At 47.3% G+C, this 122,648-nt stretch overlaps 4 protein-coding genes across 13 annotated transcripts; 1 reads left to right on the top strand and 3 right to left on the bottom strand.

Moving 5' to 3' along the window:
• Positions 1-14,620: 14,620 nt before the first annotated feature.
• On the bottom strand, positions 14,621-59,090 carry MAML1 (mastermind like transcriptional coactivator 1). Its single transcript, XM_034961198.3, has 5 exons — positions 58,466-59,090; positions 25,153-26,568; positions 22,803-23,042; positions 20,650-20,746; positions 14,621-18,008 (listed from the first exon to the last, which is right to left on the bottom strand). Exons 1-5 carry the CDS (start codon positions 58,778-58,780, stop codon positions 17,026-17,028), a joined length of 3,051 nt encoding a protein of 1,016 aa, XP_034817089.1. The 5' UTR covers positions 58,781-59,090; the 3' UTR covers positions 14,621-17,025.
• Positions 59,091-60,971: 1,881 nt separating this feature from the next.
• On the bottom strand, positions 60,972-112,818 carry CANX (calnexin). Of its 10 annotated transcripts, none has more exons than XM_055112906.1 (16): positions 112,637-112,812; positions 94,830-94,871; positions 85,874-86,047; positions 85,401-85,474; positions 84,543-84,601; positions 83,355-83,496; positions 82,826-82,907; positions 81,818-82,010; positions 75,574-75,763; positions 72,092-72,205; positions 71,325-71,481; positions 68,887-69,102; positions 68,120-68,239; positions 67,122-67,248; positions 65,139-65,218; positions 60,972-63,306 (listed from the first exon to the last, which is right to left on the bottom strand). In XM_055112906.1, the coding sequence occupies exons 2-16, from the start codon at positions 94,869-94,871 to the stop codon at positions 63,253-63,255; spliced, it is 1,824 nt and encodes a 607-aa protein (XP_054968881.1). In that variant the 5' UTR covers positions 112,637-112,812; the 3' UTR covers positions 60,972-63,252. The 10 variants fall into 10 exon arrangements, with proteins under 10 accessions (XP_054968881.1, XP_054968884.1, XP_054968883.1 ...); XM_055112909.1 differs by lacking the exon at positions 112,637-112,812 and adding an exon at positions 102,735-102,849; XM_055112908.1 differs by lacking the exon at positions 112,637-112,812 and adding an exon at positions 96,591-97,092.
• LOC106634832 (high mobility group protein B3-like) lies at positions 95,635-102,738 on the bottom strand. The gene has a single exon (XM_055112914.2). The coding sequence runs from the start codon at positions 97,223-97,225 to the stop codon at positions 96,650-96,652; it is 576 nt and encodes a 191-aa protein (XP_054968889.1). The 5' UTR covers positions 97,226-102,738; the 3' UTR covers positions 95,635-96,649.
• On the top strand, positions 110,365-112,854 carry CBY3 (chibby family member 3). The gene is made up of 3 exons (XM_034961300.3): positions 110,365-110,414; positions 111,223-111,302; positions 112,101-112,854. Exons 1-3 carry the CDS (start codon positions 110,365-110,367, stop codon positions 112,829-112,831), a joined length of 861 nt encoding a protein of 286 aa, XP_034817191.1. The 3' UTR covers positions 112,832-112,854.
• The last annotated feature ends 9,794 nt before the right edge of the window (positions 112,855-122,648 follow it).

Here is a 122,648-nt window from a genome sequence, read left to right as displayed (position 1 = left end):
TATTTAGAAATTATTTTATATTTGAGACAGGATCGTGCTCTGTTGCCCAGGCTGGAGTGGAGTGGATCATAGGCAGTGCACAACTCAGACCCTGAGCTTGAACAACAAAGTTTATTTAGAAATTATTTTATATTTGAGACAGGATCGTGCTCTGTTGCCCAGGCTGGAGTGCAGTGGCTCAACATGCCTCACTGCATCCTCAAACTCCCGGGCTCAAGCAATCCTCCCACCTCAGCCTCTCAAGTAGCTGGGACCACAGGCTCTAATTTTTTTTTTTTTTTCCAGAGATGGAGTCTTGCTACGTTGCAGGCTGGTCTCAAACTCCTGGGCTGAAGTGATCCTCTGCCTCAGCCTCCCAAAGTGCTGGGATTACAGGCATGAGCCACCATGCTTGGCTGAAATTATTTTAGACTTACAAAAAAGTTGCAAAAATCTACAGTCTCGGCCAGGCGCGGTGGCTCATGCCTGTAATCCCAACACTTTGGGAGGCTAAGGTGGGCGGATTACCTGAAGTTAGGAGTTCGAGGTCAGCCTGGCCAACATGGTGAAACCCCATCTCTACTAAAAATACAAAAATTAGTCAGGCGTGGTAGCAGGCACCTATAATCCCAGCCACTCAGGAGGCTGAGAGAGGAGAATTGCTTGAACCCAGGAGGCAGAGGATGCAGTGAGCCGAGATCACACCTGAGCGACAGAGCAAGACTCTGTCTCAAAAAAAAAAAAAAAAAAAAACTTGTATAACCAAAATTCAGTTATAAACCAAGAGATTTCCATTGATACAAGTTAGTAATCAAGTATTTTACGGATCTTATTCAAGTTTCACCAACTGTCCTACTGGAATAGTACAAAGACCTCAAAAGCTTTATGCTAAATTGTGCCAGGCTGGGCATGGTGGCTAACGCCTGTAATCCCAGCACTTTGGGAGGCCGAGGTTGTGGACCACCTGAGGTTGGGAGTTCAAGACCAGCCTGACCAACATGGAGAAACCCTGTCTCTACTAAAAATACAAAATTAGCCGGGCATGGTGGCGCATGCCTGTAATCCCAGCTACTCGGGAGGCTGAGGCAAGAGAATTGCTTGAACCCAGGAGACAGAGGTTGCAGTGAGCCAAGATCGCGCCATTGCACTCCAGCCTGGGCAACAAGAGCGAAACTCCGTCTCAAAAAAAAAAAAGAAAAGAAAAGAAAAAGAAAAAAAAAAAAAAGGCACAGAGAGGGCCAGGTGCGGTGGCTCACACCTGTACTCCCAGCACGAGGCGGGCAGATCACGAGTTCAGGAGATCGAGACCATCCTGGCTAACACGGTGAAATGCCGTCTCTACTAAAAAATACAAAAAATTAGCCGGGGGTGGCGGTGGACGCTTGTAGTCCCAGCTACTCTGGAGGCCGAGGCAGGAGAATGACGTGAACCAGGGAGGCGGAGCTTGCAGTCAGCCGAGATCGCGCCACTGCACTCCATCCTGGGCAACAGAGCTAGACTCCATCTCAAAAATAAAAAAATAGAAAAATTAAACCGTAGACTTAGAGAAAACATTTGTGAATCATATATATGATTAAAAAAATACTTTGAATTCAGAATATATAAAAACTCTCAAAACTGGATAGTAAGAAGACAGTTTCCTGAGTAAATGGGTGCAGATCCCTGTAGGGCAGAGATCACCTGCTGTACAGCTGAGAACTGAATTCAGTCTGGAAGTGGCCTGGGATCGTGAGAGCCTGAGTCTTTACTGGGGCAGCTGGCCTGGCTTCTCTCTGCTTCTCTGTTCTTCTTTTCTTTCTTTTTTTTTTTTTTTGAGACAGAGTCTCGCTCTGTTGCCCAGGCTGGAGTGCAGTGGCGCCATCTCGGCTCACTGCAAGCTCCGCCTCCCAGGTTCACGCCATTCTCCTGCCTCAGCCTCCTGAGTAGCTGGGACTACAGGCGCCCGCCACCACGCCCGGCTAATTTTTTGGTATTTTTAGTAGAGACGGGGTTTCACCGTGTTAGCCAGGGTGGTCTCGATCTTCTGACCTTGTGATCCACCCGCCTTGGCCTCCCAAAGTGCTGGGATTACAGGCGTGAGCCACTGCACCCAGCCTTTCTTTTCTTTTTGAGATAGGGTCTTACTCTGTTGCCCAGGCTGGAGTGCAATGGCGTGATCTCAGCTCACTGCAACCTCCGCCTCCTGGGTTCAAGCAATTCTCCTGCCTCAGCCTCCTGTGTAGCTGGAATTACAGGCGTGCACCACCATGCCCAGTGTATTAGTCCGTTTTCACGCTGCTGATAAAGATATACCCAAGACGGGGCAATTTAACAAAAGAAAGAGGTTTATTGGACTTTGGGGAGGCCTCACAATCATGGCAGAAGGCAAGGAGGAGCAAGTCACATCTTACGTGGATGGCAGCAGGCAAAGAGAGAGGAGCTTGTGCAGGGACACTCCCTTTTTTTAAAATTTTTTTATTTTTATTTTTGGTTTTGTTTTTTGAGATGGAGTTTCGCTCTTGTTGCCCAGGCTGGAGTGCAGTGGTGTGATCTCAGCTCACTGCAACCTCCGCCTCCCAGGTTCAAGCGATTCTCCTGCCTCAGCCTCCCGAGTAACTGGGATTACAGGTGTCCGCCACCACATCTGGCTAATTTTTTGTATTTTTACAAAAAATACAGCCTGCCCATGTTGGGCAGGCTGGTCTCCAACTCCTGACCTCAGTGATCCACCCACCTTGGCCTCCCAAAGTGCTGGGATTATAGGCGTGAGCCACCAAGCCCGGTCCATTTGATGGTTTTAAAAACAGGAGTTTCCCAGGTGGGCCTGTCCTCACCTGAGGTCAGGAGTTTGAGACCAGCCTGCCCAACATGGCGAAACTCCGTCTCTACTAAAAATACAGAAATTAGCTGGGCATGGTGGCATGCACCTGTAATCCCAGCTACTCGGGAGGCTGAGACAGAATCACTTGAACCCAGAAGGTGGAGGTTGCAGTGAGCTGAGACTGCGCCACTGCACTCCAGCCCGGGCAAAAATTCAAGTTATAGCACTTTTGATCTCTTGCCACTAAGAAAGGCACACAGGCCTTGGCGGGCCTCTGGAGGCTTTGGATGCAACACAGTTCACACTCGGGACTGCTGCTTTGACTCCTGCCAGGATGCAGGGCAAGCAACCTTCTGCTTGGTTCAGAAAATCGAGCACACCCCCTGGTGCTAGAAATAGCTGTGGTAGAGACAGGGCCAGGTGGTGTTTCTAGCAGAAGCCTCGTGAGACAGTCATAGTGCATAACCTTATGGTCCCAGATCAAGGCTGTGCCTTCCCCAGCAGGGAATGGACATTGTTCCAAAAACAAAACAAATGAAAACTGGACCTTGGGACATTGGGGCACCAAGTGACTGCGTGGCCAGGGCAGTCTGCCACAGGAGCTGGTTCTGTTGGGCCCAAGAAGTCCAACAGTGTGGCAGGCCCAAGGCCATCCTTCCTGCAGTAGAAGGATGCTCCAGCACCCACGGCGTCCCAGTGCACAGGTTAGCACAAGCAAACTCCTATGTCACCCACTGCTGTGGCTCCAGCATGCTCCCTGACAGTAGCCAAAACCTGCCCCCAGGGAGAGGCTCTCTTTCACCAATGGCTTGTGTTTCCAGGCTCCTGATGGTGTCTCCTGATGCACAGAAGCTCTTAAATTGACTGTAACAAATGAATCAGTGTTTTACCTTATGGTTAGCTCTTTTTGTATTTTGTCTAATAAATTCTTTCCAACTCTGAGGTCATCAAGATAGTCTCCTATATTCAGGTCTGCAATCTACGGTAATCCCAGCTACTTGGGAGGCTGAGGCAGGAGAATCGCTTGAACCCGGGAGATGGAGGTTGCAGTGAGCAGAGATTGCACCATTGCACTCCAGCCTGGGCGACAGGGTGAGACTCCTTCTCAAATTAAAACAACAACAACAAAAAAAACATTCATTCATGAGGGTTCTGCCCTCATGACCCAATCACCTCTTACTAGGCCCCACCTCCCGACACTGTTGCACTGGGGATTAAGTCCAACACATGAACTTTTCGGGCATGCATTCAGCAGATTTGCTTTGTCTGGATATTTCATATAAATGCAACTATACAATATGTGGTCTTCTGTGTCTGGCACAACTTAGCAAAATGTTTTTGAGGTCTTTGTAGTATTTTCACAACTTTTTTGTAAGGTTGAAAATATTTCAAAATGAAAAGCTAAAAATAGAAAACATGGCCGGGAGCCGTGGCTCATACCTGTAATCCCAGCACTTTGGGAGGCCAAGGCGGGTGGCTCACCTGAGGTCAAGAGCTGGAGACCAGCCTGGCCAACATGGTGAAACCCCGTCTCTACTAAAAACTACAAAAATTAGCCAGGCATGGTAGTGGGCACCTGTAATCCCAGCTACTCGGGAGGCTGAGGCAGGAGAATTGCTGACTCCTGCCAGGATGCAGGGCAAGCAACCTCCTGCTTGGTTCACAAAATCCGGAGGCAGAGGTTGCCGTGAGCCAGGATTGCGCCACTGCACTCCAGCCTGGGCGACCGAGCGAGACTCTGTCTCAAAAACAAACAAAAAAAAGAAAACATGAATTGCTCGTGGCCCCTTCCCGCATGGAAGGGACTCAGTTTGCACCGGGTGGTGACTGGTCTCCTCACTCAGTCCCTTGAGGAGACCAACGCTGGTCTCTGTCACTGGCAGGCTAGAGACGGGCACTTGGGTGGCAGATCTGGGTTTGTCTGGGTGAGCCAGAGCCATGATGCTGGGATCCCGCTGGGCCCCACCCCTGCCACTGCTGCTTACTGCTCTTGAGCCCGCCTTGCTGGGCCCAGCACTCGGGGGCCATGACAGAGGCTGGCTGGTGGTCACTGCAGCTGCAACTGGGACTCAACTTTGCTGTGTTTGCAGCAGACTGCTGTCAGCTGCTAGGGATCATTTGCGTTTCATTGGGTCCAGACTGGAAAATCAAATGGGCATCTATGGCCAGGCGTGGTGGCTCACTCCTGTAATCCCAGCACTTTGGGAGGCTGAGGTGGGCGGATCACCTGAGGTCAGGAGATTGAGACCAGCCTGGTCAACATGATGAAACCTCGTCTCTACTAAAAATACAAAAATTAGCTGGGCGTGGTGGCGGGAGCCTGTAATCCCAGCTTGGGAGGGTATGGCAAGAGAATCGCTTAAACCCAGGAGGCGGAGGTTGCAGTGAGCCGAGATCGTGCCACTCTACTCCAGCCTGGGCGACAAGAGCGAAATTCCATCTCAAAAAAAAAAAAAAAAGGCACCTATGAGGCAGACGCCACCCTGTGTCTGACCCACTGGGAAGCAAGGCTCCTTGTCATTTCTTCTCTGGGCCTTCCCCACTGTGGCTTCCCAGGCCAATACCCTGTGTGAGGCTTCTGTCAACTATGAAGTGAGTCCTCTTTGATTAGATATCAAGGCCAAGGAAATGGCTGGGTGGAGCTGTGGACCCAGTGGTCCCACTGGGAGCTGGGCCTAGGCCAGGGTGATTCTTCTTCCTTCCTTCTTTCTTCTCCTCTCCTCCTCCTTCTCCTCTCCTCCTCCTCCTCCTCCTTCTCCTCTCCTCCTCCTCCTCCTCCTCCTCTCCTCCTCCTCCTCCTCTTTTCTTCTTCTTCCTTCTCTTTCTCCTTCCTCTTCTTTTCTTCCTCCTCCTCCATTTTTTTTTTTTGAGATGGAGTTTCATTCTTGCTCCTGGAGTATAATGGCACAATCTTGGCTCCCTGCAACCTCTGCTTCCCAGGTTCAAGCGATTCTCCTGCCTCAGCCTCCTGAGTAGCTGGGATTACAGGTGCGCCCCACCACTCTCTGCTAATTTTTTGTATTTTTACTAGAGACAGGGTTTCACCATGTTGTCCAGGCTGGTCTTGATCTCCTGACCTCAGGTGATCCACCCACCTCGGCCTCCCAAAGTGCTGGGATTACAGGTGTGAGCCACTGAGCGCAGCCCTCCTGCAGAACATATTTGGCTGGTAGGTGTCAGGGCCATCACAAACAGAGGACAGCCGACCCTTAAACATTGTGGAGGTTAGAGGCACTGACCCCTGCACAGCCGAAAATCCACTACATCTTTTGGCCCCTCCAAAACTTAACTACCAATAGCCTACTGTTGACGGAAAGCCTTAGAGAGAACATAAAGAGTCCACAAACACCTGCTTTGTATGGGAAGTGTGTTGTCATACACTGTGTTCTTACAATAAAGTAAGCTAGGGAAAAGAAAATGTTCAGAAAATCATAAAACACATTTATAGTACTGTACTGTATCAATACCGTGCGTTTATGTCATCCATTTACAAGATGAATCGGCTGGGAGGGTGGCACCCGTGGCTGCAGACCTCAATCTATAATACCTATCAAGCAACTTAAATTGTTTTTATCGTCATGACTTTTCTTTGCTTCTTGGGGGCACTTGCAGCATCACTAATGGCACGTTGTATGGGTCCCATGGTGTTACTGAAGATTTATAGTACTGCATCAAACATGATGAAAAAACACAGGAACTGACAGAGATCCCCCCCCCTTTTTTTTTTTTTTAAATGAAGTCTTGCTCTGTTGCCCAGGCGGGAGTGCAGTGGCACGATCTCGACTCGCTGCAACCTCTGCCTGCCAGGTTCAAGTGATTCTCTTGCCTCAGCCTCCCGAGTAGCTGGGATTACAGGTGTGCGCCACCACGCCTGGCTAATTTGTATATTTTTAATAGAGACAATTAAAAGGTCAGCAGGAAAAGGTTTCACCATATTGGCTAGGCTGGTCTTGATCTCCTGACCTCGGCCACCCCAAGTGCTGGGATTACAAGCATGAGCTACTGCGCCCAGCCGAGAGATCCCTTTTTACTGTGATCTACAATTTACTGGAGGGACAAACTGCTCCCTTGGAGCTGATGAGACGCATGGCGCTTTAAGCAGATCATCGCCACTCTCAAGTCCACTGCAGTAACTACAAGAGATGGCTGTGAGATCAGCAGGGCAATACAGTATGTGCTACGGTCAATTGTATGCAGTTATAAGTTTTTTGTCAAACAATTTTAATCCAGTTAATGGTAAGCAAAGTGCAATGCCATGAAAAGCCCTGTATTTTGCATGTTTAAACTGTTTTTCATTGTCTTTGCTTGTCAGGTTTTGAAGATGGGACCCGCTCCTGTCTTCTTTCTAGTGGTAGAAAATGGCACATATTGTTCTGGGGTGCCACTCACGCTTAATTTATGGCTTGTCCAAAGAATCTGCGAGCAGGAGGTGGTTTTGTCGTTGGAGGATCATGAGTCTGAGTGAAGCAGAGGATGCCATTTGGGAGGCACCATGCTTCCAGCCACATCCCAGAATGTTTTTGTCACTCATTTCAGTATATGTGACCCATCAGCGGTAGCCAAACGTTGCTTGTTGTCTTCATAGTATTTGTTTCCATATTTTTCCTCCCCCACTTTTGTGCCAACCCTCCCATCATTTGCCCTGAAAAAAATTCGTAACTAGCCATGGAGGCAGCTGTAGCTGCTGACCTGCTGCAAGCTGGGCTTCAGGACCTGCAGTCATTTGGCCTCGTCTTTCAGGCTGCGGCTATATTTATACTGCACCTTTACATTTCTCTTAACTACAAATGTGCCACGTAGTGTTTGCACGTGTAACTTTTGACCAAAAAAACTTTTTTTTTAATTTTCTTTTTTGAGATGGAGTCTTGCTGTGTCCCCCACATTGGAGTGCAATGGCGCGATCTCGGCTCACTGCAACCTCCGCCTCCCAGGTTCAAGTGATTCTCCTGCCTCAGCCTCCCCAGTAGCTGGGATTACAGGTGCCCACCACCACACCCAGCTAGTTTTCATATTTTTAGTAGAGACGGGGTTTCACTAGGTTGGCCAGGCTTGTCTCAAACTCCTGACCTCAGGTGATCCACCCGCCTCAGCCTCCCAAAGTGCTGGGATTACAGGCGTGAGCCACTGCGCCCAGTAAAAAACATTTTTTTTGGAGACAGGGTCTTGCTATGTTGCCCAGGCAGGAGTACAGTGGTGTGACCTTGGTTCACTGCAGCCTCAAACTCCTGGGCTCAAGTAATTCTCCTATCTCAGCCTCCCAAGTAGCTAGGACTACAGGCATGTGCCACCATATCCAGCTAATTGTAGAGACGAAGGTCTCACTGTTTCCCAGGCTGGTCTGAAACTCCTGGCTTCAAGTGATTCTCCCACCTCAGCCTCCCAAAGTGTTAAGATGACACGTGTGAGCCACTGCACCTAGACTAACTTCTAACTTTCTGTAATAGATTTGTGTATATTTTATGGTAGTAAATGATAAAATAGACTAGTACCTACAAATATTTTATGCGTCCATGACATACCTAGCTTTTTCTTAATTTGTTCACTATCTCTAAGGCAACACGGTTCAGTTGTGAGTTTTTTCAAATTGTCACAAATTTCAAAAAAAATTTCCAATATATTTATTGAAAAAACCCACATGTAAGTGGCCCCAGGCAGTTGAGACCTGCGTTGTTCAGGGGTCAGCTGCATTTCCATTCTCCCACACCCGCTTCTCTGGGCGTTCGGTCCCTTCTTGCAGAGCTGCTACGGTTGCCCCTAGGTTGCTATTCTTTTCCTTGTGGGCCATGGCTTCCTGGGAAGTTTCAGAGAGCCGAGCTGGCAGCCTACGGGCACTGCTTCCTGGGGGCTCTGCAAGGGTGCTGAGTCCTAGGTCATAGCAGAGCCCCATATGGCCATGCCCTTGTCTCAGGCACACTCCTGCTCCCCCCAGGCAGCTCATCTTCTTTCTTCTCTGGCAGGCCCAGCACCCTCCTGCTGACCTTCTTGGTCCAGGGGCCAGGAGGGGTGGTGAGCACAGATCCTAAGGGGAGGTAGCAGAGGCCTGGGCATGACCTTCAAACAAGAGCAAAGCACCGGCCCTTAACAGGGAGGAGTGGGCTTAGAGGTTTCAGGGTGTGGGGGAGGGCGGCGGGGCTGGGGTGTCCAGGTTTTCTAGAGTTCTAGAGTATCGATCCAGATGTCCCCATCCCAGTGTAAGGGTCCCACATTCCTAACTAGGACAATGACCTTGGTATGGCAGACTTGGCTAGGTTGAAAGTTCTACCTTCTTGGAGCTCTGATGCCTTAGTAACAACCCCATGCCTGATCCCTTCAGCTGTGTCCACCCTCTTGCCTGGCTGCCAAGGAGGCCTCTAACGGATCTCACATCGTGTCTTTTCTAGTGATTAGTCATGATCAGCTTTTCATTACCTTTCTCCGAGGTATCACCTATAACCCCCGCAACATCTCTCTCAAGGTCACAGTCACTCCTCCACTTACACTTCCCAAAGGCCTAGTGTACTCTATTCCCTTCCCCAGTGTCCTGCCCTGGTGCCACCACAGCGAACGTTTAACAGTTCCTCTTTACAGCTGTCCCACTTGCCACGGGTGATGGGGTCATCATGGCCAGCAGTCAGCAGCGAGCCAGCTTACAGTCGGCTTCCTGGGACCACTCCACGCACCAAGTCTCTCGAGCCAGGTGCCCCAAAGGCAGATTTCAAAGGACATCAGCACCACTCATAAGGGAGCAAGGGCTACTGGATTGGGCAGGCGAGAGGTGGAACTGAGATGCAGACGCGGCAGAGGCCTCAGACGACAGCACTGGTGCAGTGGAGCCAGGATGGCTCTTTGGAGATGTCCCAAATTGAGGCAAGGGTGTTGGGGTCTCCATACTCCCATATCGACAAGTCTCCAGACATGGGCTGCCCCTGGAAGAGGGCATAACCTTGGGCAGCTCCCCTCCACTGAACACAATTCCCAGGAAGAGTCAGCTATGAGCTGGCAGCAGCTCTGAACAATGAGTGTCCAACACTCCTGGAAATGGGTCTCAGTCCTGACAGGTATCTGGAGTGTATCACAGCCTCTGTAACTGTCCGCTCAGTCTGGTCCAATCTCCCCGCTTTGGGACAGCCACAGAGAGGTCCCATACGTGGTTAGCAGTGGCACACTCAGGCTTAGACTCGCCCTGTTCTCCTGCTCTAGTGTTCCTATAATGCCATAGGTTTACTAAGAAGTGGACCCAGGGGAGGGGAATCCAGGATCAATTGGATAGAGTAGGTTAAATGCAAGGAATGACAGACAGCTGCAAAGTTTAAGGAACATGCCTGTTACTGCACAAGCAAGAATCAAAAAGAAGCCACAGATTTATCTTTTTATGTTTTAAGGGACAGGGTTGGCTGGGTGTGGTGGCTCATGCCTGTAATCCTAACACTTTGGGAGGCTGAGGCAGGAGGCTCGCGTGAGCCCAGGAGTTTTGAGACCAGCCTGGGCAACATACTAAGACCCTGTCTCTACAAAATTTTTTTTAAAAAATTAGCTTGGCATGGTGGTACACGCCTGTAGCCCCAGCTACTCGGGAGGCTGATGTGGGAGGAGTGCTTGAGCCCAGGAGGTGCAGGCTGCAGTGAGCTATGATCATGCTACTGCATTCCAGCCTGAGCAATTCATAGTGAGACCATCTTAAAAAAAAAAAAAAAAAGACAGTCTTGCTATGTTGCCTAGGCTGGAGTGCAGTGGCTACTCACAGGTAAAATCATAGCTCACTGCAGCCCCAAACTCCTGGCCTCAAGCGATCATCTCTCTTCAGTCTCCTGCGTAGCTGGGACTACAAGCAAATGCCACCATGCCCGGCAAGATTTAATTTTTCTCATTTTTCAGGCAGTGTCTCACTCTGTCACCCAGGCTGGAACATAGTGGCACCATCATGGCTTACTGCCGCCTCGCCCTCCCAGTCTCAAGCAAGCCTCCCACCTCAGCCTCCCTAGTAGCTGGGACTACAGGAGTGTGTCACCACGCTCGGCTAATTTTTTGTAGAGATGGGGTCTCACCATGTTGCCCAGGCTGGTCTCAAACTACTGGACTCAAGCGACACTCCTGCCTTGGCCTTCCAAAGTGCTGGGATTATAGGCATGAGCCACCGCACCCTGCCAAGATTTAAATTTTTTATTACTTGGGGACTAGGACCTCCTTAGGCCTCTAGCTCTAGAAAGGTCGGACGGCAGTATCTATAGCTCTTGAAGATTCTGCATGTGGTTGGACTCTGTCTTGCGTTATATAAAATCATCTGTTATTACAAGTATAGAACCAGCCTAAAACTTTAAAATTCATGAGAAATGTTATCAGTAGTAATAAATCCAGAAGTAGTGAGCAAGCAGTTGTCTCTGCTACATAAAATGTAGTTAGATCTTAATAAGGATGCAAAATTCCAGTTTTTCGTCCTCAGTCTTGAAAAGTTCTGCTTTCCAGGCACAAAGAAAAGTGGAGGCCTCCGCATTGATCCCACATAGCAATCTAACACGGCCTGCTGCTTCTCACCACAGCCCATGCGGTCAGGGCTTGCTTAAGGTCGCCCGCAGTGTGGAAATCCTCAGAGTAAGTCCGTTCTGCAGCCCTGCCTCCAGCAGACAGCTGGCTGCATTTGTTTGTTTTTGCAGCAGATGGCATCTAGTTCTTCCTAATGTACGTGACCCTTCCCAGAAGACTGACAGGGTGGTGCATCCCTGAATTCTCCCCTTGTGGCGCTGGTTTCTGCTTTGGGTGGGAGTCTGAAGTTATCTTTCCCAACGTCCATGAAATGGTTTTCATGCACTAGCTAAACTCTGCAGCTCAGCTTACTGTAAGCGTGCGAAGAGCAAATTATCCATGAAGCATAAGTAAAGCCAATCTGAAGAGTGGCCAGGACATTAACTGCTTGAACGCAAAAGGGGAAGAAAAGTCCAGTCAAGACATTTGCCACCACTCACCATTTCCTGTGCTGGCCAGGGCAGTGCCTGGAACACTGAAGTTCAGCCACTAGCTTTGGACCAAGTTCGCAGGTAGCTAACATCTTGCATCTTTCAACAGCTTTAGAGCCACATTGCCAGCTTCAGGCATCAGCTGGCTGGCCTGCAGGGAGCATTACTGATAATGCCACCAACCATGGTGTGCCATCCAACTCCAGGGGCAAGCAAGAGACCCTGGAGCTTGTCCTTGACTTACCTTGGGCATCTTCTGGGGCTGGACTGGGGAGGCGGGCAAGTCTTGTCCAGGCTGGCAGAGGTTTCAGAACAGCACAGGCCTGCACTGCAGGCTGGTTGCAGCTCACAGGCACCTGGAGGATGGCAAGAGCCACCATCCTACTAAATGCAGTGGCATATTGCTTGCTTTTAAATTTGTGGGTTTTTGTTGTCGTTGTTGTTGTTTTGGGACAGAGTTTAGCTTTGTCACCCAGGCTGGAATGCAGTGGCACGATCCTGGCACTGCAATCTCTGCCTCTTAGGTTCAAGCCATTCTCCTGCCTCAGTCTCCCAAGTAGCTGGGACTACCGGCACGTGCCACCAGGCCCAGCTAATTTTTGTATTTTTAGTAGAGACAGGGTTTTGCCATGTTGGCCAGGCTGGTCTCGAACTCTTGACCTCAGGTGATCTGTCTGCCCAGGCAGACAGATCCCTCCCAAAGTGCTGGGATTACAAGCGTGAGCCACTGTGCCCGGCCTGCTTTTAAATTTAACACGTGCAGGCATCTGTTAACTTGCTCCTCAGCACTCCTCCCTCTTCCTGTTAACAGCACTTTTTTTTGAGACAGGGTTTCTGCTGCCCAGGCTGCAGTGCAGTGGCATGATCTTGGCTCACTGCAGCCTCAACCTCCTGGGTTGAAGTGATTCTCCCACCTTATTCTCCTGAGTAGCTGGGACCACAGGTGTGTGCTACCACGCCTAATTTTTTTTTTTTTTTTTTTTTACAGAGACAGGGTCTCTCTCTGTTGCCCAGGCTGGTCTCAGTGATCCTCCCACCTTGGCCTCCCAAAGTGCTGTGATTAGGCCTATGTTGTGTGTCACTTTCTTAAGAGACCTACGTTGCTACCGTGTCTACAGTAGTCTGTGGCTCACCCCAGCCTCTGCAGCCCCACTGCCCTCTCTCATTACCTGGCTTTAGTTTCTCCCTAACACTTACCTCACCTGTGTAAGAACTCCTTCCCATGAGACTGTGAGCTCTGCAGTGCAGGGACCTTACCTTCCTGTACTGCCGCAATTTCTGCCATATTCCCTGCCTCTAGGGCAATGCCTGGCCACAGCAAGTGCTCCCTAAACATTTGCCAAGTGAACTGTCCCTTACCGAGTCCTCCTCCATCACCCCCAAGCCTGGCTGGTGACCTGGAGAGACTCGGGGTAGTGGCAGGCTGCAGGGATCTGGAACTGCCTGGGCCTTGCCACTACTGAGGCCTGGCCGTCCGACGTCTCCTTTGATTCTGAAAGTTACTGGGAACCTTAAAAATGCGCTGTAAGGAAATAATTTATAGGATTATATTAGCCAGATTTCTTTTCTACTGGCTTGCAAGTTAAGAGCCCCAACAAAACCATTATTCCAAATGACTGTCCAAAACCTTCATAAATATTTCAAATGGCTGCATCCTATCTCATGGAGTGGAAGCACCAGTTTGCTTAACCAATCCCCTAGGGCAGCAGTTTAGCATCTCATTTTCTGCGACTGTAAACAGCCATACTAAGAACACCACTGTGCTGTACCTTTTTCTATACCCAGAGTCATTTTCGAGGATCGCTTCTCAGAATTGCAACTGTCCAGGCAGACACAGCACGAACATTTTAAGAAGCTTGATAACTTCTACAAAATTTCTTCCCACGAACAATCATACGGCAGCCAGCCTCCCATCCTGCAGCCAGTGCTGGGCGCCGCTCAGCACTGTGCATCTCACAGGTAGGGCCACTCACTTCTGTTCTCGTTTGTGTTTTTAGATCACTGCACATAACGTGCATTCTTAGCCAAGAATTCACAGGGAGTCTCCGGAGTTTTCCTCCTTTACTGCGCCTTCTATGGCAAGGCCACAAACACTGTTTCCTGTGTGTCACAGATGTCTTCCCCTTTTTATTAGCATAATCTAGCTTTTTGAGTCTATCATGGCATGGTTCCTCGCTGTGGTCCCCTGAAGGCCGTTCTTCTCTGCCCTTTGAGGAACTCCAGCCTCTCCCAGGCTGCCCTGCTCCCTGCTCCCAGCAAAGCAAAGCAGGGAGAGTTCTGAGGTGAGCGGCCCCATTCACCCTTTCAGTCCAGGCTCCATCATCTGGTCCCCTTTCACAGTGTGACATGCCAGAGCACATCATTCTTACAATTAAAAAAAGGGAAAACCAAGCTCTATGCTGAAAAGCAACTAAATAGTACATGGAGCAGACAGACTTCAGGGGCAAACCTAAGGGTTCTACATGAAGCACGAGAAGCACCCAGCAGCTACGACAGCACAGTCGTCTGGCCCAGCTCCCTCCATCAGCCGCATGGATGCCCGTGAGTCCCGGAGACAGGCTGCTTTCTCAGGGTGATGCTAGAGCTAAGACAGCACAGTTGTCCGGTCCAGCTCCCCTCCATCAGCTGCATGGACGCCCGTGAGTCCTGGGGCCAGCCTGCTTTCTCAGGGTGATGCTAGCTCTAATTTAGTATCTATCAGGAGATAACAGAAGCTCCTCTGAGGCTTCAACCAAACCAGCTCCCACTCAACAATGTGCAATAAGAAAGCAGCTAAATCTATGACTCGACAAGCATTTCTTTAAAAAGAAAAAATTAAAAAACCAAGAAAAGCAAGCAGCTAAATTACAAAAGAAAACCAATCCCCAAACTTCTGCCAGCAGACCCCAGGTGACGTCAAATACAAAGGTTGTTTCCATACTAGCAAAATACTTTATTTTTATAATGATAAAACAAGGAAAGTAAAGATTTCTTTTTGGTGTATACCAGAGTTAAGGGCAGTAGAAGAATATGGGGATTAATAGGACTTTTATGCACTTTTGATGACAATAAAAAGTTAACAATACCAACCGTTTGCCATAAAACTTATCATAGCTCCCCAAAACACACATATAAAGGATCATAGTTTTAAAATCTATAAAAGTAAAAAATATACAGTTGGAAGCTCTAGCGCTTATTCCATCTTTCATATAAAATTGTAAACATTTATTTACACAAAGCAAATGTGTATAACAAAAGTCTGAGCACCCTTTTCTTCTGAGTCGTGGCTCCTGGAAGACGGGGCTGTGCACAGAAGCAAAGTCATCTCCTCCCCTGACTCCCGAAAACCAGGTTCATAAATAAAGCCATGGGCAGCTCCCTGGGGGGACCCCAAGAATCACATTTTATTGCTATGACACTGCAGCAAGTGAGGAGCCCCCACTGTGTCGCCGGCCCCAGGACTAAGGCGGAGTGCAGGGCCAGCGAGCCCCGGGGACAGGGGTGGGAGACGGGGCAGCAGCCAGATGGGGTCAGGAGAGGAACAAGGATCCACAACCAGCCTTCAGCCGATTTTTGGGAGAAAAGCCGCTGAGGTCACCCTCTTCCCCTTCAGACTGGGGAACTCCCTCAGAGGGTGAAATTTTCACTGGCTTTATGATTCACCCCTTCTTTGAGAGCTAAACTGAGTACATGGGAAAGGTAGGGAAGGTGTTTTAAGGAGAAATGGCCGACATACCACTTGGGGTGGCAAATGGCTATTAGAAAAGAAGATCTGAGGGTCCAAGTTCCCCCAGTGAGAAAGGCACTGCTGGTGCAAAATAACTACCAATGTGTGTACAACCTCTCGTCCCCTCACCGCGACTCAGGCTGGTTGCATGAGTATTTTCCTTGGCTCAATTCTCACATAGGACACTCCTGAATGATCCATTGGGAGACTCCAGGGAAACAGAAATGGGGCTGCAGTTTCTCCACAGAACACTCTGCATCTGAGCCACTTTTCAGCATTCTCTTTTCTCTCCACCATTCTGTGTAAAAGGGTCTCACCCTGTGCTTACCACTTTGCTTTCGTTACGGGGAAGTGCTCTCTCCATCTTCGTTTTCCAAAAACAGCTCACATGTCATATTCTATTTTGTGGACCCTCAGCTTAGTCAAGTCCACTTGAATCTTTAGAAAGGATGTCTTAGTGTTATAAAGCAATCTCTTTAAAAAGTGCAAGTCATCTGACATGGGAGTGGCAGAAGTTGTCAAACCAAGTGGAATTGCTTCCTCCGGGCCGGCCCACGGCCTCCTTCCCCAAAACCTTTATGCTAAGGTTCCCTTAGGAATTCTAAGACTCTTCCTTTCCCTCCAATGGAGTAAATAATTGTTTTCCATTTGGGCTGCAGAGAGGAAGGAGAGGCAGACAGAAAGGCCAACGGTAAAGGAAAGACATCTGTGCACAACTGCACAGTGACCACACTCCCACCATGGGCAACATACATGTTCAGAGAAAACTGAAGAAGGTGGGGAGACATAATACTCCAGGACACAGGACCCCCACATCTCTACCTTCCATATGTAGCCTGGGGTCCTGCTGCCAGGACATGGGAGGAAGGGATTCCTGGGGGCCTTGGGAGGGAGGAGGAGGAGCTGCTAGGAAGACCCTAGCTATGTCACCAGACCTGCTATCCCATGCCTCCTGTCCCTTTTTGGCATACGCAGTCAACAGCCTGCACTTAGGGAAATAATTTTCCAGTGGCCTCCTTCTCCCCTGAAAGCTGACAAAGAGCAGAAACAAAAAAGGCTCTTAATCAAAAGGAAACCCTAGGTTTCCAATGCCACTTAATTGATTTAAACCATCACCTACCCTAATCTGTTTAAAAACCTTTTGTAAAAAAATTTAAAAATCTTTTCTATGCTACAAATTGCAAATAATTCTGCTATATAAAGTTTCAACAAAAACTTGTCCCCAACACTGGGGTAAGTGGAGAAATCTTGGATAAAATCACCATGATGGCACAGATTTTTATAAGCCTGATATTGTGGGGTTTCACTGTTGTTACTGTTGGTTTTTTGGTCATTTGGATAGAAAACCACCTTTAGAACCCTATCCTGCTGTCCCAACACCAGGTACTGATGCCAGCAGATGGGCTGGGGCCAGCCCGATGAACCTCAACTGCTGGCCTGAGGGGCGCAGCCACAGACCCTGCCCAGGGCCAGGCCTCACCTGGAGCTTGGGCTGTACCTGCCCAGCTCCCCAGGCCATGGGCTTTTGGTCCAAAGTAGTTGCTCTTTCTTTGAATCTGAGAATAAAAATATAGGATGAATGAACACTAAAAACACTACAAATCCTTCCATTACTGAGACCCTAACAGGTCGTCCAAATCATTCATCCACTCCTCTGAAGTCCTGTTCTTCAGCAGGGAGTCGATCAGATCGGTGTGTCCAGCCACACTAGAGAGCCCACTGCCACCTGGCTGCCCGCTGTAGGCAAAAGGCAGCTCCTGGCCCGCGGTCCGCACAGGGTAGGCCTGGGTGCAGTGCAGCCCCGCCCGACCACCCATCTGAGAGGCAGGGCTCTGGCTGAAGGCCCCCAGCTCAGGCCCTGCTGGGCTCAGGCCAGGCAAGCCCTGCTGAGGGGCTGTTGGGGGTGGTGCTGGGGCAGGGGCGCTGGTCCTCTGCTGTGAACTCACTGAGGGTAGCAAGGACCCCACGGCAGCTGCTGAGCTCATGGGAGCCATGGGCCTGTTGGGCATTGCCTGGGAGAATTGCGGGCTAGACATTTTCAGGTGGGCCTGCTGCTGCATGTGGAAACTGGAGGCTGCAGTGAAGGGACTCACGTTGCTGTTCCCTGGGGTCTGGCCACTGAGGTTCGGCATTCCCTGATGCTGCCAGGAGGAATTCTGGCCTCCCATGGCTGGTGACACCCTTGGGACCGGTGGCTTTGTTAAACCAGGGTTCAGGGTCCCCTTATTGTGCTGCTGGGAGAGGCCAGAGCTTCCCAGAGAGTTCTGCCCATAGGCAGCTGAGACGGAGGTGTTCTGGCCCACGTTGGTCTGCCGTGGAATGTGGGCATGTCCATTGGTGGCCTGTGGCGGGGGCTGGGCAACTATCTGGGTTATGCCAGAAGCCATGCCATAGAGGCTGCTCTGAGGCATGTTTTGGGAGCCAGGGAACTGAGCCACACCCCGGTCCTGTTGGCCTGAGTTTGTGGGGAGAGAGGAAACTGAAGCATGTCCAGGGCCCATTGGCATCAGATTCCCAGCCTGAGGGAACACTCGAGGACAGCTGGAGTTGGATGGACCCAAGGTGTTCATGCCGGGCACGGCAGCAGAGGACCCTACAAGACAGAGAAGAGTCTGGCAGTCAGGAGTCGACCACCACTGGGTCCCTCTGAGACCCGAGCCGCAGCACCAGAAGTCTCACGTTCACGGCACACTGGGAAGAGGGCCCCGGGGGCCATGGGGCAGAAAGCCTTCCACGGGTGGAATGGAGGCCTGGTCTCTGAAACAATGATGGGGTTCAGAAAGGCACAGAGGAAGGGCAAAGCCCCAGGGGAGAGAAAACCAGTGACCTACTTCATCTAACTTTCAAGCACCCACCAAATTTCTGCTCTGTGGGGACCCTGTGGTGGGCACCGGGGACTCTGAGGTGGACCCAATGCAAGATCCGCCTCTGGGAGGCAAAGTTAGCACATGGCACGATGGGGCGCGATGGGGCGCGCCTGGCCAGCAGGCTGCAGGGTGCAGGCTGGAAGCCCTGGCATCTGGGAAGCCTTGGGCAAGGCTTGAGAGAGACAGTGATGAATCCACTAGGTTTAAAAGCACAGAAGTTTAGCAATTTAACAGTTTGGGGAAAAAGAGCATTCCAGGCAAGTGTGTGCAAAGGCAGAGTCAGAAAAAGGCATCTGTGTGGGGAACTTTCAGAGACTGGCCGTGGCCAGGATATGCAGACAGTGGCCAGCTGGTTAGAGAGAAAATGGAAGAGCTAGTTCCGGCCAGATAGGGAAGAGCTGTGGATGGCGTGTGAAGAACGGGGTTGTGGCCGGGTGCGGTGGTTCACGCCTGCAATCCCAGCACTTTGGGAGACCGAGGCGGGCGAATCATGAGGTCAGGAGATCAAGACCATCCTGGCCAACATAGTGAAACCCTGTCTCTACTAAAAATACAAAAATTAGCCAGGCGTGGCGGCGTGCGCCCCCAGCTACTCGGGAGGCTGAGGCAGGAGAATTGCTTGAATCCGGGAGGCGGAGGCTGCAGTGAGCCGAGATCATGCCACTGCACTCCAGCCTGGGCGAAAGAGCAAGACTCTGTCTCAAACAAACAAACAAAGAACAGGGTTGTAAAGCCCAAGAGTGGCTGGACTGAGAGTGTGGCTGAGACCATGCTGGGGAGAGGCTGTTCAGTCACGGAGATGAGGGAGGGCAGACCATGTGGGAATGGGGGGTGGAGGCGCAGAACTGTGTGGCAACATCTCACCAGACAATATACCATCTTATGGCACACCATTTATACTATGAAATGACAAGGTGGCCAAAGGAGGGAGGAGTCGCAGGAAATTACCAGATCTTCACTGAGTACCCACTCTGTGGCAGGTGCTGTGCTGGAGAGACAGCAGAGGGTGGAAGAGAAAACACCCCTATGCTCAGGGAACTGCTGTCTAGGCCTCCTGGCTTAAGCAATGGACATATGGCAACACCATTAACTGAATTAGGTTTTGTGGGTAGGAGAGTCATTGTTCAGGGATTGGCTGTAACTCAGTGCTTTGTTCTTCTTCCTCTCTACTAGCAACCATATAATAAAAATTGGGGCCGGGCACGGTAGCTCACACCTGTAATCCTAGCACTTTGGGAGGCCAAGGTGGGCAGATCACGAGGTCAGGTATGTGAGATCAGCCTGGCTAACATGGTGAATGCCCATCTCTACTAAAAATACAAAAATGAGCCGGGCGTGGTGGCAGGCGCCTGTAATCCCAGCTGCTTGGGAGGCTGAGGCAGGAGAATCGCTTGAACCTAGGAGGTGGAGGTTGTAGTGAGCCAAGATCGTGCCACTGCATGCAGCCTGGGCGACAGACCAAGACTCTGTCTCAAAACAACAACAATGAAATTGGGTTGAGGAAAAGAGGAGAGCTGAAACCGGCTATTTCATTCCCACCAATAATCCACAAAATGTCAGATGGGTCTGAAGGCAGAAAACATGGGTCAGACCCATGCTTCTGGGTCTGACCAGATTTCAACCCCACGTTGACCCCAGGTAGCACATACATAAAACCGTACCTGGTCTCCTCCAGGACACACAGCTGTGGTCAGTCTCTCTGGGACCCTTTATAGCAAGGTCCCAAATAAGGAAAAACAAAGGTTTCTAAGACATTCTGAGAGGAGCTAGGAAGGCGGGCAGACCAGAGCTTCCTGTATCCATTCCCTGAAATCTTTGTGCATTTCTGGAGGGATGGCCTATGAAGTTCCCTGGCACATCTCAGAGGCGACAGCTAGACTCAAGTGTGCTTCCTGCCCTTTTCTGGCCAACTGTCCACTAGTGATGCTGCCATCTGTGATATTCAAGTGAGCAGACAGGAGGAGAGAAAGAAGCCAAAGGCCACGCAAGTGCATTAAGTCCTTATCTGGAAGATAGGAGTCATTTTTTGAAGACACATAAAAGCAGAAGCAAAGAACTTTCTTGAGAATTACAGAAGCTATTTCCTGCTGATAAGATGTCCTCCAACTAGAAATGATTTTGCTTCAGAAAACTGTACAGCCAGGGACCCAGCAAAAGTAGTTCTAGTGGTTTGCCTCTGTGCCCTCTTCTCCTGATGCCGTGGAGTAAAACTAGAAAACCAGGCCCCTTAGGCAAACTGAGGTGTATATGATGACAATGCATGCAGCGTGATGAAGTCAAGGCATAGAGCTGGGCAGACAGCAGGGATTCAACCAGCACCAGGCAGCGGCCTCCCCTGTCCCTGCTCGTCACACAGACACCCCCTACCTGTGAACTGTCCAACCTGCTGTGGGAAGCTGCCTTGTGTCGGGTCTTGGTACTGGGGTGGTGGGCGGGTCAGATGGCGCTGAAACTGTTGCTTCTCCTAGAAAATGCCAAGAACAACAAAACAAAACCAACATATAACAAAATCCAAAACAAATGGAGTGAGGGAGGTCAGAGAAAAGTAACTTATCCAAGTTTGTTACTCACAAATGGGCTCCTGTGGAAATAGTGCTGATTTCATTTTGGGGTTTTTAAATAGTATGAAACAGATCTAGGGAGCAATGACTTTTTAAAAAGGTAGGTATACCTGTTTTTTAAAAATGGAGAGCTGGTTAGAAAAATGCAAATCACAGCTACAATGAGATCCCACCAGGATGGCCAGAATCAAAGTCAGATGATAACAAGTGGTTGGTGAGGATGTAGAGAAATCAGCACCCTCATACACCGCTGGTGGGAATGTAAAATGAGACAGCCTGTGGGAAACAGTCTGACAGTTCCTCCAAAGGTTAAACATAAAAATTACCATGTGATCCAGCAATTCCACTCCCAGGTATCTACCCAAGAAAAATGAAAACAGATGTCTATATGAAAACTTGTACATGAATGTTCATAGCACCAATACTCATTAACAGCCCAAACAAGAAACCCAAATGTTCATGAACAGACGAATGAATAAAATGTAACATGTCCATACAATGGAATATTATTATCAAGAGGAATCAATTGCTGTTACCTAGCACATGATTGAAAATGACATAACATAAATATAAAATGTCCAGAACAGACATTTTTTTTTTTTTGAGATGGAGTCTCGCTCTGTCGCCCAGGCTGGAGTGCAGTGGCGCGATCTCTGCTCACTGCAAGCTCCCCTCCCAGGTTCACGCCATTCTCCTGCCTCAGCCTCCCAAGTAGCTGGGACTACAGGCGCCCGTCACCACACTTGGCTAATTTTTTGTATTTTTAGTAGAGACGGGGTTTCACTGTGTTAGCCAGGATGGTCTTGATCTCCTGACCTCGTGATCCGCCCGCCTCGGCCTCCCAAAGTGCTGGGATTATAGGAGTGAGCCACCGCGCCCAGCCCAGAGCAGACAATTATAGAGACAGAAAGTAGATCAGGAGCTGGAGAGGCAGGGTGGGTGGGAGAATGGCTGCTCATGGGTATGGGATTTGTTTTAGGGTAATGAAAATGTTCTAAAATGGATTGTGGTAATGGTTGCACAACTCTGTGATATACTAAAAATGACTAAATTGTTCACTTACGTGGGTGAAGTGTATGCTGTGTGAGTTACATCACAATAAAGCTGCTTTTCTTAAAGGCAGAACTGAGGCAGGGATTGTCCTCAATGAACCTCACTGTCTGGAGCCAGTTCTTATGTCTTAAAGATGTAATTTAAGGCCAGGCGTGGTGGCTCACGCCTGTAATCTCAGCACTTTGGGAGGCTGAGATGAGTGGATCACTTGAGGTCAGGAGCTCAAGACCAGCCTGGCCAACGTGGTGAAACCCCATCTCTACTAAAAACACAAAAATTAGCCAGGCATGGTGGTTCTTGCCTGTAGTCCCAGCTACTCGGGAGGCTGAGGCAGGAGAATTGCATGAACCCATGAGGTGGAGGCTGCAGTGAGCCAACATCGCACCACTGCAGTCCAGCCTGGGTGACAGCAAGACTCTGTCTCCAAAAAAAAAAAGAACTCTCACTTGTAACCCTTAGTGCCTGCACACTACACTTGGTAACCAAGCGAGTGAACTGTGTTTCCCTCAGGGATGACTTCACTTCCCTCTTCACGTTCTGGCTTATAACAGGCTCTGTAGTGGCAGCAAAGCTGACTCCACAGTGGAATGACAGACACGTGAGCTCAGTGGCTTGGAAGCTGCTGACCTGAAACATAGGAAATTGTCCCTTCCACAAACAGTTTTAGCCCCCGAGTCTGCCTTGAGTACTCTCCACTAAGTGACACGAAGCAGCTTCTGACAAGACTACCCCTGTCTGAGAAATGCCACATTCCTGGAAAGATGTTTTTAAAAGGCAAAGCACTCTAACAACAGGCACGCAAGTCTGCGCAAATCCACACGCACAAGCAGAAGGTGTGACTGTAGCAGTGACTCAGGGTGCAGGCAAAGGTGGGAAGCGGTGGTTTCCTTCCACTTTTCTTTTTACCTGTTCTGCGAGAAGGTGCTGTTGCCTCTGAAGGAACTGCTGTTGCTGTAAATGCTTTTGCTGCTGCTCCCTTTGTTTCTGTTGGTCCAAAAGCAACTGATGCTGCTTCATTACAGCGGCCTGTTGCTGGCTGCTGAGATAGGGGGAGCTGTTGTGGGAGCTGGCCACGGACACGGCAGGCGGCTGGGTCCCAACACTGGTAGCCTGGGCTTGCACAGGGACACTGGAAGGGTTCTGCTCCTGTCAACACAGATAGGGGACTGTGAAGTCTCTAAGCTCTGATCAGACCAAATAAGCTCCATCCAGTGAATTCAAGGTTCACTCTCTTGAAGCCAAGTCTCTGCTTCCCTTCTGACCTCGAATAACAACCATCCCACAGGGCTGGAGCACAGACCAAAAGTGATGACATCTGAGCATACAGGTGCCTAGCAACGAACAATTACTCCATAGGTGTTAGTTTTACTCCCAGTGATTCACCAGTGACAAAGGTATGGTTTTACATTAAGCATATGTAAGCTTTCATATTTGCACACAATAGTTCCAGTAAGCAATCGAGGCTTAGAAATGCTCACTTATCAGGACATCTGAGTGCACAGGGGGCCAATAGGGGAAGAATACTTTTTGTTTTTTTTCAGACGGAGTTTCGCTCTTGTTGCCCAGGCTGGAGTGCAATGGCACGATCTTGGCTCACCGCAACCTCTGCCTCCCGAGATCAAGCGATTCCCCTGCCTCAGCCTCCTGAGTAGCTGGGATTAGAGGCATGTGCCACCACACCTGGCTAATTTTGTATTTTTAGTAGAGATGGGGGTTTCTCCATGTTGGTCACGCTGGTCTCGAACTCCCGACCTCAGGTGCTCCACCCACCTCGGCCTCTCAAAGTGCTGGGATTACAGGCGTGAGCCACCGCGCCCGGCCTAGGGGAAGAACACTTTGAAGGGGGCTTTGGTCAATGGAGACCACTCTGTCCCATGTGCATAAACCTTGGATTTCGGGCTATCCCTGAACGACCCGAAACTGTACATCTGCGCAAGCATTTTACTGGAAGAGACTGCTTAGCTTTTGTCAAATACCCATCCTCAAAAAATACTGAGAATCAATGAGAACTTTAACAGATATTCTCTGTCAATATATAGACCACAAGTGAGAGTCATGTCAAAGGCCACCACAATATTATCCCGTCATTACTGACACTTAGAAGAAAAGGGGAACTTAGCAGAAGATAGGCAAAAAGCAATCATTATTTAAACCAGTTCAAATTGTTGAGCTCCTTTCTAGTTATTCATTCTAAGATTCTGGTATAATTTCTTCACTCTAATCACCAGAAGCTTAAGAACTACTGAGAGTGCTTCGTAAGGTGCAAAGTGCTACCCAGATGGCAAGCACCCTCACTGTGTGCAGCTGAGCCTCTCTTCAGGGGGTGCTGAACGGCGTGAAACACCTTACTGGCTGAAGTAAGTGGAATTATCAGCACTGGGAGATGCTTAAATGGCTTACAGTTTTTGGCTATTAGAAATAACCACACAATGAATATCTTGGATATAACTTTTTCTTTTATTTTGGATTATTTCTTTAGATCAACTTGTCGGGTATATAGCGTGTCAATGCATATGAACATTTTACAGCATGTGAAAAATACATAATGTCAAACGACTTCCCAAAAGCAGTGAGCTCATTTACACACTCTCATCAATACAGGAGTGTGTCTATTTCCTCATGATATTACCGGCACTGGGCTTTTTAATTTGCAAAATTTTAGCATGTATTACAAATTCACGTTCACTGCAGGCTTATCTGCACTAGCGGAAAACAGGAAACAACCCGAAGGGCCATTTTCCATTTGATGCTACCGGGCTTTAGAACCATGATGAAGTAAGCACAGAGCTGAGCTGTGCTGGGAAGCAGCACATGCCTACAATGTTATAAGCTTACCAAAAATTAGGGAATTTTGTACATGGAGATCTGAAAGGTAGTTAAAAAAAAAAAAAAAAAAAAAAGCCAAGCCTCTAAGAAGCACGTTAAATGTAATATTTATCTGCAAAACACAGTCGCAAATTACTTAATTTAAATCCTACGGCATGAAAGAGACACTGGACTAAATGCAGCTGATTCCTCAAACCTTTGTGCAGTTAAAAATCAAGCTATGCTAGGGAACTTTACCCTATTTTTTAATTAACAATCAACCCTGGTTTATTTTATAAATTTCCACTCCCCAGAGGAGCAAAGGATGACAGCAGCTATTCCCTCCTCCCTCTTCCCACAACTACCTTGGATCCAATTAACATCCAAAGTAGTGAGTAACCTCACTGAAGTGTCTGCAGCAGAGGAACAGAAAGCAAAGGCTCATACTTACCTGGCCAGGTGGAACCAGTGATCGGAAAGGCATATTTCCTGGCTTTGGCTTCATCAGAAACAGGGAGTTCTGCTCGTGACTTATATGGGACAGCTGCTGGGGAAGATAAGCCATCAGGGCTGGCTTGCTCTGGCCAGACCCCGGGCTGCCTTGCCCACAGTCCGCTTTGTAATGAGAAAGGGGTTTTGTATTGCCGTAGTCCAGCACAGACCCCTGGTTATTCACGGAGTTCTGATTCAAGTTACTCGGTGGCTGGTGACTCAGCAGGTTCACATGGCTGGGCTGGAGGTAGGGGCCTCCGGGCCGAGGGGAACTCTTATTCACACTAGGCATCATGAGCAGTTTGGAGTTAGTGAAGTCTTGCTTGTAGCTGGAAGGGCTGGCAGGCTTCTCCATGGGGTAAGGGACATCTAAGGAACTGTGGGAGGGCCCCGTCTGCTGCCATGTGGACATCTGGCCCGGGGCTGGTGCCGGGGTGGCCTGCTGTGGGTTCTGGAGCATCTGCTCGCGCTTCTGCTTGGCAGCGATCTGCTGGAGCTGGTGGGCAGAGGACAGCTCTGAGGCCCCTCCTGGGCCCTGACTGGGCAATACCACACTTGCAAGGGCTCTTTGTGCGTTCTGGACCTGGGCTGATGCCGGCATCAGGTTTGGACTGGGATTGTCCGCCCCGGGCTGACCAGAGGTGTGGAATAAGGTTTGGGAGCCCCCTAGGCTGGGGGAATCTGTACTCACAGGGGCAGAGGAAGGCCCCAGAAAGGTCTGCCCTGCAGACCCGGCCCTCACTTGTGGAGAGCCTAACTGTTCTTGCTCAAAGGCTGCTGGAGAGAATTCCGTCTTAATATTAATGTCCTGTGCCAAGGGGGTTTGTGTGGCAGAGCCAGAAGACTCTGGGTCCTTCTTCTCCTCAAAGTCCTCATTAAACAGGTCCTTCATGTCTTCATCGGGCACCGACCTGTTCAGCTCCTCGATGAGCTCCTTCCACTCCTGCTCGTTAAGGTTGAGGTCTGGCATGAGGTTGCTTTGCGATATGGAGCCGACAGTCCCAGTGATCATGCAAGGCAGGTCTTCAACAGGCTCCTGCTTCAGTTCTTTATTCAGGCTCAGAGGAAATGACTCACTGGGGTTACTGCCTCCATTCAAGTGAAGGCTGGAGTCAGCCAGACGCTTTTTGTTGAGAGAGTCTAGCCCCAGAGAGTGCTTCCCACTGGACTGCAGGGCGTCGGCTCCAGAAGGCTTGTCAGACTGACCGAGGGGGGAGGCCGGAGGCAGTCCATTGGAAGAGATGGCAACTCCCAGAGGGGCCTCCCGGCGAGTCTTCTTATGCCCAGGAAAGAGGTCCCCGTAGCCATTCTGTTGATCGCCATTCTGAGGGGAAGTGGCGCTGTCAAGATTCCTCTTAACTGTATCATGAAGATGCTGAAAAACATTGAAAAGAATGACTTAAGATACATATGAATTTGCTCTGCTATGACAGTAACAAGCCAAGGGCTGATGTCCCTGCAATGCTCGCCAGTGGGTTCTGCTTGCGTAGTGTACGCTCCCATTTCTGGGGACACACCTCCATTTTCCCTGACGGTCCTATACCTGGCCAGTCAGAACTGATGTCTAGCTAAAGTGCTTCTGCAGTCCTCTTTCTGCAGGAGACAGGCATGAGGCTGCCCACAGCCATCTCGTCTGGCGGTATGCCCAAGAATGGAGCCAACAAAAAAATGCCAGAGAGTACACACACACACACACACATATATATATTATATATATATATATATATGTGTTTTGAGATGGAGCCTTGCTCTGCCGCCAGGCTGGGTGGACTGCGGTGGCACAATCTCAGCTAACTGCAACCTCCGTCTCCTGGGTTCAATCAATTCTTATGCCTCAACCTCCCAAGTAGCTGGGATTACAGATGTGCACCACTGTGCCTGGCTAACTTCCGGTATTTTTTGGTAGGGACGGGGTTTCACCATGTTGGCCAGGCTGGTCACAAACTCCTGGCCTCAAGTGATTCACCCGCCTCAGCCTCCCAAAGTGCTGGGATTACAGGCATGAGCCACTGTGCCCGGCCCCTCACTTTTTTTTTTTTTTTGAGACAGAGTTTCGCTCTTGTTGCCCAGGCTGGAGTGCAATGGCGTGATCTTGGCTCACAGCAACCTCCGCCTCCAGGGTTCAAGCCATTCTCCTGCCTCAGCCTCCAGAGTAGCTGGGATTACAGGCATGTGCCACCATGCCCAGCTAATTTTGTATTTTTAGTAGAGACGGGGTTTCTCCATGTTGGTCAGACTGGTCTTGAACTCCAGACCTCAGGTGATTTGCCCACCTCAGTCTCCCAAAGTGCTGGGATTACAGGTGTGAGCCACTGCGCCCGGCCGGCCCCTCACTACTTCTTATTGGGACTATTTGCTTGAACATAATCATGTCTGGTGTGACACTGTGACTCTGCTTCCCATCTGCTCCTCGATGGATTCATGCCACTAAAGTTATTAAGATTCTGCCTTGTGCCAGAGACAAGTGCTGTGGGGAACATAAAGACAAACAAGACAGCTCCTCCTCTGGTGGGCTTTCAGGACATGGGACATACACAGACAGGGCTACAGACTGACAGCAGCACACAGTAAGTACCCTGGGAATTCAGGGGCAGCGATTTCAAGATAAGAACATGTCAGAAGGGATGGGAAGGGGACAGAAGACGGACTCTTTCTACTACTTCCTCACCTGCATGTGCTGCAGTCAGGACTCAACTCCACTGCTCAGAGGAGGTGCCTATGCTCAGCTTCCAAACACATGCTGCTCCTTTCCTGTGTTTACTTTATTACGTTTTTGTCCTTTATCCCCCACCCCCAGTACCATCCCCCCTTCCCATAAACCCTAAGCATCTATAGCATGTTATTAGAAAATGTTCCAAGTAACAGCCCTCATTATTATCTTTAGACAGGATTCAGAGGAGACAGGGAGCCCCCTGTGCTAGCTTCTCCGGCTGCAGAGAAAGGCCACCTGACTCTCCACACCAACCCCAGGGGCCCAGGTGAAGTGCCCTGGCCTGGGTGTCCTGCCTGGGGCAACTCCACGGGCATCAGTTCTCAACAGCAGATTACCCACTGGACACCAGGGAGGACCATTTTCTCAACCTCTAATCCCCAATTCTAATGTTCCTGTTCTTTTCCCCACATCAAGATTTGCTTATTTCTTAACTGTTAAAGCTGACTACACAGTGCTCTATAAATCCTAGCCAAGTCAGTATTTTAAAAAATCCATATATGGGTAACTAAGTCGGTCTGAAAAAAAAAAAATCGCAGGAATGCCTGACAAATGGAACTGCAGGGCAGAGGTAAGCAACAATCCTAGGATTCAGAACACCGCCCCACAGCTGCAGGACGTTTGCTTTACTTTCATGCAGGTTCTTCTGCTTTCTCCTGCCACCTAGGGGTGGAAGGGAACCACGCACATAAAATAGACCCTTTATAAAACGCCATTATTTGAAAAGTTTTCTTTGTGGAAGGTAAATTCATACCCATTTAAATGGTCAGAGGAAATAAAAATTAGTTGCTAACATTTCCTTGATTTTCATCTTTTCTACCATTTTCTTTTCTTCCACAGTGCCAGGTCTGGGCTATCTGTAAACCTGGGAGCTCAGTTTTCCATCTTCCTAGGGGAAAAAGAAAGATGGAAATCTAAAGGGTCAAGGCACTTGATGAGTCAGCTGGTTGTCTCAGATTAGAAACAGAATCTTTCTTTGCCCTAACAATTACAAAAGCTACCACTCCCTCATTCAATATTCACATGCAAACAGCTGCAGACAAGTTCCAATGTAACAACTGAATTTTGTAATACTTATTGCTTTTAACCAAAGGAAACAGTAGGGCATTTTGTCAACTACTCACAAAATTTAACTGGAATAACGTAGGCGGGGATAGGAGTGTGTAATGTGGTGGCCCCGGCAGATTTTTAAGCCCTGAGCATTTGCAGGAGTGTCTGATATGCAGGGCAAGGATGAGTGAGCCTTGGAGCCTGAACTCCAAGAATCACAATAGAGATGGGCAAACAGCCTGAACAGATTAAAAGTTATGTAAGAACAGACACAGAAGGTGCTATAAAGCAATACTAGACTGGCTGCCACGTATAAATACAGGAGCCTGCTCCAGCACATCTGGTACTTCTGGGTGCTCAGCTCAAAGGTTCCTGTTGTAACTACTGAAGAGCTTCTGCAGTGTACAGGGTTCCAGGAGGACCCAGTCCTGGGAGATAATATGATCAGATGCTCGTGGTCGGCTGGAGAACCACGTGTGCTCAGCCTTCCACCAAGACACCCCGCTGACCTAAGTCCCATCCTAGCCTGTGCCAGCTCCCTCGCTGGGAGGCCACACTCTCCAGGCACCACCTGCCATCCTCTGCTCTGGGAGAGGAGCTCCAGGATACCACCACTGCTCTGAATCAAGCTGGAGCTGGCCACACCTTTTGGACTCCTAAGCAGCATCCTGTCAGTCTCTCACCCGCCATGCACTAGCCTTATAGGAAGGATAATCCTTCGCCTATCTCCACTTCCTCCTTCTTCAACCACCCACCGCTGCAATCCCAGAATGCTTTGTGGCCAAACTCACCAAAAAATGACAACACCTACATGCTTCCACTCTGAGCTGACAGACACAGCTGCTGAAGACAGGCGTGGTTCTCTCATCAGTGCTCCTTACACACTGGCAGCCAATGCCCCTTTCTAGCCCTACTCATCAGGAAATTTGCTTTTCCTCCTGCCTCCTCTTTTTTACCTCTTCTATCATCTTCCTGTCAGCCAAACTCCACCAGTTCCCACCCCTTAGAGCCAGCACCTTGATCTATGGCAATATGGATTACATTCCTGGCCAATCTGGAAATCAATGGGATGTGGGGAAAAGGAAGAGAGGAGTTGAGAACTGCTTTCTCCAAGGCCAGCAATGATCTTCCTACTGTTACACATAGGCCATATTTTCAGTCCTTCCTTTCCCTCTCTCCCTGCACTCCCTTCCTCTCCCTCTTATCATCTGCCACTTAATAATTCATCTTTATTATTATTATTGTTGAGACGGAGTTTCACCCTTGTTGCCCAGGCTGGAGTGCAATGGTGCAATCTCGGCTCACTGCAACCTCTGCCTCCCAGGTTCAAGTGACTCTCCTGCCTCAGTCTCTCGAGCAGCGGGGATTATAGGTGTGCACCACCATGTCCAGCTAATTTTGTATTTTTAGTAGAGATGGGGTTTCGCCATGTTGGCCAGCTGGTCTCAAACTCCTGACCTCAGGTGATCCGCTCACCTCGGCCTCCCAAAGTGCTGGGATTACAGGTGTGAGGCACCTCACCCAGCCCTTTATTAATTTTTTTTAAGAGACAGGGTCTCACTCTGTCACCCATGCTGGAGTACAATGGGTGATGATCAAGGCTCATGGCAGCCTCAAACTCCTGGGCTCAAGTGATCCTCACGCCTCAGCCTCCTGAGTAGCTGGGACCACAGGCATGAACCACCATAACTGGCTAATTTTTTTGCTTTTGTGGAGACAGGAGTCTCACTATGTTGTCCAGGCTAGTCTCAAACTCCTGGGCTGAAGCGACCCTCCTGCCTCAGCCTCCTAAAGTGCTGGGATTACAGGTGTGAGCCATTGCACCTGGCCTCCTTCCATCTTTTCTTTTTTTTGAGACGGAGACTTGCTCTGTCACCCAGGCTGGAGTGCAGTGGCGCGATCTTGGCTCACTGCAAGCTCCACCTCCCGGGTTCACGCCATTCTCCTGCCTCAGCCTCCCAAGTAGCTGGACTACAGGCGCCCGCCACCACGCCCGGCTAACTTTGTTTTTGTATTTTTAGTAGAGACGGGGTTTCACCGTGTTAGCCAGGATGGTCTCGATCTCCTGACCTTGTGATCTGCCCACCTCGGCCTCCCAAAGTGCTGGGACTATAGGCGTGAGCCACTGCGCCCGGCCTGCTTCCATCTTTAAAGTTCCCTTTTTCTTTACCACTTTTCTTGCATTCTCTTCTGCTTTTATGGTTGGTTGTTTCTAGTATCCTTTGAGAAGTCTCCCCTTCTCCTGCCCTTCTATCAAATAGTACAGTCCTCTCCCCCTTTTACTCTACATACTCTACCTGAGAGATTTCACACATTCCCATGCCTTCAAATTCCCATGACTGAACATCACACTCAAATAAACCCAACTGTCTGGGAACCAAACGCTGATCCACTCAGCCCTTGTCCCTTCCAACTTCCCTCATAGCCCTCCCTGCTGTGCAGCATGCTGGGGTCATGCGGCTGGCTTACAGCTTATAGCTTCTCAAATGTGCCTGCTCAGTGCTGCCTGGGGCCTCTGCACCTGCTCTTCTCTTTGCCCAGAGCACCTCTTCCCTCTAACTTTTCTGGGGATGACTCAGCCTCTAATTCAGGTGGCTTATCTCCTCCATCATCCACATCACCTACCACCCACACCATAGTACTTTCCTGCTGATCCCCTCACCAGAGGCACTCATCTAGTGTCAGGGCCTAACCCGACACTAGAATGCCAAGCAGAGACCCCAGTGCCTTCGACAGTGCCCAGCACTTGATAAGTGTCTGTGAATAAATGTGCCATCTGATGCCCCACCTCTGCAGAGCTCTTACTTCTGTCTATCCGAAGACCTACTGAGCCCCTGTCCACTTGAGTGATGACTCAGATGACATCTGTCCAAAGCTGAGGCCAGCCTCTCCCCAGTCCTGTTTCCTCTGTTCCCACATAAGACTGTCACTACCAGCCGCCCTGTCACATAAACCAGAAACCAGCCTCCCTCCTGCTCCTCCTTAGTCCCTACATACAACTGGTACCCAAGTCCTGTGGAGTCTACCTCCTTAATATTTCTTGAACCCACCCCCTTCTCTCCATTCATTAACACACATATCTCTCACTTGAATTATTTTAACCATGTGTTGAGATCCTGCCCTCCCAACCTGTGTTCCTCATCAGAGTCAGAGGGACTCCACCAGCGTGGCTCACTGGGACTCCACGTGAGGGTAGGACTTACAACATCAGAAGTTTCTAAGGCAATAATTGTTAACTATTGGCAATTCCAACCCAATCCCATGGTCAACATTTCTCTCCCAGCCCCTGTATGTCCACAGGACACTCGGGAGCCCTGAGCCTCTCTTCAGGTAAAGTAGGTCCATTTCATGAAACACTCAAGTTTTCAGTGACTTGAGGAAGGGAAATCCATGTCAAGTAGCAACTTGTTAATTTGATAAAGCACAAATCTGAACCAAGTGCTGTAGGAAGAAGTCCTGACTTAAGTCATGTGCTTGCTGACCCCTCATTTCCAGTTACTTATGATGTATTCCCAGTTAATCATTCTTAACCTATTATTCCCAGTTAATTCAGGATCTCACTCAACCTTCAAAACAACCCTAGAGGATGAGCATCATTGTTCCTGTTTTATTGCCACTGAAACTGAGAAAATTACACAAGGTTTCCTGAGGTTTGATGTCTCAAGAAGGATCCCTTCTGAATGCTGGGGTCTGCTGCCGACAGACCCCCTTTGTCAGAACAGACTTGGTGAATTGATCCCACTTCCGAGAGTGATGCCGAAAGAGAAGCTTGCATGTCAAACACCAGCAGCAGGACGCAGTGAGTCAGTTTCAAACCGTACAAATAGGAGCACCTTCTCCTAGGTGAAGCGCAGATACCCAGCAGCTGTCATTACCAGAAAAATGAACTGTGCTGTGAGGAAATCCCACATACCAGCGCCACAAACAATCTTTGTAATTTTTTTTTTTTTGAGTCGGAGTCTTGCTCTGTTGCCCCAGTTGGAGTGCAGTGGCACGATCTCAGCTCACTGCAACCTCTGCAGGTTCAAGCTATTCTCCTGCCTCAGCCTCCCGGGTAGCTGGGATGACAGGCGTGCGCCACCATGCCTGGCTAATTTTTGTATTTTGAGTAGAGACGGGGTTTCACCATGTTGGCCAGGCTGGTCTTGAACTCCTGACCTCAAGTGATCTGCCCACCTTGGCCTCCCAAAGTGCTGGGATTATAGGTGTGAGCCACCATGCTGGGCCAGTAAAATATTTTTTAAAAAGAAAAAAAAATGGTCGGGTGTGGTGGCTTACGCCTGTAATCCCGGCACTTTGGGAGGATAAGACAGGAGGATCACTTGAACCCAGGAGTTCAAGACCAGCCTGGGCAACACAGTGAGACGCCATTTCTAAAAAAAATAAATAATTAGCCAGGCACAGTGGGGCATATCTGTAGTCCCAGCTATTTGGGAGGTTGAGGTGAGAGGAACACTTGAGCCCAGGAGGGAGACTGCGGTGAGCCATGATCGTGCCACTGCACTCCAGCCTAGGGGACAGAGAAAGACCCTGTTAATTAAAAAAAAAAAAAGAAAAGAAAAGAAAAAGAAAAAAAAAATCAGAGAACTGTCTAAACATTCTAAAATTCCTGCTAGTAAAATTCCCACTTTTAAAGACATTATTTGTCTTACTAGTTTGGAATAGTCACTGATTTAGAATACAAACCACTCAGCATGATAAGAACTAAAGATCCCTATAAGCTCCATTCCTGTCACTGAATCCACTTGTCGAGGACATAGAGAAGGTAAGTTCCAGTTCCGGTATTTTCCAGAAAACTCTGTAGTTTGGTGCCTAAACATTTTCACATCATCTTTTTAAATTTAAACGTTTTTGAAATAATTATACATTCACAGGAAATTGCAAAGATAGTACAGAGAGGTCCTGTGCACCCTTCACCCAGTTTCTCCCAATGACTGTATTTTACGTAATTACAGCACAATATCAAACCCAGGAATCTGATATCAGTATAATGCATGTGTATAGTTCTATGTGCATATAACCATCACCTTTTTCGATGGGAAGTTTTTAAAGAGCTTTTTTTAAAGCAAAGCTATGTAAGTATTTAACAATACAATCTCTTCCTGCAGGATAAGCAAAGTTAGAATTCACTGAGAAACAAAATTGTTAAATAGATTGATTCTTGTGCTTGGCAGGCAGTCAGTATATTCTCTTCACTAGAGAAAAACCAATTTGGGAAACCAGTGAGGCTCAGAAGGTTGCTTGGTAGACATGAAAACAATGCAGGCGATTGCTAACTGGATGTGTGATGTTAAGACATAATCCATTTAGAATCTGAAGATGGCTGGGTTAGATGATCTAGAGTTCCATTGGCTTTAAAACTCCACATTGCTATACTTCTTTTTTTTTTGAGAGGAGTCTCACTCTGTCACCCAGGCTGGAGTCCAGTGGCACCATGCCGGCTCACTGCAACCTCCGCCTCCCTGCAACCTCCGCCTCCCAGGTTCGAGTGATTCTCCTGCCTCAGCCTCCCGAGTAGCTGGGATTACAGGCATGCGCCACCATGCCTGGCTAATTTTTGTATTTTTAGTAGAGACGGGGTTTCACCATGTTGGTCAGGCTGGTCTTGAACTCCTGACCTCAAGCAGTCTGCCCGCCTTGGCCTCCCAAAGTGCTGGGATTACAGGTGTGAGCAACCTCACTTGACCCACATTGCTGTACTTCTAATACCAATTTTTACTCTGAACAAGGAGACGCTCTCAGGGGCTCATAGAGTACTCATTCACCAAAGTCCTCCTATACAGCAGAAACTGCTCTGTACAGGCTGTATATAAATTAACAGTAAATAGAGTGCAAGTCATTATTCCAAACTCACAGCCGGGCACAGTGGCTCAGCCTGTAATCCCAGCACTTTGGGAGGCTGCGGGTGGGTGGTTCCTTGAGCTCAGGAGTTCAAGACCAATATGGTAAAAACCCTGTCTCTACTAAAAATACAAAAATTAGCCAGGCGTGGTGGCGCACGCCTGTAATCCCAGCTGGGTTTACTGTAAACCCAGTCCGAGCTGGGTTCTTTGCCTTCCTCCCCAAATCCATACCTTGCTCTCATGCACCCTGTCTCAGTGCATGGGTCAATCCTTGTCCTCTCCGATGACCAGGCATTGAGTTCTGATTCGCCCTTCTAAATCTCTCTCCAATGAGATACCTCCATACCACCCCCATGTTAGTTCAAGTCATTTTTTATCCTAGATGACAGAAATAACTTCATGCTGACTTCTGTTTCTATTCTCTCTCGGATCTAACACACCCTTTATGATGTTATCAGTGTGACCGCTATAAAACACATATCTGCACCATTTTAAGTGTCTTATTTCCCCATTACTTACAGATAAAGTTCAAACTCCTTAACCTGGCACATAAAGGCCTGTTTGATCTGATTCCCAATTAACTTCTCTGTTGAATTCCCTGCCATTCCCTTGGGGCCCCAACTTAAACTGAATGTCTTTCAGGACTGAGAATATACTTCCAGGCTGGTGACCGCCTACTAATTTTTTTTTTTTTTTTGAGACAGAGTCCCGCTCTGTCTGTCGCCCAGGCCCAGGCTGGAGTGCAGTGGCATGATCTCGGCTAACTGCAAGCTCGGCCTCCCAGGTTGACGCCACTCCCCCGCCTCAGCCTCCCGAGCAGCTGGGACCACAGGCGCCCGCCACCACACCCGGCCAATTTTTTGTATTTTTAGTAGAGATGGGGTTTCACCGTGTTAGCCAGGATGGTCTCCATCTCCTGACCTCGTGATCCACCTGCCTCGGCCTCCAAAAGTGCTGGGATTACAGGCATGAGCCACCGCGACCGGCCACCTCCTACTAATGTTTTAAGATTTAGCTCGGGGTGTCCAATCTTTTGGCTTCCCTGGGCCACACTGAAAGAAGAAAAACTGCCAGGCATGGTGGCTCACACCTGTAATCCCAGCACTTTGGGAAGCTGAGGCAGGTGGATCACGAGGTCAGGAGTTCGAGACCAGCCTGGCCAACATGGTGAAACCCTCTCTCTACTAAAAATACAAAAAATTAGCTGGGCGTGGTGGTGGGCTCCTGTAATCTCAGCTACTCGGGAGGCTGAAGCAGGAGAACTGCTTCAACCTGAGAGGTAGAGGTTGCAGTGAGCTGAGATCACGCCATTGCATTCAAGCATGGATGACAGAATGAGACTCTGTCTAAAAAAAAAAAAAAAAAAAAACTGTCTTAGGCCACAAATAAAATAAGCTAACAATAATAGTAGCTGATGAGCTTAAAAAAAAAAAGGTCCATGCATAAATCTCATAGTGTTTTAAGAAAGTTTATGAATTTGTGTTGGGCTGCATTCAAAGCCATCTCAGCCGCAGGCTGGACAAGCTTCATTTAGCTCAAACATCAACTCTGCAGTGTTTTCTCTCCAACCACTTACCCTACTGCTGGTCAAATTCCTTATTCTATCCCTAATGCTCTAACAGTACTTTGTATACAATACTACGTTTCATGTTTGTGGTAAAGCATTTGTGTCGTACTGTACATGTTCACTTTCTCTGCATCTCCTTCCATCCCTGAAGACCAAAGCCTTGCCCTTTTCATCCCCAGGGCCAAGTCTAATGCTCAGCAAATTACAGGTATCCAGTGAAAGTTCACAGAGTTAACTTTCCCACCTCCCCCACTGCTACAGTCAAGGTCACTCTGTTCTTTGTCTTTTGTTTCACAGGCTCGCTCTCTCTGCTCACTAACAGGAAGCAGTACTAGCTCATCACTCAATCTTCACAACAACCTACAGGGTAAGTGCTGTTCGGTTATCCTGAATTTCAAGATAAAGGCACTAAGGCTTGGAGAAGTTATACAACTTGGAATGTGAGTGTGACTGCTGAACCAGGATTTGGACACAGATCTATTTGATTTAAAGCTGTGTCTCAAAGTCCAACTTAGGTGACTCCCTTAAATATGCCTCTCTTTCACCTCAAAACATTTTAGCGTCTTATCTTTTCTTTCTCTCTTCTATAAGAGGGAAGCACTTCTCCCTGCAAAGATTAACTCCCTTCAGCTGCACCTTCTTATTCCCTCTGGACCTACCTCATCTGAGACTTTCTGTCCTTCAAATTCCTCCCCTCTTCATCTCAAAAATAACTTGAATTTGTTTTGTTCTAGAGCAGTGGTTCTCTAAGTGTGATCCCAGGCCAGTAGCATCAGCATCACCTGGGAATCTATTGGAAATGCAAATTCCCAGGCACTACCCCATACTCACTGAGTCAGAAACTCTAAGCGTGGGGCACAGAAAGTGGTTTTAGTCAGCCCTTCAGGTGATTTTGACAAAGGCCAAGTTTGAGAACCACTGTGGTAGTGGCTTCTTTCAAATATATGCTCAATTTCACATTTTTTTTTTTCGAGACAGGGTCTTGCTCTGTCACTCAGGCTGGAGTGCAGTGGGGTGATCCTAGCTTACTGCAGCCTCCACCCCCCGAGCTCTATCTTCCCACTTCAGTCTCCCCAGTAGCTAGCACTACAGGCATGCGCCACCATACTCAGCTAATTTTTTACTTTTCAAATAAATGGGGTCTCATTATGTTTCCCAAGCTGATCTGGAACTCCTGGCCTCAAGCAGCCCTCCTGACTTGGCCTACCAAAAGGCTAGGACTGCAGGCGTGAACCACCATGCCTGCCTTCAATTTCATATTCATTTATTTCTTCTTCTTGAGACAGCGTCTCGCTCTGTTACCCAGGTTGGAGTGCAGTGGCGCAATCTCAGCTAAGTGCAGTCTCCACCTCCCAGGCTCAAGTGATCCTCCCATCGTAGCCTCTTGAGTATCTGAGACTACAGATGCAGCCACCACACCCAGCTAATTTTTGCATTTTTTTAGAGATGGGGTTTCGCCATATTACCCAGACTGCTCTCAAACCCCTGGGCTCAAGGGATCCACCCACCTTGACCTCCCAAAGTGCTGTGATTACCGGTGTAAGCCATTGTGCCCAGCCCAATTTTACATTCTAAAACAATCCAAACAAGGCCAGGCAAGGTGGCCCACGCCTGTAATCCCAGCACTTTGGGAGGCCGAGGTGGGTGGATCACTTGAGGTCAGGAGTTCGAGAGCAGCTTGACCAACATGGTGAAACGCCATCTCTACTAAAAATAAAAAATTAGCCAGGCACCATGGTGTACACCTGTAGTCCCAGCTAGCTACTTGGGAGACTGAAGCAGGAGAATCACTTGAACCCGGGCCCGGGAGGCGGAGGTTGCAGTGAGCCAGTATCGCACACCATTGCACTGCAGCCTGGGCAACAAGGGCGAAACCCTGTCTCAAAAATAATAATAATAATAATAAAACAACCCAAACAGAAACACTTCTCCCCCCCGATTCATCTCATCCACTACTGTCTTAATCCTTTGCCATTCGCTTTCTTCGAGGCATCAATCACTCGGTGTGTAAGTCCAGAACATGCATGTACTCCTCAAACTCCTTTGACCAAGCTGGACATCCTTATTCCCTTTACAAATAAAACAATTGAATCTACTTGTCCAAATGGATCTGGGAGTTAAGTGCAGCAATTCTATCTTAAGGAGAAAAATTTGAAATATTATCAAACGTAGCACGGAGGGTAATAAAAGTAAAAACACATTAAAGATGTCAAGATAGACTGGTTTAATTGAGTAGTGAAATCAGAAGGCAGATTGCCAGAGGCCAAAGACAGACAATGTGAATTCAGGACTCCTTCACCCCAGCACGCGCGCGCGCGCGCGCGCGCACACACACACACACTAAAAAATAGCATCTAGGATTTAGGTGAGCAAACTGAAATCAGTAATTATAAATACAGTCTTTCCTGTTCCAATGATTGTGAAGTGACAGTGAGATAAGAGTTCCACAGATGGGCCAGGTGCTGTGGTTCACGCCTGTAATCCCAGCACTTTGGGAGGCCAAGACGGGCAGATCACCTGAGGTCAGGAGTTCAAGACCAGCCTGGCCAACATGGTGAAACCCTGTCTCTACTAAAATACAAAAATTAGCTGGGCATGATGGCGGGTGCCTGTAATCCCAGCTACTCAGGAGGCTGAGACTGGAGAATCACTTGAATCCGGAAGATGGTGGTTGCGGTGAGCCGAGATTGCACCACTGCACTCCAGCCTGGGCAGCTGAGTGAGAATCCTTCTCAAAAAAATAAAATAAAATAAATGAGTTCCACAGATGAAAGAGGACATAAAGAGTATCTAATATCCGGAGGCTGAGGCAGGAGAATGGCGTGAACCCGGGAGGCGGAGCTTGTAGTGAGCTGAGATCACGCCACTGCACTCCAGCCTGGGCGACAGAGCGAGATTCCATCTCAAAAAAAAAAAAAAAAAAAAAAAAAAGAGTATCTAATAAAGTGTTAAACTCAACACAGTACAAATGTACTCATTACTCAACAGCACTAATAGAAATATGCCAGCCACAAGTGTGGGCAAAATATGCAACTTTAAATTTGCTAGTAGCACATAAAAAGAAACAGATGGTGCTAATTTTAATATCATATTTAACCCAATATATATGACCTTTTTAACATATAATCAGTATTTTTTGAGAAAAAAATCTTAATATCTTTAATAATGTTATTTAACCCTATACATTATATATATATATATATATATATATATATATATTTTTTTTTTTTTTTTTTTTGGAGACAGAGTCTAGCTCTGTTGCCAGGCTGGAGTGCAGTGGTGCGATCTCGGCTCACTGCAACCTCCGCCTCCCGCGTTCAAGCGATTCTCCTGCCTCAGCCTCCTGAGTGGCTGGGACTACAGGCATGCGCCACCACACCCAGCTAATTTCTGTATTTTTAGTAGAGAGGGGGTTTCACTATGTTGGCCAGGATGGTCTTGATCTCTTCACCTCGTGATCCACCCACCTCAGCCTCCCAAAGTGCTGGGATTACAGGTGTGAGCCACCACACCGGGCCTATATTATCTTTTTAACATGTAATCAGTATTTTTTTTTTCTTTGAGACAAGGTCTCGCTCTATTGCCCAGGATGGAGTGCAGTGGTGCAATCACAGCTCACTGCAGCCCTGACCTCCCAGGCTCAGATGATCCTCTCACCTCAGCCTCCCTAGTAGCTGGAACTACAGGTGTACACCACCAAGCCTGGCTAATTTTTTGTAAAGATGGGGTTTTGCCATGCTGCCCAGGCTGGTCTTGAACTCCTGGGCTCAAGTGATCTGCCCAGTTCAGCCTCCCCAAGTGCTGGGATTACAGGCATGAGCTACTGTGCCTGGCCATAATCAGTATTTTTTTCTTTTTTTGAGATGGAGTCTCGCTCTGTCACCCAGGCTGGAGTGCAGTGGCATGATCTTGGCTCACTGCACCCGCTGCCTCCCGGGTTCAAGTGATTCTCCTGCCTCAGCCTCCCGAGTAGCTGGGATTACAGGTGTGCGCCACCATGCCCGGCTAATTTTTGTATTTTTAGTAGAGACGGGCTTTCGCCATGCTGGCCAGGGTGGTCTCGAACTTGACCTCATGATCCGCCCGCCTTGGCCTCCCAAAGTGTTGGGATTACAGGTGACAGCCACTGAAGTGAGTGCACCAAAAAAATCTGTGGTACTAAATTATCAAAATCCAGTGTGTATTTTACACTTTTAGCACAAGTGAAGTTTAACAAGGTGCATTCCACGTGCTTAAGAACCTGACCTGGCTGATGGCTACCCTCATGGACAGTATAACTATAGAAAGTAGCCAGCTGGGCACGGTGGCTCACGCCTGTAATCCCAGCACTTTAGGAGGCCGAGGAGGGTGGATCACCTGAGGTCAGGAGTTTGAGACCAGCCTGACCAATATGGTGAAACCCCGTCTCTACTAAAAATAAAAAATTAGCTACACATCGTGGTGTGCGCCTGTAGTCCCAGCTACTCGGGAGGCTGAGACAGGAGAATCGCTTGAACCCAGGAGGCAGAGGTTGCAGTGAGCCAAGATCGTGCCACTGCACTCCAGCCTGGTGACAGAGCGAGATTCTGATTCAAAAAAAAGTAGCCTTGAACAACTAAGTTTTCAGGACAGCACTGAAGATAAGGGAAGCCCCCGGGACCTGCCGCCTGGGCCCAGCAGCAGCTCCTTACTGCACAAAGGGCTCCATACAGCAGGCACTGTGGCTCTGTGCCAGCTGCCTCCTTGCTGGGAATCGTCATCCTTGCCCACCTTTCTCTTTCTAGCAAACTCTTCCTCATCATCTCATTCAATTTATCCAATAAGAATCTACTGAGAGCCATCAGGCCTATAATCCCAGCACTTTGAGAGTCCCAGGCAAGCAGATTGCTTTGCACTCAGGAGTTCGAGACCAGCCTGGGGAACACGGCAAGACCCCACCTCTACAAAAAATACAATAATTAGCCGGACATGGTGGCTCATGCCTGTAATCCCAGCTACTCAGGACACTGAAGCAGGAGAATAGCTTGAGCCCGGGAAGCAGAGGTTGCAGTGAGCCTAGATCGGGCCACTGTACTCCTGCCTGGGAGTCAGAGACCCTGTCTTAAAACAAAAACAAAAACAAAAAAAATCTATTGAGAGCTGACTGAGCCAGCCACTCTCTGGGCCCTAGGGATACAGCAGAGAAAACAAGCAAACAAAACCACAGGCTCTCCTAGAGCCTATATTCTAGCTGAGACGTACTCCCGAGAAAACAAATCACTCAAAGAGAGAGTTGGTGGGACTTATGATTCCAAATAAGGTGCTCAGGAAAGGGCTCACAGAGTAAGCATGTGAAGTCTAAGCAAGAATCCACAGGAGATAAGAGCACATGGCCACATCCACAGAAGATCATTTGGTAATTTTATTTACTATTTCACTATTTGGGCAGCTATTATAACTACATGTAAATGAATATCAAAGATGATTAATATTAAAGCAGAGAGCAGGTGCACACTGGCAGTGCAAGGAGAGGGCAGCACTGCCCCTGCTGGATGGAGGCTCCAGGAGGTGAGCGCATCAATCTCCAGGTTGTGATCTGACTTCTGCTTCTCCGGGAGCTGACAAAGCCCCTCCTGAGGAAGTCATGAGCAAGATCTTGGAGTTTTGGGAAACACAGGGCTCAGCACAGTCAGGCACCTGGCAGGGCCAAGGTGGGGACCAGGCGCTGGACCCGCAGTGGAAATACAGTCAGAGCAAGGGGGCTGCCCTGTACTTCCTGTTTCTAAGCTCACCATGGCCTGCCTTCACCTCTCGGTGGGTTGCACTGCTGCAGTATGGCTCAGTTGCCCTCCACGTCTGGTGCAGAGCCGCCACCCTAGGATCACTTCTCGCCATCCTCTGTGGGCCTCCCAGGCCATGTCTTCTGTGTTGGGCTCCTGTTTGCTGTATCCGTGTCTTACTCTTTCATGATTTAGTCTTTCAATTTGGTGGAACACATCTTCCAGTAGCTTCTTGAGAAGGAGTATGACATTTAAATTTTTTAAACCTTTTTCGGCCAGGCACAGTGGCTCAGGCCTGTAATCCCAGCACTTTGGGAAGCCGAGGCGGGCGGATCACTTGAGGTCAGGAGTTCAAGACCAGCCTGGCCAACATGGTGAAACCCCTTCTGTACTAAAAATACAAAAATTTGCTGGGTGCAGTGGCTCACGTCTGTAATCCCAGTACTTTGGGAGGCTGAGGCAAGCGGATCACTTGAGGTTGGGAGTTCAAGACCAGCCTGACCAACATGGAGAAATCCTGTCTCTACTAAAAACACAAAATTATCCAGGCGTGGTGGCGCATGCCTGTAATCTCAGCTACTCGGGAGGCTGAGGCAGGAGAATCGCTTGAACCCAGAGGCGGAGGTTGCAGTGAGCAGAGATCGCGCCATTGCACCCCAGCCTGGGCAACAAGAGCAAAACTCCATCTCAAACAACAACAACTAGCCAGGCGTGGTGGCAGGCGCCTGTAATCCCAGCTACTCAGGAGGCCTAGACAGGGGAATTGCTCAAACCCAGGAGGTGGAGGTTGCAGTGAGCCAAGATCATGCCACTGAATTCCAGCCCGGGCGACAGAGTGAGACTCCATCTCAAACAAACAAACAAAAAACAAAAAACAAAACAAAAACACCTTTTTCTCACTTATTCTTGTTGTATAGTTAGGCTAGGTACAGGAGTCCAGGTTAGTAATCACTTTCCTTCAGAATTTTGAAGACATTGTTCCAATTCTCTTTTTGCTTCCTATGCTGCTGCCATGAAGTCCAAAGACATTCTGATTCTTGATATGTGACCTGGTACCCTCCCATCCAGAAGCCTGTAAATCTTTTCTATCAACTCAGTGTTCAGAAATTCCATGCCTGGTGCAGGTCTATTTTCTTCCCTAGTGCTAGGCACAAGTACACAGTTTTAATCTGTTGGCTCATGTGCTTCTGTTATCAACTATTTTACAGGTCACTTCCCACCTTGTTTTCTCTCTTCCTGTAATTCCTATTATTCGGATGTCGGACCACTTACACTGGTCCTTAAATTTTATTGATATGCCTTTATTAAACAACTCTTATAATATTGTTAGAACATTTTTAGGGCATGTGGCTTATAAAATCACAGTTTCTGTCTCACTTTTCAAAAACTGTGGTCAAAGGCACAGAACATAAAATTTACCATCTTAACTTTTTAAAGTATACAGTAGTCGGCTGGGTGCAGTGGCTCATGGCTGTAATCCCAGCACTTTGAGAGGCCGAGGTGGGTGGATCACTTGAGGTCAGGAGTTCGAGTCCAGCCTGGCCAACATGGCAAAATCCCATCTCTACTAAAAATACAAAATTAGCCAGGCGTGGTGGCAGGCACCTGTAGTCCCAGCTACTCAGGAGGCTGAGACACAAGGATCGCTTGAATCCAGGAGGTAGAGGCTGCAGTGAGCCAAGATATCACCACTGCACTCCAGCCTGGGCGACAGAGTGAGGCTCCATGTCAAAAAAATAAGTAAATAAAGTATGCAATAGTGTTAACCAAATGCACACTGTTGTGTAACTAGAACTTACTCATCTAGTTATATCCATGAACAACTCCCTATCTCTTCCCCGAGCCCATGACAACTACCATTCTACTTTGTTTCTATGAGTTTATTTTAGACATCTCAAATAAGTAGAATCATGCAATATTTATTTTTTGTGACTGTCCTATTTCACTTAACATAATGTCCTCAAAGATCATGTTGCAGCATATAACAGTATTTCCTTCTTTTTTTTTTTTTTTTTTTTTTTGAGACGGAGTCTCGCTGTCGCCCAGGCTGGAGTGCAGTGGCACAATCTCGGCTCACTGCAGGCTCCGCCTCCCGGGGTTCACGCCATTCTCCTGCCTCAGCCTCCCAAGTAGCTGGGACTACAGGTGCCCACCACCTCACCTGGCTAATTTTTTGTATTTTTAGTAGAGACGGGGTTTCACCGTGTTAGCCAAGATGGTCTCGATCTCCTGACCTCGTGATCCGCCCGCCTCGGCCTCCCGAAGTGCTGGGATTACAGGCATGAGCCACCGTGCCCGGCCTATTTCCTTCCTTTTTAAGGCTGAATAATATTCTGTTGTATGGATATGCCACATTTTCTTTATCCATTCATCTGTGATAGACATTTAGGTTGCTCCCTCCTAGTGTGATCAATGAAGCCCTAAACATGGGTGTGCAAATCAGGACCTACTGCCTTACCTCTACCAACTCCACTTCCAAACTGGTCCTAGCCCAAAGCCATACAGCTTCTGACTCTTATTTCAGAGCACCTTCTATAATACCATTAACACACATTCAACAGATGCTTGATGACTGCCAAATACAGCAGGTACAATGCCAGACTCTTGGTCTTGCTCTTAAGTTGCTCATAGTCTAATACAGAACAGCAAAAACACACTAATTAAAAGTGTGAAAGCCAGGTGCGTTGGCACACATCTGTAATCCCAGCTACTAGGGAGCTAAGCCCAGGAGTTGAAGGCTGTAGTGCACCATGATAGCACCTATGAATAGCCACTGCACTCCAGGTTGGGAGACAGAGCAAGACTTCGTCTCTACCAAAAATAAAAATAAACCCAGCCTGAGACTCTGTTTCAGGTGTAGGCGGCTGGGAAATGACAAAGAAAGAAAGAAACAAGGTACCTCTTAACTGAAAGAATAGCAGGCATAATCAATAACCAATTTATAAGACTTGCTAAAGGCTTTTTGTTATATTTCTGAGAGTGAAGACTAATGACTAGATAAATCCTTTTGCAAGTCGCATGGTTTCTAATTCTTAGTTTTCAATGAAATTAAAAGACTAACCAAGTTGTCAACTAATAAGTTAATTTTTGATTATATGTAACTGTGATTTTTTGGCACACAATTCAGGTTTCAAAATATTGAGTAACATTGCTGGCTAGGTGTGGTGGCTCACGCCTGTAATCCCAGCACTTTGGGAGGCCGAGGTGGACCAATTACCTGAGGTCGGGAGTTCAAGACCAGCCTGACCAACATGGAGAAACCCTGTCTCTACTAAAAATACAAAATTAGCCGGGTGTGGTGGCGCATGGCTGTAATCCCAGCTACTCGGGAGGCTGAGGTGGGAGAATCGCTTGAACCCTGGGAGGCAGAGGTTGCGGTGAGCCAAGATCACGCCACTGCACTCCAGCCTGGGCAACAAGAGTGAAACTGTCTCAAAAAAAACAAAACATTGCTATAACTAAACTTATACCCTTTTTTTTTGAGACAGAGTCTCGCTCTGCCGCCAGGCTGCAGTGCAGTGGCACAATCTCCGCTCACTGCAATCTCTGCCTCCCAGGTTCAAGCGATTCTCCTGCCTCAGCCTCCCAAGTTGCTGGGATTACAGGCGACAGCCACCATGCCCGGCTAATTTTTGCATTTTTAGTAGAGACGGGGTTTCGCCATGTGGGCCAGGTTAGTCTCGAACTCCTGACCTCAGGTGATCCGCACCTGCCTCGGCCTCCCAGAGTGCTGGGATTACAGGTGTGAGCCACTGTGCCCAGCCGTTTTTTTTGGTTTTTTTTTTTTTTTTTTTTGCTCTGTCACCCAGGCTGGAATGGAATGGTGCTATCTCAGCTCATCGAAACCTCCACCTCCCCAGTTCAAGTGATTCTCCTGCCTCAGCCTCCCGAGTAGCTGGGATTACAGGCACATGCCACCATGCCTGGCTAATTTTTTTTTTTTTTTTTTTTTTTGAGACGGAGTCACGCTCTGTCGCTCAGGCTGGAGTGCAGTGGCACGATCTCGGCTCACTCCAAGCTCTGCCTCCTGGGTTCACGCCATTCTCCTGCCTCAGCATCCTGAGTACCTGGGACTACAGACGCCCGCCACCACGCCTGGCTAATTTTTTGTATTTTTAGTAGAGACGGGGTTGCACCGTGTTAGCCAGGATGGTCTCGATCTCCTGACCTCGTGATCTGCCCGCCTCGGCCTCCCAAAGTGCTGGGATTACAGGTGTGAGCCGCTGCGCCTGACCACGCCCGGCTAATTTTTATTTTTTTAGTAGAGACGGCGTTTCTCCATGTTGGCCAGGCTGGTCTTGAACTGCTGACCTCAGGTGATCCGCCCGCCTCTGCCTCCCAAAGTGCTGGGATTACAGGTGTGAGCCACCGCGCCCAGCCATTATTACTTTCCTTTATAGTTTATTTATGTGAGCAAGAATTTCTGGGACTTAAATTTACAAAAACAAAAACAAGAACTGAACTGAGAACTCTTACTTTGGCTACAAGTAACTCCATAATGACATGAATAAATCAAGGCAGGAAAGGGAGCCCTATCTCATTAGGGAGGGCATTTCTAATAAACTTGTACTTTTTTACATAATAATTACTTATAAAAATTTATAATGCGGCCGGGCGTGGTGGCTCACGCCTGTAATCCCAGCACTTTGGGAGGCCGAGGCAGGCAGATCACGAGGTCAGGAGATCGAGACCATCCTGGCTAACACGGTGAAACCCCATCTCTACTAAAAATACAAAAACAAAATTAGCTGGGTGTGGTGGCAGGAGCCTGTAGTCCCAGCTACAAGGGAGGCTGAGGCAGGAGAATGGCGTGAACACGGGAGGCGGAGCTTGCAGTGAGCCGAGATTGTGCCACTGCACTCCAGCCTGGGCAACAGAGCGAGACTCAGTCTCAAGAAAAAAAAAAAAAAAATTTATAATGCATGCGTTGTTTTGTACTAAATTACTATAACTCAACTTCTTGAAATAAGAAATAGATGTAACAGAATCTTATAAATGCTACATCTATTATTTTGCATGAATCAACTTGAAAGAGAGCAAAAGCAGCTGGGCGCGGTGGATTACCTGAGGTCAGGAGTTCAAGACCAGCTTGGCCAATATGGTGAAACCTCGTCTCTACTAAAAATAAAAAAATTAGCCGGGCATGGTAGCTACTCGGGAGGCTGAGGCAGAACTGCTTGAACCCGGGAGGCGGAGGTTACAGTGAGCCGAGATCGTGCCACCACATTCCAGTCTGGGAGACAGAGTGAGACTCCGTCTAAAAAAAAAAAAAATCCTGCCAAAAGGATCCAGCTTAATGGTGAAAGTAAATTTAAAATTTTTATTTTGGCCGGGTGTGGTGGCTCACGCCTGTAATCCCAGCACTTTAAGAGGCCGAGGCAGGTGGATCATGAGGTCAGGAGGTTCAAGACCAGCCTGGCCAACATTGTGAAACCCCATCTCTACTAAAAATACAAAAATTAAGACAGGCGTGGTGGCAGGTGCCTGTAATCCCAGCTACTCCGGAAGCTGAGGCAGGAGAACTGCTTAAACCCGGGGGAGTGGAGGTTGCGGTGAGCCAAGACCATGCCACTGCACTCCAGCCTGGGCAACAGAGCAAGACTCCGTCTTGAAGAAGAAAAAAAATTTAATTTTTTATACCTCTTTTTGTTGCAAAGAAATGTGCTAGAATGATAAATAAAAGGCTTCCAAACATATATTACGTTAAAATAAAACATATTATGTGGGCTAAGTGTAAAAAGAATGCAAGTTCCAGGAGAAAAAGGAATTTAAAATTTCTGTTAAAGCACTCTTTAAACAGTTGATGAAAGATAGCATATCGCTAAGATATTTGGATTCCACTGGCTACATTTTAAAAACTGATGTAACCATTTTATTTTTAAATGTTAATATTTATAATTCTCTGGAAGTTATATCCCCTGCAACTATAAATAGCACTTTTTTGCCCCTTCTTTTAAAAGAGTTGATTCAAATTAAATATATGTAGCATTTATAAGACTGTTACCTAAATGTATTATTTCATATATTTAATTTAATAACATTGAATTATGGTAACTTAGTTTACAATTGATAAACAAAAAAATGCATTATAAGTTTTCATAAGCTTAAAAACTTAAGATGAAAAGTGCTAGGTGTCAACTTAAAAATGTGTGAGCGGGGGCCGGGCGCAGTGGCTCACGTCTGTAATCCCAGCACTTTGAGAGGCTAAGGCGGGTGGATCACAAGGTTAGGAGATCGAGGCCATCCTGGCTAACAAGGTGAAACTCTGTCTCTACTAAAAATACAAAAAAAAAATTAGCCGGGTGTGGTGGTGGGCGCCTGTAGTCCCAGCTACTTGGGAGGCTGAGGTAGAAGAATGGCGTGAACCTGGGAGGTGGAGCTTGCAGTGAGCTGAGATCACACCACTGCCCTCCAGCCTGGGAGACAGAGCGAGACTCTCTTAAAAAAAAAAAAAAAAAGCGTGGGGTGGGGGGTCGGGCATGGTGGCTCATGCCTGTAATCCCAGCACTTTGGGAGGCGGAGGCAGGCGGAACACCTGAGGCCGGGAGTTCGAGACCAGCCTGACCAACATGGAGAAACCCCATCTCTACTAAAAATACAAAATTAGCCTGGCATGGTGGTGCCTGCCTGTAATCCCAGCTACCCGGGAGGCTGAGGCAGGGGAATCACTTGAACCCGGGAGGTGGAGGTTGCAGTGAGCCAAGATGGTGCCATTGCACTCCAGCCTGGGCAACAGGAGTGAAACTCTGTCTCAAAAAAAAAAAAAAAAAAAAAAAGTGTGAAGGGGTTCACAGTATTTCAACATTATTTTGTCCAAACACCCAGTCTCAAATATACTTGCCTTTAAGTCCCAAATTCAAAGAACTACTAGTGCCTTTGCTTAGTGCCCTAAAGGAAATCAAAGTCCTATTAAATGCCACTTGATAAGAGCTCATGTCTTCATGCATAGCCGCATATTAAAGATTTGAAATGTTCTTTCTTTTTAGATGGAATCTTGCTCTGTCACCTGGGCTGGAGTGCAGTGGCACAATTTCAGCTCACTGCAACCTCCGCCTTCTGGGTTCAAGTGATTCTCCTGCCTCCTGCCTCAGCCTCCCAAGTACCTGGGATTAGAGGTGTGTGCCGTCACGCCCAGCTAATTTATTTTTATTTTTTTAGTAGGGACAGGGTTTCACCATGTTGGCCAGGCTGGTCTCGAACTCCTGATTTCAAATGATCCACCCACCTCAGCCTCCCAAAATGCTGGGATTACCGGTGTCAGACACTGAATGTGGCAAAAATGTTGGTTTTTTTTTTTTTTTTTTTGAGATGGAATCTCACTCTGTCGCCTGGGCTGGAGTGCAGTGTCACGATCTCGGCTCACTGCAACCTCTGGTGCCCAGGTTCTAGGGATTCCCCTGCCTCAGCCTCCTGAGTAGCTGGGATTACAGGCACGTACCACCACGTCCGGCTAATTTTTGTATTTTTAGTAGAGACGAGGTTTCACCATATTGGCCAGACTGGTCTCAAACTCCTGACCTCAGATGATCCACCCGCCTTGGCCTCCCAAAGTGCTGGGATTACAGGCATGAGCCACCGTGCCTGGCCAAAAATGTTCTTAATAAAGCAAATTAAATTTGTTGGCCAGGTGCGGTGGCTCACGCCTGTAATCCCGGCACTTTGGGAGACCGAGGCGGGTGGATCACCTGAGGTCAGGAGTTCGAGACCAATCTGGCAAACATGGTGAAACCCCGTCTCTACTAAAAATACAAAAAATTAGCCTCAGCTACCTGGAAGGCTGAGGTGGGAAAATTGCTTGAACCCAGGAGGTGGAGGTTGCAGTGAGCCGAGATCACCCCACTGCACTCCAGCCTGGCGACAGACGGAGACTCTGTCTCAAAAAATAAATCAATAAAATAAATTTAAAAAATAAAATAAATTTGTTTAGCCAATATGTGCAGATGCTTAGAGGGAAAAAGAATTATTTAGCCCAGTGTTCCTCAAATGTGTTCCACTGTAACTTTCAACAGCCCATGAAATTAGTGTTCCACGGAACACCTCTGGGGAAAGCATCTGGCTAAAGCTTAAGATCCACCTTAAAAGTAAATTCTTTTTTTGTTTTTTTTTTGAGACAGTCTCGCTCTGCCACCCAGGCTGTAGTACAATGTCACAATCTCACCTCACGACAACCTCGACCTCCTGGGTTCAAGTGATTATCCTGCCTCAGCCTCCTGAGTAACTAGGATTACAGGTGTATGCTACCGCGCCCGGCTAATTTTTGTATTTTTTACTAGAGACGGGGTTTCACCATTTTGGCCAGGCTGCTCTTGAACTCCTGACCTCAAGTGATCCACCCACCTCAGCCTCTCAAAGTGCTGGGATTACAGGCATGAGCCACCACGCCTGGCCAAGAGTCAATTCTTTAAAGCCTTCCAAACTTCACCAAAAAGCCATCCCCCTTCCTCAATATTCTCACAGGCTTTAGCCCTGAACTCGGCTTTGCAATGACCTGTGTATCATCTGCTCCCACTTAGGCTCCGCGATACAGGTTCACCATCTACCACGATTCCTGGCTCCAGCAGGACTTCAATGTTGGTTGAAAGAACCACCAATTGAACGCTGGGAATTGTGGAAAAGGAGTGGAAAATTCCCAGGTTTTTACTCTGGATGACTGGGTTAGGGAAAATACTTAGAAGGAACATATGATTTGGTAGGAAAAAGGGAAAGTCCATTTTGGATATGTGGGAAATATATCCTGGAAAGATGAAAATGTCCAGCAGACAGCTGGAAATGTGGATTTGAAATCTGGAAGACAGATCTGGACTGGGGATTTGGAGAGTATTATTACAGGTGACAAATGAAGCTATGAAAGAATCAATAACATTACCCAGGGGAAAACAAGAGTGAAAATGGTCAGGGATATAGTTGCCTAGAGAACATTAATATTTTTAAAGTGCAAAGAAAGTTTCTCAAGCCATAAAACTAGGAATTTCCCTTGAATACTCCCCTCTCCTGCCCCCAAAACAAAGCCATCTAGTCCAGCAACCCAGTCCTGTCACCTCTGCCCTCAGGAACTGTCCAAAACCCATCTCCTCTTCTCCATCTCCACTGCTACCACCAGCCCCAGCCCTGGCATCTAGAGAGCTACAAAAGCTTTATATGCATCCACTCCTATCCACACCAACCCCAGGCATCCTCCACCTAGCACCAGAACCATCTTCAAAAACTTAAAGATCGGCCGGGCACAGTGGCTCACACCTGTAATCCCAGCACTTTAGGAGGCCGAGATGGGCGGATCACGAGGTCAGGAGATAGAGACCATCCTAGCTAACACGGTGAAACCCGTCTCTACTAAAAAAAAAAAATACGAAAAAATTAGCCGGGCGTGGTGGCGGGCGCCTGTAGTCCCAGCTACTTGGGAGGCTGAGGCAGGAAAATGGCGTGAACCTGGGAGGCGGAGCTTGTAGTGAGCTGAGATTGCGCCACTGCACTCCAGACTGGTCAGCAGAGCAAAAAAACCTAAGTTGGATCATATCATGTTTCTGCTCCCTATCCTGCTACTGCTTCCTACTGCACTTGATCTGGTCCTAGGTGCCACGCTGCTCCAGACACACTGGCCTGCTTTCTGTTCTTCATGCCAGCTCAGAAGGGTCCTAACTCAGACACTTGGTACTGGTGGTTCTCTCTAACTGGAATGTTCTAAGACTTTCAGCTGACTGACAGCCTCTCAATCATCAAGCTCAAATCAAGGCATCTTAAGCTACTACTGTCATTTAGTATCACATGACTCTGCTTTTAATTTTTGCTTAGCACTTATTATAACAAAATTAACAAAAATATTGATCTCCTCTTTCTCCATGACAGCAGAATTTTAATTTGTCCTATTCGCTACTATATACAGTAGTTCCCTTGGTATCCATGGGGACTTGGTTCTAAGACCCCTGCCCAGCCCCGCCAGGATACCAAAATCCAAGGATGCTCAAGTCCCTTATATAAAATGGCCTAGTATTTGCAGTAATATATACACATCTTCCAGTATACTTTAAATCACCTCTAGATTACTTACAATACTTCGTATGATAGAAATGCTATGTAAATGTTGTCATATTTTTATTTTTTAGTTTATTTATTTTTGAGGCAGGGTTTGGATGTCACCCAGGGGCTAGGGTGCAGTGGCGCAATCATAGCTCGCTGCAGCCTTTACCTCCCAGTCCCACGCAATCCTCCTACCTCGGTCTCCCGAGGAGCTGAGAATACAGGTGCATGCCACCATGCCTTTATAGAGATGACATCTCACTATGCTGCTCAGGCTGGTCTTGAACTCCTGGGCTCAAGAAATCCACCAGCTTTGGCCTCCTGAAGTGCTGGAATTACAGGTGTGAGCCACCATACCCAACTATATTTTTATTTTTATTTTTCTATTCTATTCTATTCCGTTCTGTTCCGTTCTATTCTATTCTATTCTATTTGAGAGATGGAGTCTTGTTATATTGCTAAGCCTGGTCTAAAACTCCTGAGCTCAAGCTATCCTCCCACCGCAGCCTCCCAAAAGTTCTGAGATTACAGGCATGAGCCACCATGCTGAGCTGCATTTTATAATTTGTGTTAATTGTTGTACTGTTATTTTCTTACTTTTTTTTCCAAAAAATATTTTCTATCTACAGTTGGTTGAATCTGCAGATGCAGAATGCGCAGATACGGAGGGCTGATTGTACTCTGGCCTACAGCAGGTGCTCAAATATTTGCTGCATGAATTAATAAGGGAAAATAGTAAGGAGACTGAGAAAAAAAGTCAGAAAGCTGAAAAGGAAATCAGAAGAGAGGAGAAGCTAAGAAAAGGAAGAAGTCACGAAGAATGATGACTAAGATGCCAATGAGGCTGGGTGTGGTGGCTCACGCCTGTAGTCCCAGCTACTGAGGAGGCTGTGGTGGGAGGATCACTTGAGCCTGGGAGGCTGAGGCTGTAGTGAGACATAATGGTGCCACTGCACTCCAGCCTAGGCAACACAGTGAGACCCTGTCTCCAAAAAAAAAAAAAAGATGCCAATAAATTTGGCAAGTCCATCCTTGGTGTCCTTTACGGAGGCAACTTCAGAGTAATAGAAGAGGTAGAAGGCATATTACCATAGGCTAATGAGTAAATGAGAAGTTCAAGTGGGAAGGGCAAAGGGAAGGAAGAATATGGAATACTATTTTGACAGTGAGAAAACACAGGACTTGTCAGTGTGGAGAATATTTGTTCATAATTTCAAGCTGAAGGGAAAGACTCAGTTGGGAAGGGAGATACTGAAGACAAAAAAGGAAAGAGGGTTCTAGACAAGGTCTCAGGCATTACAGGAAGAAATGAGATCCTAAAGCCACACTGATCATCTTTTTAAAAAAACGAATGCCCCACATGATTACAGTACAGTATCTGTTTTATATTCAGAAATATCTACTTCCTGGAAATAATTTGTTATTTCATAATTCTTACAAGAGTTTGGTCTACAAAATTAACAGCTTTCTTAACTCTTAAAAGGTACACATGGGGTGGTTTGGCAGCAGAGAGCTATGAGGTGTGCAGCATACTCTCAGGTGGTTCAGAGAATAAAAGTCTGAGAGAGAGAGAAAGAGGCAGAGAGTGGGAGAGAGAGAATGTGCAAATGATAACAAATGGGGCACAACAGTGACAACAGGTAAATCTAGGTAACCAGATGTTCTCTGTACCAAACTTAGAGCTTTTCTCTAAGTTTGACATTATTTACAAATAAAAGGTTAAAAAAGAGAGAAAGAAACTTCACACACCTAAAACTAAGTAAGAAAATCAACTTCTGGCCAGGCAAGGTGGCTCACACCCATCTCTACAAAAAACTTTAAAACCTAGCCGGGCGCGGTGGTGCACACCTGTAGTCCCAGCTACTCAGGATGCTGAGGTGGGAGGACCCCTGGAGCCCAGGAGTTCAAGGCTGCAGTGCCCCACGATCGCGCCACTGGGTGATAGAGCCAGACCCTGTTTCAAGAAAAAAGGAAAAGAAATGAAAACCTAATAGACTCATTCCTTGAAAATTAGAATAGAGAAAAAGCCTGAAACAGTGTTTCTGATTCATCTCTAACAGACTAAGCAGATAGTGGCTAAGACTTCGCTGCGGTGGGATATCCTAAGAAAACAATAATCTGAAGTGAAGTAAACTCTAGCAGTAAATCTGATCCCTTCTCAGTCATACAAATGGGTTGCTGGTGAAGTAACTATGAAATGACTGCCAAACAGTATATAGTTCACTTGGAAAAAACTTAAGAACTTATAATATTCCTTAAGTAAGAAATATTAATGAGATCAAATACATGGAGTTGTCAAAAATAACAATGACTAAGAGGTACCTTCTTTCCATCTCTTTCTGCAAAGCTGTTTTCTCCAAGCCAAAATCGTACATACTCAAGGACTCTCTTCCCCCCTGAATTGAAGGAGCCACTGTTTTCTTAATGATACTTATCTTCTGTTCCGACGACCCCATTCCAAGGCCAAAGAGCTCAGCTAGACTAACTTGGAGTCCAAATGCAAAGCGTCCCTCTTCCTAGCAGAGACACAGAAAAGCACATCCACCGTAGAGTTTAAACTCAAGAAATCCATAGGTTAAGGTTTAATGTGATAAAAAGACATCACCTTAACATGGCACATCTGATTAAGCTCTGGTATCAAAAGGAATGACTGACAAATTAGATTCAAATTCTAACACACTCAGAATTAATTTCTCTTCAAACAGCATGCCCAGTTTCCCCCACTGTCTCAGGACTAAAAAAAAATCATACAGGGTCTAAATTCTTAAAACAACTTTAAACAAAAATTGAATCATTACTAATACACCTTTTTTTTTTTTTTATTTGAGACGGAGTCTCCCTCTGTTGCCCAGGCTGGAGTGCAGTGGTACGATCTCAGCTCACTGTAACCTCCGTCTCCCAGGTTCCAGCGATTCTCCTCCCTCAGCCTCCCGTGTAGCTGGGACCACAGGCGCACACCACATGCCCAGCTAATTTTTGTATTTTTAGTAGAGACGGGGTTTCACCATGTTAGCCAGGCTGGTCTCGAACTCCTGACCTCAGGCGATCCACCCACCTCTGCCTCCCAAAGTGCTGGGATTACAGGAGTGAACCACTGCGCCCGGCCCCCCTAATATACTTTCTAGGGAGGATTCAAGGCAACTATTTGTGTATTAAACTATGATTTTTATGAGCTTTCATTAATTACTTCAATTGCAATGACCACGAACTACTCTTAAAAGTCCTTCCTTACACAGGCCAAGCGTGGTGGCTCATGCCTGTAATCCCAGCACTTTGGGAGGCCAGTGCGGGAGGATCACGAGGTCAGGAGATCGAGACCATCCTGGCCAACATGGTGAAACCCCGTCTCTACTAAAATACAAAAAATTAGGGGAGCGTGGTGGCACAAGCCTGTAGTCCCAGCTACTTGGGGGGCTGAGGCAGGGGAATTGCTTGAACCTGGGAGGCGGAGGTTGCAGTGAGCCAAGATGGCACCATTGCACTCCAGCCTGGCGACAAAGCGAAACTCCCTAAAAAAAAATAACAAAAGTCCCTTCGTACAAGAGTTGTTACTATGAGCCATGAAAGGTGGCTCATGAAGTTACATCAACTTGCTTTTTGAAGTTAGTGTACAGGAGGAGAGATTACTGAGTAAAGCACTACCAAGTTTCTATCAATAACTCAACAAACAGGCACTTAAGATGCACCTCAGATGTGTACTACCCAAGTGTGAGCCCTCCCTGCCTCCAAGAGCGACAGTCTAGTTGAAAAGATGCGACCTAAAGTAACAAGTGACCATGTGCTAAAAATAAATAGCATAGGCCGGGCGCGGTGGCTCACGCCTGTAATCCCAGCAGTTTGGGAGGCCGAGGTGGGTGGATCACGAGGTCAGGGGTTCGAGACCAGCCTGCCCAACAAGGAGAAACCCTGTCTCTACTAAAAATACCAAAATAAGCCAAGCGTGGTGGTGTGCGCCTGTAATCCCAGCTACTCAGGAAGCTGAGGCAGGAGAATCGCTTGAACCGGGGAGGCAGAGGTTGCAGTGAGCAGAGATCATGCCACTACACTCCAGCCTGGGTGACAGGGCGAGACTCTGTCTCAAAAAAAAATAAATAGGCCAGGTGCAGTGGCTCACACCTGTAATCCCAGCACTTTGGGAGGCCGAGGTGGGTGGATTATATGAGGTCAGGAGTTCGAGACCAGCCTGGTCAACATGGTGAAACCCCATCTCTACTAAAAATACAAAAATTATTAGCTGGGCATGGTGGCCAGCACCTGTAATCCCAGCTAGTAGGGAGGCTGAGGCAGGAGAATCACTTGAACCCGGGAGGCGGAGATTGCTGTGACCCGAGATCGCGCCATTGCACTCCAGCCTGGGCAACAGGGCAAGACTCCATCTCAAAATAAATAAATAAATAAAACAAATAGCATAGATAATATGTTTCCTAAATGTTTTGACAAAGGAGATTCTTACTGCTGTGGGTTAGGGTGGTCAGGAACTAGCTTTAAGGCAGAAGAAAGAGATAAGTTGGGACTGGCAGGGTGGCAGGATTCTGAAAGGGATGGAGGAGGGTCCCACAGGCGGCCTTTAAATTTATGAAATACTGTATTTTATTTATTTATTATTATCATACTTTAAGTTTTAGGGTACATGTGTACAATGTGCAGGTTAGTTACATATGTATACATGTGCCATGCTGGTGCGCTGCACCAACTCGTCATCTAGCATTAGGTATATCTCCCAATGCTATCCCTTCCCCCGAAATACTGTATTTTCATGTCCACACTCATTTCTTTTTATTCTTAAAAGAACCCTGGGGGTGGCACGGTGCGGTGGCTCATGCCTATAAGCTCAGCACTTTCAGAGGCCAAGTTGGAAGAAAGGATCACTTGAGCCCAGGAGTTCAAGACCAGCCTAGGCAATATAGTGAGACCCCATCTCTAACAGAAAAAAAACTTTTTTTATTTAGCCAGGCATGGTGGTGTGCAGCTGTGGTTGATCCCAGTTACTCAGGAGGCTGAGGCGGGAGGATTGAGGAGGCTGAGGCGGGAGGATTGAGGAGTCTTGAGCCAGGAAGGTTGAGGCTGCAGTGAGACATGACTGTGCCTCTGCACTCCAGCCTGGGCGACAGAGTGAGGGGAGGGCGGGGAAAGAACACGGGGAGATAATAAGCCCAACATGCCCCTAGTTTACAGATGAGAAAAGTGAAGATGAGAAGGCTTGACCAGTTGATACAATAAGCAATGAAATCTGAGTGGTTTTTTTTCCTTCTAACCCAGCAATTGAGGCTAGTGTGGAAGAGAATGAGAAAAATAATTCAACCAGAGCAGAGGACCTGTGAGGGACATTAAAAGATAGGTTAAGTCAGACTGGTCCCAAATGCCAAACTAAAGACTTTGAACTTCATCCTTTCAAGCAAGAGAAGGATTTCTAGCATTTCGAGAATAAGGGAGAAAGAAACTAAATGCCTACAGACTGGTTAGTTAGCTAGGGACAGGCACTGCAATAGCCCAGGTGAGAGATAATAAAAGTATGAATTTAAAAATACACATAACAAATTAGATTTTAACATTGGTTTTAAACTAAAATCCCCAAGAAAACCACTGAAAAACCTTGTCTCTTTTGTAAATCTGTTTCAGGAAGAAAAACCTCTAACCAACAAATTTCAGGAACATTTACTGAGAGCCCAAAGGGAGTAATAATTGACCAACAATCTAACATCATCAGAGATTTTAAACAGGCCTGATAAATTAAAACTAGAATTGTCAACAATATTGCAGGAATCTCAAATTCACAAAGTTCAGGCTACCTAAACAAGGAATACTTATATGCAACTCATTGAACATTTTACTAAGTTTTCCAAAGATTTCTTGATTTTCCATTCAGAGGAGTTTCAGTTGGTCAACCAAAGGCCGACTTATTTCCACATGAAAGCCCTGATCCTGCTTACAGCACAGGATCTTGTAAAGGGCAAGGACCCAATAAACATTTGCAGAATAAATGAGGCCAGGCCTACGGTGCAGGAACTCCCTCCATCACAGGCGACTCGAATGCTAGTCTATTTCGAATAAAGATCTCAACATCCCGGAATCAAGTCTGGAAGAAAAACCCTCCGGTTAGCGTTCGCCAGCCTTCCCAGGTCGGGCCTCCTGCAAGGCCCTCAAGGCGCTGTTTTCCCAAAGTAACGCCACCGTGCCACTTCCCGAAGATGACAACCTCTCAGCTCCCTGCCATGTTACCCTCTCTCCAGCCAGATCCAGGAGTCGCGGACGCCTGGGGAAGTCTCCCAGCAGCCCGATCCGCGTCAGAGGAAGCGTTTTCGGGAGAGGGGGCTGCCGCCACGACAAGCGCCTTCCCGCGCCCTACTCACCGTGGCCGGGCGGCCGTGCTCGGGGCCGTCAGCCGCGTCCAGGCGTGGGGCCGCGGCGGCGGGCGCCGGGGCCGGGGCGGCGGGCGGCTGCCTGTGCTTGCCGGCGCGCTTGGCCTTGGCCTGGATGCAGCGCTGGTGCAGGGCGAAGGTGTGTTGGCGCTCCAGCTCCAGGCGCTCGGGCGACACGGCCTCGTAGCGGGCCTCGCAGGTGCTGTGGTGGCGCCGGCACAGCTCGATGCGCCGGCGAAGGCGCTCCATGACCGCGCTGTGCCGCGGCAGCGCGAACTCCGCCATGGGGCAGGTGGGCAGCACCATGGGCCGCGGGCTGCACGGGCCGGGCCCGGGGCCGGGCCTCTCGGGGCCGGCTGGCACTGCGGGCTTCGCTCCCCGCGGCTACCCCTGTCCGCCTCACGGCCGCGCCATGCCCCCGAGGGCAGCGGAGCGGGCTCGCGCGCGGCGGCGGGTTTTCCTCCTGCCCCGCTCGGCCCGACCCCCAGCCGGCGCTTGCTGCCTACCTCAAGCCTCGGCCTGTCCCCACCGCCCCGGCCCCATTGTTTTCCGCGCTACCGCCGCGGCCGCCATCTTAAAATTGTTTTCGGGCCTCTCGGAAGAAGGCGGGGCCTCGGTAAGCGACCTTGTGCGTCACGACTGATGAGCAGGGGCCCTGGCCAATCAGAGAAGGAAGAACCGGCCGCCCGAGGGCGAGGGGAGGAGCACGCAAGAGGCGCGCTCGGGCGCCAGAGCGGTATTTAAAAGGAATTCTCAAGCGAAGGGCGGAGGGAAACCCCTGGGCGGGCCTTAGTCCTGGGGGCGGAGCTAAGCGTGACTGACAGGAGCCCGTCCAAGAGGCGGCTATTGGTTTCCTGCACAGCACCCGCTGAAGGCAGGCCCTTCCGGCTACCCCGAGAAAAGGGGAATCTGGCAGGCGAGTGCGGCGCAGCTGGCCAGTCCCTGTCGCCCGCCTGGCAGTACAGAGACCTTTTTTTTAAATTATTTTTTAAATTTCGACTTTGATAAACTCTAAGTAGCCACGCTATTTTAATGTCAGCCGTTTTACTTTGACCTTATTCCTTGTATCCAGCCCCATAATTGGTCAGAATCGTCTAGTGAGCTGGTAGTTTCCTCTTGCAACATCCCGAATCACTGGTAGTTTCCACCTATTTGTAAAAGCCCGAGCAAGTTTCAAAAGTGCAGTATTACTCACTACTTAAAAAAAAAAGTCCAGAAGATGTGAGCAAAAGCATGCAAGAGTGCAGCTCCATTAGAGGGAACTGGAAATGCAAAGGACGACGTTTCACCACAACCACCGCCTTCCAGGCTCAAGCGATTCTCCTGCCTCAGCCTCCCGAGTAGCTGGGATTACAGGCATGCGCCACCACGCGCGGCTAATTTTGTATTTTTAGTAGAGACGGGGTGTCTCCATGTCGGTCAGGCTGGTCTCCCACTCCTGACCTCAGGTGATCCGCCCACCTCGGCCTTCCAAAGTACCGCGATTACAGGCGTGAGCCGCCGCGCTGGGCCAAAAACAGTCCTTTAGGTAAAACTGAGTTACTCAACAAAACCAAACCAAGACAAATTATGCCCCATTATTAAAACTAATAGGCAAAGGGGAGTAGAGGGACTGGAGCAATCAAACAGTTGTTAGTACTAAAACTAGATAGTGTGATGCCAAAGGATATCAGGAACTCTAGATATGGGCACTCTAATTGCTAAAACGTTAAGCAGGAGGTGGCAGGAGGCTGCACATTGAGATACACCATCAGTAGTTCAAACATTTGTTACTCTAGCTTTTTACTAGGGCTCATGAGGTTTTATTTTAAAATCAAGAGAAAACAACAATCAAATATGTCTTCATACAAACGCAGCAGAAAGATACAAATCCTAATGTTTTAAATGGAGAAAGTGGGCCACCAAGGCAAAAGTGCCATAATGCAGTCCTGCTTTTTTTTTTCTAGCATTCAAACAGAAATTTTACACCAGAATTAAACTATTTCTTAATAGAAAAAATAGTAACTAGGAGCACTACATTCTGTGTACATACTTTTCTTTAGTATGTAATCTAAAAATTTAATAGCACATAAAAAACTGGGCTAACTTTCAAAAATACCCCTAAAGTATTTAAGTATATGTAAAATAATGGAGTCTGATTCTGAACAAATAATTTTCTAATAAAAATTTCAAAGTTCAATGGTTCCCCTAAGTCTTAAAGAATATTATCTACAAATTATCAGTAGCATTCCCTCCTTTTCTGAGCTGCTGTCCACACTACTATACAACAGAAACTACTGCACCGCAATCACGTGGGCAGGAAGAGGCAAGGGCTAGACAGAAAAGACTGCATCAAACTCACGTGGTGAGATAAAAGTCATTATTTCACTGTCCATAATAGTTTCTGCCTAGTAGTGAACTCTCACATAGCGGCCAATTATACGAAGATCAACCCACTAATTGAACATAGTCACACACACACACTGAAGGTTACTATGAAGAAATTCAGTCAAAAGCAGACACTTAACACAGGGCTTTAATGTAACACCATTTAGTAACATGACAAATTGAAAAGTGAGGAGTACTTTGTGGATAAGAAAATGGAGGAACACATCTGATGGAGAGTGGGCATTTGACAACAATGGAACAGGTAACCAGCATGTAAAATCAAAATATAAGTGTCTTTTTAAGAGCTGAAAGCTGCTGCTGGTCATTCATTAATGTGTCAGACATTTAATCAGGATGCTGGACCTTCAAAATAACTGAAAAAAGAACCAAGAAAAGGCGTTTTTGTTTTCAACAAACTTTACTAAATAACCCTGGAAAGGCAATGAACGATCTGACAATTTAAGCTCTAATGATTTAAAGCTCAGCTAGAAGAAAGTGAGGCATGACATATACTGTCAACGGAGGGTGAAGGAGGCAGATTTCTGGAAATGCAATGATCTCACACATTTGCTTCAAGGAGAAACCTGCAGACATATTTTCAGGTCTTGCTAAGTAACAACTGTTTATTTGTAATCAATACATTTGGGAAAGTCTGCTATGTAGCTAAGGTCACTGTGACCACAGAACAACAGATGAAAAGGAAAAAGCACTGAACAGCAAGAAAAATACATCCCATCCTCAAAAGAATTTAAGTGAACCAGTTTAAAAACAAAAAAAAATAGATACAGCCTTCATCTTTTACAAATATATTTCCTTCCCAATATCTTCCCAATATAAACACTGTGGAGTGTTTATATATTCAGTGCAAGAAACAGTATCATCGGTACATTTGAAAGCCTCTAAAGAACAACTGAAGCTAAAGTAATATCAAACTCTGAATACGTTTCAGTGTAGAGTAATAATAACATTATTACACTATAGTGGTGTGGGAGAGGCTCTGATAGCACCCATCTGCATTCCGCATGAAAAAACAAACCTAAGATCACTTTTTTAAAAATTCTACAAGCCACGTTAAAAAAAAATTTGAACAGGACTGCTTTATTGTGTAATTTATGACACAACTGTTACATGAATTGCAAATGAAGGCTTAAAATATTTAGCAGCTACAAAAAAAATCAGATAACTCATGCTTCATGTCACTCCTCCCACAAATACTTCTAGTCTGTTCAACTGCAGTCAATTCTGTATTGGCTTGCCTGTGAATTAGACTTCTAAAGTCTTTACACAGAGTAAAAGAAATGGATAAAAATTAAAGTATTTTTCTCTACTTTGTATCAATGTATTCTATTCTGTACTTTGACCCTGGAAAGGTATGGGTCTGCTTAAAAGAAAGAAGAAACACACACGTAATCACAATAAAGCTTAACATTATGCAGGGCTTATAATCATTTTCAGCAACGGACTGCAAGCTGCACTGTGAAGAAAATGCATAGCAGAGGAGAAAGCTGGGGATTTGAGGAAATAGGTAAGGAAAACAGTGTCAACACACAGTGGAAGAAGTGATGAAGACATCTATTCCGGAGCTCACGTGCCATGCCCTGCTAGCGTTCCTTAACAAGCCACCTGCTCCAGAAGGCCACAGCCTGACCCTCCCAAGTGGAATATGAATGCCCAAGTGCCACATGAAGCCACCTCCTCCACTACCTGCAAAGCTGTCTGGGAACTGAGCTACAGAACACACACACTTTCTGGTCTAACAAACATCAAGTGAAAGAATTTTTTCTTATATATCTATTTTTAATACAACTTAAACGCAACTTTTATATGAATTTGGGCTTCTATTCAGTCCCTCTCCTCAATTTCCTTAGGAGGAACTGAATAATGGAAGCAAACAAAACAAGATTCTAACCACAAATGACTGCACTTTAAACGTGATTATCAATTTTGAGGGACAGAGATGTGAATGTTTTACAATACCAAACTTTAAAAAAAATCTATTATAAAAACTGCAACTCATCTCCCTAACATTTTTAAATGGTGGTATTATGTTTGCACAAACAGATTAATACATTAAATTAAGCCAAGATCTTAAAGACTGGCAAAGTTCTATCATTCTATTTTAAAAACAAAGATGTTAAAAAAAAAAAAAGTTAGTTTGCTTCATGTTACATTTCACAACCATTATGTTAAATGTTTTCTTTTCTACAGAAACAGGGTCCTTTATATCACAACTGCAAGTATTTACTGCTAGATGTTTAAAGTTACACAGACTAGTGTTCAACTGGAGCCTGCTGATGGTGATGTCTTGAAGTTTTCTGAATGTCAACCTAAGGTGTGCCAGGTCCTCTCCTAGGACCACTCTTGCAGGGGAGGAGGGAGAAGAAATCACAGATCAAGCTCTTAAGATTGTTTCACTCTCTTCGTGGCTTTCTGTTTCTTGGTGATCTGTTCAAAATTTCATCCTCCTATGGATTGAAAAGAAAAGAAATTCATTATAATTAGCACATTTAAAAAATAATAAAAGTTCACCATATTTTCAAGATCAGCCAGGCTGAGGGTAACTTATTTGAGGAAAAAAATGAGGAAAATGATTAGAAGAAAATGCACCAAGAAGAATGGTTGTCTCAGAGGTGGTGGAATTATGCCTACTCTAATTCAGTTTAGTCTTTATTGTTTTCTATAAACATACACTTTTCTCAATCTAACCCATAAACATTTTCTTAAAAAAGGATCAGACACTGTGATTTCTTAATCTTGCTTAATCCCAAACAATCTACTGGCCTATGGCACACTAGCCCCATTCTGAGGATAAGAAACCAAGGATTCATGAAGATGGAAGGCTATCCAAGTAGACTGACTCCAAGGCTGCTGCTCTGTACTCTATCACAAGTTGCTAAGATTGTAAATTACCCTATGAAAATATTCCCTTTTTTTAAATGCACCAGCAACTTTTTAACGTGTGAGGGAGTTTGGGGGAAACATGGTCTCTACTTTTAAGAATTGCATTCTAGTTAAGACAGAACATATCCATGGAAAATATACAAAAGATACAGATAGCAATGACCTTTATTAATAGGAAGGCAGAGTTGTAGCTGAAAGTAAAACCTGAGGAGAGCTTTCCGGGAGAGACCAGATTTAGACACAGAGGTGCTGGGTAAAGGACTTTAGTAAGCACTGGTACAGACAGTGACTGTCCCCTTTCTCTCATACTGTATATATCCAATCTACCACAAAACCAAGATCCAGATCTCCAACTAGTTCTCATACCCTCTGTTCCTCTCCTGTCACCCTTTGTGGGGCCACCGTATCTTTCCTAGATGATTACAGGGACCTCCTAACTGGTCGCCCTGATTCTCCCTGGTATATAGGAAACACAGCAGACACAGTCATCACCCTGTGACACCTGTGTCCAGTAGCCTGTGATGGCTGCCCGCTTCACTAGGAGGGAAAGCCAAGTCCACACAACAGCCTGTCTAACCTGGAGCCTTCTCCACCCTTCTTTTCTCCACTCTCTCTGTCCACTCACCATACTGGCCTTGTAGACAACCACTTTAGGCCTCAATACTGGCTGTTCTCTGTGCCTGGAATGCTCTTCCCACTTACATCCCCATGGAAAAGTTCTCTGCCTCTTTCAAGTATTTGGTTCGATGTCATCTTTTGAGTAAGGTTTTAACATGGTGACCCGCCTACCTCTAGCACTTTTAGTATCTTTTCCTGTTTTAATTATTCATCGTTTCTCACTTCCTAATACACTGTGTTGTTTACTTCCTTAAAATGTTTACTGCTCATTGCCTGTTTCCCCCAAGTAGAATTTAAGCTCCCTAAAGGCAGAGTATCTTTGTCTGTCTTACTCACTGACAATGCCTGGCACAAAATGGGCACTCGACAAATGTCAGTTAAATGAATGAATGAACGCATCTATGGACAACGGGGACAAAAAGTTTAGAACACAGTGATTTGTGTAAGAAATACTTTTCAGGGCACAGTGAGGAGAGGCAAATAGACTGTTAATGACCCGAAGTTTCCTTCTTAGCAAGCATTTTATTTTCCCCCTATAACCTTCTGCTTATTTCAGAAAATGATTTTCAGCTAAAAAGATACTTCTGAGATTAATATGTAGCTTAAAATTATCAAACAAAACACTGACCTGTATCACAAAGAATCCCACTTCAACAAAATTGGCTTTAACAGAATTTTTACTGCCATAAGCCACTGTAAACTACCCTATTAAAATATTCCCTTTACATAAATGTACCTTCAACTTGGAAAAACAAAATGTGTGACCCCTTTCCTTTACCTCTGCTTTAGGTTTTCTGTCTTCCTCCTCTTGACTGACAGTGCCACCATCTTCTTCAGCATCACTTTTCTGTTTCTCTTCTAAGACAGAAGTTAAACAACTGAGCAAAACCTTATTATTTTTGGTGATTATATATTAGCATTAGAACACATCTCTAGATCTACAATTTTTTTTTTTTTTTTTTTTGGAGACAGAGTCTTGCTCTGTCGCCCAGGCTGGAGTGCAGTGGCGCGATCTCGGCTCACTGCAAACTCCGCCTCCCGGGTTCACGCCATTCTCCTGCCGCAGTGTTCTGAATAGCTGGGACTACAGGCGCCCGCCACCACGCCCGGCTAACTTTTTTTATTTTTAGTAGAGACGGGGTTTCACCGTGTTAGCCAGGATGGTCTCGATCTCCTGACCTCATGATCTCCTCGGTGGCCTCCCAAAGTGCTGGGATTACAGGTGTGAGCCACCGCGCCCGGCCACTATTTTTTTTGAGATCGACTTTGCTTGTCACCCAGGTTGGAGTGCAATGGCATGATCTCGGCTCACTGCAACCTCTGCCTCCAGGTTCAAGTGGTTCTCCTACCTCAGCTTCCGGAGTAGCCAGGATTACAGGTGCCCACCACCATGCCTGGCTAATTTTTGTATTTTTAGTGAAACGGGGTTTCACCATGTTGGCGAGGCTGATCTCGAACTCCTGACCTCAGGTGATCCACCCACCTTGGCCTCCCAAAGTGCTGGGATTATAGGCATGAGCCACCTTGCTCGGCCAACAATTTTTTTTTTTTTTTTTTTTTGAGACTCAGTCTCGCTCTGTCGCCAGGCTGGAGTGCAGTGGCGCAATCTCGGCTCACTGCAACCTCTGCCTTCCGGGTTCAAGTGATTCTCCTGCTTCAGCCTCCCGAATAGGTGGGACTACAGGTGCCCACCATCATGCCTGGCTAACTTTTTTATTTTAAGTAGAGACGGGGCTTCACTGTGTTGGCCAGGATGGTCTTCATCTCTTGACCTCGTGATCCACCCACCTCGGCCTCCCAAAGTGCTGGGATTACAGGCGTGAGCCACCATGCCTGGCCAACAATTTTTTTTTTTTTTTTTTTGAGACAGCGTCTTGCTCTGTCACCCAGGCTGGAGTGCAGTGGCCCAATCTCGGCTCACTGTAAGCTCTGCCTTCCCAGGTTCACGCCATTCTCCTGCCTCAGCCTCCTGAGTAGCTGGGACTACAGGCACCTGCCACCATGCCTGGCTAATTTTTGTATTTTTAGTAGAGACGGGGTTTCACCGTGTTAGCCAGGATGGTCTCGACCTCCTGACCTCGTGATCTGCCTGCTTCGGCCCCCCAAAGTGCTGGAATTACAGGCGTGAGCCACCGCACCTGGCCAACAATTTTTTTTTTAAGAGACAGGATCTCGCTGGGTCTGGTGGCTCACGCCTGTAATCCCAACACTTTGGGAGGCCCAGGTGGGAAAATTGCTTGAATCCGGGAGGCAAAGGCTGCAGTGAACCGAGATCACACCACTGCACTCCAGCCTGGGCAACAGGGCCAGACCATATCAAATAAATCAATCAATAAACAAACAAACAAACAAACAGCTGAGCATGGTAGCGCATGCCTGTGGTCCCAGCTACTTGGCGGGGTGCTGAGGTAGGAGGATCACTTGAACCTATAAGGTCAAGGCTGCAGTGAACTGTGATTGTGCCACTGCACTCCAACCTGAGTGACAGAGTGGGACCTTGTCTTAAAAAATAAAAAAGAGAGAGAGAGAGAGACAGGGTCTCACTCTGTTGCTCAGCTGGAGTGCAGTGGCACTATCCTGGCTGACTACAGCCTTAAACTCCTGGGCTCAAGTGATTTTCCTGCTTCAGCCTCCCAAAGTGCTGGGATTACAGGCTTGAGCCACCACGCCTGGCTAAAAACAATCCTTAACTTGACTGTAAAGGTTGAACAACATCGTAGGGTCTTGGCTTAAAGCAGATTTTCTGGACTCTGTTTCTTACCAAGTTTCTCTTCTCCTTCCTCCTCCTCATCTCCCTTATTCTTTTCCTCTTCCTTCTCTTCTTCCTCTTCCTTCACATCTGGTTGAGGTGCATCAGTTTTCTTATACTCCATAGCACTGGTCTGTTTCTGAAATGTTCCCCAAAGTACAATTTTGTTTACATGTTCATGTATTATGTTATATAATTCCTGAATGCCTACAGGCAAAGTTCTGTTCCAGGCTGTATACAGGGATAGATATACAGAAACGAATAGGATGTAATTCCTACCCTGAAGAGTGTGTATGTACGTGTGTGTATGCACATGCGCTTGTGTGTTTCAAGGTAGAACAATAAAAACAAAAGGGCCAGGCAGGAAAATAAAGGTCAAAAAAGTCAAGGTGACTGAGGCACCGATACACAGAATAGTGGCAGAGGCTGAGGCTGGAAAAGGAACTTGGGATCCAGTTACAAAGTGCTATGAATGCCAGATGAAGCATAATCCTCATTTAGCAGAAGTAGAGCCCAAAATAAGACTTTCTTTTTTTATGATAGCATGCAAAAAAGGCTAAACAAGAAAAACTAACAATAAGGCTGTGGTACCCCAACATACTGTTTTGAGAGTGGGGAAGGTGAAGGCAGAATGGATAATGAGGAATCAAAGACTGAATTACAAAGAATAGAAATAGCTATAGCAGCAGGCAAAGCTGATTATTGCCCAAGTGGCTAGTTTTGTATCTAAGTTTATTGTTTTTTTTAGAAAGTTGCTGCCAAACACTATGGAGAGTAACAGATTAGGATAAATAATAATAGCAACCAAGGGGCTATAAATCCTGCTCCCATCTGGGCACAATAAACGGCCACTGAGGAACAGTAAGTAAGGTTTCTGCAGTCAACACCAAACATGGCTTGGTCATTACTGAGCCACTACAAAGAAAACCTCAGGCAACATATCTTAGTTATTTTTAATAATCACTAGAGTGATGTCTCTAAAATTGATTCTAAAAAAAAAAACTTCCTACCTTTCCAGAACAGCAGAAGAGGATAACCAGGAACACAGGAAGGGCTACAGTTAGAATATAGACTACCCACAGCCAAGGGCGCTCTTCAGCTGCCTCGATCATCTGCCCCACAACGCCTGGCTGAAAAACAAGACAGGACTGATTGAAAGTTCCGGCTTTTGACACCAAACATAGGCCGTGCTGTTTTTCTGCAGTTCAGTTATGGCATGGCACTACGCAGGACCTTCTTTTTCAGAGAAAATGCTCATAAAATGTAAAAAAGAAATTAGAGAAGCCTCCATCCTCTTGCTCTCCTTATAATCAAGATGATTTCACTCTCATAGGTGCAAAAGCTGGCTTCTACATCACCTGCAAAAGGCTCCCTTAACCTCAGGATCCAGTGAATTTCTTATCTCAGTATCCCTGGCTCTCCAATTCTTAGATCGGCCACATGACCAGTTGTTTGAAAATTCTGTATGTAGTGTAAACCGAGATTCAACATATAAGAGTGTATTAAAATATAGCCTAAATGACAAATTTCAAAATATATACCCAGACAAATAATAATAAAAAAAAAAACCTGAACATAACACAAATAGACTCTAAAGCCACTACATTAGACTAATGAAATCATGCCCCAAAACCCAATATTGTGTCTTTTGCAGGCATATGGTTATACTTTTTATGCCAATATTGCCAAATGAAGAAAAAAAACCTTAACACAGACTTTCACAAAATAACAGCTCCTTACAATAACAGACACAAATGCACAAGCAGCAAACACGAACCTCAGCAGCCCCATCAGCAGCTTTCTTCAGGCCCCATCCATCATTGGCCCAATCATCAACTATTCTTCGATCAGCACAAATGATAAAGTTGTCAAAAAAAATGTCAGAGGTCATGGACCACAGCTCCAAACCAATAGCACTAAAAGGAGTCATTCTGAAAGGTTCCAGATCTTCAAAGAAATCTGGATTTGGTATTTTCCTGGGTTTCCAGATTCCCTAGAAAAAAAAAGTTTCAGAAAATCATTTCAGATAATGATCAACAAAAGTTTATGGTGAATCTACTGTAAGAGAAATTTTGCATGAACAATGGAGAGAAATGCCAACTTCATGAAACTTGAAATAAGCAACAGGAAAATAAATAACAAATGCTACAGATTATTTTACGCACTCTGCCTCTAAGACTGCAGGATTCCAACTACTTCCAATTTCTACTATCACCCATGACCTTGGTCCAAACCAACCCCTCAAGTTCCTGGCCCATTCAACAGCCTCCACTCTTAGCAACTGCTAATGAGAGTGGGAGCATAAGTCAGTACGTACTTCTTCAGTGGTGATTTAAAATAAAACGCACATGATCATCAACCAGCAATTCACTTCTAGATAACTACCTAGAGAAATACTCACAACATACACCCAGACATGTACAAGGATTATTACAGCAGTAGTGACTCTGAAAGCAAAAGTGACAATCCACCTAAATGGCCACCAACAGGAGAACAACTAAAGGGCAACTTCTTTTTCACTGTAACCTCTGCCTCCTGTGTTCAAGTGATCCTTGTGCCTCCGCCTCGTGCCTAAGCAGCTGGGACTACAGGCGTGTGCCACCATACCAGGCCAATTTTTGTGCTTTTAGTAGAGATGGTGTTTCACTGTGTTGGCCAGGCTGGTCTCGAATGGCTGATCTCAGGTGATCCACCCACCTCAGCCTCTCAAGTGCTGGGATTATAGGCGTGAGCCACTACGACCAGCCTAAAGGGCAACTTTTTTAAAGTCAAACTTTTATCTTATTGTTTGACTACACAATTAAAAATACATTCACATAACATCTTTAACGACTATGAGGAAAAAAATAAAAAATTTACAAACAGAAAAACATATATTAGTATTTGTATATATACATATACTATGCCAAGATCCTGCTGAAATGTTTTCACAGTATCAGACCAGCTTCTCCTGTTTCTGTATATGTATATACATATATTAGTATTTGTATATAAAGTACAAATTAATGATTATAAATAATTTTAATTGCCACTCTTTGTAGAGATTATAAATAATTTTACTTGGCTAGAAAGATAAAAGGAACAAAGGTCTGAGGGTGTACATTTTTGCATGAGGCCTAAAGCCTCACAACCTTACTACTTGTATCCTTACCATCTCTTTTGGGCCTCAGTCTTTTTATAGTTGCAAGCATTGAGGCCAAGCAGTGAGCTGACTTGATGTAGTCAAGATGCTGACTCAAACCACAGTCCTCTACCCACCACATCACAGATTGTCCAGACTCAGCTGTGGATCCTATGGCTGAAGCAACCCTGGCACCCAAGAGCAGGGTACCCAAATCAACAGTTTCCCATTTCTCTTTTGTTTTTAAATATAGTTACAAAGCAACTATGAAAGTTATTCTTGGCTGGGCACAGTGGCTCCCGCCTGAAACCCCAGGACTTCGAAAGGCGAAGGCAGGTGGATCACCTGAGGTCAGGAGTTCGAGACCAGCCTGGCCAACATGGCAAAGCCCCGTCTCTACTAAAAATACAAAAAATCAGCCAGGTGAGGTGAGCACACCTGTGAGCACACCTGTGCTCCCAGCTACTCGGGAGGCTGAGTCAGGAGAATTGCTTGAACCCAGGAGGTGGAGGTGGCAGTGTGCCGAGACTGAGCCATTGCACTCCAGCCTGGCCACTAGAGTGAGACTCAGTCTCAAAAAAAGAAAGTTGACCAGATGCAGTGGCTCACGCCTGTAATCCCAGCACTTTAGGAGGTTGAGGTGGGCGGATCGCGAGGTCAGGAGTTCGAGACCAGCCTGGCCAACATGGTGAAACACCATCTCTGCTAAAAATATAAAAATTAGCCAGGCGTGGTGGCAGGCACCTGTAATCCCAGCTACTCGGGAGTCTGAGGCAAGAGAATCGCTTGAAACCGGAAGGCAGAGGTTGCAGTGAGGCGAGATCACACCACTGCCCTCCAGCCTGGGTAGAAGAGCGAAACTCCATCTCAAAAATAAATAAATAAAGTTAAAGAAAGTTATTCACTCCAGTTTCTAGGTTTATCTTTGCAATACCTAACCCATTAAGCTCTCTTTCAACTTAGGAAGTCTACTTTCTGCTTTTAATTCAACAGCTTGAATATAATGACCAACCTGGCAGCCTTACTCTAGATAAAACTTCTATCTGAATACAAACAGATTAATGAAAGCAACTCAACCATCAAGAGGCACAAACCTGGTAACTGGGATTGTCAATCATAGGAGGCTTCCATTTGCCTTTATAATTGGGGTTGTCAATCATAGGTCGCTGCCAGACACCACATCCAGGGGCTGACTCACATTTAGGGTTGGCAATCTGAGGAGCCTCCCATTCTCCATCCATGTCTTCATCCCTATGGAGGTACAAACAACAAATTATAAACAGGTTCTGTGATGCAGGACTATGAACAGCTGGCTGGCCCAGGGCTGCCAAGATCCTGCTGAAATGTTTTCACAGTATCAGACCAGCTTCTCCTGTATTTCCAGTAATAACAGTTTTTCAGGAAAAATTTATTTTTTAAAAAAGAAGAAAATATAATTAAAATTGTCAAATTCTACCCTGAAATTAGGGAACTTGGCTATATTTAAGATTGACTTCAATAAAAACAGGTAACTTATGCTGGGTGTGGTGGCTCACGCCTGTAATCCCAGCACTTTGGGAGGCCAAGGCAGACAGATCACTTGAGGTCAGGACTTTGAGACCAGCCTGGCCAACACGGCGAAAGTCCGTCTCTACTAAAAATACAAAAAATACAAAAATTTGCCGGGTGTGGTGGCACCCACCTGTAATCCCAGCTACTCGCAAGGCTGATGGAGGAGAATCACTTGAACCCAGGAGGTGAAAGTTGCAGTGAGCCGAAACTGCGCCACTGAACTCCAGCTTGGGAGACAGAGTGAGACTCCATCTCAAAAAAAACAAACAAAAAAACCAGGTAATTAAAAAAAATTAACTGAAGTTCTTACCAATCCTCAGGTTTCTCTGCGTCTGGATCAGGTACATACTCAGGCTCATCATCTAACCAGCCTTCGGGTTTTGTGGCCTCTTCATCTGGAATCTTAGCAGGGGCATCTTCATCCCTTAAACACAAAAGAAAAAGCCAGTTATGACAACACTGGTCACCGTATAGTACCACTTTGTGGATCAGAACAGAGTATTCTAAAAAAATTTGTTTTTAATCTCAAAATTTAAAATAATTCCTCTTAGAAAATACTTGTAAATCATATATCTGCTAAGGGCCTAGTAAAATAACTGTTTACAACTCAATAATATAAAGACAACCCAATTTAAAAATGGGCAAATGATTTTAATAGACATTTCTCCAAAGAAGACATACGAATGTAAAAATATACAATACGAACACACAATAAGCACACGAAAAGATGCTTAACATCATTAGCCATCAGGGAAATGGCAAATCAAAATGATACCACTTAGTACCAAGTTGGCTCTAATAAAAAAGACTCATAAAAACAAATGCTGGAAAGAACGCAGAGAAACTGAAACCCTCATACACTGCTGGTGGGAAAGTAAAATGGTACTGCTGATTTGGAAAACAGTTTGGCAGTTTCTCAAAAAGTTAGTTACCACATGACCCAGCAATTCCACTTTTAGGTATATATACCCAAGAGAAATGAAAATATATATCTATAGCTAGACAGAGTGGCTCATGCCTGTAATCTCAGCACTTTGGGAGGCCGAGGCAGGAGGATCACTTGAGGCCACACCAGCCTGGGCAACAAGGTGAAACCCAGTCTCTAGTAAAAAAAAATACACAAGGCCAGGTGCGGTGGCTCACACCTGTAATCCCAGCACTTTGGGAGGCCAAGGCGGGTGGATCACCTGAGGACAGGAGTTCGAGACCAGCCTGACCAATATGATGACACCCTGTCTCTACCAAAAAATACAAAAATTAAGCCAGGTGTAGTGGCTCATGCCTGTAATCCTAGCACTTTGGGAGGCCAAGGTGGGCAGATCACCCGAGGTCGGGAGTTTGAGACCAGCCTGACCAACATGGAGAAACCCCATCTCTACTAAAAATACAAAATTAGCTGGGCGTGGTGGCACATGCCTGTAATCCCAGCTACTCAGGAGGCTGAGGCAGGAAAATCACTTGAAACCGGGAGGCAGAGGTTGTGGTGAGCCAAGATCACGCCACTGCACTCCAGCCTGGGCGACAAGAGCGAAGCTCCGTCTCAAAAAAAAAAAGAAAAAACATGCACAGCCAGGCACGGTGGCACACGCCTGTAATCCCAGCACTTTGGGAGGCTGAGGCTGGTAAATCACTTGACATCAGAATTTTGAGACCATCCTGGCCAACATGGTGAAATCCCATCTCTACTAAAAATACAAGAATTTTTTGTAGTAGTGCGCGCTTGTAGTCCCAGCTACTTGGAGGGTGAGGCACGAGTGCAGTGGTGCACGCTTGTAGTCCCAGCTACTTGGGACGCTGAGGCACGAGAATCGTTTGAACCCAGGAGGCAGAGGTTGCAGTGAGCCGAGATCGTGCCACTGCACTCCAGCCTGGGTGACAAAACGAGACTCTGTCTCAACAAACAAAAAACCCATAAAAATTAGCCAGGCGTGCATACCTGCAGTCCCAGCTACTTGGGAAGCTAAGGCGGGAGAGGATCGCTTGACCCCAGAAAGTGGAGGCTGCAGTGAGCCGTGACCGTACCACTGCACTCCCACCTGGGCAACACAGAGATCATGTCTAAAGAAAAGAGGCCAGGTGTGGTGGCTCACACCTGTAATCCCAGCACTTTGGGAGGCTGAGGCGGGTAGATCACCTGAGGTCAGGAAATCGAGATCAGCCTGACCAACATGGTAAAACCCCGTGTCTACTAAAAATACAAAAATTAGCTGGATGTGGTGGCATGCGCTTGTGATCCCAGCTACTTGGGAGGCTAGGGCGGGAGAATCACTTGAACTCGGGAGACAGAGGTTGCAGTGAGCCGTGATGGCGCCACTGCACTCCAGCCTGGGCGACAGAGCTACACTCCATCTCAAAAAAAAAAAAAGCAAGAAAAGAAAAAACATATTTATGTAAAAACCAGTACATGAACATTCATAGCAGCATTATTCATAATCACAGACAAAAAGGAGCAAACAACCTAAATGTCCACCAAAGGATGGATAAATAAAATGTAGCATTATCAAAACAGTAGAATTTATTCAATCATGAAAAGGAATGCAGTACTGATACATGCTTCAACACAGATAAACCTGGAAAACACTGTGCTAAATGAAAGAAACTGGACAGAGAAAGCCACATACTGTATGATTCCATTTTATATGAAATATACAAAGTAGACAAATGTAGAGAGGCAGAAAGCAGGTTAGTGGTTGCTGGGAGTTGGGGGAGGAAACAGGGAGGGGCCACTTAATGGGTACAGGGGCCTTCTTAGGTGATAAAGCTAGTTAAGGAATATAATACTGAATAAGGCTAAGTCCAAATCTAATATACACCAAATATACAAATAAACTTGGCATTTATACTAGTGCAGTACAAAAGTTCAGTTATATGTATCTTACCTTTCAAGGAGGAAAAAGATCATCTAGAATGTAACTGCTAAGCATAGGAGGATATTTTACAAAGGGTAAGAATTTCTTCGTTCACTTTCTGACATTTCTGGAGTCACTGTGTGAAGTTGCAAGTTCAAAGACAGCCATATACAAGAATACAGCCCCAGCTATCTTCATTTCTCCTCACTCTTCAATGTGCACCCTACATAAAAGGCCATGTAATTTCTCCCTCGCATGTCAAGCTCATTGCTGCTCCTCTACTTCTGCATACGACATTCTTCAATCAGAAACACCCCTTCCCATATTCACCAACTCCTTAATTCTCACCTCACTGCCAAGTCTCAATCTGATTTGCCTTGCTCCAAGAAACCATGCCTAGTTTAGGTACACCTGGTGCTCTGGTCTCCTGTGGCACCTTCTCATGAACCCTTACAATACCACATGCCAACATCATGCCTCACAACTGGACTTCAAGCTCTGTGTAGGCAGATGGTGGTGTCCTTGTGGCTTTGTATTCTACCACCCAACCCACAGCAGAGAATTGACTGTTGTTTAAATAGGAAAAAGGTTATTTTTCAAATTAAAATTTAACATTTCAGGACTTTGGCTTTAAATGTGAGTTCACAGAAGCCCTGGAGTAGCCAGGTTAAAGGACCTGAGATTCTGCCACAAACCAACAGTGTCACCACAGACAAACTCTTATCAAGTGTGGCATTCTGTGGCTTGTAAAACGGTGAGTCAATCCAGATGATGACACTATGGCCCCTTTCCAGCTATAGTACTCTATATTTTCCCTACAGATTAGACTGCATCATGGATTACTGAAATTATCAGAGCTTACTCAACCAACATTTGGTTGTTCAAGCCACATGGAATATATGAAATGCTCCCTTACACTTGAAGACAGTTCCCCAAGACTCACCAGTCATCTGGCTTGACAGCTTCCGGATCTGGGATTTTTGGTCTTTCATCCCAATCCTCGGGCTTCCGGTCTTCTGGGTCCTCAATTTCACGTGAAGGATTTACAGGAGGAGTCATGTCATTGAGCAGATTTCCACTATTCACCACAGATTGGTCAACCAGTATTTCAAAACTATTATCTGGATTCAAGACTGAAAGAAACATTAAATGGAATTAAAAGTACTTAATTTTCCAAGCTCCCTTTACCATAATACAAAAGATCATGACTTCTAACGTGAAGCAGCAGAAGTCTGACCTGAGGCTTTGGGGTAAGAACAATGCCTGGCTCCTGGGGTCTTGGGCAAGCTAACACCCATTTCCTTATGCACGAAACATAAATGATTAGTCCCTCGGCTTTCTAAGAATTACAGCAAATGATAGTTAAAATCTTTAACACCAAAGACTTGACTTATAGACACTAAAAAAAACAAAACAAAAAAACAAGAAACTACATAAACTAACACAATTATTGGGCTTACACATATACACCAGTGAGAAGACAAATACGTGGACTTATAACTACTTCCCAGTACAAAAGGTCCATTTCTTCATTTTTAATAGAGCTGGTATTATTACCACGTTACTGAAATTACACAAACCTCCAATTTATTAAAACGCATGTCCACTCATGATTCTACTTTCTACTTTTTAACTCCCATGGAGAATGAAAAAACAATTTTAAATCCATAAAAGCATTTTTTAAAATTTTATTTTATTTTTTTGAGACAGAGTCTCGCTTTGTCTCCCAGGCTGGAGTGCAGTGGTGTGATCTCGGCTAACTGCAACGCCCGCCTCCCAGGTTCAAGCGATTCTCCTGCCTCAGCCTCTGCAGTAGCTGGAACTACAGACGGCCCCGTGCCACCATGCCCAGCTAATTTTTTGTATTTTAAGTAGAGACGAGGTTTTGCAATGTTGCCCAGGCTGGTCTCAAACTCCTGAGCTCAGGCAATCTGCCCAACCTCAGCCTCCCAAGGTGTTAAGACTACAGGTGTGAGCCACTGTGCCCAGCCACATGGGCCCCATAAAAGCATCTTAAGTGTGATGTATATTAAAGCCCAGATTCCACACCTAGATATCTAATACACAGGAGACTGAGTTACAGCACATCCAAACAAGGAATCCTATGCTGCTGTGTCAGTGATAATGAAAATGAATATTTCTGTGAGGAAGAACTTCACACTCTTTTGTTGTTAAGAAAGTTAGGGCCGGGTGTGGTGGCTCATGCCTGTAATCCCAGCACTTTGGGAGGCTAACGCAGGTGGATCACTTGAGGCCAGGAGTTCGAGACCAGCCTGGCCAACATGGTGAAACCCTGTCTCTACTAAAAATACAAAAACTAGGTGGGCATGTTGGTGCACACCGGTAAACCCAACTACTTGGGAGGCTAAGGCACAAGAATCGCTTGAACCTGGGAGGTGGAGATTGCAGTGTTTCTGTCTCAAATAAAAAAGGGCCGGGCGCAGTGGCTCACGCCTGTAATCCCAGCACTTTGGGAGGCTGAGACGGGCGAATCACGAGGTCAGGAGATCGAGACCATCCTGGCTAACACGGTGAAACCCCGTCTCTACCAAAAATACAAAAAATTAGCCCAGCGTGGTGGTGGGCACCTGTAGTCCCAGCTACTCGGGAGGCTGAGGCAGGAGAATGGCGTGAACCCGGGAGGCGGAGTTTGCACTGAGCGGAGATCGCACCACTGCACTCCAGTCTGGGAGACAGAGCGAGACTCCGTCTCAAAAAAAATAAATAAAAATAAATAAAAAAATAAAAAAGTTAGATATAGCACGTAAAGTTGTATATGTGTATATACACATATTGACAAATATATATCACAATGCTGATGTTTAAGATAATTTTAAGTGACTTCTTTGTGTATGTTTTTATTGACATATCGTACTTGTACATATTTTCGGGGTACGTGTGATATTTTGATACATGTATATAATGTGTAATGACCAAATCACAGTCATTGGACGGGCCCAGTGGCTCATGCCTATAATCCCAGCACTCTGGGAGGCTGAGGCAGGCCCATCATTTGAGGTTGGGAGTTCGAGACCAGCCTGACCAACATGGTGAAATCCCAACTCTACTAAACATACAAAAAAAATTGGCCGGGCATGGTGGCGCATGCCTATAGTCCCAACTACTCGGGAGGCTGAGGCAGGAGAATTGCTTGAACCCGGGAGGCAGAAGTTGCAGTGAGCTGAGATCAGGCCACTGCACTCCAGCCTGGGCAACAGAGCGAGACTCCCATCTCAAAAAAACAAAAAAAACAAAAAGAACAAAACAAAAAAAAACAAATCACAGTAATTGAAATATCTGTAACCTTAAACATTTACCTTTTCTTTCCATCTTATAGAGACAGAGTCTCATTCTGTGACCCACGCTGGAGTGCAGTGGCCCAATCATAGCTCACTGCAATCTCGAATCCTGGACTCAAGGGATCCTTTGATACCACAGCCTCCCGAGCACCTGGGACTAGAGGTACATGCTACCAAGCCTGAATAATTATTTTTTTGTAGGAACAAGGTCTCACTATGCTGCCCGGGCTGGTCTAGAACTCCTGGCCTCAAGTGATCCTCCCACCTCAGCCTCCCAAAAGTGCAGGGATTATAGGCCTGAGCCACTGCACCTGGCTCCATTTACTTTTTCTTTGTATTGGGAACATTACAATTCTCTTCCAGCTCTTCTGAAATACACCATAAATTGTTCTAACTATAATTTCCCTACTGTACTATCAAATATTAGAATTTATTCCTTCTACCTTATTTCTGTACCAATTAACCAACTTGTCTTCAACCCCTCTCCCTCGCTTTAAGTGTTTTCTTTTTGCTTACTTATGGCTTCTGAATTTCTATACCTTAAATATGTATTACTTTTGGAAATAACAAAAAAAGGTTAAGCTGGGCTCAGTGGCTCATGCCTGTAATCCTAGCACTTTGGGAGGCCGAGGTGGGTGGATCAACAGATGGCCAAGAGTTCGAGATCAGCCTGGCCAACAAGGCTCTACTAAAAATACAAAAATTAGTTGGACATGGTGGTGTGTGCCTGTAATCCCAGCTACTGGGGAGGCTGAGACAGGAGAATCACTGGAACCTGGGAAGCGGAGGCTGCAGTGAGCCAAGATGGCGCCACTGCACTCCAGCCTGGACGACAAAGCAAGACTCCGTCACAAAAAAAAGAAAAAAAGGTTGTTATATTCTAGGCTGGGTACAGTGACTCACACCTGTACTCCCAGCACTTTCAGGAGCTGAGGCGGGCAGATCACTTGAGGTCAGGAGTTCGAGACCAGCCTGGCCAACATGGTGAAACCCGGTCTCTACTAAAAACAGAAAAATTAGCTGGAAAAAATAATAATAATAATAAAAAAAAAAAGAAAAATTGGCTGGGCATGGTGGCACAAGCCTGTAATCCCAGCTACTCAGGAGGCTGTGGCAAGAGAATCGCTTGAATCCGGGAGGCAGACGTCGCAGTAGGCCAAGATCATGCCACTGCACTCCCACCTGGGTGACAGAGCAATACTCCGCCTCAAAAAAATTAAAAAGGTAGTCCAGGCGCGGTGGCTCACGCCTATAACCCAGCAGTTTGGGAGTCTGAGGCGGGCAGATCACCTGAGGTCGGGAGTTTGAGACCAGCCTGACCAACATGGAGAAAACCCATCTCTACTAAAAAAAAAAAAAAAAAAAATTAGCCAGGCGTGGTGGCACATGCCTGTAATCCCAGCTACTTGGGAGGCCGAGGCAGGAGAATCGCTTGAATGCAAGAGGCAGAGGTTGTGGTGAGCCAAGAGCACACAATTGCACTCCAGCCTGGGGAACAAGAGTGAAACTCCAACTCAAAAAAAAAAAAGGTTATTATATTCTTCAGAAAGAGGCATGCCTATTTATGATCTCAAACTAGCAGGAAAAGCTTCAATAAACAAACAAACCAAAAAAAACCCTGTATCAAAATGATTCAACTCAATTGTCAATTGTCCAGGTATTGGAGCATCCAAATAAGTTCAACTACAAGATACTTCTGAAAAACTATTTTTATTGGATTTATGTATAATTATAAATATAACTTATTCTATTATTCAACATTTCTCAACAACAACAACAAAAAAGGAAGAAATTAGATAGATCAGCAAAGCTCTTTGTAGGGAAAAAAAAAAACACCTTTTTTTTTTGGAGTGGGGGACGGAGTCTCACTGTGTTGCCCAGGCTGGAGTGCAATGGCATGACCTTGGCTCACCGCGACCTCCGCCTCCCGGGTTCAAGTGATTCTCCTGCCTCAGCCTCCTGAGTATCTGAGATTACAGGCGCCCACCACCCCGCCCGGCTAATTTTTGTATTTTCAGTAGAGATGACGTTTCACCATGTTGGCCAGGCTGGTCTTGAACACCTGACCCCAAGTGATCTGCTCGCCTCAGCCTCCCATCATGCTGGGATTACAGGCATGAGCCATCATGTCCAGCAAAAAATACCAATTTTTTTTTTTTTTTTTTGAGACAGAGTCTTCCTGTCGCCCAGGCTGGAGTGCAGTGTCACAATCTGGCTCACTGCAACCTCCGCTTCCCGGGTTCAAGCAATTCTCCTGCCTCAGCCTCCTGAGTAGCTGGGATTACAGGCACCCTCCACCATGCCCGGCTAATTTTTGCATTTTTAGTAGAGATGGGGCTTCACCATGTTGGCCAGGCTGGTCTTAAACTCCTGACCTCAGGTGATCCGCCCACCTCGGCCACCCAAAGTGCTGGGACTATAGGCACGAGCCACCATGCCTGGCCAAAAACACCTATTCTATTCTTAAAATTATCTCGAACCTCAGTTCCTGTGGAAAAGAAGTTTTTTGAGACAGCATCTCACTTTGTCACCCAGGCTACAGTGCAGTGGCAAGATCATGGCTCACTACAGTCTCGACTTCCTGGGCTCAAGCAATCCTTATACTTATACTCAGCCTCCTGAGTAGCTGAAACTACAGGCACATGCCACTATACTCAGTTAATTTCTTAAGATTTTGTAGAGACAGGGTCTGACTATCTTGTCAGGCTGGTCTGGAACTCCTGGACTCAAGCAATCCATCCGATTCAGCCTCCCGAAGTGTTAGGATTACAAGTGTGGGCCACCATACGTGGCCAAGAAGCTTCTTTTAATGCTGACAAATTAAGGTCATTTCCCAACTAAGATACTAAAGTGAAGAGAGTCTTTTCTTTCGTGGAGGGGGTACAGAATCTTCCTCTGCCACCCAGGCTGGAGTGCAGTGATACAATCTCAACTCACTGCAACCTCTGCCTCCTGGGTTAACGTAATTCTGCTGCCTCAGCCTCCTGCGTAGCTAGGATTACACCAGCTACTCAACACCACGCCCAGCTAATTTCTGTATTTTTAGTAGAGACGGGGTTTTACCATGTTGGCCATGCTAGTCTCGAATGCCTGACCTCAAGTGATCCGCCCGCCTCGGCCTCCCAAAGTGCTGGGATTACACGCATGAGCAACCATACCAGGCTGAGATTCTTCTTGTTTGGAGGCTGGGGTACTCTCCAGATATACAATCTTTTTTTTTTCTTTTTCTTTTTCTTTTTTTTGAGATGGAGTCTTGCTCTGTCTCCTAGGCTGGAGTGCAGTGGCGCGATCTCGGCTCACTGCAAGCTCTGCCTCCCGGGTTCGTGCCATTCTCCTGCCTCAGCCTCCCAAGTAGCTGCGACTACAGGTGCCCACCACCACGCCCGGCTAATATTTTTGTATTTTTAGTAGAGACGGGGTTTCACCATGTTAGCCAGGATGGTCTCGATCTCCTGACCTTGTGATCCACCCGCCTCGGCCTCCCAAAGTGCTGGGATTACAGGTGTGAGCCACCGCGCCCCAGCCTTTTTTTTTTTTTTTTTTGAGATGGAGTCTCACTTTCGCCCAGGCTGGAATGCTGTGGCACAATGATCTTGGCTCCCTCCCAGGTTCAAGCAATTCTCCTGCCTCAGCCTCCCAACTAGCTGGGGTTACAGGCGTGCACCACCACGCCTAGCTAATATTTGTATTTTTAGTAGAGATGAAGTTTCAACATTTTGGTCAGACTGTTCTCGAATTCCTGATCTCAGGTGATCTGCCCATCTCGGCTTCCCAAAGTGCTGGGATTACAGGCGTGAGCCACAGTGCCCGGCCAGATATACAATCTTTAAATTAAATGGATGATATATATGTAATACCATAAGCCCCCAAACTAATGCTTTTTCTTACTTAGTGTGTAAAGATGTGTTTTCTTATCAGTAAAATAGGTCTTCAGATCTGCATCTGGCCTCTTAGCATGTTTTTCTTCATAGATACCCGTTTTGGGGTTTTTGTGTCGGAAGATGAAGTGCAGTTTATAGTCCTCTCCACATTTATCTGGACCAAACATAATCGTATAAGGGGTCTTGTCATGGAACTGATCCTTCAAAAACAAAAAAGGATTATTTGAAGTCACTGTACTCAAAGTGTTCAAAAGCAACGTTTCAAAAGTGTATGATAATTTCTCTTATAAAATTCCAAATATATTAGTGACAGTTAAAGGAAAAGCTAACTACAAGTTTGTTTAGTAAAAAGGAATAACCAGCAATCATCAGTAAATTTAAAATAACATTTAAGTGTCTAAAAAAAAGTAATGCACACATCTAGACAGTTATTGCTTCCTCATAAAACAAAGAAATAAGCTTGCTAAAACTAAAACTTACATAGAAGCAAAACCAGAAATTCAGATAAAAACAGTTGGTAACAACTTTGTAATTTACACTTCAAATAAAAAGCATGTTAGCGTCAAAGTCAATTTTCCCAACTCATGAAAAGAGTTAAACAGCAGGGGAGGAAGCCTTTATTTTCACAATTATTACAAAATTCTTTTTTTTTTTTTTTTTTGAGACGGAGTCTCGCTCTGTCGCCCAGGCTGGAGTGCAGTGGCGCAATCTCGGCTCACTGCAAGTTCCGCCTCCCAGGTTCACGCCATTCTCCTGCCTCAGCCTCCCAAGTGGCTGGGACTACAGGCGCCTGCCACCACGCCTGGCTAATTTTTTGTATTTTTAGTAGAGATGGGGTTTCACCATGTTAGCCAGATAGTCTCGATCTCCTGACCTTGTGATCCGCCTGCCTTGGCTTCCCAAAGTGCTAGGAGCTAGGATTACAGGCGTGAGCCACCGCACCCGGCCCAATTACAAAATTCTTACAAGGTAATAGTGGGTGTCCAGCCACATTCCAGAAATGGGAATTACATACCAGGTTGAGTTCTGGTGTTTTAGAAAGCAGTTTCACATAGGCACCACCACATTCTATTCCATTTTGGAAATTAACCTCATACCTAATGTCAGAGAGAAAAGCAGAAAACTGTATGGCATTTTGAAAGATCGAAACTCTTAATGTATTTCCTCTCTCCCTCATCTTGGTCACGTTTTATCATAGGTCAAATGTTTACCCTTACAAAGGATTCCATCTTCTATTGTTTTTGAATAGTTATCAAATGCCACAAAAATAAATAAAATTAAATTGAACATTAATGCAGATTTCCAGTAAATTTGTTCTGCAAAATCTACAAGTTATTTAGAGTCAGAAAAATGAGCAACCAGTTTCTTTCAAAATAATGCATTAGCCAGGAAAAACTATTAATTACAAGGTGTTTAAATTCACCCAAAAATCCCTACCACCACTTATATAATCTCATAATTTTTTAACATAGAGTAAAAGTTACATAATGTCTTCTAAGATTACCCTTTGCAGAAAGCTTTTATCCAACAAGCATTTCACTTACTGAACAATGAGAGGCTTGGTGTCAAACAGGAAGGGCTTGTTCAGTTTAGCAGAGATGGCATGATGCTTGGCCCGAGACATCAATACAAGTCCTTTATCACCTGGAAGCTTTGATTCCTTCATTTCATCTACCTCCCACTTTCCTACAAGACAACACAAAAAAGTTCCACTGCTTAACTCTACCTCTGAAGGTCCTTTAAATGCCAAAAAAAACACCTCCTAGTTGCATAAATATATTATACTGGGGCAGCCGTGGTCGCTCACACCTGTAATCCCAGCACTTAGGGAGGCTGAGGGCAGGCGGATCACTCGAGGTCAGGAGTTCAAGACCAGCCTGGCCAACATGGTGAAACCCCATCTCTAATAAAAACACAAAAATTAGCCGGGCGTGGTGATGGGTACCTGTAATCCCAGCTACTCGGTAGGTGAGGCAGGAGAATCGCTTGAACCCAAGAAACAGAGGTTGCGGTGAGCCAAGATCACGCCACTCTATTCCAGAAGCCTGGGTGGCAAGAATGAGACTCCGTCTCAAAAAAGTAAATAAATAATAAATAAACACACTTTATTTGGCAAATATTATTCAGATATGGCTTTTTAAAACTGTAGTGTATTATACTACTGTCTAGAAATTTCCAACATTCAGTAGCACAGGTGATTAAACAGATCTAATCCTATTAAATGTAAGGCTACACATGCACCCCTGAACCTTAAATAAAATAAAAAAAAAAAAAAAAATTAGGCAACACACAAAGGTGGCAAAACTTCCATGGAAAAATCTTTTTTTTTTTTTTTTTTTGAGACGGAGTCTCGCTCTGTCACCCAGGCTGGAGTGCAGTGGCGCGTTCTCGGCTCACTGCAAGCTTGGCCTCCCGGGTTCACACCATTCTCCTGCCTCAGCCTCCCCAGCAGCTGGGACTACAGATGCACACTGCCACGCCCAGCTAATTTTTTGTATTTTCAGTAGAGACGGGGTTTCACTGTGTTAGCCAGGATGGTCTCGATCTCCTGACCTCGTGATCTGCCCGCCTTGGCTTCCGAAAGTGCTGAGATTACAGGCGTGAGCCACCGCACTTGGCTGGAAAAATCTTAAAGCTTACTATTTCCTTTTAAACTAGTCTTAGGAAATGCCATGGAGACAACATGTCAAACCTCTATCTGCTATTATATCTAAACCAAATGGAATTCTCACCATCATATTTGGCAATTTCATCATCGGTATCATCTTTCTTGGCTTTGGATAAAATCCACCTGTAAATAACAAATCCCAAAATCAGTCTTAAAATGACAGTTGACTTGTGAGGGAAAATTATGTAAATACTCATTAAAGTAGGACCTATTGTGCTCTTAGCCTATTTAACCACTCTACTTCCAACCTTTAAATCTGTCACACAACTAATGATAATACATTATCTTCAACTCACAAACCTATATGAAAAAGTACCAAACCTATGAGATAATTCCACTGATGTTTTAACATCAAGAGAAAATTTTTTTCCTCAATCAAAGAACAAAATATAGGGTAGAGTGGGGGAGGGAAAGAAGTGGAAGTAAAAACCACAAATTCCAAAAGACTATTTTCCTGCATGGATGTTAACACTGAAGATATTAAAGCTAGAAATTTCAGGCCAGGTGCGGTGGCTCATGCCTGTAATGCCAACAATTTGGGAGGCTAAGGCAAGTGGATCACCTGAGGTCAGGAGTTCAAGACCAGCCTGGCCAACATGTCAAAACCCCATCTCTACTAAAAAAAAAAAACACACACACACAAATTAGCTAGCATGGTGGCGCATGCCTATAATCCCAGCTACTTGGGAAGCTGAGGCAGGAGAATCACTTGAACCCAGGAGATGGAGGTGGCAATGAGCCGGTATCACGCCATTGCACTCCAGCCCAGGCAAAAGAGCGAAATTCTGTCTCAAAAAATAAATAAATAAAATAAAATAAAGTTAGACATTTCACTATAAAAGATGCTATCCAAAAAGGAATCTACTATCCCATCTTATTTACATGTCTGCCTCTAACATATATTTCTCTGGAAAACACTTACCCTGACAGAGTTCCTCTGTCAAAAGAATCAGCAAAATATACTTCCCCTGTTGGAACTGGAGCTTTGTAAGTAACCTGTGTTAAATACATAAATGAATTAAAAATTTAAATTTTCAGCAACATGCCTTTTTATCTAGAATCTATTCTCCCGGTTTGCTTTCAACTGTCACAAAAATTTCATAGCTGGCCTTCAAATTCAACCCATATAATTGGCCTCTAGCAAGACAAAGGCTGCCAGAGAGATCAATAAGTATTTTCGCGAATTTTGCTTTCCCTTTGAAAACGTTCCAAATTTATCTTCACAATGTTTTTCTTTTATATTTTATTAGAGATGATATCTCCCTGTGTTGCCAAGGCTGGACTCACACTCCTGTCCTAGGCCTCCTGAGTAGTTGAGACTACATTTCCCTGCACCCGGGTATCTTCATATCATCTCAAGACGTAAAAGGAATAGATTCAAAGACCATTTCAAACCTTGGGAGATGAAGGAGGAGCAGTGGTATCTGGTTTTGAGTCTTCTACCTCTTCAATGACATCGTCAAGGTCATCCTCAATATCAATCACATCATCATCATGTCCATCATGAGCCTCAACAATAGCAGTTCCAAGCACCAGTAACATACACAGCAACCACTTCCCTTCCATGATCTACACATAAAGAGCAAAATCAGTTAAATGTATTGCCACCTATCAAACTTCATGAAGATCACTAACCTCTCTCTCATTTAAAATTAAAGCTTTTAAATCGCAGAGCTAAAAAGAACTTACTATTTCATTTCATAGATAAAGAAAGGCAGCCTAGAGAGATTAAAGGGTTTCCCTAAAATCAGTTAAAAGATTCCATTTCTGGAAAATTTCAAAATAAAACTGAAACATACACGACATCCTCATATAGAGAGGATTGGTTACACAGATGTGGGGCATTCAAATACAATTTCCAACAAACTTTTGCATTTGTAAAGTGCTTTACAACAGAAAAAAGCCCTTTCATACACTAATTTACAGGGGGTACCCGTTAAAACATTACAATGAAATAACAGAGATGGCCAGGCGCCGTGGCTCACGCCTGTAATCCCAGCACTTTGGGAGGCCGAGGCAGGTGGCTCACTAGGTCAGGAGTTCACGACCAGCCTGGCCAACATGGCGAAACTCTTCTCTACTAAAAATACAAAAATTAGCTGGGAGCGATAGCGGGCGCCTGTAGTCTCAGCTACTTGGGAGGCTGAGTCAGGAGAACTGCTTGAACCCAGGAGGTGGAGGTTGCAGTGAGCACGCCACTACACTCTAGCCTGCGTGACACAGCAAGAGTTCGTCTCAAAAAAAAAAAAAAAAAAATTAACACAGAAGATAATTCCTCTCACATTAAGGCTTAATATGGATACTGTTGCTCAAATATCATCAATAGACATGTTTTCAAATTAGTGTTTTAGAACTCAAAAAGAATATTAAACTAAGAACAAGCTACTTTTTAAAATTTATATATTTTATTTATTTATTTATTTTGTGACGGATTCTCCCTCTGTCGCCCAGGCTGGAGTGCAGTGGCACCATCTCAGCTCACTGCAACCGCCGCCTCCCAGGTTCAAGTAATTCTTCCACCTCAGCCTCTTGAGTAGCTGTGATTACAGGCACCCACCACCATGCCCGGCTAATTTTTGTACTTTTAGTATAGACAGGGTTTCGCCATGTTGGCCAGGCTGGTCTCGAACTCCTGACCTCAGGTGATCCACCTGCCTCAGCCTCCCGAAGTGCTGGGATTACAGGCGTGAGCCACTGCACCTGGCCAAAACAAGCTCCTTTTTTTTTTTTCTGAGATGAGTCTTGCTCTATCGCCAGGCTGGGATGCATTGGCACTATCTTGGCTCACTGCAACCTCCGCCTCCTGGGTTCAAGTGATTCTCCTACCTCAGCCTCCCAAGTAGGTGGGATGACAGGTGTGCACCACCACATCCAGCTAATTTTTGTTATTTTTAATAGAGACAGGGTTTCACCGTGTTGGCCAGGATGGTCTCAATCTCTTGACCTCGTGATCTGCCCGCCTCGGCCTTCCAAAGTGCTGGGATTACAGGAGTGAGCCACCGCACCCGGCTTATCTCTTCTTTTCTAACCACGTAAGCGCCCTGTGTATTATATTAGACATGTCTTGGGGTAGTGGCTCTCTTTCCACAGAGGACCACAGATCTAAAGAAATAAAAACTGAGCTACACAGATGCACAAGATGATGTGGTTGGTAGCAGGTAAATTTTCATTTTTGGGCTTGAGAAAGTACAGCTACAAGGTGGGGGAGAAAACAAGTAGAAGATACACAACTAAAAATGTGTGCGCACACACACACAAGATGTCCTTTTTTCCTCACATCCTCTGCCCACACAGTCACCCAATCAATCATAGTCTTTCACTCTTCTCCATTACTGACATCAGGATACTTAATGTTACCTTATATTACCAGGGCCTCTAGTTTCCTCCTCCTCTTTCAAGCTATCCTACAAGAAGACTCATCACCCAAAAACTATCATGAGTCCATGTTTGCAAAAATTTCTAAGTCTTTTAGCTAGTAATCAGCACCCTCTCCCTCTATAGCTGCTCTACATGCTATTCCCCCAGGAATCTTCAACTTCCTCTATTAAGACCTTATTTCCCAGCCTGGCCAACATAAACATAGCCTGACCCTGTCTATACAAAAAAAAAAAAAAAACCATGATCCTGTCTCTACAAAAAATAAAAAAAAGAAAAATTTAGCCAGGTATGGTAGCACACACCTGTTGTCCCAGATACTAAGAAGGCTAAGGTAGGAGAAGCTTGAGTCTGACAGGTTGAAGCTAAGTGAGTCGTTGGGCAGGGTGGGGTGGCTCACGCCTGTAATCCTAGCACGTTGGGAGGCTGGTAGACTGCCTGAGCTCAGGAGACCAGCCAGGGAAACATGATGAAACTCCGTTTCTACTAAAATACAAAAAATTAGCCGAGTGTGGTGGCGCACATCTGTAGCGGCAGCTACTCAGGAGGCTGAGGGAGGAGAATCGCTTGAACCTGGGAGGCGGAGGATGCAGTGACCCGAGATGGCGCCACTGCACTCCAGCCTGGGCCACAGAGACTCCACCTCAAAAAAAAAAAAAAAGACTCCACCACTCCACCAGGCGCAGTGGCTCACGCCAATAATCCCAGCACGTTGGGAGTCCAAGGCAGGCAGATCATCTGAGGTCAGGAATTCGAGATCAGCCTGGCCAACATGGCAAAACCCTGTCTCTACTAAAAATACAAAAATTAGCTGGGCAGGCTGGGCGTGGTGGCTCACACCTGTAATCACAGCACTTTGGGAGGCCGAGGCAGGTGGATCACCTGAGTTCGGGAGTTCAAGACCAGCCTGACCACCATGGAGAAACCCTGTCTCTACTAAAAACACAAAATTAGCTGGGTGTGGTGGCAGATGCCTGTAATCCCAGTTACTCAGGAGGCTGAGGCAGGAGAATAGCTTGAACCCGGGAAGTGGAGTTTGCAGTGTGAGTTGAAATCACGCCACTGCACTGCAGCCTGGCGGACAAGAGTGAGACTGTCTCAAAAAAATAAAAAATAAAGTGAGCTGTAATGGCACCACTGCATTCAAGCCTGGGCAACAGAGTAAGACTGCCTTAAACAAACAAACAAACAAACAAACAGAAAAAGAAAGCAGAGTTTCAGAGATATTTGCAGCCCGTGTTCATAGCAGTACTACTCACAACAGCCAACAGTCAGAAGCAACCCAAATGTCCATCAATGGATGAATGATTAAACCATATGTGGTATAGGCATACAATGGAATACTATTCAATCTCAAAAAGGAAGGAAATCCCATCACCGGCTATAACATGGATGAACCTTGAAGACAATATGGTAAGTAAAATAAGCAATTCACAAACAGATACCACAAAGTTTTAAAAAAGAAGGAAGAAAGGAAAGGAGGGAGGGAGGGAAGAAGGGAGAGAAAGAAAGCTGAGCTTAATTTCTGGTCTCCTGGTTGGCATCGTGGCTCGCGCATGTAATCCCAGAACTCTGGGAGTTGGAGGAAGCAGGATGATCGCTTGAGCTCAGGAGTTCGAGACCAGCCTGGGCAACAAAGCGAAGTATCTATGAAAAATTAGGAAAAAAAAAAAAAAATTAGCTGAGTGTAGCGTCATCCGCCTGTGGATCCAGCTACTCAGGAGACTGAGGCAGGAAGATCACATGAACCAATAACAGCAGGAGTTTGAGACTGCAGTGAGCAATAACCACGCCACTGCACTCCAGCCTGATGAAGAGCAAGACCCTGTCTCTAAAAAAATAAGTAAGGCTGAGCGCGGTGGCTCACACCTGTAATCCCAGCACTTTGGGAGGCCGAGGTGGGCGGACTGCCTGAGCTCAAGAGTTCGCAACCAGCCTGGACAACCCGGTAAAACCCCGTCTCTACTAAAATACAAAAAACCGGGCCGGGTGTGGTGGTGGGCACCTGTAGTCCCAGCTACTTGGGAGGCTGAGGCAGGAGAATTGCTTGAACCCAGGAGGCGGAGGTTGCAGTGAGCCAAGATCACACCACTGTACTCCAGCCTGAGAGGGAGACTCCGTCTCAAAAAAAAAAAAAAAAAAAAAAAAGTACATCTGTTGGAGTAACAAAGAATTCAACCAGGACTTTCCTGAAAAGTTTTACCAAAAGCTGTATAGGTTTTAACTGTTTAGGTACTTTTATTATTTCTTAGGAGTTATTATGAACGGCGTATTCTATTTGCACAGTTCATTACACTTTTTTTTTTTTCTGAGATGGAGTCTCACTCTGTCACCCAGGCTGGAGTGCAATGGCACCATCTCCGCTCACTGCAACCTCCGCCTTCCAGGTTTAGTGATTCTCCTGCCTCAGCCTCCCGAGTAGCTGGAGGTTAATTTTCTGTATTTTTAGTAGAGGCTTCTACCAACTCCTGGCCTCAAGTAATCCGCCCACCTCAGCCTCCCAAAGTGCTCGAACTACAGGCGTGAGAGCCACCGTGCCCAGCCAATTCATTACACTTTTTAAAGTAGTTTCATGTTCACCATTTTATCTGCCCCTCCCAATTGCCCCCTAAAGGTGAGGCACCCAGGAGACTTCTCATTCCTATTTTGAAGTTACGGAAACCAAAGTGGGACAAAAGCTACCACACTGGGCCGGGCGCAGTGGCTCACGCCTGTAATCCCAGCATTTTGGGAGGCCGAGGTGGGCGGATCACGAGGTCAGGAGATTGAGACCATCCTGGCTAACACGGTGAAACCCCGTCTCTACTAAAAATACAAAAACAAAATTAGCCGGGCGTGGTGGCGGGCGCCTGTAGTCCCAGCTACAAGAGAGGCTGAGGCAGGAGAATGGCGTGAACCCGGGAGGCGGAGCATGCAGTGAGCCGAGATCGCGCCACTGCACTCCAGCCTGAGTGACAGAGCGAGACTCCGTCTAAAAAAAAAAAAAAAAAAGGTTACCACACTGGGCACACAATTCAAGTTTCATGAGCCTGCAATTCATGCTCACCAACTGCCACTTCATCCCCTTAAGCTGTCTTCCAGGGCAAAGAGAACTCTAACTAAAAGGATGCAATAGTGTGATTGCCAAAACGGCAGCAACGACTTCTGTCAAAACACTTATCCCTTGTGGCCCTGAGAAGATAATGCGCTAAATGAACTGGGGAGTAAAGATAGTAAGGTGTCGGGGAATGCTGACAGCCATTTGCAGATAAGTCAGAAAATTTCTGTTGTGCAACACTGACCCCCACACACAGTTCACTCGAGCATTCTCATGATCCAGTTACCTGGCTTGTGTGTGCACCCTGGCTGTTGCACAGAACTCCCACATAGTCCTTTACCTCTGCTCTAAGTATAATTATACCAAACGTACAACAGTTGATCCATATGGCAGTTGCTTCTATTCATGACCCTCAAACAATGTTGGGAAAAGACTGAGATACAGAATGATTTTAAAGATCAATAAAATTCTTCCCCCTTAAAAAAATCTACTTATTAAAAAATTAAGCAAAATCTTCCATTTCCTAAATCAGAGGTAAAAAGACTTAACTATGGTTAATCTTGTCCTCTCAATCTTTTAATATTAAGCTCAGTTTAACTTCCCTCAACCAGCAATCACTTGTGTCATGCCCAGCGGTAATACACAATGCCCGGTTTCTTCCATCACCATAACTGTGACCTCAGGTCCTGCGAAACAGGACTGAACCAGTTCACTAGGATGGCAGTGTATTGGTCCAAAGGCATTCAGATTATAATAACGTACCGCAATGATCATCGAGCAGTTACTAAATATCGGACTTCCCTGTCTTATTGTATACATATCTTAATTTAATCCTCACAAATCCATCGGGTATTATTATATCCATTACTTGACAAGAACGGGGGCACAAAGGGTAAGAAAACTGCCGAAGTTCACAGAGCAACCAATGACCAATGAAAGACTCGAGCCAGGGCCTTAGCGTTAACCACTGCACGGCCTATCCCCGAACTATAATCCCGGCACCATCAGTACACTAATCGCATGACCTTGGGCCAGTCATTTCATACCTCTAGGCCTCCAGTGTAGAAAGAGATGCACTTAGATGAGCTTTCGGGGGCTTTCCTGCTTTTAACGCCCTGTCTCTCTCCAACCGGATTACTCGCCTCCAGAATAGGTGCTGTAACTGCTAAGTTTCTCAACCACTGCGTGTTCTCCTTCTGGTACATTCCCCTTTCTCTTCAGGGAACTAGGGTCCAGTCTCCGCTTTGGATTTTCAAATATTAAACTGTAACGCTAGTTGTAAACATTCCCTCTCGGTCTAATACCACCCTTCCCTACTACTAGGGGTACCTAGTAGGCCCGATTCCACCCTATACTTTTACCCAGTTACTCCAGCCCACCTCGCGGCTGCCCAGGCAGCCGGCAAAGAGGCCTAAGAAAGCCCTAGAAGCAAAGCCATAGGAATAAGTCAGCTTTCCCAGAGGTCAAAGAAGGCTGTCGGGCCACCTGCCACGCCTCCCGACCCCGGCGGCGCGGCCTGGGCCCGCAACCCAACCAAAGAGGCCCGGATTCGGGCCTCCTCGCTCACGGCGGGCGCGTCGGCCAGGGCCTGGGCCCTCAAGAGCCAGCCCGACCCCTCAGTCGCCGGCCACGCCCGACCCCTCAGCCGCAGAGGCGCTCCCAGCCCCCCGAGGTCCTCACAGGCCCGAGGACGCGCTCAGGTCTCCCCTCTCACCTCTAGCCTCCCGGGGACCGCGGGGGTGCCCGTGCCCCTTCCCGCCCGCACACCTTGCCCCGCGCCGCAGTAAAGACAGAGGCGGAGGCGGCCCGACCGTCACGTGCCGCAGAACCAAGAGGCCTCGGCCACCGCTGCCGCGCGAGCGAGCCCCACCGCACGAAGCCCGGCCCTGTGCCCGCCCCTGGCCCCTGAGTAGCCACAGCCGGCGCCAAGTCCCGCCCTCCCGCGCAAGCCCCGACATCCGGTTGGCCGGCGTGGGCATCGCTCTGCGCACCGTCCCATACGCCCCCTACGGCTATTCTTCGTGGAGTGTGAAGATTGGCCGGGAGTGAGGCAGGAAGTGGCTGTTGGTTGGGCGGGAGGTGAGGGGCGGGCCACGCTGGATCGAGACCGCCGGGCGCGCGCGTCTCGGGGCGGGGCTGGTTTAACAGGCGTTCCCGCGTCGGTTGCTGTGGTGCCTTCGGGGCGTTCCAACCCAACCCCCAGTAGCCCTCACCCGTCTGGTTCCTGGAGCCGAGACTTGGGACGCATCGCGCGCCCTTCGCTGACGGGGCAAACGGCAGCCGGCAGAAGGGGTAGGAGTCCGACGATCGGCCATCAGGGAGGGCCCGTTGCAGCGAACGCGGGCCCCTACGGGCGTGAGCAGAACCCAGCGCGAGCGCCTGGCCGGATTGGCGTGCACTGCTCCGCGCTGTGTGAGCCGGCGCCGCAGTTCCTGCAGAGTCATGGCTCGGCCCAGGAGCCTGCGCAGCCTCGTCGCCCAGCATAACACACAGTCCAGAATAATATAATCCGAGGTTATTTGAACTTTCAATTTATGTTTCCTGAAGTGAGATTAGGTGTCAGGGCAGAGAGATACAGGGATGACAGGACGAGAGAAAGGATGGTGCCATGGAAAGATTTAAGATACGCCACCATTTTAGTAACCCACTCTTAGTACATCTTCAGTTTTCAGTATGCTGAGAACCTCACAAAATGGAAGTGGCCCAGGGTTTTTCTAGACCTTTAGAGATCCTGATCTCTTGTTCTCTATTTGTTTGGACACCCAAAGGCTTGACTACTAGGGTGGAAAACACTAGAATCAGCGAATGTATCACTGATCTGAAAAGCCCTCTTGCCACCTGGAAGGGGAAGAAAGGCAGGGTTTGGTGTTTGCATGAGTTAGTATCATCCAACCCTCAACCCCCCAATTTTTTTTATTTTTATTTTTTTGAGACGAAGTCTTGCTCTGTCGCTCAGGCTGGAGTGTAGTGGTGCGATCTTAGCTCACTACAACCTCCGCCTCCCGGGTTCAAGCGATTCTCCCTCAGCCTCCCGAGTAGCTGGGATTACAGGCGCCCGCCACCACGCCCGGCTAATTTTTGTATTTTAGTAGAGACAGGTTTCACCATGTTGGCCAGGCTGACCTCAGGTGATCGACCTGCCTCGGCCTCCCACAGTGCTGGGATTACAGGCGTGAGCCACGGCGCCCCACCTTCAGCCCCAAAATTTGTGTAGGAGAATTTTGGTTTCCTGTCTACCTGGGGAAGCAGCTATTCAAAGCAGAATAAAATTCTGGATGCTACATGATCCAAATAATGAGCTTAAAATGTAGTTACAGGAAGTACATTTGTGAGCAAAAGAGCTACTCCTGCAAAGGTAAGTGCCAAAAGACTGTGGTACTGTGGAGAATTCAATGGGATTCTGAAGGGGAGGGACTGCTTCCATCCAGAATGGACTGGCAAAGAGGTTAGAATTGGCTGGGCGAGGTGGCTCTCCCTGTGATCTGAGCACTTTGGGAAGCTGATGCAGGTGGATCATTTGAGGCCAGGAGTTCAAGACTAGCCTGGGCAACATAGTGAGACCCCTGTCTCTACAAACATAAAAATAAAAAAATTAGCCTGGCATGGTGCACACCCGTAGACCCAGATACTAGGAAGACTGAGGCAGGAGTATCCTTGACTCCTGATTGAGGAGGCTGCAGTGAGCCAAGATCGGGCCACTGCATTTCATCCAGCCTGGGCAACAGAGTGAGAACCCGTCTCTAAATAAATAAATAATAAAAACAAACAGATGTTTTACATGGGCACCGTTTGTGCAGTCCAAAGCAATTACAATAGTAACATCAACCTGGATCACCATGACAGATATAATAATAATGAAAACATATTATACGAATTCCCAAAATGTGACAGACCAGAAGTGAGTACGTGCTGTTGGAAAAATGGTGCTTATAGACTTACTTGATGCAGGGTTGCCACATTCAATTTGTAAAAACACAGCATCTGTGAAAAGCAATAAAAGGAAGTGCAGTAACAAGAGGTTTACAGCCTGTTTACATTCTGACATGGAGCAACAGTCAAGATTTAGTGTCATGTGAAAAAGCACAGAGAAAGGTGTGTTTCCTTTCATACTGAAAAGGGAGATGTATTCTCATACATATAAGCTTGGCCAAACAAGCTTACTAGAAAGAAACACGAGAAACTGCTAGGAAAGGTTAATGCTGGAGAGGGGGCCTGAAACTCTAGAAGCAGAAATACTTTCTTGGCCAGGCACAGTGGCTCACGCCTGTAATGCCAGCACTTTGGGAGGCTGAGGCGGGCGATCACCTGAGGTCAGGAGTTCAAGACCAGTATGGCCAACATGGTGAAACCCTATCTCTACTAAAAATACAAAAATTAGCCGGGCATACTGGTGCACACCTATAGTCCCAGATACTCGGGTGGCTGAGGCAGGACAATCGCTTGAACCCGGGAGGCAGAGGTTGCAGTGAGCCAAGATTGTGCCACTGCACTCCAGCTTGGGTGGCAGAGCCAGACTCTGTCTCCAAAAAAAAAAAAAAAAAAAAAAAAAAAAGAAATGACACTTTCTTTAAACATGCATATGATTTTTTCAACAAAGAATCAGGCTGGGTGAGGTAGCTCATGCCTGTAATCCAGCACTTTGGGAGGCTAAGGTGGGTGGATCACTTGAACCCAGGATTCAAGACCAGCCTGGGCAACATGACAAGACCCCATCTCTACAAAATATACAAAAATTAGCTTGGCATAGTGGCTTGAGCCTGTAGTCTCAGCTACTCAGGAGGCCGAGGTGGGAGGATTGTCTAAGGCCAAGAGGTCGAGGCTGCAGTGAGCCAAGATTGGGCCACTGTACCAGAGTAACACCCTGTCTAAAAAAATAAAAATAGGCCAGGCACAGTGGCTCACGCCTGTAATCCCAGCACTTTGGGAGGCCAAGGCGGGTGGATCACCTGAGGTCAGGAGTTCGAGACCAGCCTGACCAACATGGAGAAGCCCTGTCTCTACTAAAAATACAAAATTAGCCGGGCATGGTGGCTAATGCCTGTAATCCCAGCTACTCGGGAGGCTGAGGCAAGAGAATCGCTTGAACCCAGGAAGCAGAGGTTGCGGTGAGCTAAGATTGTGCCATTGCACTCCAGCCTGGGCAACAAGAGTGAAACCCCATCTCAAACTCACGCCTGTAATCCTAGCACTTTGGGAAGCCGAGGCAGGTGGATCACGAGGTCAAGAGATCGAGACCATCCTGGCTAACACGGTGAAACCCCGTCTCTACTAAAAAAAAACACACACACAAAAAAATTAGCCGGGTGTGGGGCGGGTGCCTGTAGTCCCAGCTGCTGGGGAGGCTGGGGCAGGAGAATGGCGTGAACTCGGGAGGCGGAGCTTGCAGTGAGCTGAGATCGCGCCACTGCACTCCAGCCTGGGAGACAGAGCAAGATTCCGTCTCAAAAATAAATAAATAAATAAATGAAAGAAATAAAAATTTTAAAAAGGAATAAATTTTAGCTTTAGCTTTTGTACTTTTTTCAAAATAGGCAGTATGTTTAAAAGAGTAAACAAAATTGTTGATCCATTTATCCTTCGTATCCAGCTTCTTCTCATAGCTTGTCTCTCCATCCTTCCCTCAAAGCCACCCTCATCCTTGCTCATGCCTACCTTTTGCTTGAAGGAGAAAGTGGGCACACAGAGAGAGGGAGCACTCACATTTTTATCCATTTACTTTTTTTTTGACAGATAAACACTTTGTTTATTCATCCTCCTCCTCATCTCCTCGTCTTCATCTTCTCTTCCACCTTTTTCCAGGCAACTTTAGCAGGACGCTTTGAGCCATCAAACTTCCCTTTCGACTTAGAATCAGCAACATCCTTCTCGTACTTCTCCTTCAGCTTTGCCGCCTTAGTGATGTAAGGCTGCTTTTCACTGTCATTTAAGTTATTCCACATCTCACCCAGCTTTTTTGCCACATCTCCAACAGAGATGCCAGGGTTTGTGGATTTGATCTTGGGGCGAATTTCCGAAGAGAACAGGAAGAATCCAGATGGTGGCCTTTTGGGGGCACTAGGATCCTTCTTCTTCTTGCCTCCCTTAGCTGGTCCCTTCATTTCCCGATCACGGTGCACTTTATCCGTCTTTGCCATTTCATCAAATTTAGACTTCTCTTTCCCGGACATTGTCTTCCACCTTTCAGAGCACTTCTTGGAAAATTCTGCAAAATTGACAGGGTTTTTCTTTTTACATTCTTCTCTGCACGTCTGCACAAAGAAGACATAAGCAGACATCTTGCCCTTTGGTTTCTTGGGGTCACCTTTAGCCATCCTGGCTGTATTGTTCGCTCTCATTCCTTTTTTTTTTTTTTTTTTTTTTTTTTGAGACGGAGTTTCTCTCTTGTTGCCCAGGCTGGAGTGCAATGGCACGATCTCAGCTCACAGCAACCTCGGCCTCCTGGGTTCAAGCGCTTCTCCTGCCTCAGCCTCCTGAGTAGCTGGGATTACAGGCATAAGCCACCACGCCCGGCCCATTACTTTCTTAATAGTTAGGCTGGTAATGGTCATTTCTCTAAAGTTTCTCTATACTCATGCTAATCTGGCATTGTCAAAATGATGGACAAAGAAAAAGATATGTAACTATGTTAATTGAAGTTTATTTTATTACAGTGAAATTAAACTTTTTTTTTTTTAAGACAAGTTACCGGCCAGGCTAGAGTACAGTGGCACAATCATGGCTCACTGCAGCCTCAAACTTCTGGGCTCAAGGGATCCTCTTGCCTCAGCCTCCCAAGTGGCTAAGACTATAGGCATGCACCACCATGCGTGGCTAGTTTTTATTTTTATTTTATTTTTTTGAGACAGATTCTCACTGTTGCCCAGGCTAGAGTACAGTGCACAATCTCGGCTCACTGCAACCTCTACCTCCCAGTTTAAGCGATTCTCCTGCCTCAGCCTCCAGAGTAGCTGGGACTACAGGCATGTGCCACCTCACCTGGCTAATTTCTCTATTTTTAGTAGAGATGGGGTTTCGCCATGTTGGCCAGGCTGGTCTCAAACTTCTAAGCTCAGGTGATCCACTTGCCTTGGCCTCCCAAAGTGCTGGGATTACAGGCCTGAGCCACCGTGCCCAGCCTAATTTTTATTTTTTGTAGAGATAGAGTCTCACTTTCTTGCCCAGGCTGGTCTCAAACTCCTGGGCTCAAGTAATCTCCCTGCCTCAGCCTTCCAAAGTGCTGATATTACAGGTGTGAACCACAGCACCTGGCCAACATTTTTCATGTTCATTAACCATATATATTTTTTTTCCTTTGTGAATTCTCTATTCATGTCGTTTGTCCATTTTTCCACTATAGGGTTTGTCTTTTTTTTTTTTTTTTTTGAGACGGAGTTTCACTTTGTTGCCCAGCCTGGAGTGCAGTGGCACGATCTCGGCTCACTGCAACCACCACCCTCCGAGTTCAAATGATTCTCCTTCCTCAGCCTCCTGAGTAGCAGGGACTACAGGCGCCTGCCACCATGCCCGGCTAATTTTTTGTATTTTTAGTAGAGATGGGGTTTCACCTTCTTGGCCAGGCTGGTCTTGAACTCCTGACCTCGTGATCCACCCGCCTCGGCCTCCCAAAGTGTTGGGATTACAGGCGTGAGCCACCACGCCCAGCCTAGGGTTTGTCTTTTTCATACTGGTTTGTAAGGAATCATTATGTACTATGTGCTCATGCGATGGCTCTTGCCAGTAATGCCAGCAATTTGGGAGGCTGAGGCAGGCAGATCACTTGAGCCCAGGAGTTTGAGACCAGCCTGGGCAACATGGCAAAACCCTATCTGTACAGAAAATAAAAAATTAGTGGCATATGCCTGAGTGCCAGCTACTCAGGAGGCTGAGGTAGGTGGATAGATTCAGCCCAGGAGGTTGAGGCTGCAGTGAGCCATGATCATGCCACTGCACTCCACTAGCCTGGGCAACAGAGCAAGACCCTGTCTCTAAAAAATAAAATAATTAGACAGGGGCTCTTTGTTGCTCAGGGGCTGCTCCAAGTGATCCTCCTCCATTGGCCTCTGAAAGTGCTGGGATTACAGATGTGAACCACTGCTCCCAGACCTTTAAGAACTTTTAAACCGGGGGCTCTTTTTGGTTATAAGGAACACAGATGGCCAGGCATAGCGGCTCATGCCTGTAATCCCAGCACTTTGGGAGACCGAGATGGGCAGATCATTTGAGGTCAGGAGTTCAAGACCAGCCTGGCCAACAGGGTGAAACCCTGTCTCTACTAAAAATACAAAAATTAGCCGGGCATGGTGGTGCGTACCTGTAGTCCCAGCTACTTGGGAGGCTGAGGCAGGAGAATCACTTGAACCCAGGAGGCGGAGGTTGCAGTGAGCCGAGATCGCACCACTGCACTCCAGCCTGGGCAACAGAGCGAGACTTTGTCTCAAAAAAAAAAAAAAATAGGCCGGGCACGGTGGCTCACGCCTGTTATCCCAGCACTTTGGGAGGCTGAGGTGGGTGGATCATGAGGTCAGGAGATCGAGACTGTCCTGGCTAACATGGTGAAATCCCGTCTCTACTAAAAAATACAAAAAAAATTAGCCGGGCGTGGTGGCGGGTGCCTGTAGTCCCAGCTGCTCGGGAGGCTGAGGCAGGAGAATGGCGTGAACCCGGGAGGCAGAGCTTGCAGTGAGCCGAGTTCGTGCCACTGCACTCCAGCCTGGGTGACAGAGCGAGACTCCGTCTCAAAAAATAAATAAATAAATAAAATAAAATAAATAATAAAGAAGAGAGATATAGTGAAACTACCTCAAGGAAAGTATATAGGGATGTCAAAGAGCCCAAGGAGAGGAAGAGAGTACTGCCTCACCTCATGCTATCCCGAGCTGGGATTGCAGTGTAGTGGCTCTTCCTGTCTTCCAGAGCCAAATGACATCTGCTTCATTCTCCCTTTCATGATCAGGCAATTTCACTCATTTTTTTTTTCTTTTTTTTCTTTGCAGAGATGGGATCTCCCTGTGTTGCCCAAGCTGGTCTCAAACTCCTGGGCTTAAAGGGATCCTCCCACCCTGACCTCATAAAATGCTGGGATTACAGGCATGAGCCACTGTGCCCGGCCCACTCACTTTTTTACACAGCTTGGTCTGCCTGAAAAAACAATACACTGGCTAACATTTCAAAATATTAACCCGCCACACAGTGTTGTTTAAATGTATATAGGCCAGGCACGATGGCTCACACCTGTAATCCCAGCACTTTGGGAGGCTGAGGCGGGTGGATCACTCGAGGCCAGGAGTTCGAGACCAGCCTGGCCAATGAGGCGAAACCCCATCTCTACCAAAAATACAAAAATTAGCTGGGCATGGTGGTAGGCCCTGTAATCCCAGCTACTCGGGAGGCTGAGGCAGGAGAATCGCTTGAACCTGGGAGGCAGAAGTTGCCATGAGCCAAGATCATGCTGCTGCACTCCAGCCTGGGCAACAGAGTGAGCACAGTCTCAAAAAAATGAAGTAAAAAAATAATATATCAATGTCTATAAACATAAACCCACTATAAATTTACAGCTCATATCAATATAAAACCATGTTTATAATTTTACCTATAATACAAACCAAAAAGTCAAATTAACATTTATGTTACTTATTTTTTTTTTTTTTTTGAGAGAGTCTCACTCTGTCGCCCAGGCTGGAATGCAGTGGCATGATCACGGCTCACTGCAAGCTCCGCCTCCTGGATTCAAGTGACTATCATGTCTCAGCCTCCCAAGTAGCTGGGATTACAGGCGCATGCCACCGCGCCCGGCTAATTTTTGTATTTTTAGTAGAGACGGCTTCCACCATGTAAGTCAGGCTGGTCTCCAACTCCTGACCTCATGATCCACCTGCCTGAGCCTCCCAAAGTGCTGGGATTACAGGCGTGAGCCACTGGGCCCAGCCTTTTTTCAGATTTCTTTTTTTTTTTTTTGAGATGAAGTCTCACTCTTGTCCCCCAGGCTGGAGTGCAGTGGCGCGATCTTGGCTCACTGCAACCTCCGCCTCCCAGGTTCAAGTGATTCTCCTGCCTCAGCCTCCCAAGTAGCTGGGATTACAGGTGCGTACCACCACGCCTGGCTAATTTTTGTATTTTAAGTACAGACGGGGTTTCACCATGTTGGCCAGGCTGGTCTTGAACTCCTGACCTCAGGTGATCCACCCGCCTCAGCCTCCCAAAGTGTTGGGATTACAGGCGTGAGCCACTGCGCCTGGCCAACTTCTTTTTTAAAACTATATTAGCACAGAGAACACCATGTTGTTTCAGGGAAGGGCAAATGTCACTAACAGACTGTCTCAGAAGCCAGACTGAAATTTCCATGGGGAAAAACAAGATTTAGCTTCCTTGGTTTGGGGAATATTCCTCTTGGTTGCCAGAAGAGACCCACTGACATTCACACCCAGTGTGATTCACAGCCAGTGTGGTACAAATGCTGGTGATGTGGAAAACTCTGAAAAATCTTCAGATGCTCTTCTCCTTTCCTTTCTGCCATCAGAATAAACCTTATGTCCTTCAATTCAGACCTGTTGGGACCCGGTAGCACACCCTTCCCTTCCTCACGGGCTCCAAACCTCATCTTTTCAGTGACATTGAGATGGGGATCCTCAAAGGAACCAGGAGCCATTTTTTAAATTGTGAATCTTTAAATTCTGAAGTCTTCATTAAATGTCCTCAAAATCAAGGTCTTCTTGTGAAAGGAGTTAACATCCATTTTAAGTGGGAATTATCCATCATCTCTCCTAACATTTCCTGTTCAAATAATCAAATAAAGACTTCCAGGAGTAGGCAAGAACTTAAAAAAAAAGAAGAAAAAAAAAAGAGGCCGGGTGTGGTGGCTCACGCCTGTAATCCCAACACTTTGGGAGGCCGAGGCGGGCGGATCAGCTGAAGTCAGGAGTTTGAGACCAGCCTGGCCAACACGGTGAAACCCTGTCTCTATTAAAAATACCAAAAAATTAGCCAAGCATTGTGGCGGACGCCTATAATCCCAGCTACTCAGGAGGCTGAGACAGGAGAATCGCTTGAACCCAGGAAGCAGAAGTTGCAGTGAGCCAAGATTGCGCCATTACACTCCCACCTGGGCAACAAGAGCAAAACTCTGTCTCAAAAAAAAAAAAAAAAAAAAAAAAAAAACTTCCTTGGGTTTTGTAGCTTTCTCTTTTTGGTAGGCCATGAAATAAGGGAAGTTGTGTACCATTCCTAGTGGTCATCTATGATCTGTCTGACGTATGTTTTCGTTGGTTTTTTGTTATTGTTGTTCTTGCTGTTGTTTTTGAGACAGCTCTGTCACCCAGACTGGACTGCTGTGGCACGATCTCTGCTCACTGCAACCTCTGCCTCCTGGGTTTAAGCGATTCTCAGCTTCCCAATTAGCTGGGATTATAGGCGCACACCACCATGCCCAGCTAATTTTTTATTTTTATTTTTAGTAGGGAGGGGGTTTCACCATGTTGGCTGGGCTGGTCTTGAACTCCTGACCTCAAGTGATCCACCCGCCTTGGCCTCCCAAAGTGCTGAGATTACAGGCATGAGCCACCACACCCGGCCTCTTTCTGTTGTTTTTTTGAGATAGTGTCTCACTCTGTTGTCCAGGCTGGAGTGCAGTGGTACGATCATGGCTCACTGCACCATCAAACTCCTGGCCTCAAGTTATCCTTTTGCCTCAGCCCCTGGAGCACTCTCGCTAATTTTCGTATTTTTAGTAGGGGTTTCACCATGTTGGCCAGCCTAGTTTCGATCTCCTGAGGTCAAGAGATCCACCTGCCTCAGCCTCCCAAAGTGCTGGGATTACAGGCATGAGCCATCATGTCTGGCCAAATATCATGATTGCTAATGAAAACTGACCTTAGGCGGCCGGGCGCAGTGGCTCACGCCTGTTATCCCAGCACTTTGGGAGGCTGAGGCGGGTGGATCACGAGGTCAGGAGATCGAGACCATCCTGGCTAACACGGTGAAACCCCGTCTCTAGTAAAAATACAAAAAATTAGCTGCGCGTGGTGGTGGGCACCTATATTCCCAGCTAGTTGGCAGGCTAAGGCAGAAGAATGGCGTGAACCCAGGAGGCAGAGCTTGCAGTGAACCGAGATTGTGCCACTGCGCTCCAGCCTGGGCGACAGAGTGAGACTCCGTCTCAAAAAAAAAAAAAAAAAATTGACCTTAGGCCAGGCACCGTCGCTCACGCTCGTAATCCCAGCACTTTGGGAGGCTAAGCCAGGCAGATCCTGAGGTCAAGAGATCAAGACCATCCTGGCCAACATGGTGAAACCCTGTCTCTAAAAATACAAAAATTAGCTGGGTGTGGTGGCGCTAACCTGTAGTCCCAGCTACTCGGGAGGCTGAGGGAAGAGAATCGCTTGAACCCAGGAGGTGGAGGTTGCAGTGAGCCGAGATCGTGCCACTGCACTCCAGCCTGGCAACAGAGCGACACTCCATCTTAAAAAAAAAAAAAAAAGAATACTGATTTTATTTATTTATTTTTGAGAGGGAGTCTTGCACCACTGCCCAAGCTGGAGTGCAGTGGCACTATCTTGGCTCACTGCAACGTCCACCTCCTGGGTTTAAGTGACTCTTCTGCTTCAGCCTCCCAAGTAGCTGGGACCACAGGTGTGCGCCACCACACCCAGCTAATTTTTTGTATTTTTAGTAGAGACAGGGTTTCACCATGTTGGCCAGGCTCATCTCGAACTCCTGCCCTCAAGTGATCTGCCTGCTTCAGTCTCCCAAATTGCTGAGATTACAGGCATGAGCCACCGTGCGTGGCCGAAAATTGACTTTAATAACATAGACACACTGTGGAGGGAGAAAGAATGAATATGAATCACTGGCTTGGTTAAAACATTCCTGGGCTCTGATTCCATGTCCATCAGACAACCTTCTGGGGGTTGATTTAAGCTCTTGAGTGTCTTCATGACAAGAAGAGAAAGCTTTCAACAGTGAGCATGAGGGTTTATTTGTGAACACTGACAATCAAATCCTAAAATTTATATGGAAATACAAAGGACCTAGAAAGCCGAAGCAATCTTAAAGAATATTATTGGAAGATTTACACTACCAGGTATCAACAGTATTGGTGCAACGATAAACAGACCAAGCACAAGAACACAGAGCACAGGCCGGGCGCGGTGGCTCACGCCTATAATCCCAGCACTTTGGGAGGCCGAGGAGGGTGGATCACGAGGTCAGGAGATCGAGACCATCCTGACTAACACGGTGAAACCCCGTCTCTACTGCAAATACAAAAAAATTAGCCGGGCGTGTTGGCGTGTGCCTGTAGTCCCAGCTATTTGGGAGGCTGAGGCAGGAGAATGGCCTGAACCCGGGAGGTGGAGGTCGCAGTGAGCCAAAATCATGCCACTGCACTCCAGCCTGGGTGACAGAGCGGTAGCCGGGCATGGTGGCATGTCTCAAAAAACAAACAAACAAAAAAACTGCAGGCCGGGTGCAGTGGCTTATGCCTGTATTCCCAGACCTTTGGGAGGCCAAGGCAGACGGATTACCTGAGGTCAGGAGTTCAAGACCAGCCTGACCAATATGGCAAAACCCTGTCTCTACTAAAAATACAAAATTAGCCAGGCATAGTGGCAGGCACCTGTAGTCCCAGCTACTCAGGAGGCTGAGGCAGGAGAATTGCTTGAACCCTGGAGCCGGACGTTGCAGTGAGCCGAGATTGCGCATTGCACCCCAACCTGGGCAACAAGAGCAAAACTCTGTCTCAAAGAAACAAACAAACAAACAAAAACTGCAATTTGTGCAGGCATGGTAGCTCACGCCTGTAAACCCAGTACTTTGGGAGGCTGAGGCAGGCACAACGCTTGAGCCCAGGAGTTCAAGCCCAGGAGTTTTGCAACATGGCAAAAGCCCATCTCCACTAAAAAATACAAAAGTTAGCAGGGTGTGGTGGTGCCTCCCTGCAGTCCCAGCTACATGGGAGGATCACTGGAGCCTGGGGAGGTCAAGGCTGTGGTGAGCCATGATCACACCACCAGTAGACTCCAGCCTGGGCAACAGTGAGACCGTGTCTCAAAACAACAACAAGAAAAACTGCAATCATTAAGACAAACAGTCCAATTTTTAAAATAGGCAAAAAGACTTGAACCACTAAAAAAAAAAAAAAAAAAAAGATGGCCGGGCTTGGTGGCTCACACCTGTAATCCCAGCACTTTGGGAGGCCAAGGCAGGCAGATCACTTGAAGTCAGGAGTTCAAGACCAGCCTGGCCAACATGGTGAAACCTCATCTCTACTAAAAATACAGAAATTAGCTGGGTGTGGTGGCGCGTGCCTGTAATCCCAGCTACGCGGGAGGCTGAGGCAGGAAAATCGCTTGAACTCGGGAGGTGGAGGTTGCAGTGAGCCAAGATTGAGCCATTGCACTCCAGCCTGGTGACAGAGCGAGACTCCGTCTCAAAAAAAAAAAAAAAAAAAAGACTTGAACAACCACTTCATCAAAATAGATAACAAATACCCACATGGAAAGATGCTTAATAGCATTGGCTGTTAGAGAAATGCAAATTAAAACCTCAATTTATTAAGGATGAGGCTGGGCACGATGACTCACGCCTGTAATCCCAGCATTCTGGGAGGTCGAGGCAGACAGATCACCTGAGGTCAGGAGTTTGAGACCAGCCTGGCAAACATGGTGAAACCCTGTCTCTACTAAAAATACAAATATTAGGCAGGGCGTGGTGGCTCACGCCTATAATTCCAACACTTTGGGAGGCCAGGGCAGGTGGATCACCTGAAGTCTGGAGTTTGAGACCAGCCTTGCCAACATGGTGAAACCCCATCTCTACTAAAAGTACAAAAATTAGCCGGGCGTGGTGGCAGGTGCCTGTAATCCCAGCTACTTGGGAGGCTGAGGCAGGAATATCTCTTGAACCCAGCAGGCAGAGGTTTCAGTGAGCCGAGAACACGCCACTGCACTCCAGCCTGGGCAACAAGAGCGAAACTCCATCTCAAAAAAAAAAAAAAAAAAAAAAGCTGGGCGCGGTGGCTCACGCCTGTAATCCCAGCACTTTGGGAGGCCGAGGTGGGCAGATCACCTGAGGTCAGGAGTTCAAGACCAGCCTGACCAACATAGAGAAACACCGTCTCTACTAAAAATACAAAATTAGCCAGGCATGGTGGCACATGCTTGTAATCCCAGCTACACGGGAGGCTGAGGTGGACGTTGCAGTGAGCCAAGATTGTGCCACTGCACTTCAGCCTGGGCAACAAGAGTGAAACTCCATCTCAAAAAAAACACAAATAAACAAAAAAATTAGCCGGATGTGGTGGCGTGTGCCTGTAATCCCAAGTACTCAGGAGGCTGAGGCAGAAGAATCGCTTGAACCCAGGAGGCGGAGGTTGCAGTGAGCCGAGGTTGCGCCACTGCACTCCAGCCTGGGTGACAGGGCGAGACTCTGCCTCCAAAATTTAAATAAGTAAATAAATAGATAGATTTATTAAGGCCGGGCACAGTGGCTCAAGCCTGTAATCCCAGCACTTTGGGAGGTAGAGGCAAATGGATCACTTGAGGTCGGGAGTTCAAGACCGGCCGGGCCAACATGGTGAAAACCCTGTCTCTAGTAAAAAAAAAAAAAAAAAAAAAAAAAAAAAAATTAGCCAGGTGTGGTGGCACACGCCTGTAATCCCACTTACTTAGGAGGCTGAGGCAGGAGAATTGCTTGAACCCAGGAGGTGAAGGTTGCAGTGAGCTGAGATCATGCTATTGCACTCCAGCCTGGGCAACAAAAGTGAAACTCCATCTCAAAAAATAAATAAATAAGTAAAATAAATTTATTAAGGATGAGCTTGCTGTTAAAAATGTAAAACAACAACAAAACAACAGCAAAAACCCCACAATTTAGACACGCTACCACTATGGCTAAAATTAAAAAGGCTTGGCCGGGCGCGGTGGCTCAAGCCTGTAATCTCAGCACTTTGGGAGGCCGAGGTGGGTGGATCATGGGGTCAGGAGATCAAGACCATCCTGGCTAACAGGGTGAAACCCCGTCTCTACTAAAAATACAAAAAAGTTAGCCGGGCGTGGTGGCGGGCGCCTGTAGTCCCAGCTACTCAGGAGGCTAAGGAAGGAGAATGGTGTGAACCCGGGAGGTGGAGCTTGCAGTGAGCCGGAAAAAAAAAAAAAAAAAAAGGCTTACTAGCTGGGCCCCGTGGCTCCTGCCTGTAATCCTAGCACTTTGGGAGGCTCAGGTGGGAGGATCCCTTGAGCCCAGGAGTCTGAGACCAGCCTAGGCACCATGGTAAGACCCCGTCTCAAAAACGCCACCACCACCTTTAATTAAGCGAATTTTTTAAAAATGAAGGTTTACCAAACCAAGTGTTGGCCAGGATACAGAGAAACAGAAACTTTCACTCACTGTTAGTGGCTTAATAAAAAGGTAAACATGCACCTGCCATATGACCCAGTCATTCCATTCCTAGGTGTTTACTTAAGAGAAATGAAAGCGTATGTCCACACAAAGATGAGCAAAAATGTTCAGAGCAGTTTTATTTGCAATAGCCCCCAAACTGGAAACAACCGAAATGTGCATCAACAGCTGAATGGAAAAACAAATTGTGTGGTGTTTCCATACAATGAAATACTACTCAGCAATAAAAAGCAATGAACTGTTAATAAATGCAACAACATGGATAAATCTTAAAATAATTATGCGGCGAGAAGCCAATGCCAAAAAAAATCTATACTGAGGCTGGGCGCGGTGGCTCACACCTGTAATTCCAGCAGTTCGGGAGGCCGAGGCAGATGGATCACTTGAGGCCAGGAGTTTGAAACCAGCCTGGTGAACATGGTGAAACCCCATCTCTACTAAAAATACAAAAATTAGCTGGGTGTGGTGGCAGGCGCCTGTAATCCCAGCTACTTGGGAGGCTGAGACAGGAAAATCACTTGAACCCAGGAGGCAGAGGTTGCAGTGAGCTAAGATCATACCACTGCACTCCAGTCTGGGCAACAAAGTGAGACTCCTCTCAAAAAAAGAAAAAAAGGTAATGGATACCTCCAGATGGATACATTATCTTGATTTTGGGAATGATTTCACATAACAAATTATCGAAATACTTCACATTATACATTATAAATATATGTAGTTGGCCGGGCGCGGTGGCTCACACCTGTAATCCCAGCACTTTGGGAGGCCGAGGTGGGCGGATCACGAGGTCAGGAGATCGAGACCATCCTGGCCAACACGGTGAAACCCCATCTCTACTAAAAAAAAAAATACAAAAAATTAGCCGGGCATGGTGGCAGGCGCCTGTAGTCCCAGCTACTTGAGAGGCTGAGGCAGGAGAATGGCGTGAACCTGGGAGGCGGAGGTTGCAGTGAGCTGAGGTAGCGCCACTGCACTCCAGCCTGGGCGACAGAGCGAGACTCCGTCTCAAAAATAAATAAATAAATGTAGTTGATTTTGTCACTTATACCTCAATAAAACTATTACAGAAGTTTCCTAGGAGGTGGCACCACCACCGGGCTCTGCCCCAGCTTGTGAGCTCCTGTGGATCTGGGTCTGTCCCTTGCAGTCAGGTGGGTGGGCTTAGTAGGTAGGACTGACGTCATTTCCTTCCACTGTCCGCACACGTGGCACGTGTCCTTCAAACATGCCCAGCCACTTCCCTCCTCTACCCCCAGGTCTTCAAGGGATTGGGGTCTCCTTATTGTTCAGGTTTTAGCAAGAATGTCAAGGGCCTTCACCAAGCACCACATCTAAATTATTTCCTACTCCTCACCCTGTCCCAAAATCACTTTCTGTATTTCCCTGGTTTGTTTTCTTCACTGTACGTATCAGAATTAGGGTTGTTTTTTTTTTTTTTTTTTTTGAGACGGAGTCTCGCTCTGTCGCCCAGGCTGGAGTACAGTGGTGTGATCTCGGCTAACTGCAACCTCTGCCTCCTGGGTTCAAGCGATTCTCCTGCCTCAGCCTCCCAAGTAGCTAGGATTACAGGCATACACCACCATGCCCGGCTAATTTTGTATTTTGAGAAGAGATGGTGTTTCTCCATGTTGGTCACGCTGGTCTCAAACTCCCAACCTCAGGTGATTTGCCTGCCTCGGCCTACCAAGGTGCTGGGATTACAGGCGTGAGCCACTGCACCCGGCCAATTTTTTGTATTTTTATTAGAGACGGGGTTTCACCATGTTAGCCAGGATGATCTCGATCTCCTGACCTCATGATCCGCCTGCCTCAGCCTCCCAAAGTGCTGGGATTACAGGTATGAGCCACCGCGCCCGGCCTGGATATTCTTATTCATTTAATCATTCCTTTTTTTTTTTTGAGATGGAGTTTCGCTCTTGTTGCCCAGGTTGGAGTGCAGTGGCACAATCTTCGCTCATTGCAACCTCTGCCTCCCAGGTTCAAGCAATTCTCCTGCCTCAGACTCCTGAGTAGCTGAGATTACAGGCACCCGCCACCACACCCAGCTAATTGTTTCTATTTTTAGTAGACACGGAGTTTCACCGTGTTGGTCAGGCAGTTCTCGAGCTTCTGACTTCAGGTGATCCACCCACCTTTCCCTCCCAAAGTGCTGGGATTTACAGGCATGAAACATCGTGCCTGGCCCTCTTTTTTTTTTTTTTTTTTTAAACACAGGGTCTCTATCGTCCATGCTGGAGTGCAGTGGCACAATCACTGCTCACTGCAGCTGTCACCTCTTGGGCTCAGGTGATCCTCCCACCTCAGCCTCTTGAGTAGCTGGGACTACAGTCGCATGCCACCATGCCCAGCTAATTTGTTTTTGTAGAGATGGGGTCTTGCCATGTTGGCCAGTCTGCCCTTTCATCATCTATCCTATTACCTCCCTCCGTCCTCAGCTGGCGCCCCACTGAGATCCCTATCACTGGTGGTGCACCCGTCCCATAGGTGCTGTAGGAGCTGGTTGGTAACTCTCAGCTGCCCCGGCCAGTAACTGACATGTAGAAGGAGGGTACAAAAGACGGGCTCCCTTGCTTTAAGGAGGCCTAACTGTGGTGCCATTTGTGCTCAGAGTTCCCCATGAGAGCAAGCGGAAGCTAGTCTCCACGTGAGACCACACTCTGGCTCAGCCTTAGCCTTTTTCTCGCCCTGTCTTGCTTCCCTCACCCCCTTCTCCTGAGAGCACTTCCCCAGTAATTCACTTGAACAAGAATGCTCAGCTTAGGCTCTGCTTCTAGAGAACCTGACCCATGATACGCTCTGTTAAGCTTCCTGAGAGACTATCTTGTTAGTTCCCCTAGAACAAATTCCTGTCTTGGACTCTGCTTATGATCACTCCCTTCATTCCCCTGCCAAGAATGACAGCTCAGTGAGGGAATATCTTCTTTACTTCCCTAGAACTGTTCCTAGAACACAGTAGGTGCTCAATGATGCACTGAATGCATGCAGGGGGGAGCCCAGAGTCTATCTGACAGCTCAGCGGTCAGCACCCCTTCTTGTCCTGGGGTGGCCTGGCCTGGAGGCATTGTGAGTCATAGCAGGTGGACAAGAGCTGAGTGGGTCAGAGATGGGACTAGCCCTGGGACAGCAGCTCAGCAACTCCACCCCATCTTCCAGGTGAGGCACAACATACAGTGAGGACTAACAGGGAAACATCCTCCGAGAAGATACAATCTCAAGGGTGGGCCTGGATGTGGGCTTCCAGAGACCATCTCCCTGAACCAGATCTTGGGGATGGTATGTACCATCCAGCCTCTGTCCACCTATATGTGAGGGATAAGTGTATTATGAATTAACGAAGGCATAACAGAGGGAACCCCGCTCCAGTTCTTTCCCTTCTCACTGCCCATGGGCAGAAGAGGAATTAGAAACAAGACATAGCTCCCTTTTTCACATAATAGAATCAGCACTTACTGGGCAGGGGTGGGGGGGTGCAGAGAGAAGTGAGCAAAATGGGACTTGTGTGTTATCTGGACTTTGGACTCCCTGAGGGCACAGTTTGTTTGGAATAAAAGTCATGTTTAGTGTGCACAATCCCTGATACTTTGAGCCCTATGCATAGGTCTAGCCCATGGCACACACCCCAGGATGTCAGTGAACACACTGGACTGTGGTCTATACACGCATCTGTCTTCCAAGCTGGATTAGGAGCATCTTGAGGGCAGGCAGAGGCTGTTTCAGGTCCCCTTCCCAAGACCAGAGTCTGGCACAGAGCAGATGCTAGTTCAAGTCTATCAAATGACTGAATGATGAGGGCAATAATGCTGTTGGCTATGTTAGATATCCTCCCAGATTGCTTTCAGAATCCAGATCTACCCCGGCTTTCTAATCCTTCAGCAGTTCCCTCTTACCCACAAAAGGAAGTCTAAGCTTCCGAGCCTGCCTGTAGGGCACCTTCACATAGGGCACTGGTCCACCTTCCCAGCTTCCTCTTCTGCTCTTCCCAGCACCAATCCTATCCAAGCTCGTGTTCACATCTGAAATATGAAAGTCCTGCCCTGCCGGGTACAGTGGCTCACACCTGTAATCCCAGCACTTTGGGAGGCTGAGGCGGGCAGATCACCTGAGGTCAGGAGTTCAAGACCAGCCTGGCCAACAAGGTGAAACCCCATTTCTACTAAAAATACAAAAAAAAAAAAAAAAAAAAAAAAAAAAAAGGCCAGGCGCAGTGACTCATGCCTGTAATCCCGGCACTTTGGGAGGCCGACTTGGGTGGATCACCTGAGGTCAGGAGTTCGAGACCAGCCTGGCCAACATGGTGAAACCCTGTCTTCACTAAAAATACAAAAATTAGGTGGGGGTGATGGCAGGTGCCTGTAATCTCAGCTACTCAAGAGGCTGAGGCAGGAGAATTGCTGGAACCCGGGAGGTGGAGGTTGCAGTGAGCCAAGATCGCGCAATTGCACTCCAGCTCGGGCAACGACAGCGAGACTCAGTACCAAAAAAAAAAGAAAAAGAAAGCCCTGCTCGGCTCTTCCCTCTGCCTAGAAGTTCTCCATTTTCCATCCTCAACCCACCTGGCAAAGTCCTACTCCTCCTTCAAATACCTACTTACTTGTCTTGCTACCATTCCCTACCCCTCACCCTTCCAGCTGCAACTCAGAACAAGGCCCTCCTCCCGTCCTTCATCTGCATATCTATCCCAGGGCCTGATCCTCAGTGGTCTTTGGGGAAGATGGTTTAGGTGAGACTGCTGCCTGTGCAGCGTGGAACGACGGGCTCCTCGGTGGCCAGCAGCTGGTGAGACACAGCCGCAGCCGTAGCTGCAGGGCTAAGACGTGTCCACCGGCCTCGCGGTTTGAGAGGCGGCCTGTACCAAGCACGCTGCTCACCCGGACTCTTGTCTCCCAGCAGCGCCCCCTGGCTCGCCTTCATCATTCTGGACATCCGGGCTCCCGAGACAAGAGCGCAGCACGAGTCGCCAGCGCTCCCGAGGCTCCCCTTCGAGCACCTGCGTGCCCTACAAGGTCCACGCCCTGGCAACCTTCGAGTGCTCGGCTACGAGCCATGCCAGCCGCCTGTGGCAGACGCTGCAGCAGTTTTGGGCCGATCACATCTCGCGGCCCTTCTCGCCACGGCGGCCGCCGCTGCGCCGCATGCCCTCCCTGTCCACCTTCTACCTGCTGGACCACAACACGCGCCAGGCCGAGCTGGGCCTCGCCTACGGCGCGCCGCGCATGCGCCTCAGCAACCAGGCCTTCGTGTTCCGCGGCGGGCGGTGGACCACTGAGAGTCAGCTGGCGAGGACGCGGTCGCCGCTGCTCTCGCGGACCGCCTGGGGCTGGAAGGCGCAGGTGCAGCGGACCAAAAGCCAAGTGTTGCTGGAGGAGAACAACTACCTGAAGCTGCAGCAGGAACTGCTCATAGACATGCTGACTGAGACCATGGCGCGCATGCACTTGCTGGAGAAGAAGCTCAACCCCGAGGTGATCCCGACGGCTGCGGCGCGCGCCGGGCAGAGGAAGATGCGCAAGCGCGCAGGCGCCAGCGGGGGCGTGCTCATGATCCAGCCGTGCGCTCTGGACTCGCAGTGACGCAATAAAGGCCGCGCTACGCATGCGCGCCTCGCGCCTTGGGTCTGCCACTGCCCCAGCGCGGGGCTGGCTCCCGCGGTTCCCTGGGTCGGTCTCTGCGTGTGGGTTGGGGAGGTCTGCGTGGCCTCGGGGACTGCCCCTCGGTGCTGGGTGTCGGCAGGGGACGCAAGCCTAAGCTGCCTATCTTGGGAGGGTGTGATGGGGCCGTGGAGGAGGGTCTGCGCGTGGCTCTCCGGGAGTGCGGAGTGGAAGCCAAGCTTGCAGCCGACATGGCCCAGATAGGGTGGAGTGGCGGGTAATGGCCTTGCAGGCCATCCAGGTAACGGAGGGCGAAGTCCCGGAGACGGAGGAACCGCGGTGCTCAGGGAATGAAGGGTGTGGTGCGGAGGGAGCGGAGGACGGTGTATGGGGTCGGGGACTTTGCACTTGGTCCGTCTTCAGGGCCTCTAGGCTCAGGAGGTTTAGAAACTAGAAGTCCCAGGGTAAGTGTTATTTTACATTCCCAAGAGAAGCTTTCTGGAAACCATGGGCTGTGCGGCCCCCACTTGCCTGTGTGGCATTTTGGAGAGTCGCGTCTTTGTTACAGGCCTTTTTTTTTTTTTTTTTTTTTAACTTATTTTTAAACACGGGGTCTCGCTCTTGTCACCCAGGCTGGAGTGCAGTGGCGCGATGATGGCTCACTGCAACCTCGAGCTTCCGGGCTCAAGCAGTCCTCCCACCTCAGCCTCCCAAACGTGGGATTACAGGCGTGAGCCACCGCGCCGGGCTCAGGCCTCCTTTTCTTTTCTTTCTTTTTTCTTTTTTTCTTTTTTTTTTTTTGAGACGGAGTTTCGCTCTTGTTGCCCAGGCTGGAGTGCAATGGCGCGATCTCGGCTCACCTCAACCTCCGCCTCCTGGGTTCAAGCGACTCTCCTGCCTCAGCCTCCCAAGTAGCTGGATTACAGGCATGTGCCACCACGCCCGGCTAATTTTTTGTTTGTTTGTTTGTTTGTTTTTGAGACAGTCGCGCTCTGCCGCCCAGCCTGGCGTGCAGGGGCACGATCTCGGCTCACTGCAACCTCCACCTCGCGGGTTCAAACGATTCTTCTGCCTCAGCCTCCCGAGTAGCTGGGACTACAGGCGCTGCCACTACGCCCGGCTAATTTTTATATTTTTAGTAGAGATGGGGTTTCACCATGTTGGCCAGGCTGGTCTCAAACTCCTAATCTCGTGATCTGCCCTCCTCGGCCTCCCAAAGTGCTGGGATTACAGGCGTGAGCCACCGAGCCCAGCCTCGGGCCTCCTTTTCTACCTCCATAGAATGCAGTCTGCCTGGCCCACAGTCTTCTAAAAATTGCATTAGTTGCCAAAGTTTCAGAATTTGGAGATACCACATTAAAAATCCAGATTTCCTGCGGCCAGGCGTGGTGGCTCACGCTTGTAATCCCAGCACTTTGAGAGGTCGAGGCGGGCCTATCACGAGGTCAGGAGTTAAAAGGCCATCCTGACCAACAAGGTGAAACCATGTCTCTACTAAAAATACCAAAAACTGGCCGGACGCGGTGTCAGGTGCCTGTAAGCCTAGCACTTTGGGAGGCTGAGGTGGGCGGATTGCCTGAGCTCAGGAGTTCGAGACCAACCTGGGCAACATGGTGAAACCCCATCCCTACCAAAATACAAAAAAATTAGCCGGGTATGGTGGCGCATGCCTGTAGTCTCAGCTACTCATGGAGGCTGAGGTGGGAGAATCACTTGAACCTGGGAGGTGGAGGTTACAGTGAGCCGAGATCACACCACTGCACTCCAATCTGGGCGACAGAGTGAGACTCTGTCTCAAAGGAAAAAAAAATTAGCTGGGCTTGGTGGCACGTGCCCTACAGTCCGAGTTACTCCTGAGACTGGGACAGGAGAATCGCATGAACCTGGGAGGCAGAGGATGCAGTGAGCCAGCATCACACGACGGCACTCCAGAGCCAGACTCTGTCTCAAAAAAAAAGAAAATTTTAAAATCCAGCCGGGCACAGTGGCTCACACCTGTAATCCCAGCACTTTGGGAGGCCAAGGCAGGTGGGTCACCTGAGGTCAGGAGTTCGACACCAACCTGGCCGCCAACATGGTGAAACCCTATTTCTACTAAAAATACAAAAATTAGCCAAGCATGATGGCAGACACCTGTAATCCCAGCTACTTGGGAGGCTGAAGCAGGAAAATCACTTGAACCGGAGAGGTGGAGGTTGCAGTGAGCCACTGCACTCCAGCCTGGATGACAAAGTGAGACTCTGTCTCAAAACAAAAACAAAAACAAAAAACAGATTAGGTTACCAAGGGATGGGAGGACAAAGTGTGTGTGTGTGTAAACACAAGGGGGCTTCCTTTTGGGCTGATGAGAAATTGGCACTATAGTGGTGATAGTTTTGCAACATTGTAATAAAAGTCACTGAATGGTACACTTCAAAATGGTCAATTTTATATGAATTTTATCACAATAAAAGAAGTAAAAGGAGGAAGATGCTTTACATAAAAACATTAAGCAAAACTTACATGTAGCATGCCAAAATAGCAAAACTCATAAAGGGATCCAAGAATGCCTAAAGTTTAGGGAATATTGCTTTGGCCAGACTACTTGAAAAGAAATACAGTCCTAGGGTGGAGAAAGGTATCTGCCCCACCAAACCTGCAGAAGGCAGGGAGTCCCACAGCCCAGTGCGGGCCCTGTTTAGAAAGGTTCATCTACAGGTCAGATGCAGTGGCTCACGTCTGTAATCCCAGCACTTTGCGAGGCTGAGGTGGGTGGATCACCTGAGGTCAGGAGTTCGAGACCAGCCTGGCCAACATGGCAAAACCCCGTCTCTACTAAAAAAAATACAAAAAGTTAGCTGGGTGTGGTAGCAGGCGCCTGTAATCCCAGCTACTTGGGAGGCTGAGGCAGGAGAATTGCTTGAACCTGGGAGGTGGAGGTTGCAGGGAGCTGAGATCGCACCATTGCAGCCTGGGCGACAGAGCGAGACTCTGTCAAAAATAAAAAATAAATAAAAAAAGAAAGGGGCATCCAAGTGGATCAAGGGCCTGAAATAAAAGGAGCAGGATGATATTTTGAAATATCTAACTTTGTTCTTTCTGCTCTAGAATTTCACACCCTGGTCCTGAGCCCTGCCAAAGGGCAGCCCAACTCATTGCCCCAGGAGATGAAAGCCACAGAGCAGAAAGTCGGAACAAAGAAAGTAGGAACAAAGGACCCTGGCTTTCACCTCCTACAGCTCAGAATCCTCTGGGGAATAGAGCTTTGCAAAAATATTTCTGGGTTTGAGGAGGCAGGTCAAAAAGGCTGTGTAGGTTTGTCAAGCAAGAGGAGAGATGAGGGCCAGGTGTGGTGGCTCACACCTGTAATCCCAGCACTTTGGGAGGCCAAGGCAGGCGGATCATCTGAGGTCAGGAGTTCGAGACCTGCCTGGCCAACATGGTGAAACCCCGTCTCTACTAAAAATACAAAAATTAGCCAGGTGTTGTGGCACAAGCCTGTAATCCCAGTTACTCGGGAGGCTGAGGTGGGAGAATTTCTTGAACCTGGGAAGCAGACATTGCAGTGAGCTGAGATTGTGCCACTGCATTGCAGATTGGGCAACAGAGCGAGACTCCGTCTCAAAAAAGGAGAGATGAAGAGAAGCGTAAGTGAGGATCTCACTTGGTCTTCTATCTTGGAAAAAAATCTTTTCTTGCTGGGCACGGTGGTTCATGCCTGTAATCCCAGCACTTTGGGAGGCTAAGGTGGGAGGATCGCTTGAGCCCAGGAGTGTGAGACCAGCCTGAGCAACACGGTGAAACCCCATCTTTCCAAAAAGTAAAAAATTAGCTGGGTGTGGTGGCGCACGCCTGTATTTCCAGCTACTCTGGAGGCTGAGGTGGAAGGATCACAAACCTGGGGAGGTCAAGGCTGCAGTGAGCCATGATAGTGCCACTGCACTCCAGCCTTGCTGACATAATAATACCCTGTCTCAAAAAAAAAAAAAAAAAAAAGCCAGGCGTGGTGGCTCACACCTGTAATCCCAACACTTTGGGAGGCTGAGGCAGGTGGATCACTTGAGGTCAGGAGTTTGAGACCAGCCTGGCCAACGTGGTGAAACCCCATATCTACTAAAAATACAAAAGTTAGCTGGGCATGGTGGCAGGCGCCTGTAATCCCAGCTACTCAGGAGGCTGAGGCAGGAGAATCACTTGAACCTGGGAGGCTGAGGTTGCAGTGAGCCAGGATCATGCCATTGCACTCCAGCCTGGGCAACAACAGCAAAACTCTATCTCAAAAAAATAAAAAAGGCCGGGCACAGTAGCTCATGCTTGTAATCCCAGCACTTTGGGAAGCCAAGGCGGGCAGATCATCTGAGGTCAGGAGTTCAAGACCAGTCTGACCAACATGGTGAAACCTCATCTCTACTAGAAGTAGAAAAATTAGGCATGGTGGTGTGCATCTGTAGTTCCAGCGACTCAGGACTCTGAGGCGGGATAATTGCTTGAACCCTGGAGGCGGAGGTTGCAGTGAGCCATGATCGTGCCATTGTACTCCAGCCTGGGCAACAGAGTGAGACAAAATAGTCTTTTCTTGGTGCCACATTCCCCTTCCAGCTACTGTGTCATTTCTTTGCTTCCCTTTATAACTAAATTCCAAAAAGTTGCTTATATTCACATCCCCAATTCCTCCCTTCCCTGTTTGCTCTTAACCCCCTTCAACTTCTTTTTCTTTTTTAGAGATGGGGTCTGGCTGTGTCACCCAGGCTGGAGTGCAGTGGTGTGATCATGGCTTACTTGAGTCTCAAACTCCTGGGCTCAAGTGATTCTCCCACCTCAGCCTCCCAAGTAGCTGGGACTAGAGGCATGTACCACCATGCCTACCTAATTTTTTGTATTTTTAGTAGAGATGGGGTTTCACCATATTGGCCAGGCTGATCTTGAACTCCTGTCCTCGGGTGATCTGCCTGCCTTGGCCTCCCAAAGTGCTGGGATTACAGGTGTGAATCGCCATGCCCAGCCTAGTTTTTTGTTTTTTGTAGACCTGGGGGTCTTGGGCCAAGCGTGGTGGCTCACGCCTATAATCCTGGCACTTTGGGAGGCCAAGGCAGGAAGATTGCTTGATGCCAGGAATTTGAGAACAGCCTGGGCAACAAAGTGAATTCTTGTCTCTACAAAAAAAAAAAAGGCCAGGCACAGTGGCTCACGCCTGTAATCCCAGCATTTTGGGAGGCTGAGGTGGGAGGATCACGAGGTCAGGAGTTCAAGACCAGCCTGAACATGGTGAAACCCCGTCTTCACTAAAAATACAAAAATTAGCTGGGTGTGGTGGCACACGCCTGTAATCCCAGCTACCCAGGAGGCTGAGGCAGGAGAATTGCTTGAACCCTGGAGGCAGAGGTTGCAGTGAGCCGAGATCGCACCACTGTGCTCCAGCCTGGGCGGCAGTGAGACTCCATCTCAAAAAAAAAAAAAGAAGAAGAAAGGAAAAAAAAGTCCAGGCGTGGTGGATCATGCCTGTAATCCCAACACTTTGGGAGGCCAAGGCGGGCAGATCACTTGAGGTCAGGAGTTTCAGAGCCACCTGGCCAATACGGTAAAACCCCGTCTCTACTGAAAATACAAAAATTAGCCAGGCATCGCCAGGCATGGTGGCTCACACCTGTAATCCCAGCACTTTGGGAGGCTGAGGCAGATCATGAGGTCAGGAGTTCAAGACCAGCCTGAGCAATATGGTGAAACCCCATCTCTACTAAAAATACAAAAATTAGCTGGGTGTGGTGGCACCCGCCTCTAGTCCCAGCTACTCAGGAGGCTGAGGCAGGAGAATCGCTTGAACCTGGGAGGCAGAGGTTGCAGTGAGCCGAGATTGCACGAGATTGCGCCACTGCACTCCAGTCTGGGTGACAGAGCCAGACTCTGTCTCAAAAAAAAAAAAAAAATTAGCCAGGCATGGTGGCTTGTGCCTGTAGTCCAAGCTACTCGGGAGGCTGAGGGGAGAGAATCGCTTGAACCTGGGAGGCAGAGGTTGCAGTGAGCTGAGATCATGCCACTGCATTCCAGCCTGGGTGACAGAGAGAGACTGCATCTCAAAAAAAAAAAAAAAAAAAAAAAAAAAAGGCCAGGCATGGTGGCTCACGCCTGTAATCCCAACACTTTGGGAGGCTGAGGTGGGCGGATCACGAGATCAGGAGATGGAGACCATCCTGGCTAACATTGTGAAACCCCGTCTCTACTAAAAATATAAAAATTAGCCGGGTGTGGTAGCACGCGCCTGTAGAAGCTACTTGGGAGTTTAAGGCAGGAGAATCGCTTGAACCCGGGAGGCGGAGGTTGCAGTGAGCCGAGATCGCACCACTGCACTCCAGCCTAGGCGACAGAGCAAGACTCCGTCTAAAGAAAAAAAAAAAAAAAAAGGAAGAGATGAGGGGTCTCACTACGTTATGTTGCCCAGGCTGGTCTCGAACTCCTGGGCTCAAGTGATCCTCTCACCTTGGCCTTCTAAAGTAGTGGGATTACAGGCATGAGCCACTGCACCTGGTCTACCTTGAACTTCAGATTTCTCACGTCCCACTGTCCCCCGCCTGCCCTTGTCAAGGATGCTGTGCCCTCCCTGTGGTTAAGGCTTCTGCCTAGTTTTCTATCCTCATCGCAGTGCATCAGCAGCGTCTCGTGAGTTGACCCCTCCTCCTTGAAACCCTGGCTTCACTTGGTTTCTAGGGCACCGTGCTCTTCTCATTTCCCTCTGATTTACCTCACAGGTGTGCCCTCCCAGTGTCTTGCCAGTTTCATTCACTCTCATTTCTTTGAGGTATCTGCACAATGTATCCTCCCTTCCCGCTTCATGTTTTCTTTTTTTTTTTTTTTTTTTGAGACGGAGTCTCGCTCTGTCGCCCAGGCTGGAGTGCAGTGGTGTGATCTTGGCTCACTGCGAGCTCCACCTCCGGGTTCACGCCATTCTCCTGCTTCAGCCTCCCGAGTAGCTGGGACTACAGGCGCCCGCCACCACGTCCAGCTAATTTTTTTTTGTATTTTTAGTAGAGACGGGTTTCACTGTGTTAGCCAGGATGGTCTCCATCTCCTGATCTCGTGACCCGCCCGCCTCAGCCTCCCAAAGTGTTGGGATTACAGGCATGAGCCACCACGCCTGGCCCTTTTTTTTTTTTTTTTTTTTTGAGATGCAGTCTCACTCTGTCACCCAGGCTGGAATGCAGTGGCATGATCTCAGCTCACTGCAACTTCTGCCTCCTGGATTGCAGCAATTCTCCTGCCTCAGCCTCCTGACTAGCTGGGATTACAGGTGTCCGCCACCATGCCCAGCTGATTTTTGTATTTTTGGTAGAGATGGGGTTTCACCATGTTGGCCAGGCTGGTTTTGAACCCCTTATCTCAGGTGATCCACCCACCTCGACTTCCCAGAGTACTGGGATTACAGGTGTGAGCCACCGTGCCTGGCCCCCACTTCTTGTTTCTAGCACCCATTAACACTTGACCTACTACATATTTTATTTATTCTTAGTCTCCTCCAACTAAAACATAAGCTCTATGGGGTTTGTTGTTCTGTTCCCACCTGTATCTCAGTGTGGAGAAGTGCTCCCCACTTATTTGGCCCTCTCCAAATAGTTGTATTGTTATTTTTATTTTTATTTTTTTATTTATTTTGAGATGGAGTCTCACTTTGTCGCCCAGGCTGGAGTGCAGTGGCACAATTTCAGCTCACTCCAACCTTCGCCTCCCAGGTTCAAGCTATTCTCCTGCCTCAGCCTCCCAAGTAGCTGGGACTGCAGGCACACACTACCATGCTGGACTAATTTTTGTATTTTTAGTAGAGACGGGGTTTCACCATATTGGTCAGGCTGGTCTCGAACTCCTGACCTCATAATCCACCCGTCTCAGCCTCCCGAAGTGCTGGGATTACCGGCGTGAGCCACCGCGCCCAGCCTATTTTTTCTTTGAGATGTAGTCTCACTCTGTTGCCCAAGCTGGAGTGCAGTGGCGCAATCTCGGCTTACTGCAACCTCTGCCTCCCGAGTTCAAGTGATTCTCCTACCTCAGCCTCCCAAGTAGCTAGGATTACAGGTCTGCACAACCACGATTGGCTAATTTTTGTGTTTTTAGCAGAGGTGGGGTTTTGCCATGTTGACCGGGCTGGTCTCAAACTCCTGACCTCAACTGATCCGCCCACCTTGGCCACCAAAGTGCTGGGATTACAGGCGTGAGGCACGATGCTTGGACCTCTCCAAATACTTCTAGAATGAACAAAGCTCCACAAGAGATAGGCACCTGAATCCAGAGGAGCAGATACTGCTTAGCCATTGTCACAGATTTCTGCACCCTTAGGAGGCAGGAGAGGTGTCCAGGATGCTGTTGGGACTTCTGGTTATATCTGGTCAGCCCTGCTCTGACTGAAGCTGCAGCTGTGGCTCATGGTTCTGTACCCTGGGTCACTCTTCCCAATCTCTCTCCCCATGTTGACCAGGCTGGTCTCAAACTCCTGGCCTCAACTGATTCACCCACCTTGGCCCCTAGAGTGCTGGGATTATAGGCATGGAATTACATGGATTACAGTTTCCTGGAATGTCCCAAGTTAACTATGCCGAAGTTCCAGGATCAAGCTCTGTTTTTGTGAGGATTCAAGCTAAGGCGATGAGTAATAGAGGGAGCACTAGAAGACAGACCTAGTGATAGGAATCTAAAAGTAGATCACTTACCATTCGGAAGGCAACAAAGACACACACACACACACACACACACAGTTGGTGATAACCTTGTGTCCTGAAGCATGAGACTCTTACCTGTGGTAGATAAGGAGATAGAAGTTGAAGAGAAAGCTTGGCTTATGCAGTAGCTTTGTCACTTGAAAGATGTGGAAGCAGCTGCTGTTGCAAGGATTATGGAGGTGGCTAGCTTTTCTAAATCACCTTAGCAGCTTTGAAGCAAGAGAATGAAAGATGCAGTTCAGCCTGCTATCTACTCAGAGTATGCTGTGAAAGGCAGGAACTCTCCCAAGACAACATGTAAAGAAAACCTTGCTTCCGTGGCCAGGAGGCAGAGCATGCTGAAAATGAGAACCAATATTTCATCACAAGAGCAGCAGAGCTGCAAAAGACACTTGTGCATCCTCAGCAGGTCTCCTGTACTAAAGTGGGGGCTTCTATTTTTATTTTTGTAGAGACGGGGATCTTGCTATGTTCCTCAGGCTGGTTTCGAACTCCTGGCCTCAACTGATCCACCTGCCATGGCCTCACAAACTTCTGGGATTACAGACATGAGCCACAGTAACCAGCCCATTGGGTGCTTTTAAAGGGAATAAATGGGACCCTAGGCCTGACGTGGGATGTTTGGGTGGATGTACCAAAGAACCTTGAGCCCCCAGAGTCCCCTGAAGCATCCTGGCCAGCAGAAACTGCCTTCTTCCCATTGACAGAGGAGGACAGCTTCATCTGGCCTGGAGACAGTGCAGAGATCTCCCTGTTACAGGTGAGTACCCTGTAAGATAACACTGATCCTCCTCAAGATCCACCTCCTCTCATTGCCTCCAGACCAACAAGCAGGATCACATCTCAGCACAGCCCAAGCAGTGAAATATTTCCTACCCTAGGAGGAAATCACTCAGTCACCCAAAAAGTTGCAGGACCTGGGAGAACACTTGCGGGAGCGATCGTGAGGGTACCAGATCCAGGTGGGGTACCAGATCCAGGCGGGGAGGGGGCAATAGAAGACCGGTGGGGCATTGATTGACAAGGGTGCATGCCCCAAGACTCAGGATTTAAAGTCCTGTCAAAGGACAGCTGGAGCTTGTCTTCACGCCAGACGGCTCCCGGAAGCTTGGACACCA

The sequence above is a fragment of the Pan paniscus genome, chromosome 4, assembly GCF_029289425.2.
Source record: "Pan paniscus chromosome 4, NHGRI_mPanPan1-v2.0_pri, whole genome shotgun sequence".
Lineage (NCBI taxonomy): Eukaryota > Metazoa > Chordata > Mammalia > Primates > Hominidae > Pan > Pan paniscus.
This window is presented reverse-complemented; position numbering and strand designations above follow the sequence as displayed.

Coding starts and splice junctions, on each gene's coding strand:
- CBY3 (XM_034961300.3), top strand. CDS start 110,365: ATGGGACTAGCCCTGGGACAGCAGCTCAGCAACTCCACCCCATCTTCC. Junction 110,415..111,222: donor AACTCCACCCCATCTTCCAG/GTGAGGCACAAC, acceptor CCACCTTCCCAG/CTTCCTCTTCTGCTCTTCCC. Junction 111,303..112,100: donor TGAAAGTCCTGCCCTGCCGG/GTACAGTGGCTC, acceptor TCGCGGTTTGAG/AGGCGGCCTGTACCAAGCAC.
- LOC106634832 (XM_055112914.2), bottom strand. CDS start 97,225: ATGAGAGCGAACAATACAGCCAGGATGGCTAAAGGTGACCCCAAGAAA.
- CANX (XM_063604340.1), bottom strand. CDS start 93,334: ATGACTCTGCAGGAACTGCGGCGCCGGCTCACACAGCGCGGAGCAGTG. Junction 72,206..75,573: donor GCTGTCAAGCCAGATGACTG/GTGAGTCTTGGG, acceptor TTTGTGTTTAAG/GGATGAAGATGCCCCTGCTA. Junction 68,240..68,886: donor CTGCTGATGGGGCTGCTGAG/GTTCGTGTTTGC, acceptor CTTGTTTTTCAG/CCAGGCGTTGTGGGGCAGAT.
- MAML1 (XM_034961198.3), bottom strand. CDS start 58,780: ATGGTGCTGCCCACCTGCCCCATGGCGGAGTTCGCGCTGCCGCGGCAC. Junction 23,043..25,152: donor CACTGGTTCCACCTGGCCAG/GTAAGTATGAGC, acceptor CTGTGTTGACAG/GAGCAGAACCCTTCCAGTGT. Junction 18,009..20,649: donor GCAGGTTGGACAGTTCACAG/GTAGGGGGTGTC, acceptor TCTGTCTTGTAG/GGTCCTCTGCTGCCGTGCCC.